The sequence below is a fragment of the Plecotus auritus genome, assembly GCF_963455305.1.
Source record: "Plecotus auritus genome assembly, chromosome: 8".
Classification (NCBI taxonomy): Eukaryota; Metazoa; Chordata; class Mammalia; order Chiroptera; family Vespertilionidae; genus Plecotus; species Plecotus auritus.
This window is the reverse complement of record NC_137782.1, coordinates 65,792,315-65,914,210: the sequence shown is the minus strand read 5'-3', so window position 1 is coordinate 65,914,210 and position 121,896 is coordinate 65,792,315. Positions and strand designations below refer to the sequence as shown.

At 48.2% G+C, this 121,896-nt stretch overlaps 4 protein-coding genes across 11 annotated transcripts; 1 reads left to right on the top strand and 3 right to left on the bottom strand.

Moving 5' to 3' along the window:
* The first annotated feature begins 9,970 nt into the window (after positions 1–9,970).
* Positions 9,971–20,439, top strand: SDCBP2 (syndecan binding protein 2). The gene is made up of 6 exons (XM_080683838.1): positions 9,971–10,039; positions 16,574–16,732; positions 17,336–17,511; positions 17,589–17,760; positions 19,655–19,746; positions 19,987–20,439. Exons 1-6 carry the CDS (start codon positions 9,986–9,988, stop codon positions 20,039–20,041), a joined length of 708 nt encoding a protein of 235 aa, XP_080539964.1. The 5' UTR covers positions 9,971–9,985; the 3' UTR covers positions 20,042–20,439.
* A 544-nt stretch (positions 20,440–20,983) lies between these two features.
* Positions 20,984–60,312, bottom strand: SNPH (syntaphilin). Of its 7 annotated transcripts, none has more exons than XM_080683737.1 (6): positions 60,164–60,312; positions 59,803–59,909; positions 32,551–32,647; positions 31,801–32,007; positions 28,482–28,631; positions 20,984–25,736 (listed from the first exon to the last, which is right to left on the bottom strand). In XM_080683737.1, the coding sequence occupies exons 3-6, from the start codon at positions 32,598–32,600 to the stop codon at positions 24,563–24,565; spliced, it is 1,581 nt and encodes a 526-aa protein (XP_080539863.1). In that variant the 5' UTR covers positions 32,601–32,647; positions 59,803–59,909; positions 60,164–60,312; the 3' UTR covers positions 20,984–24,562. The 7 variants fall into 7 exon arrangements, with proteins under 7 accessions (XP_080539863.1, XP_080539857.1, XP_080539861.1 ...); XM_080683731.1 differs by lacking the exon at positions 60,164–60,312 and adding an exon at positions 33,890–33,917 and having other exon boundaries at positions 32,551–33,154; XM_080683735.1 differs by lacking the exon at positions 60,164–60,312 and adding an exon at positions 33,890–33,917 and having other exon boundaries at positions 31,801–31,908; positions 32,551–33,154.
* An 8,096-nt stretch (positions 60,313–68,408) lies between these two features.
* Positions 68,409–100,407, bottom strand: RAD21L1 (RAD21 cohesin complex component like 1; the record flags this gene model as incomplete). Of its 2 annotated transcripts, none has more annotated exons than XM_080687011.1 (13): positions 68,409–68,597; positions 73,998–74,075; positions 84,178–84,264; positions 86,414–86,538; positions 87,663–87,762; positions 87,998–88,224; positions 90,866–90,976; positions 91,925–92,020; positions 92,931–93,101; positions 94,938–95,044; positions 97,169–97,262; positions 98,761–98,890; positions 100,264–100,407. In XM_080687011.1, the coding sequence occupies 13 exons, from the start codon at positions 100,405–100,407 to the stop codon at positions 68,409–68,411; spliced, it is 1,659 nt and encodes a 552-aa protein (XP_080543137.1). The 2 variants fall into 2 exon arrangements, with proteins under 2 accessions (XP_080543137.1, XP_080543138.1); XM_080687012.1 differs by having other exon boundaries at positions 84,178–84,261.
* Positions 100,408–106,550: 6,143 nt separating this feature from the next.
* Positions 106,551–110,764, bottom strand: LOC308257370 (uncharacterized protein C20orf202). The gene is made up of 2 exons (XM_080686870.1): positions 110,664–110,764; positions 106,551–108,420 (listed from the first exon to the last, which is right to left on the bottom strand). The coding sequence occupies exons 1-2, from the start codon at positions 110,727–110,729 to the stop codon at positions 108,187–108,189; spliced, it is 300 nt and encodes a 99-aa protein (XP_080542996.1). The 5' UTR covers positions 110,730–110,764; the 3' UTR covers positions 106,551–108,186.
* Between the last annotated feature and the right edge of the window lie 11,132 nt (positions 110,765–121,896).

Below are 121,896 nucleotides of genomic sequence, written 5' to 3'. Positions count from 1 at the left end.
TTTCTTTGGCCTTGAAGACCTGGCCTAAGGTGGCCCATCACCCACAGCTTACTTCATGCTTCAGGACCATGTGGCACAGCCCTGGGTGTGTCCACACTTCAGCTTCAAGCTGCATTTGTCTCACAGAAGAGAAAACATGACCTCGGAGCCACTTTCTAGCAGTGTAACTAGGAAAGGGGCTTCGCCGCTCGCACCTGCTCTCAGGGATGGAAGGAGCCATGGAGAGACAGATACCTTCCAAGCACCTGGGCAGGATCTGTAGTTCCACAGGCAGGACTGGAAGGGACTTCCAAGCCTGTATGTAGAGAATCTTTATGAGTTTATTTGAGCCAAACTGATGACAACCGCTGGGAGGCAAAATCTCAATGGGTCGAGAAAATGCTCTGGAGAATGGCAGCTTATGTTATACACTGGAATAAAGGGAGAAGACGGAAGGAGGGTTCCTTGAAATCCATTAGTGGTAGATGCAGGAGGCAGGAGAAAGCAAAGTGGGGAAATCTCTGGGGTTGGATAAAAAGGCAAAACAGAGAAACGCCTATTGGTGTTCACCTTGGTGGGTACAGGATAGTTAATGAACATTCACAGCACATCGTGAGGGTACGCCAGGCGGGTATGCTGGGAGCAAGGGAACAAGGAGTGGTCCCGTGATCTCCTGCTCTGGCGCAGGCAGTTGTGCCTCGATGGGTCTGGGAAATGTTCCTCTGACATTTCAAAGGTATGCTCCCTTCGTGTGAAAAGACAATAGACGGGTTCACTTAAGGTAAAGAGCCATCTTTGCCCAGGAAGCTACAGGCCTAGGATGGGACTCCCGTCCCCGCCCCCCCTCCCGCCCCATGACCCGCTTTCGGTTAGGAATTTCAACGTTCAGAACCTCCTCGTGGTGGTTACTTTTGGCCTCTGAGTTTGTGAAGCCACCAGGCAGGCCTCCCTGAGCTTGTCCGGTTTGGTATGTGGCCCCTTTTTCGCCCACTGCGCTCAGTTAATGACAGACAGCTGCTTTTCTTGCTATTGTCTCTTAGGTTTCCTGTGGGGCTCTTGGCTGTAAGCTCCTCTGAGAGCAGCAGTTATCTCCTCCAGGGGCCGAACACCAGCTGGGCCCCTGGTCAGGGTCTGACGCTGATGCTAGTGCAGCTCCACCCAGGCTTGTCATGGGGATTGACCTAGACCTGCCTGGCCTGGTGAGCAGCCCTGATACTCACCCCACCCTGTGTGGGTGCCCTGCGTCATTCACATGGGACTGCCCCGCACACAGGTCCCCAGTCCCCTCCCGGGCACCAAGTGTGACAGGCACCTCGGTACAACTAAACACCAGGAACTAAAAACTTGTCCTCCTTTCTGTTTAATTTTATATGATTATTTTTGGGGATACGTAATGCATTGAAATGTTTCAAAATTTAAAAGGCACCAAAAAATGTGCTATAGAAAAGATCCCCTCCTACCCCAGCACACAGCCAATCTAAATTCCTTTTTAAAACAAATGTAATTTGCTTCCTCTTTGAAAAACCATAAGCACTCAAAGCAAAAGCTAACTTCAAAACAAAACAAAACTCCACCGCCTTAGAATATACATGAATGTACAAACCAAAAACCCCACCCACCATCCAGATGTTTAGCATTTTAGTATAGGTCCTCTCAGACCGTTTTCAGTGCATATCCACTTTTCAAAACAATAAAAACAAATCACAGGAAGAGTATCACAGTCCTGATCTTGCCAGCATCTCAGGGACATTTCCTCCTGGCTTCTTCCTTAAACAACTTTGATAGCTGTGTCATCGTCCATAGGTACTGACTTATTTAACCAGACCCCATTATGGGCATTTGGGATTTCTAGATTTGCCTATTATAAGCAACATGGTGATGGGCCCTGAGACCTCACTACCTACTTGTTTGTTTATTTATTTATTTTTAATATATTTTTATTGATTTCAGAGGAAGGGAGAGGGAGAGATAGAAATATCAATGATGAGAGAGAATCACAGAGCAGCTGCCTCCTGCATGCCCACCACTGGGGGTTGAGTCCACAACCCCGGCATGTGCCTCTGGCTGGAATCGAATCCTGGGACCCCCCCCCCACTCTCCCAACCCCCGGTCCACAGGCCGACACTCTATCCACTGAGCCATACTGGCCAGGGCTATTTTTTGTAACAAATTCCTAGAAGAGGAAATGCTGGATCACCATTTTTCAAGACCCTGGATACCCCTCACACTGCCTTCACGTTCAGCAGGACTGGTGTCCAATGCAAATCTGAAGGCCAAGAAGTTTTGGTTCAAATTGCTCTTAATAGTAACAGCTGTGTGTGCCCCAAACCCACCTCCACATCGAGACAAAGGCCACAGCCCTCCTGTGGGTGTGGTGACCTTTGTTTGCCCCAGAGAATTACCTGGGCCTGCCCGGTCCCAGGCCTGGTGAGTCAGCTGACCAGGAGCGGGCACCACCCTTCCAGGAGCAGGAACGCAGCTGCGACAAGGGCCACCACCTTCCAGGGAGGGAAACAGACTCTCTGGGCAGTGACTGGAGAAGGACGTGCAGCAGCTCCAGGCCTGCAGGTAAGATCTGCCTCCCTTCTTCACGCCAGCTCCCCCTATAGCCTGGGACCCAAATAAGCGAGATTTGTTCTCACCCTGTCCTGAGCATTTTGGGATTCCCCAGGCAGTTTCCTTTCCAGGTGCTTCACTCTGGGAGAGAAATGTGAACTGGGGTTTCCTCTTCTGACCCCAGCCCTGGGCTAGATTTGAGGGCTGGGAGTTCTTTATCCAGACCAGGGCCCCACTGCCTGCCTTTGAGGGTGCTCAGGGAGACGGGACCCACACTTCACTCCTTGAAGTGGGCCCTTGGAGACCAGGCAAAAAGAAACCAATTTCCACAAGAACTGACTGCAGGCCTCAGTTTCTGTTATTTCTCTGCTGAGGCTGTTCTTTTTCTTTTTTCTTTTTTTAAAAAAATATCTTATTGATTTCAGAGAGGAAGGGAGGAGAGAGAGATAGAAACATCTACCAGGGATCAAGCCCGCAACCCAGGCATGTGCCCTCGGCCATCGAACCTGGGACCCCTCAGTCCGCGGGCCAACACTTTATCCACTGAGCCAAGCCAGCCAGGGCCTGAGGCTGTTTCTATCCACAGCCTCCCTACCACAGCCAGGAACATCTTGGGCCAGTGGCTTGACCCCTCTAAAACCTGGTTTCCTCACTTGGAGACTGAAAATATCCCTAACGTCAGGAGAACTGAGTGAGGTAATGGACATGAGGGGCCAGGACGTGCCCTCCACACAGCAGAGCCCCAGCAATGGAAAGGGCGCTTAAAATGAGGCCGATGTGCCGTGCACGCATGGCCGCGACTGCTTTACACAGTGACCCAAACTGCTAAGTTTTATGCCACCATCCCTTCTTCCCTGGGCTCCCTGTGTCCACCCTGGCCCCTCCAGTCTATTTTCTAAACATCAGCCAGAGGGGCCTATTAAAATGAAAGTTGGACCATGTCACTCTGCTGCTCAAAATTTTCCAGGGGCCCCATCTCACTAGGGTGAAGGCCGAGTCCTTGCCCTGATCCACAAGCCCTCCAGGCACTGCTGCTCCTCCCCTGAACTGTCTCACTGGTCAGATGTTCCCTAAACACAACAGGCAGTCCTACCTCGGGCTGCTGCCGTGGCTCCCTCCTCGGCCTGAATGCTCTTCCCTGCCCTTCAGGCTTTTACTCATCAGCCCCCCTCCCCCCAAGCAGTGAGGCTCTTCTAGACCTCCTGACACTCTGTACCCTCCGCTGGCTTTACCTTTCTCCCCATCGCTCCCCACCACCTCATACAGCAGAAGCACTTATTTATCCTCAGCTAGGAAGTTAGCACTCCTCAGGGGCAGATTTCACTTTTGTTCAATGCCTTACTACTGGCACCTAGAACAGTGCGGGGTGGAGGTGCTCAGTAAATGCACGGAAGGAACAACAGCTAATGATTGCTGTGTGCCCTGCATGTGCCAGGTACTGTGATAAGTGCTTCCCATGCATAGCTTATCTCTTTTTAAGAATCTTTTAATCTCCGCGATAACTCTGTGATGCCTGTACTGCTACCTATATTACAACAGAAATGACATTCAAAAGGGACTTGTCCATGCTTGTTCTCACAAGACCGGCAGCAATCTGAACCGTCCTGACTGCCACCAAGGTCCTTGCTCCTGCCCTGCCTCTCCTGGGCCTGGCTTGGGGAGCATCTGCATTATCTGAAGAAGTCCCCAGCTTTTCTCTAGCAGGCAGTACACCCTGAGCGGAGGAGGGGTCTGTGCTGGTGGCCTAGCAACAGCCTCTTCCTATCCCTGGGCTAATTTGGCCTTCCAGGAGCTATTCCTCTGACGCTCTAGCCCACGCTTCCCTCCTGCACACTGTCTTCTGAGATGGATGAGTTGTCCACAGAACAAGTGGGAGTCCCCTCGCCTCAGCTCTTGGGAACACAGTGTTCCAGAGGAGTGCTCTCACCCCAAGTCCAAAGATGCGGCTGAAATCTGAGGACCCGATTGCTGAGTTATTGTGGGTGTTGTTATTGCTTATATAAAATAAAAAATACTGAGGCTCAGGGATGGACATTCTGCAAAGTGCAGTGGGAGAAGAAATTCCTTCAGAGGGGCTAACGGTGGCATTCCATCAGCACTGAACTGAGCAAATTCTTCCATTGCCAGAGTGTGGGAGCCAGACCTTCAATCTGCCTCATAGGCAGACTTACCTCCCTTTCTAGGCCCAGGGTATTTGTTCAAAGGGCTTTTTGGGCTTTCTCTTCCCTCTGTGTCTGCTTTTCCATTTAAGAAATGGTAACTGGACACCTGCTGGGCTCAATACTGGGGATTCAGAAGTGAGCAACATTCTTGACCAGAGAGGGAAGACAGGCAAACAAATACAAAACTGGAAATCCCACCCAGAAATGCCAAAGGCCTTGATCACAGTAGGTTATTAATCAACATTAGTGGAGTAAATGTTGAATATGAAATCCTGTGGTCTAGAAAAGGGAGGCTGAAGGTGTGGGCATTTTGGGGAAAATTTAGAATTGGAGTTCACCAGATGATAACAAATTTAATTTGTTTCCTGTCCCGAGCATCTGCATTCTCTGAAGAAGTCCCCAGGGGGAGGGAGAAGGTGTGAATGGCATTAAAGACAAAGGGCACAGCCATGAACAAGCAGGCTGAATTTTAGGATCAGCTGCCTGGAATGAATGAAATGCAAGATGAGTGTAGAAGAGGGTGAGATTGGAGCTGTACCAGGAGTCAGGTCATGGTAATTTGAATACAAAATTGGAGATTTATCATAAGGAAAAGAGCTGGGTCAGGATGACTTCAAGAGCAGGTGCTGAGGATAACTCCCAGGCTTCTGGCTTAGACCTTGCGTTGGATTTGGTGGGGCTGCTGAGGAAGGGCGGCAAAACTGGGGAAAATGAGTTCAGGCGGTAGTAAAGATGTGGAAGGCAGCTGGACTCCTGGCCTGGGCCTCCGTATCCCTGGAATAGCACACCCCATTCCCACCCTCCTGAACCCTCCATACTTCAGTCTTTTCAGGGTCTCCTTCCTTCCTCCAAGAGGCCTTCCTCGTTGCCCTCGCCTTTTATTCTGCACTCCATAAACCCAACCGCCTGAACCCCTTGTACTAGTAAAATGCAGTGGGTCCAATGTTGCTGTAGGAAGTGATCTGCTCGGCCAAGCACAAGTCCCCTAACCTGGGCAGCAGAAGCTCAAATCACTCGGTCACCCGGCTGGGAACACTGGGTGAATCAGTGTGGAGTGGGGCGAGGCACTTGCAGCTCAGGGCCAGGCAGGAGTCAGGCCCCCGCCCTCGGCGAGGAACTAGTGAGAGAGTGGGCGGGACGGTGACGTCACAATGCGTAGGAACTAGTCGATCAAAGATGCTTCCAAATCGTAAGGAGCGAGGGTGTGTATGAATTAAGATTCCTTTTCAGTTTGAGCAACAGGCAGCGGAAAACGCAGGAGTGTTGACTTTGCCCGCCTCCTTGGTACAGAACCTTGTCAGCGGTGAGCAGCTCAACTGCACCCTATTGCTTCGGAGGCAATAAATGGCCCTCAGGGGTCCGTGGCCATGGGGCACAAGCCCCTTTAAAGCTCGATTTGACCCGTAGCCTCCAGCCCGTTAAAGAGAGAACCGCGGAGCCTGGCCGACCCTTCCTATCTCTTAATCTGCTGCTTTACCTGATCACTTTTTGTGGATGCCAGCGCCAGCTACGGGCACCTTAAGAAAGCGAGAGGCCAACCCTGACAGCGTGGCTCAGTGGTTGAGCAAGGACCTATGAACAAGAAGGTCATGGTTCGGTTGGGGCACATGCCCGGGTTGCGGGCTCAATCCCCAGTGCTGGGCGTGCAGGAGGCAGCCGATCAGTGATTCTCATCATTGCTGTTTCTGTCTCTCTCTCCTCCTTCCTCTCTGAAATCAACAAAAATATATTAAAAAGAAAGAAGGAGGCCGAGTGGATTCTAGTAACCAATCACGCCAACAACCCACTCGGTGAGGAAGCAGGCATTTCCAACCCCGCAACTGGAAAGCATTTTGGGAGTCGCGGGTAGACCGCGCTGGCCGGGGTGAGCCAGACGCATGCGCCCTAGACGCCACCTCGCACCCTAGCGGCCTGGCGGGGCCTCTGCGCAGTCGCCGTAGCCCATAGCAACCGGGAGAGGTCGCTTCCGGCGGGAATCCGAACTGCGTGGGGATTGGAGTCCGAGTGTGTGGAGATCGATGAACTGCCTGACACACTGGGAAACGGGCCTGGGGTGAAGAACAAACCCCAGGGCCCGCTGGGGCTCTCTCTGCTGCCCCGGGCATGGAGACTGTGCTTGGCGGCTCCCATTTGACAGCGGGAATTGAGGCTGAGGGAGGGGGCGGGGGCGTCCACAGCGGCCATTTCCTCGGGTAAGAAATGGATAGGATGCCCTCCGTGACTTAATACGAAGGAGAAATGAGGGCAGTGAAAGTGATTTATAATAAAAGATTATGCACTTCACCATGTAAAAGCTCAGATTGGGCTACACCCGATCATGCTCGTACCTAACAAAATGATTAAGTTTGGATTATTAAAACACAACAGTCAACTGAACTTTGCCAACAGTTTATAGTTGACATCTTAAGTCGAAGGCTAAATGTATTTGCATACAGGCGTGGAAGCGCTGTGGCAGCTATAAATGCAGACCCGTATGGGTGTGTTCTGGTGACTGACCTGTGGTGAGAAGGCTCGACAGTGATTTTCCAAAATGGTGAACAAAACGAAGTATAACTTCCCTCGATTAACCTGGTATATGCGCTTCTGGATAACCTATTGTATGTTAAAGCCGGGGGAAATTTTGTATATTTTGTACCTGTATATAAAGCAGGTTAGAAGCAGGTGTTTTGCCTCCCTGCAGGTTTGCAGGACAGGACAGTTTATTGTGGTGAATTATTCTGTGCATTTGGGTCCAGATCTCTGCTCCCTGCTTCCTGAAGGCTAGTAGTGTCCCCTCAAAATGCCCACACAAAATTCCACTCTGGTTTTTGGAAAACCACTGATTTATTCAGTCAAATAAGTTTTGCCAGCATTCGTGTGCTGGGCACGTTTGGTGGGGAGGCACAGAGTGGTGAATGGGGCGGGCGGGGGGAGGGGGAGCCCCCGCCCTTCTGAGGTTGGGTCCAGTGTGAGAAAATGCCCAGATAGTAATCATATAATATGCTAAACAGCTCAGGTTAGGAACAAAAGAAGACCCAGCCAACTAGCAGAGGGTCCCATGACCTCAAAAGCCAGAGAAGTAGCATTTGAGCTGAGCCTTGAAAGGGCGCCAGGCAGAGAAGGGCGGTGGGCCAAGCAGAGGGACCAGCATGACTGAAAGAGGGCCAGGGTCTCTGGCACACAGTAGACGCTCACATTCTGTGAATGACCAGGTGGACGATGGAATGAGACAGCCATGCTTGCTGGCAAGGAGCCATTCCCCACTATACCATGAACTGCTAAAAACTGCTAAAAGGCAGGGAAATACCTGCCTCTTGATCCCCCCACAGCCCCAAACTGAGTAGGGACCCCGAGCAGGTGGCAGTGGTGGAAGGGTCACTGAAACGGAGAAAGGGTTGTGTGGTCCTGGCCTGGGAGTGATTTCCAGGAAGTGGCTCTCTGATTCTGCTCTCCCAGAGGGCAGCTACTAAAAATATAACCTCTCTGTTGCTTCATAGTTGGGAAAAAAACAGGGCAAGGGTAGCCTCTTACCGCTGTTCATGCGAGATCCTGCTGGCACGGGGTGTTTTTGGCAGATGGTACCTGCTGAGGACTGTCCTAAGATAAAAACCTCCCAGAGTATGTGCACAGGGGGAAGGCCACAGGCCCAGCTGGTCTAAAGGAGGTCAGAGTCAGTCTCCCTCTCGCCCCTAAGAAAATCCCTGACCTCATGAGGTGATCATTTCTTCCCAGCTTCCCCGGAGGCCTGCTGGATGGGTCCTTGGGGAAACAGGAAAGCATGAGCAGCCCCCTCTAGGGGGTAGGCTGAGTGTTGCTATGCACGACCCCTGCTCTTGCATTGCCAAATATTTTTATGGTTTTCCCTACAATTAGAAGTGAAGAATTTTATATTTCCATATTTTACAATGTTGGCACTAATTCAAATAAAAAACACCTAAGCCTGTGAGAGGTGAGCAAAACAGGGTTGGGACCGCTGGGCCTTGTTTCCATCTTCAGAAGGCAGGTGTCCTTAGGGCATCAAAGCTTTAAAGCGAAAAGTGAGAGCCAGGCAGAATGTAGTGCTTCGGCAACATCATCGAGTTAGCGTCCACGCTACATCATCGAGTTAGTGTCCATGCAACGGGCGAGGGGGTCCATGACAAGCGACAAGGCCCAGTCCTGCCATTTTGGAACTCCCAGTCGAACAGGTAGATGGGCACTTAAAGAGGCAACTACAGGAAATGTGAGTGATCAGCAAGAGTAAGGACGTGGGTGGGGGTGGGGGAAGGGAGCATAAATTAAGGCAGGCTTCCCGAAAGAAGAATGCTCTGGTCTGGGACTTGAAAATGATGAGCAGTTAGCCAGGCAGGAAGTGGAAGGGGTGAAGAGTGTTCAGAGAGAGGGACTAGCATATGCAAAGACCTGGAGTCAGGAAAAACCTCGATTTATTCAAGAATCTGAAAGTAGCTCCTTCCTCACATTTCATCTAGGAAGGAAATAAAGCATCACGTGTAATTCCTTTGAATTTCTTTGGATACCTTGCTCCAAGGTCTTACTGATTCTCCTCCGGGACTCTTAGGAGGTACTTGGTAAATGTTCATGGTGCTCCCCCAGGTCCCCTTTCCTTCCTCCCTTAGGAGCAATTCTGTTGAGTTTTTAAATTCTGCTACAGTTTGTATGCCTGTTTTTAAGACTTTGCATTGGTCTCACTTCACCGTGGCCAAGATCAAGGCTAGAAATGGGTTATACAGTAGGAACTCAAATGTCCAGGAGTGAAAAAGGGTGTGGGGGTGGGTGGGGTGGGGAAGGAATTCTAAAGGGCCTGCTGCCTTTCTGTTGTATACTAAGTCCCCACCCACTTGACACTGGACCGGGTTCTGTGTAGTTGTGGGGCAATGCTTTGCAAACCCCTAACATAGGCTGGTATGCATTGGCTGGTATACTGCACCTGCTGGATTGAATTTAGGTCTCATAAACATGTCTGATCTTTGAAACAGGGTAGGGAAGGATGTGGACCCCAGTCCTGCTTTTCCTGGCCAGCATGTCCTGGGTGGTTCCCTGAGCCCAGGTTCTGTAGCCCAGAACCAACTGAATGTGGTGGGATGGAATTCTGCAAGGGTGGAGACCATGAGCTTGGGAACCAAACAGGCTTGGGTACAAACCCCAGCTCTCCCATTTCCAAAATGGGGGATAAGTATGCCTTCCTGCTATCCTTTTCATCCTGAGAGTGCTAAATGGCTCATGTGGACAGAAGGTGGACATCTGTGCCTCCTCTCACCCCTCACTCCTCCTTACCTTCTGTGCCCTGCAGGGTGCTTCAAGGAGCAGCCATGGCCACCCTGTACCCATCTCTGGAGGACCTGAAGGTGGACCAAGCCATTCAGGTACGTCACCCAGCCCATGTTAGCCTGGGCCCCCTGATGGAGCCTTCAGGATCACCCCAGGGCAGCTAAGGGAGGCTTGTCCTGGACATTGGTGGGTGGTTGGGGCCCCAGGCATGCAGGTCCCACTGAAGGGCCTGCTGAGTGGGGCAGGTGCCCAGAGGCCAAGGCAGTGGAGTCACAGCAGGAATGGAAATGGCCAGGCACCTGTGGCCAGGCCTGTCATGCCTGCTTTGTTCCAGCCTTTCCTCCACCAGGTTCAGTCCACCCCACACTGTAGGGCAGGCTCTTGGCCTTCTCAGCCCCCACAAGCCCCTCTTCCTTCTATCCCATCTGTGGTCTCAGTGGGTGTTGAGAGTTTGGGACTTTTTGACTGAGAACTTGGGCCCCAATGTTCTGGCTGCCTCAGGGAGAAAATGGGTCATTTGGTGGCTCGTAGAGAATGGCCACGAACCTCCCCCAGAAACATGGACATCTCAGAGACCACATTTACACAGGACCTCAAAGGGTCATGGATGTCCTCCACCCCTCAGGCCCGCCAGCATACATAATGCCTCGCTCCCAGGGTCCAAGGGTTCTGGGTTGGGGGGTCCCAGACACAGCTGACCAGCACCCCTCACCTCTCCCCAGGCCCAGGCCAGAGACACCCCCAAGATGCCCATCCTGCCTGTGCAGGAGAGAGCTGTCCCCCAGCCTTCAGGTGAGTGAGTGGGGTAGGGGTGCTCCTGACCGAGAGTGACCTCTTCTGGCATCTCCGAGTGCTGGTCTCTTGTCTGCTACTGTGCTGTGTGCTCTAGACACATTCCACCTTCACCAGAACCCTTTGAGGGGCGCAGAGAAAACTGGCTGAGTGAGGCCCTCATTTCCCTGCTGTGGGCCATCTTCCGTGGTGCTGCATGAGGGCCGGATGTTGTAGTGGCCCCTAGAGTGGTTCGTGGCAGTCTTGATTCAGGTTTTGGCAGCAAACGTGAACTTAGGCTCAATTCTCCCCTCCTCCCCGGGCACACTGTCCCCGGAGCTGAGCTGCCCTTGGGTCAGACGCCTGCTTCTGTGGATTTCTTAAGATCAAGGCCTCGTGGCCCCAGTGCCAGCCCTGTACTTTGTGTTGGGTGCCTGGCCGGTGTCAAGTAAAGTGGTACACGAGACACTAGGTGTACATGAGGCACTCCTGGAGGCAGTAGGACCCCTGCGCGTGTTCCTGCTTCCTCTCCCACACACCACATCCCTGGGATATACTGTGTTCTCAGGGATAAGCTGCATTCTTGGGAATTGACAGCATTCCCAGGCCATTTCTTAGAAACCAGCCACCACATTGGAGCCAGGCAGTTGTGGCTAAGCTCACCTTGATAACACCTTTCTTCCTCCTTCTTCCTTTCCCATCAGTTTTGTACCCAAACCTGGCAGAACTGGAAAATTATATGGGTCTTTCCCTCTCCAGCCAAGAAGTCCAACAGAACCTGCCTCAGATTCCAGACGGTACCAGTGTAGGTATCTGTCTCTTGCCTGATGTGGGCACAGATCTTCCAATTCTCCCTCCTTCCTGGTCTTGCCATTGAAACATTCTTGCAGCCCCGTTTCTTGATGGTACTTTTCATTTTGAGCCCTCATTGTAAGTGTTGTGGGATTTCATGGGGTCCCGCGGGCCTTGGGGCTGGAGGGCCATGCCTGCCCTTTGACCACTGGCCTCAGGCTGCTGAAGGAGAAGGGAGGACATTAAACCCAGCCTGTGTCTGGGAGCTTCTCATGAAGGGCTGCCTGTAGCTTGAGAGCAGCGGCATGGACAGGCAGAGGCAAGGGGGGAGGAGGTTGCCACCCAGCCCTGGTCCCCAAATTAAACAATATGGCTTGAGTCCCAATCTCCATGGCTCAGGGAGCAAAAGAAATCCTGACAGAAACATTCACTCTTGAAAATGTGTCCACATATAGACTCAGTCCCCACGTAGACCCCTCCCAGTTATGTCCAGCACCCCTGCGGCCATTTGTCAGTGTCCTTGTCTGCCAGTCTCAGCCTGAGCCCGTGAAAATCAATGGCAAAGTGCAGCGGGGACTCTTGCTGGGCCTGGAGGATTTCACGAGGGTGGTGGAAGTGATAATGAGAAATGCCACAGCCACATACAAAGCTTCTGACAAGGGAGGATCTCACAGGAGAACACCGACAAGGATGAGGACATGTGGGACCCTGAGAAAAACTAGTGACGCCTGGGTTGTTTCTCTAAAATGCCCCCCTTGATAGTCATGCTGGGAAGTACACCGAAGTAAAGAAGGTCATGTTTATATAGTTCAATTTTTTTTTTTAATATATTTTATTGATTTTTTACAGAGAGGAAGAGAGGAAGGGAGAGGGATAGAGAGTTAGAAACATCGATGAGAGAGAAACATCGATCAGCTGCCTCCTGCACGCCCCCTTCTGGGGATGTGCCCGCAACCAAGGCACATGCCCTTGACCGGAATCGAACCTGGGACCCTTGAGTCCGCAGGCCGCCGCTCTATCCACTGAGCCAAACCGGTTTTGGCTAGTTCAATTTTAATCCATTGATTTAATCCCCCTGTTCCAATAATTAGGACATAAATGCATTTAACCTAAGTTTTGATAAAAATATGACAGATGAATGCATTTTATAATATTTTAAAGTTTTGTTTTTATTTTTAACTTTTTATTTTTAAATAATCATAGATCCACAGGAAGTTGCAAAGGACAGAGAAAGGCACCGAAGATTGTACCATTCACTCAGTTTTCCCAATGACTACATCTTACATAATGATAGTATAATGACAGAGCAGGCATTTCATTGGTACTGTGTGTGTCTAGAGTTCTGTGTTGTTTTATAGACACCTGCATAGATTCCTGCAACCACCAGCACAATCAGGATGTTTCATCCCCCCCAGGTCTCCTACGAGCTGCCCTTTCATAATCCTGCCTGCCCTCCCCCCTCACTATTCTTCACCCCGGCAACCACTCCTCTCTCTCCTGTCTCTATAACGTCGTCATTTCAGAACATCACGTGGAATCCTACAGTGCGTGACCTTTTCACTCAGCATAAGGCCCTGGAGATGCTTCCAGCTTGTCACGTGTATTGGTAGTTCACCCCTTTTTATTGCTGCGCAGTGTCCATGGTGTGCATGTGCCACAGTTTGCTTAACCTGTTGAGGGGGATTTCACTTGTTGCCAGTTTCCATTACAAATGAAGCTGTTGTGATGTTTGTAGAAAGGTTTTGTATTTATCTGGGGTAAATGCCCAGGAGGGCAATTGCTAGGTTGTATGATAAATGAATGTTTACATGTTTAAAGAAATCGCTAAACTACTTCTAGAGTGGTTTGACCATTTTATTTTCCTGTTAGCAACACATGACAGCCCCAGTTTCTTCGTATCCTCACTAGCACTTGGTTTTATCGCCATTTTTAGTATTAGCTGTTATGATGGGTGTTTATTGGAATTTTATCAAGGTCTTAATTTGCATCTCCCTAATGGCTAGTGATGTTGAACATCTTTCCATGATCTTATTTACTATCTATACTCTTTTCAATAAAATGTTTCATCATATCTTTTGCTTATTTTCTAAATGGATTGTTTGCTTTTTTAAGTTGTTTTGTTTTGTTTTTTTTTGTTAATCCTCACTTGCGGATATTTTTTCCTTTGCTTTTCAGAGAGAGTAGAAGGGAGGGAGGGAGTGAGAGAAACATTGATGTGAGAGAGACACATGGACTGGTTGCCTCCCAGACTCGCCCTGACTGGGGATGGGAAGTTTACCCGAAACCGAGGTATGTGCCCTCCACCATGCTCTTGACCGGGAATTGAACCTGCCACCCTTTGGTGCACAGGCCAATGCTCTAACCACTTAGCACACTGGCCAGGGCTAAATCAAGTTTTGAGAGTTCTTTATTCTAGAGTCCTTCATTAGATATGTGGTTTGTAAATATTTTCTCCCAGTGTGTAGCTTCTGTTTTCATCCTATTAAAAGGGTCTCTTGCAGAGCGAAAGTTTTAATTTTGATGGGTTTAATTTATTGATTTTTTTTTCTTTTGTGGGTCATGATTTGCTGTCCTAAGGAATTTTCACTAAGCCCTAGGTCCTGAAGAATTTTTCCTTTTTTTCCTTCTAAAACCATTATAGTTTTATGTTTTACATTTAAATTTATGATTGAATTTGAGTTAATTTTTATATAAGGTGTGGGGTAAAGGTCAAAGTTCATATTTTTGCTTTGGATGTTCAATTGCTCCTGTACCATTTGTGGAAGAAACTATTCCTTCTCCATTGAACTACTACTCTTGCATCTCTGTGAAAACAGCTGGCCCTACTTATGAAAGGCTGTTTCTGGATTCTCTGTTCTGTTTCGTGTCTATCCCTCCGCTAACAACACACTGTCCTGATTACTTAGCTGTATAATGAGTCTTGAAATTTGGTTGAGTGTGTCTTCTCATTTTATCCTTTTTTTCAGGATAGTTTTAGCTATTCTAGTTCCTTTGTCTTTTCATATGAAGTTCAGATTAACCTTACCTAAGTCTAGAAAACATCTTACAGGGGTTTTGATAGAAATTAAGTCTGTATTATCAATTGGGGACATTTGACAGTTTTTCTATGTTCTTCAAATCCATGAATCTCTGTTTATTTAGATCTTCTTTGATATCTTTTATCAGTGTTCTGTAATTTTCTTTTTTCTTTTATTTTTTTTTGTTCTTTTTTTTTTTTTTCTGTTCTGTAATTTTCAACATACAATTCCTATACATGTTTTGTTAGATTTACAACTTATAAGCTTTTTTTTTAATCCTCACCTAAGGATATATTTTCCTTTTTTTTTTAGAGAGAGAGTGGAGGGGAGGGTGGAGGGGCACAGAGAGGGAGGAGAGAGAAACATCGATGTGAGAAAGACATACACATTGATGTGCTGCCTCCTGCACGCACCCTGACCAGGGGTCAGGGATTGAGCCTGCACCTGAGGAACATGCCCTTGACCCAGAATCTAACCCACAACCCTTCCGTCTGACACTCTAACCACTGAGCAAACCTGTCAGGGCTTATAAGCTTTTTGGAGTGATCATACGTGGTATTGTATTTTTAATTTAGGTTTCCACAGGTTCATTGCTAGTATATTGAAGTACACTTGATTTTTGTTTGTTGATCTTGTGTCTGTGACCTTGCTGAACTCATTTATTAGTTCAAGGAGTTTACTCACAGATTCCTTGGAATTTTCTAGTAGGCCATAATGTCATCTGCAAATAGGGACCATTTAATTTTTCTTTTCCGATCTGTATGTCTTTTATTTCCTTTTCTTGCCTTATTCCTCTGGCTAGTTCTTTCAGTACTATCTACACTAATAAAAGAGAAACATGCAAATTAACCATCACTCTGCTACACCCACAAGCCACACCCACCAGACAATCAGGAGCAAGTATGCAAATTAACCCAACCAAGATGGTGGCCGGCCACAGAGCTGGAGCAAGCAGGAGGCTTGGGTTGCCCATGGCAATGGAGGAAGCCAAGCTTCCCACCCTCCCTGGCCTCTGCTCAAGGCTACAAAGTTTCAATTATAGAAGATAAATAAATCCTGGATTCTTGCTTCTAGCTGGCCCTGGCCTCCGCTCAAGGAGGCGCTAAAAAAAAAAAAGAAAAAGATAAAAAGGAGGGGCTGGGAGCTTGGGTTGCCGGGGGGTGATCAGGCCAGGATGGGACAGCAGGGGCCATTGGGGGTAAGCAGACCAGCAGGGAGGGGCCAGTTGGGGGTGAGCAGGCCGTCAGTGGGGGTCAGTTGGAGGTGATTAGGACAGCTCGGGGGGAAGTTTGGAGTGAGCAGGCCAGCAGGGGGGCAGGTGGGGGTGAGCAGGCCAGTGGGGAGGGAAGGTGGGGGTGAGCAGGCCAGGAGGGGGGGCAGTTGGGGGTGAGCAGGCTGGCAGGCAGAGTGGTTAGGGGCAATCAGGCAGGCAGGCAGGCAGGTGAGTGGCTGGAGCCAGCAGTCCTGGATTGTGAGAGGGATGTCCGACTGCCAGTTTAGGCCTGATCCCTGTAAACCAGCAGTAGGACCCCTTTGAGGGGTCCCAGATTGGAGAGGGTGCAGGCCAGGCTGAGGAATACCCCCCCTCCCCGTGCACGAATTTCATGCACCGGGCCTCTAGTATTTAATAGTAGTGGTGAGCTTAGACATGTTACCTGTTCTGGATCTTCGGGGGAAAGCATTCATTTTTATTTTTAGAAATCAAACTCAGCCCACTTTTTCCCATTGGTCATTATTGCTGTTTTGTAACTTTATTTACTTTTATTTTAAAGTGAATTTTAAAGAGGTCTTACCTGATATCAATTAGCCTTGGAAAATGAGGGCCTCTTTTCTGTATAGCCTGCTCTTTCCTAATTTTCCTGGCTGTCTTTCAAGGCCATGTACTTGGATGCCCCCTAGTGGCTTCATGGAGTCATGTCCCCTCTGGGCTCCAGCCGATAAGTGTGTGATCTGCTGATGGGAGAGGCCCCAGGGACCATGCCATCCTCCTTTCCCATCATTTCGAGGCCCCTGGGGCCTGCTGACCCCCTCCTCCCCTGGTATCTGCAGACAGTGGTCTCTGGCCCCTTGCCGGGCCAGGTGGTGGCGCCGGTGTCCGGGAACAGCCTGGGTGTGCAGCGTGCGGAGATCAAGCCCGGGGTGCGTGAGATCCACCTATGCAAGGATGAGCGTGGCAAGACGGGGCTGCGGCTGCGGGCCATCAACAAGGTGGGGCTGGTGGCCGGGCGGGAGTGGGGTGGTGGACAGCACCCGTAAGCAGCCTGAGCCACCCGAGCCCCATGCCTCCGGGGCTTTGGCTGCACAGCCCAGCAGCTGGGGAGGGCATTGCGGGGTGGGGTGGGGTGGGGGGAACATGCAGAGGGTGCTGGGAGCAAGGCCCACCTAACTCCCAAGCCCAGCTCCTTCCTCTTAGCCCCTCCCCCAAGGCCCAAGGCCTGGCACTGGATTGCTGCAGGGACCCACCAGCTGCCTCTCAGGCTCCTGTTGCTCAGAGCCACCCTTCCCCATGTCCCCCAATTCACAGGGATCTGGCTGCCAGGCGGCTGTCTGTAGGGCCTTGATGCCATTGTGAGAGGCCTGCGGTCCAGTGCTTGCAGGTGCAGCCTCCAGCCAGGGTTGAAATTCTGCCTCAGCTGCTCCCTGGCTGTGTGGCCTGGGAGTTTCCTCACCAGGAAAATGGGGAACCAGTGTACCTGCCAGCAGAGCTGTAGTCTCCGCACCGTGTAGGCCCCAGAGCATCAGGAGGAGACACCACCTAGGAGGAGAGACTGGGCTCCGGTGGGTGAGCTGACTGGGCCTTGCCTCTCCCAGGGACTGTTCGTGCAGCTGGTACAGGTCAACACCCCTGCATCCCTTGTGGGGCTGCGCTTTGGGGACCAGATCCTGCAGATTGATGGGCGCGACTGTGCCGGGTGGAGCACAGACAAAGCCCACCGGGCCGTGAAGAGGGCTTCAGCAGAGAAGATCGTCATGGTTGTTCGGGACAGGTGAGCGCCAGAGGCAGGAGCTTCTCTGTCCACCTCCAGCCACGATCCAAGCCCAGCTCACTGTCCCTCTCCGGCAGGCCTTTCCAGCGGACTGTCACCATGCACAGGGACAGCACCGGCCACGTAGGCTTCGTCATCAAGAAGGGGAAGGTGGTCTCCGTAGTCAAAGGGAGTTCTGCGGCCCGCAACGGGCTCCTCACCAACCACTATGTGTGTGAAGTGAATGGGCAGAATGTCATCGGGCTGAAGGTAGGCCAGCGGCCGGCTCTGCCCCAGAGTTGCAGGGGCAGGAGACTGCTGGGTGGTGGGAGGGCTGTCTGTGGGCACCACCCGGGCTTGTTTCTCCATCCTAAGGTTGCTGTGAGGAGTCGGTAAGACAGTAAGTGCATAGACCTTTGGGCACATGGTCAGTGCTCAGGGAATATTAGCTATTGACCCTAACACATGGAGGTCAAAGGTGTGACAGAAAGAGGGGTGATGGCATGTGAAAGGCCTCAGGTGCCCAGGTGGCTGCGGGCTGCATGAACACCTCCCTGCTTTGTGTGGTACTTCTGGTTGCATCCTAGATCACGTGACAGGAATGTTTCTGAGAACAGTTCCTCAGAAATCCATTTCTGACCTCTTCCTTTTTTGAGGGGATGTGTGTAGTGACTTTTACTTTTGAAAAATATAAGTGGTCTCGAGTCAGTGCTATGGACATGGACTGCAGGTGGGTGCCTTCAGGGAATGGACCACAGAGGATGCGGAGTCACGTGACTTTTGGTCCCTGAACAAGTGAAAGTAATTTTATCCTAACCTGATGCTGGTTCTCATCCCAGGTGTGATTTGATGAGGCCCTTCCCCTCCTGCAGCCAGGGCTCTGGGCTCACAAGGCAGGTCCCCCTGCAGAAGTGGCCTGGGTGGTGGTGTTCATTCCGCAGCTTTTAGGCCAGGTCTCCACCCCTCACAAGGGCCATCACCAAGCCATTCCTGTCACATCTGCTTCCCTGTGCCTGGCAGTCTCCCCTGCCTTCCCCGGAGGCAGGTTCTGGTAGCTCATTGTGATCAGAAAGTGCTTCCTAATGTCTGTCCAAGGTCCTTCCTGCTGCATCTCTCCCCTCAGGGATCAGGCCCAAGGGAACCCCTAGACCTGAAAAGCTGATACACTGGTACCGATTCTGAGCAGCTGGCTCTCGGATATTAATGCATTCGTCCTGTGAGAGCATTGGTGCTCATGGACCCTGACCGTGAGAGCAGTCATTGTACAGGTGCTGCCCATCCTCTCCTTTCGGGGGGCTCAAGGCTGCGTTACGGGCTTACCCGTTATCCTGCCAAACCAAGCGCGTGAGGCTCTTAGGACTGGGCTTGTCCCTTTGTAAGTGGCCACAGATAGCTATGCTACTTGAGATGATCTCTTCAGAGTTCATCTGCTTTCACTGCGGCCTCACTAGTCCTCTCTAGCACGCCTTCTCCCCTTTATCCTGGAACAACCAGACAACAGAAACCAAGCTAGAGATGAGGAGAGTCAAGGCCTCTAGTCTCGGGACAGGCCAGGGCTCTCCTGCGGCCATCGCTCTCACTGTTGGACGGCTTGGCACGCTGCGTGGAGACTTTATGTGTTGTGCTCCCAGCATCTCCTCAGCTCCTGTGGGCCTTTCCTCTTCACTGAGTGAGATGTGAGAGGAAGCAGCCGTGTGGGCAGCTCAGGCTGGCTGGCCAGCGGGCCCGGCGGGGGTGGTGCCCCTCATGTCCCCCACTGCATGGCTGTCTTCTTCCTGCTTTGGGGCCAGAACCTGAGTGTGGCCGGGTCCAGGGAGATGGGATAGAAGATGTGGCTGGTGGATTCTGGGGCCTCTGTGGGTGAGGGGAGGAGAGTAGTTCCGGTTGTAAGGCCCTATTCCGTCAGGGCCATGTGACTGGCCCTCGAGGCGAGGGTGGGAGTGGCATGCCCATTTCACAGAGGGGAGCCTCAAGGGAGGGCCCCGTTCTTGCTCAAGCAGGGCCTCACCCATGTGTCTGCCTGGGACTCTCCCCGGAGGGCAGCCCTACCCCTGAAGCCAGGTGCCAGTGGCTCCCTAGCAGAGGCCCCATTGATCCCATCCATAGCGTTGCCTGCAGAGTTACCCCTGGCCGCAGGGTGACCGCTCTCTCGCTTCCTCTCTAGGACAAAGAAGTCACGGAGATTCTGGCCATGGCCGGGAACATCGTCACCCTGACCATCATCCCGACCGTGATCTACGAGCACATGGTCAAAAAGTAAGGCTCTCCCTCGCTTCTTCCCCCTCACCTCCCTCCCTGTCCCCACTGCCTGCTTCCTCAAAGCTCACACAGTGCACAGCCAGCTGCCCTCCCCCACCCCCTCCCTTCAGCGTGGCGGGTGGCTTCTGGTGATTGGGAAATCTTAGAAATAAAAGTGGAGGCCACAGGGAGGCACAGGCCGCGGGGAGGAGGGAAGGCACTGCCCGTTGTGGCCACTGTCGTCATCGCTGTATCTAGGTTGTCCCCGACTCTGCTCCACCACACCATGGACCACTCCATCCCAGATGTCTGACGTCACGGGCAGCTCCGCCCTCCCACCTCCTGCAGGAACGGGAGGCCTGCTGCCTGGAGCCGGCATGTCCTGACGGGGTTCGCTCCGGTGGGTGACCGCAGAGCATGTCTTCATGTGTAGCACAGGCCTCCTTGGAGCCTGACTCTTGCCTGGACTAGGGCCGGGCCAGGGCCACAGGCAGCGGCTCTGTGCGCGTTTCACTGCTGCCCGTGCAGCCGGCTCCGTGCCTCTGGAAGGTGCAGCTGGGTCCCTTTCGAAGCGTCACCTCCACCAGAGGGACAGCCCACATATGAGAGGACAGTGCACATTCCTTGTGAGAATTTTCCCTGTACTTGATCTTCGACACACACTGTACATGGGTATAACTCCTCACTTCTTTTGAATAAAGCTTTGATTTTAAATAAAATTCCTTCCTCAAAAGTCATTGAGAAGTCCAGCATTTCAGCCCCAGCACAGGCCAGGCTGGTTTCTTCCAAGCAATCATGAGACCAAGGCCTTGCCTACGCGTTGCCTCTGAGAGCCGTTAGTGCTCTGACCCATCATGGCTGCCTGCCCGTCTGGGGAGGGACGGCTAGAGCGAGGGACCAGCGTGGGCACTGGAAGAGGGACCAGCTTTGGACACTCCTGCTCACCGGCCAGACTGCTTGTCACGTGCAGAATGGGCGTGAGAACTAGTGAGGGGAGGGACGGGATGCACGACAGGGTCTGACACCCGGGGCCACCGAGGGAGGTGCTTCTCTAGATCCTTTGTCCCCCCAGGAGGGGCATGGGCCCCAGCTGCACGGCAGAGCGGAACCACCTGCAGCTCGTCTCCCCTGACCTGGAGGAGACCTCTGCCAGGTGCACGTTTTGCCTCCCATGCAGTGGGGGGATAGCTTGAGCCTCCCTCACCCCCCACCTCAGAAAAAAGACGACATCAAGGAACAGGCCGAGGGTCGGGTGTGTTTTCATGCTTTAATTCAGAGCCGTCTGCTGCAGGTACAACTCTGAACAAAAGTTCAAAGGAGACAAAAGTGAATGCCCCTCCCCACCTCCCCCCTTCCCGGGCCCCCTGAATTCTGTCAAGGGGATGGCCGAATATGAGTGCGCACTGTGACTGGGGAGCACTGTGCCCCTAGGTCAGAGAGGGGATCATGAGGTCACTGGGCAAAGGCCCCTCCCAGACCTTTGCCCCAGAACCTTGTCCTTTGCCCACCCCTCCCCCAGGCGCTGTCAGCTACCTGTGCTGCTGTCAGCCAGCTGTGTGAGTGATGATTGGGAAGGCGTTCAATGAAAAGCTAAGTTATCCCCTTGGGAGATATGCAGTACACTCCGCCCGAGCCAGCTGTGTGTGCAGAGTCCTGGCCCAACTCTGATTCCTGCCTGAGCCTGGACCAGAGGAGCAGCAGGGCCGCTCTGCCCTCGACCCTACAATTAAGAAGCCACTTTTCCCTGCGGGGCTCCAAGGGGCCAGCGTTTCCAGAAAGCGACTCCTGGAAACACTGTGCCATAGGACTTAGCCATCAGCTCTGGCAGAGGCTGGCGAAGGGGGGCCCCACGGATTTCTGCTCCAGAAGCAGAGGGCAGGCGGGAAAGGTCACAGCCCAACGGGAGGAGGTATTAAGCAGACATTTGCAGAATGAGCACTCAACAGCCCGGGCCCCTGGCCTTGCCCCTAGCCCCACATTCTGCGCCCTGCATAGTCAGGGGGACAGGCCCCCCCCCTCCACCGCCTGGAGCTGCACAGGTACCGCTGCACCTTTTGCATAGATGCGGACACTGAGCACACACACGCATACACGCAGGAGCCCTGCGGGGCCACTGACCAACAGGGTCCCCGGGTCTGTCTCAGGGCTGCCAGTAAGCTGACTCCTCCACTAACACGAAGAAGAAACGCCCGTCGAAGGCCCCACCAGACCCCTCCCTCCCAAGAGAGAGGACCCTCAGTGTTGGAGCAGGATCCCTGGGGCCCAGACAGGCAAGTCTCAGGCCAGAGGAGGCACAGAGGGTGGCAGCTGGACCCGCTCGCCTCACCCAGAGGCCTGGGTCCAAGCCCGGCCAGCCCTTCTCCAGTGGCTTCTCCGGTAGCGACAGCGTGGGCTGTGGCCCCAGCCCTGACCACATCCACCAAAACATAAGACACAACAGGAAGGCCACAGACAGCAAGACACGGACAAGAGCAGAGTGGCTCTGCAGCGCCACTCAATTCCAGTGGTGAAAAATATATAGATTTTATGTTGTCAAACAGTCATACGTTGATTTCCTCAGCAAAGCTTTGCCTGTTTCTAAGGAGACACTAGGCGGCCCGTGAGCACACGGTGCAGGAGGCTGGGTCCCGGCCAGTCCCGGCTTGGCTTTGGATTGGGTTTGTCCTCCCTCCATGCCACGGCCCCAGTGTCCCTGGGCAGCCCTGGCCAGGCCCCAGGAGTTGGGGTTCGTTCGGCTGGGGTGGGAGGTACCCCACAAAGGAAGGCTGGCCTGAGGCCCAACCGAGGAGGGGAGCTTTGGAGGCACAAAGCGCATGGCAGAGGGGGCTGTTGCCCCAATGGCTGGGCCGCTGCCCACTCCCAGTGCATGCAGGTGCTGCCCCCCGTGAGGGGAGGGCGCAGAAAGGAAGGGCAGAGCCCGTGAGTCAGGCAACGGCTGCCGGAGCAGCAGGGGTGGGCAAGCAACCTTGGCAGAGAACTGGAGTGGCCCCTAGGCTAGAGGGGTGAGTAGGACACAGGGTCCCACCAAACCCCCCCCCCCCCATGTGTGGGGCCTAACTCTGAAGAGTGGGTGGGACAACCAGAGAGGGGTAAGCCTGAAGGGAAAAAGGATCGGGTTTACTTTGTAAAATAATCTATATATATAAAAGGCTAAGTGACCATCTGACCGTCTGACCGGCAGCTATGATGTGCACTGACCACCAGGGGGCAGGTACTCAACGCAGGAGCTGCCAAGCTGTGGTGACTTGGCAGCGGCAGTTCTTGGGTGATGCCCCCCAGAACCAGAGAGGAGGGAGCCCGATTCTGGGGTGCATCACCCAAGAACCGCCCTCTCACAATCTGGGACCCCTCGGGGAATGTCGGAGAGCTGGTTTCAGCCTGATCCCCGTAGGCCAGGCCGAGGGACCCCACCTGCCGGAGGGGCCCCGCTCACTCCACAGATGCCCTTCAAGCCACGGCACTGCCCCAGGTGCAGACAGCCGGGGAGGAACCATGGGAGGTTGGCTCCAGGGTGTGTCTGGCCTGTCTCATCCAGTCCTGCCCCACTGGCCACCTTCTAATTAATTTCCCTTCAATGTGCACGAATCTGTGCACTGGGGCACTAGTAATGGTAATAAAATGTCAGCAGCTTTTCTGGGGGCCCTGATGTGGTCCTGGGGAAGGAGGGAGGACAGTGAGCCTTCCCAGGCTGGGTTCGGGCTGGAAGCAGGAGGCTGCAGGGCTCCCCCTGACCCCCCCACCACCCCCGCCCCAGGAAACACCCAGGCACCTGCTTTGGCCTGGATGACAGCATGGCTTCAGTTCCGTCTTGCCATTCATCCGGCAGTAATTCCCCCTGAGGCAGATGAGTCTAAGATCCAGGAACCCTCACTAGACAGTAAGCAGCCCCTTTCAGGAGGTCCGGATACATGAGAACCAAGCCCCCAAGTGAACACAGTGCAAAGCAGAAGTTGGGCCCGAGGCCCCAGAGAAAGTCGGGGTGAACTCCAGGGCCGTCATGGCCTTGGCCGTCTACACCAGCTGAGGACGGCTGAGTGCAGCCCGGCCTCCCAGACCACAGGGCCTCATCTCAGGCCGGAGGGGCCTGAGCTGCCAGCCCGCCTCCCCTCCTCGTGCTGGCACTCTGGAGGGGAGCATTCCTACCCCAGCACAGCCTGTCTGGCTTAGCTCTCGCAGGAGGAATTATCTGACGCCCAGATGTGTCAGGAGGAAAGCGGACCGTAGGGAAGGCCTGGGACCGACAGATGCAGAACCTACACTGCCCTCTGCCACTCCTGCCCTGCATCACCGCCTTTCACCCAACCGCGAAGCAGTCTGAGAGGCTGGGGCTCCCGCCCAGGCCCGGCAGTTCCAGGCTCTGCTCGGAGTCCTGGGTCAGGAGTCTGCACTTTGGGTCGCAGCTGCCTGCACCTGAGGAGATAATACTGGTCCAGACGCCGGGCTGAGGGCGGGGTGGTGTGGGGTGATCAGGGAACTGAACAGGATGTGGGGGTGAAGGATGGGGAGACTAAAGTGGGCACCTGAGGCCCAGCCTCTCCAGCTCAGTACACCAGAGACTTCCTGAGCAGGGGCCGCCCTGGGAAGGGCGGGGCGGAGGGGCTGGGCTGAGGACTCCCCTGCACTTGGTCTACAGCGTGCCTCCCTGCCTGTGGTCTCTCTTCCCTTCTCTCCTGTCCAAGCTCCGACTCCCAGCCCCCACACTGTTAACATCCAGAAAACACCACTTCCAAACCCAAAACTAAATAAGATGATGCCCCACGGGAATGTGCGAGAGGGAGGACGGCACCCCTACAATCAGTGGTCAGGCCGCCCGAGCCCCTGGCCAGGAAGGGCCTCAGAGCTGGGAGCCGCCAGCGGTGCTGGGGCCCTGCTGGCTCAGCGAGCGGCAGCTGATCCTGCGGATGGAGTGCAAGGCCACGGTGCAGCAGCCCCGCAGCAGGGAGCTGATGTTGTAAATGGGCTGGCCCTGGCGCCGCTGGGAGCGGCAGAGCCAGGCCACTGTGGGGACAGCAGGCACCACCACCGCCAGCAGATCCACAATGTAGTGGCGGCTCCAGTAGCTCTTGGGCTCGGCTGCTTCCTCCTCCTCTTCTACGGGGCACGCCACGCTCACCGACAGGCTGGGGTTGGGGTTGGCACCGGGCCGGTGTGGGGTCGGCCCGCGGGTGATGGGCTCCGGGGCCTCAAGCTCATCACCCACCTCATCACCCACCGTCACCACCACCGCTGAGTTGGGGTCTCTGGGCCCTGAGGGGTGGGGATCCGGCTCCGGGCACCTGCCCCCTGACTCGGGACCTGACCCGCAGACCTGGGCCTGGGTCACCTTCTCCAGGATGGTGTCTAGGTCAGGCTGGTACTGCATGAAGTCTGTCTGGATGGCACGCTCCTGCATGCAGCTGGCCTGCACGCCAGCCTCCATGCCACACAGCAGCTTCTCGTAGGTGTTGCTGGCAGGAAAGCGGGGCCCCAGGCTGAAGGAGCCGTGCAGCGAGGCCTCCTCGGGGCCACAGTCCACCCCCGATGACAGCAGGCTGCTGGCCTCCAGTGCATCCGTCCGGCTCATGGTGTCGTCATTTGCCACGAAGCCACTGTCAGCCCCGTCCTCAGTGGAGGAGCCAGGATGGTCCCCAGGGGGCTGGTCCCCGCAGACAGCTGGGTCGCTCAGCTTGGTGTAGGTGGAGCTGCGGGTGAGGGAGCGGGCGGGGGAGCCGCCTGCTGACTCCCCGGCGCCGTCCTCCTTGGCCGTGCCGTTCTGGGCCACCTCCATGCTGTGCAGCAGCGTCTCCAGCTTCTTGTTCTGGATGTTGATGTCCATGAAGTACTTCTGCAGCCCCTTGTCCTTGTCAATCAGGTTGTTCTTGACGGTGTCGATGACCTGCTTGAGCTGCTTAATCTCCTTGCGGGCCTCCTTCAAGGCCAGCTGGGCTTCCACGCGGTGGCACTCCTCCTCGATCCAGTCCTCCTGCATGCGCGACAGCTGTGTCTTCAGATCGTCGATCTCTGTGTCCCTGTAGCGGACAAGACACATGCTCACTGCTGGCCTGGCACCGCCACCAGCGGGACAGGTTGGGGGGGGCTGTCACCACGGACAGACGGCCTGTACTGCCGCCTCACAGCTAAAAACAGGATCTACTCAACGCTCCTTCCTTCTCTTTACTCCCCAGGCGAGTGGGGGTGGGAGAGGGCCAAGTGGTAAAGACAGGAGAGGCCTCCTCCTGGGGGGGGGGGGGGGAGAAGAAATGGGGCTGAGAGACAGCGCGGCATCCCACCCCCTCCGGGCTGTAATGCAGAGGACTGTCCACATTTAAATCCATCACCTACAGAGCAGAGTAGACGGTGAAGAGTCTCAATTTCAAGGTGCTACTGCTATAAACCTAAGACATCCTTAAAAATCTTAAGCTATAACCACAGAAGGAAACCAGTTATCTACTCTATGGGAAGGGATGTGGCCTCCTCTTTAGCCGGCTTTAAATGACCACCTTCAACATGGGGGCTGGGAGGAGGAGAGGGAAGCTGGTAATGCTACATCTTCCCTCAAGTGGAGAGAGAAGTGGACTATCAGAGGGGAAGGATGAAACGGGGTGCACTCTTGCATCAGGGGGGACGTTTCCTTTTTGTATCTGTTACAAAGAGGCAAGTCCAGGTGAACCCAACAGCCAGCAGACGCTTGTCCAGAAACTCTCAGGCTGTTTAAGTCCCTGAGCTGATGATGACTTGGGGGGCATGGGGGAGGGAGGTGAGTCCGGCAAAGATGCCATCAAGTCCAGAGCTAACACCAGGACAGACCAGAGCAGTGAGAAAGCAGTGAGCCTGGGAACCGGCCTGGGGGTCCCTCCTTCAGCACACCCCTCGGTGACATGGCCACACGCATCCGCCCAACCTGGCATTCGTGCAAATACAGCCCACAAGTAGCACAACGTCACTTTGGGGTTTTTGATCCCATTAGGATGACGGTCCCAGATCAAGCATCGTTTATTTTCAAAGTGAGATCGGAAATGCAGTTCAGGAAGTGGGCCCAGGTGTCGCAGCCACAGGGTGCTGAGGGGCCTGGGCCGCGGACGTCACCAGGGATCACCTGGAAGGGGACAGACCGCTCACGGGACCCAGCGACCAGCTCAGAGTGGCAGCACAGCGATGCCAGCAGGCATGGGGGTACTCGCCCTTCACTCCTCCCGTCTCAGGGTGGGGGGCTCCTCCCATGGGGACCCTCCTCACTGACATGGAGCCCAGGGAGGAAGAGTGAGTTTGGAAGAAGGAACTGGGCATGCTCAGCTCTGCGGGCACCTGGGAGCCAGCAGGATCCTCGGGACGATGGCTTCCCAGTCTTGCCTGGGACTGTTTTTGAACTGGGTCCTAAAGGAAAGTTTGCCAAGAAAATCAATGGGGAAAGGCCATCCCAGGAAGTGGGGACACAGAGTGTAAAAGATGACTGCGAAGGGAGGCGAGTGGCAGGTACCAGACTGGATATACAGAGGGTGTGTGGGGTGAAGCCGGTGATGATGAGCGGCCACAGGTTCCTGCAAGGGTAGGAGGCAGGGAGCGGCCGGGGCTTAAGGTATAGGCCCTCCACCTGCTCGGAGCCGCAGGCCAGCCCTCGAAGCTGTGAGGGCCGTCTCCTTCCTGAGACCTTAGTGCAGACAGCCCAGCAGACCCAGGGCAGCGCTGAGGGGGAAGAAAAACAGAAACCCCGGCCCTGCAGATAAGGAGGCCCACAGAGTGCCGCCTGCAGCTCCCACAGTTTGAGGAAGAGGTGGCCATGCGAACTGAGTGCTTCCCGTGATCTGCAGAGCCCGGAACAGACAAGTCTGCAGGGAGACAGAGACTCGCGGTTCCCAGGGGCTGGGGATGCAGGGAAGCGGCATGACTGCTGCTGGGGTGGGTTTCTCTCTGGACGATGAAATGTTTTGGAATGAGATACTGTGACGGTCGCAGAGTTCTGTGAATATAACAGAAATAACAGAATTGTGTGGTATGTGATTTACAACTCAATAAAGCTGTTATATGTGAAAAGACAGACGAAGGAAGACATGGTCGTGGGGCTGGCCCTGCCCTCCAGTGCCCCGGAGCGCCCCTCCAGCTCCCGGTCGGCTGCACATCAAAATCAACACAGTCGGAGAAGATGGTGGAGGCGAGGAAGAGATCGGAGGGCGGCCCTGAAGATGAGGCCACCGGCCTGGACAGGGCGAGGCCAAGCAGTGGCCCTCAGCCTGGAGAACGCACTCGGGGGGCCCGAGGGGGTCCTGGGAGACCCCTGGGCTGGGGAGGAGCTCAGTCAGATTTCTCCGGGCTGAGCATCATCTGTAACAGACGAGGAGGAAGGTCTGGGCCTGAACGGGTGGGTAAGAGTCCCCTGGGGACCAGCAGGGCCAATTGGCTGCTTCCTCTTCACGGAGAAGGAAGGCTGTGAAGACAGCCCTGCGCTCCCACTGCCCAGGAGGGAAGGAGCCAGGGAGAAGTGGCCAAAGGGGCTGCCAGCTAAACCCGGGAGAGCCCTGCCCTGGGTGGGAAGTCCGACAAGCCGTCCTGGGAGAAACTGCTCCTGGCCCGGCCCCAAGCAGCTTCCTGAGGTCAAAGACAGCAACTCAGAGAGGACAGGGACCCGCAGGTGCTCTGGAAATGGGCTCCAACCGGCTTTGCTGGGAAAGCAGCCCCCAAGCCACTCCCCCCTCCCAGAGATGCCCAGGGCCCTGGTTCCTCGGAGTATGGAGCGTGCCCCCAGGGCTGCCAAGGGCCGTCCCTGGCCACCTGCTCACCGGTCCTGGAGCCGGTCCTGCGTGTCCTTCAGCCTGGCCTTCAGGTGCCGGATGCACACCTCCTTCTGCTGCAGCGGGGTCAGGTACTGCTCCGGGGTGGGCGGCTTGATGCCGTGGTTGTCGCTGCACAGCATGTACTTCATGGAGCGCCTGCAAGGGGGCGCTCGTCAGCCAGGAGGGACAGAGAGCAGAGCAAGGGCAGGCCCGTGCCTCCAGGGAGCAAGAGGAGGCCAGCCCCACCACCCAGGTCCACGGCCACCAGGGCTCCAGGCCAGGCCTTCCGGACAGGCCCCGGGGGCCCCAGGATACCTGCCCTTTTCTGGAAGGTGGGTTTTACCAGAGCTTTTCTGTGTGAAAACCACAGTCAGGGTGGTGAGCCCCGGCTCCTCTAGTTGGGGGTGGGGAGACATGCTGTAGGACACACTGACACCACCTCCATCAATCCAGTCCCAGACAGCTCAGGCGCCCAGTCTCTCAACCCGAGAATGGGGCTGGGGCTGGAGGGCCTCCCCCTCCTCGTAATCTGCACACACACTCACTGGGCGTGCACATCGGAGCACACGGACTCCCAGCCCATTTGCGCCTGCATGTCCACATACATGAGTACACACCCACGCCCACGCATCCCCACCCTCTCTCTACGGGCACAGGCACATGTGAGGACCCCATGCATGGATTCATACAAATGCACACCCCCCTTTACTCTGGGGCACAAGTGAACACACATGTAGACACTGCTGGCCCTGGACCCGATGTACCCCCAGGTGGCAGCGGGCTGGCTGTGCACTGCTCCGGAGACCACGAGGTGGCACAGGCGTGTGTATGGTGAGTGCACCCTGGTCCCACCAGTGCAGAGGAGGGAGGGCCAAGGCTTTCACCCCAGGAAGGAGGGCACCCCAATTCCACCAACAGAGCATGGCCCAGCCTCCTCGGCTCCCAGCTTCCTGCCTGCTGGTTGTTCTGTTCATGAACCCCCCCTGGATCTTGGCTGAAAACCCTGGGCAGGTTTTTCACACAACTTGGCAGGGGACTTGCTGCCACCCAACTCGGCTCCTTTGGGGCAGGGGCCCCCAGGCCTAGGGCGGGACAGTGGGACGTTAGGGGCCTGTAAAAGAGGCCCGGGGAGGGCCGCCGCTGCAGCAGCCAAGTCGCGTGCACTCTGTTTCCTGGGACAAGGGCCGGCGGAGGCGGGGGTGGAGCTCAGGGGCGCCTCTGGGGGGGGTTGGGGGGGCGCTAAGAATCTCTTTCCAAAAGACAAGCAAGCCAGCAAGAGCCCCTGGACCCTGCAAGGACTGCTGGGGACACAGCTCTGTGGCGAGGGAAAGGTCCCCTCCCCATGCCTGGAGGAGGGGAACCAGGGTTAGTTACGTTAAAGTGTGAGGCTTAGCGAGGAAGTAACTCTTTTAACCTTCCCATTTGCTTTCATGGGTGTTTCCCCAAGATAACATTTAACACTCACATAGTTTAGTCACTAGCTCGGTCTTTGTGGGGAAACATTTCTCCATAGCGAGAGAAATGTACTCTAATTCAAGCCTCTCCGCTATCCCCTCGGAGAGCCCAGCCACCCGCAGGGAGGCCACCACACGGCCCTTGCTCCCCCACAGCAGGCTCTCCGCGGGCCAGAGGACCCTTCCCCGGCAGAGGTCAGCCTCCGGGCTGGGACAGCCCCAGGCCTGCAGTTATGACATGCATTACAAAAATCTGCTACTGAAAGAAAAAACAGTAGAGTTGTCAATTATGAACTTTTAAAAATGTAAGTGGCCCGGTCGGTGTCGCTCAGTGGTTGAGCATCAACCCATGAACTAGGAGGTCACGGTTCGATTCCCGGTCAGGGCACACGCCCGGGTTGCGGACTCGATCCCCAGTAAGGGGTGTGCAGGAGGCAGCTGATCAATGATTCTCATCATTGATGTCTCTATCTCTCTCTCCCTCTCCCTTCCTCTCTGAAATCAATAAAAATATATTTTAAAAAATAGTTATTAACTAATCAGAACTGCAACTAGGCTGGCTGGTGTGGCTCAGAGGTTGAGTGTTGACCTATGAACCAGGAGGTCATGGTTCAATTCCTGGTTGGGGCATATGCCCAGGTTGAGGGTTCAATCCCCAGTCGGGGGCATGCAGGAGGCAGCTGATCAATGATTCTCTCTCATCTTTGATGTTTCTATCCCTCTCTCCCTCTTCCTTCCTCTCTCTGAAAATGCATGCGTACACTTTAAAATATACTAGTGAGTGTTCGCATCCATCTTCCTCATGCCCTGTGTTCTGGAGTGGGGTTACAAACGGAATGCTGGGGCATGGGTCCTGCACACGTGTGTCAACCCATCACTCGTGTCACCCATCACTCGTGTGTCATGCTGGACAACTCTGAGAACTGTTGCCTCAGCACAACCCGAACATCACTTCACACAAATGACACCCTCCCTCTCCACTGGAACGGGCAGACGAGTCCTCCTAGGGGTGCTCTGGCCTCGGGGCTGCAGGCCATCTTCCGTCCAGGACTCCCACGGAGGACCGAAGTCCCACTGACGGCAGTTACCGGTTTCGGATGGAGACTTGGGGATGGGAAGTGACCGAATCCCAAGCCCCCAGTCCTCTGCCTTCCCCTGCATTTCAACGCTGGCGACAGGCGTGTGCCGTCGTCAAGCTGACTCCCTGGTCTTCGAGGACCCACGGCTCCCCTCGCCCTGCCTCCCAGCCCGATCCCGCTTCTCTGGTCTCTGTTCGCCTTTCCTGAGGGCACAACTCAGCCTTTGTCTCCCACTTTGCTTTCCAAACCCGCTCACCTCTGCCACCTCATGGTGTCCCCCCAGGAAAGCAAGCGGCAGAAGCTGCGAGGTGCCCTCCAACGCTGTGCCCGGGAGCACATAGCTCTGCTTGACCTGAGCCTGCACATCACCCAGCTCCACAGCGAGGGGTGCACAGGGGGAGGGGTCCCCTGTCAGGAAACAGGAGCCGGGGCCAGCGGGCGGGGGCTTTGGGCTTTTACCGTTTTCCTTCCTGGGCATCAACCCGCTGCCTGGAGGTGTGGGAGCCACACGTGACGAGGACAAGAGCTACACACCGAGGACGGGGGGCAGGAAGGCAGGAGCCTGGTCCTGAGAGCATCCCTCCTCGTGGCCTACGACACTGTCTGTGGAGACCACAGCTGGACAGTATCACACCCATCTCACAGACACAAGGACAGGCCCAGAGAGGAAGTGACCTGCTTGGGGTCGCACAGCCACTGAGTGTGGGGGCGGTGAGGACACCCACTCCCGCCCCCCAGGGCACCCAGCTCCCAGGCAGCTGGGCCGGGCCAGGCTGGAGGGGAGGCCGTTACCTGGGCGTGGGGCTGCCGTCGCTGCCCTTGCAGGAGCCCGAGGTGCTGCTGCCGCTGAGAGAGGAGGTGCCGTAGGCGTCCCGCATGCTCACGGGGGGAGAGGTGCGCCTGGAGGCGGGAAGAGGGGGCAGGTGCTCGTCCTGGCTGGTGGGCAGCTGCGGACACTGGGCGAGCACTGCCAGGCCGCTGCGGCCCAAAGCGCCCCCACTTCGGGGTCACCACCGGGAGAGAAGCAGAGGGGAACCGGGGATGCACAGACAGGGGTGACAGAACAGACAGTGCAAATCAAGATGGAAAACCAGAAGGAGGCCAGTCCTCCTGAGTCCCCAGGGCAGGAATGGAGGCTGGACAGGGCTGCAGGCCAATGGGGGTGGTGGTGGGGAGCATCTGCCCTTAAAGAGTCCCCCAAGCCCAGAGAAGGAGGTCCTGCATGGACCGAGTCACAGGTGGAAAAGAATGGGGCAGGCGGGAGGAGAGACAGGAGGGAGCTGCGTGGAGGATGGTGTGACATCCCTCTAATTGTGAAGGTCAAACAACAGCACTGATGTGGGCAGGACCCAGTGGTGTGTGCCTTCAGAGAACTTTACACCCACCGTGCCAGTCGAGCCCCAAACAGTTCCAGGAGGGGCCGAGAGTCAGCAAGCCCATTTTAAAGATGGGAAAACTAGGGAAATGCCTCGCAAGGTGGCGGCAGAGTGGGGACTCCCCTCCCATCCTCTGAGGCCAAGGTCTGGGCCAGGGGAGACTCACCTGCGGGATCCAGCAGAGGCCCGTCTACTGCCCTGCAGGGACATGGCCATGAGGCTGCGGGTCCGGGTGAGGGGTGGGATGGGTGGTGTCCCCGGGGCTGAGGAGAGAGGGCGCGTTGGGGGGGCCGTGGCGAGGGCCGGGCCGGGCCACGTCATCCTCTCGCTGGGGCCGCTGCCCGGCATGGCTTCTCCTTGCACCCTTCAGCAGGGCACCCAGGACTGAGCGAGGGCCTGGCAGGCCAGGCTCTGGCCACAGCTGGCTCCGGGCACCCGAGTTAAAATGACTGGCAGAGCCTCAGGGCAGCCAGAGATCATCAGTCCCAGCCCGTGCTCTCCAGACGGGCGGCCGTGCGGCACGGAGCAGAGGCCTCGCCCAAGGTCACATAGGCATCGGCAGCGCCTGCTGACCCCCGGCAGCACCGAGTCCTCTATGCTACAAGCCAGCCCCCTGGGTCCCTGACACTCAGACCCCGATCCTCCCCGCTTGGCGGGGGCTGCAGGCTGGAGGGCTCCCGGAGCAGGACCAGGGCCCCCAAATTACGCTGGGCTAGTCTCGACGTCACCTTCCCAGAGGGCCCGCTGGCGTGTGGCTCGGGGCTTCCCGTCTACAGGGGAGACAAGACAGACCAACAGACCAGCACACGTGTAGAAAGACATATGGATACACACGGTCGTGAAAAGGCACCATGCCCCTGACATTCCACGTGAACATGCTCAGGGGACCTGCACGCGGTGCAGGACATGCAGCGGCCCTCTCGCACACGTGCTGCACACACATGCTCGCACCCATGCAGGAGCGCGTGTGATCCTGCCATGCACAGGAGCTCAGGGCGCAGGCTCAGAGCAGGTGAGCACTGGGCGGTGGGAGCAGAAGCCCCCCCTTGGGATGTCTCGGGGGCTGGGCCCAGTAGAAGGTGACCGTGCCTGCAGAGGCCCCTCCTTGGTCCTCTTGACAGTGGGTAGGGGGACGCAGGCCCTCTGGCGCCAGCCTAGGAGTCACTAGGCCCCTCTCCTGGGACCCTCCAGGGGTTTAAGGAGGGGAGGCCCCAGGCTGAGCGGGGTGTGAGCTGCTGTGGGGAAGTGGCTGCCCGGGCACCAGCCCAGGGCTCCTGTAGTCTGAGGTGGAGGGCCTGGGCCCTTGCAGCCAACATGCTAGTCCTGTGCCGGCTCCAGAGACCCGTCCCCTTCTTCCACGCTCAGGGCAGGGAGTCAGGACAGTAGCCTCGGTTACAGGAGACTCGCTGAGGACGCTGGACCCCAGACCTGCCCCCATGCCGGGAAAGAAGCATTCACCAAGCCCCCTCGCCCGTCTCAGACCCCAGGCCGAGCACTTTACGTACATTCCGCCATCGACTCCTCCCAACAACCCTATGAGGAAGTGCTGTGATTAGTCCCTTTACAGATGAGGAATCCCAGAGGGAAGGGACTGGCCCAAGTCACACCCAGGGGTGGCTGGACCTCAAACCCTGGAGTTCCCGGGCCAGGCACCACCCCTTCCCACGTCAGGGCCCCCGGGGAGCCTGGCCATCCTGGCCAGCGGCGGGGCTGCCTCCTGAGCAGACAAAGGCGCTCCTCAGTGGCCTGTTTCCTGGCTGTGACACAGATGCGGCCTGTCCCCTGGAGGGCCGGACACAGCCAGCATTGTCTGCACCGAGGTGTCGGGTGCCGGCGCAGGAGCCTCCGACACCATGCCTGTCACCTGAGCTGCTCGCCCTTGCTTGGTGACGCGGCCCACCCATCACGGCCCCGTCACCCAGGCAGGCCTTCTGGGACTGTAGGGCCGGCACCTGGAGGAGGAACCACGGGACAGGGGCGGGGGCAACAATGGTGCCCCCACACTTGTCAGGAAGCCACCAGTGGCCACCTGCCGCCTGCCTCCCGAGCACAGGAGGGCTGGGCCAGGCGCAGCTGGGCGGGGCTGGGGCTGCTGGCCCTCCCTTGTGGGTGGGCCAAGGCTTCCAGGATCACCTGCCCAGGCCTGAACCCTGTGTGGCCCGGTGACCATGCTGAGTGCTTTTGGGTGCCCCACCCATTTCTTCAGATAGCAACCTTCAAGGCAAGCAGGGTTTGTGATCACATTTTGGCCAAGGTCAGGCGGCTGCAGGTCTGACAGACCCTGTTGCTAGTCCCCGCCAGCCCGGCTTCACTGGCATCGTCCCACATCCCCGGCTCCCTCTGCTTTTGGGAGGAGGCAAAGCGGAGGCTGTGCCTCCAGGAGACCTCTCAGCAGAGGCAGGACTCAGATCCGAGCACGGGCCTCACTCTTCCAGGCCGGCTGGGATGCGTGCTGCTAAGGAGATTGGGTGGGAAAGGCCAAGTGGAATTCTAGTCCCAGGTCCTGGGAGGAGGCAAGATGCCTGGCCCGCCTGGGAGCTGCGTGTGGCCTCGGTACAATGAGGGCCTTGTCCCAGCTGTCCCGCCCCCACCTTGCTTGGCAACCCCACTCCTCCCCCTCTTGAGCTCCTTCTTCCTTTCCTTCCTTTCTGGCGGGGGTGTGGGGGTGGGGTGGGGGTAGGGGTGAGGGTGAGGGGGGGTTGGGAAGGGGACTGCGTTTGTACCTGGATAAAGCCCACAGTCTCCTGGGAGGCCAGGGCCAGCCATTCATCCAGGACGGAGGTGGAAGTGGCGTTTCCCCTGCTGGGACGGGACCTTGCAGGCAGGGTCCTCAGGGGAGGGCGGAAGTCACCCAGGCCCAAAGGCAGCCACCTTTCTAGGATCCGGCTCAGAAGTCCCAGTGTGGGGCCTGTGCACTCTCAGCTCCTCCCTCCCCTCCAGGCCCCGAGAGAAGGCAGGTTGCCATGGCATTTGTCACCATGCTGCCTGCTGGCCCAGAGTCCCCGCAGGCCTGTCCCCAGGGGGCCATAGGCTGCCACTGGAACAGAGTGTGGAAAGGAAACCTTTAGCCAAGGGTCATAGTCTCTCATCATCTCAACCCAAGGAACTCCAGCCCCTTCTCCCTCCTGCCTCCCTCCAGTTCCCCACCTGCCAGACCACTCCCTGTGGTCAGTCCCACACACGCCCAGCATTTCCTGAGGACCCACAAGGGGGCCCTGGGGGATACAGGAGGATCTCAGGAACAGCAGAGGGAAGATGCAGGAATAGAGTCGAAGAGATCTGGGCTCAAATCCCAGCTCTGTCACCCTGCAGCCGCATGCCTCCTCATGTGTCAGTGTGGCTATGCTAGAACGTGCCTCCTGTGGTCACTGTGAGAATGACACGGGACAATGCATGCGTGGGGCTGAGCCCAGTGCCCATCACCCGACACACTCACAAAGGGGAATGCCAGTCATTTAGAAGTGCATCCCTGCGATGCATGTGACCTTCAGAACAGGGACGCATCCAACGCATGATGGTGGCCTCAGGAAGGCCAGGGGAAGCTGCTCCAAAAAGAAATGTGCACGGGGCCCTGGAGGATGAACAGGAGTTCACCAGGCAGGGAAAGTGAGCAGGAAGCAAGAGGCCTGGGCACAGGCACAGCTGTTCAGGACGCGAGGGGCCTGGTGAGGGCCCAGTCACAGCGGGGGTGAGGCTGCAGGAGAAGGCGGGGCCCAGCCACAGGAGCTGCGTCAGCCAGGGTCTCGCCCTCTGGGCCACAGGCGGTCACGGAGGAATACCACCAGACTTGCACTGTAGAGAGCCCTGTGGGCAGGAGACCTTGGTGGAGTGTGGCTGGGAAGGGACAAGAATAGAGGCAGGGAGATGAGGTAGGAGGTTATCAAGCACTCCCAGGTAAAAAATGAGAAGGCGCAGGCCAGGGCGGCCGTGGGAGCAATGGACAAGAGGCCCGAAACTCCCTCAGAAGTCACCGCAGGCGCCCGATTAAATAAAGATCAGGGCAAAACTCTTCACCCCGGAGCCCAGGGCCCTCTCATGTGTACCCTTCCACCTCCTCTCAGCTGCCTGCTATTCCCCCCCACCCCCAGGAAAGCCATTCTTTGCTCCCACAGCTCTGCCTGGGCTGTCTGACCATCCTGCAGCGCCCCGCCCTGTCCCCACGCACACACCCACGCTGGGACGTCTCCCATCACTTACTGTCATGACCACTTGGCATGCCAGGCCTGGGGTTGAAACACCACCCTCTGGGGAGTTTCATACAAATGAACACAACCAACACACAACTGTACATAACACAACGGCTTAAACAGGCACGTCTGATAAGCCCAGGGGTTGGATTAGATGGTCTGAGATGTTTCTAGAGCCAACCTCTTCTGACTCTGTAATTCCAGGGCTGTTACTGAAGCGATGGGCCTCTCGTCATGCTTTCTCCCGCTTCGAGCACTAGGACCCCAGGTTTCAGTTCCCACAGCTGTAGAATCGGGACGCTGCATCCTTTAAAGACGCTATGGCATTTCCCTCCACCAGCAAGTCACGGGGGAGAAACCAGGCGCTTGGGTTAATCTAATATTCTAGCTAAGTGAAAGTCCCTGTACATCCTATAAATTATCCTTTTTCAAAGAATTAGCCATCAATACAAGAAGAGAGCTATCCTAAAACCCAGCCAAGGGAACAGAACGATCTGCGTCTGATGACTCACGCCTCTGACAGCTGTGCAAAGCAGCGCCTCGCAACCAGCAGAGTAGAACTTGGGGAGGGGTCCCCTCTCTGCCAAGGCAACGCGGGAACGCAGAGCACCCCCCTCCCGGCAGCAGAGCACAGCGCAGGTGCTCCTGAAGTGCGGAGAGAAGTGGGAGGAGAAAGGCCGGCCTGGGAGCGTGCCAAGCGGCCACAGGGATCGCAGAGGGTTGTGCTCTGAGGGTCACTTATGGCCGAGTTCACTGACCCTTCCACTGGCTTCACAACCTGACCAGCCACTCGCTCCTCGGCGCTACCGGCCAAACCTGGGGCCTTCCTTCCTGGACCTGGGAAGGAGGCAGTGGCAGCATTTCTCCAGCTGGCTTCCTGGTCCTGCCCACGCTGCCCTCCGAGCTGGAGCCATGGGTGGGAGCCACTGGACGCCTCCTTCTCACCATGGCAACCCCAGCTCAATGGCAGGGCAGACCCACCGCTGGGTCAAATGCTGTCTGGCTTCCTACGGCAACCAGGACGGGACTGAGGGCTGAGACGGCTGCGACACAGGACTCTCTGGGAGTCAGATCCCGTGTCTGGGAACCACCCAGAGAACCTGCCTCTGGGGCTGCTGAGGGGTGAGCTCGGGCCTCCTCCCCCATTGCCCCCAACGAGGCTTCTCTTGTGTGTGTCCTACATGTGGACGATCTGAAGGAAGACGGCTTTTCATTTTTATTTATTTTACTTTTTTAAACATTATTTTTTAAAAGATATATTTTTATTGATTTTAGAGAGGAAGGAAGAGGAAGAGAGAGATCGAAACATCAGTGATGAGAGAGAATCATTGATCGGCTGCCCCCTGCACACCCCCTGGGCACATAGCCTCCTGGTTCATAGGTGGACGCTCAAACATGTAGCCATGCTGGTGGGGCAGGAACTGACTTTTCAAAGAGGGATTTGCAGATTAAAATCCTATGTAATATATAGTTCCCACAATGAGATACTATCTCACATCCGCTAGGATGGCTATAATAAAAAGGATGGGCAAGTCTAGGTGAGAATGTGAAGAAGCTGGAACCTTCGTGCATCGCTAGTGGGAGTGTGAAATGGTACAGCTGCTGTGGAAAACCGTCTGGCGGCTCCTCAAAAGTGAAACACAGAATCACATGACGCAGCAATTCCCCCAGAGGGCAGGTGCCCTGCAGAGCAGGAGAAGGTGTTCACACAGAAACCTGAACAGGGGTGTTCGCAGAGCACTAGCCACGGGAGCCGAAAGGAGGAAACAGCCCAATGTCCATCGATGGAGGAGCGGGCGCACGAATGCCGTCTATTCCTGAGACAGAATACCAGCTGGTCACAGAAACGACGGGCTACGGACACGTGCCAAAACAGGCCCGGGCCTGGGCCACGATGCTAAAGGGAAGAAGCCGAACACAAAGACCACATGTTGTAGGATTCCGTTTATAGGAAATGTCCAGAGTTGGTAAATCTACAGAGACAGAGGCAGATTAGTGGGTGCCAAGGGTTGGGGGAAGGAGGAATAGCAAGTGGCTTAATTGGAATGCAGTTTCTTTTGGGGTTGATAAAAATGTTTTGAAATTAGGTAGTGGTGATGAATACACAACTTTGGGACTATACTAAAAACCCTTGAATTGTGTACCTTTTAAAAGGGGGAATGTTATGGTAAGTGAATTATATCTCAATAAAAAGCAAATGTGAAAGTCTATGTAACACATGTGTAAAATGAACATCTGCAGAAGAACAGGCATGGTCCAGGAAGAGAAGGAAGCTGCCCGGGGTGGCTCAGCAAGGAGCCCCAGGACAGGCTCGGACCGGCCTCCTCCATCCCCCTGACTTCAGGGGCTTCCCCGGTGCTCCTGACTCTGGTCGGCCTGGGGAGACAGGCGCTAAGGCTGCCTCTTTGGAAGGCTTTGCAAACCCACTCACCCCATCTGGTCCTCACACGCTCCCTGTGGAGGGAGGCCAAGTAGAGACCGTTCCATCTGACCCATGGGAAACCCAAAGCTGCAGAGGTTGCAAGATCACTCAAGGTTAGACCTTGGACGTCCAGGTCATGAGCACCTGCATTTCTACTGCATCATGAAGGTCTCACGATACGAGAGATCTGGGACACATTCCATTTTGCTGCATAAAAGACAAAAACTCTACTTGCCCAGGAGACTCTCAGACCACGGTGAGATGCGGGGGTTATATCCCTACATCCTGGCCTCCTCAAGCTTCCATAAAACCAGACATCACAGAAACAGGAGGTAAGCAGGACAAGGAGGCTGTTACAAAGAGATTCTTCACGTCCTTTCCCTAACCAGGGCAAGTCTCTCCTGCTCCTCCAAGAACCAGCCACGCGGGCCAGGGAGAAGCCCTCATGTGAGGACCACCGTTCCCCGTTCTTCCAGCAGCTGCTGCAACCCAGTCTTCAGCACTGGTCCTGGGCGAGGCCACCGCCGAGGGACCCTCAGCTCCCCTGCGCCACACCACATGGTCCCCCTTGGTCCCTGGGCCTTAACCTCTTTCAGTCTCAGCTGCCTCATGCATTCAGTGGGAATCACCTCCCGACCCTGCCCGCCTCTTCAGGATGCAGCCAAGGAAGGGAATGGAGGGACGGGGGAAGTTCTTGGACAACTAGAAGGCCGGACACTTCTTGCTATTACTACTACCACCTCTTTAACATTTTTTAAAGTTTTTATTGATTTCAGAGAGGAAGGGAGAGGGAGAGAGATAAAAACATCAATGATGAGAGAGAATCATTGATCGGCTGCCTCCTGCACATCGCCTACTGGGGATCGAGCCCTCAACCTGGGCATGTGTCCCAATCAGGAATAGAACCATGACCTCCTGGTTCATAGGTCAACACCTAACCACTGAGCAACACTGGCCGGCCTACTACTACCACTTCTTGAAGGGGATCTCTCTTTTCTTCAGAGATAGTACTGGCTTTGCCCCTCAGGGTAAGTCAGAGCAGGCCCAGGGGGTGGCTCTGAAATTCCTGGCACCTTCTGCCAGGCCAAGTGCGGTGGGCGGCTCTCCAGGGCAGTGTCTGGCAGGCCTCCTGTATGGGGAGAAGCAGCAGGTGGGACACTGGTCTCCATCCTTCCACCACCCAGCTCTATGCTGAGGCTGCCTCTCTGCAGACAGCCGTGGGGAGGGGTGGGGAACAGAGGGACTGTGGGGCTGGCCCCGCTGGGCAGCTGCCTGGCCAGCGGCTCCTGGCAGATGGAGGCCCTTCAGCGACCCTGGCTGCAGCATATGCTTCCCTGGGCTTCCTGGCTGATAGAGCTGTCAAGCCTCAGCCTGGCTCCTCCACCTGCTCCCGAGGTTCCAGCTCTAAAGCATCATGGGAAGGGGAGGAAATGGGGCCTCCATGTCTATGGATTCCCCCTTTTCCCCAGATCTCTGTCCTGGTTCTTAGGATCCTTGAGTCGGTGCCCTCACTGCTTTCATCCCAGGTACCAACAAGGGCTAACACACTCTCAGAATTCTAGAATGGAAAGCATCTTGGGTGGACTTTGTCACAGTCCCTCATTTCAGGAGGAAAACGGAAACCTAGAGAGAGCATGTGGTTTGTCTGGGGTCGCACAGCAAGTGGGGTCAGAGCCTCGCTGGCTGGCGGCTTCTGCACCACAGCCCCGCCCCTCACTCGCATCTGAATCCAGGCAAAAGCTCCATAAAATAAGAACAGAGAAGCATCGAACAGACTGTCAAATTACAGCGGGAAGACTGGTGGGGGGAGGGGGGAGGTAAGAGATCAACCGAAGGACTTGTATGCATGCATGTAAGTATAACCAATGGATGCAAGACACTGGGAGGTGAGGGCATGTATGGGAGTGGGGTGGGTGGGGGCAATGGGGAGATATGGACACATGTAATACCTTAATCAATAAAAAAATTGAAAAATAAAAAAAGAACAAAGGGCAGCTTTCTGAGTAAAGAAGTCACGGAGGGAAAGCCTAGAGCTAAGACGGGAGAAGTCTCACCAACTTGAAGGCAGCTCACAAATGACCAGTAATAAAATATGCATGGAATCCGGGCCCCGGAAGAAGGGGATACCGCAGCCTGACCACAGACACAAACATGGCACAATGACAAGGCTCAGATTTGACTCCGAGCTTCCTGGCCACCAACGCAAAAAGAGAAATTATGCCCCATCTCTTGCTTTCTTGGTTAAGGGAGAATGGAAAGTGGACCGGTGTTTTAGGAGAAATAAAGCCCTTCCTAAAGTTAATGCTAAAATAAATATTTTTGCATGGGATTTGCTGTAGGGGAAGAGGGCTGCCAATTGGGGACCTGCAAGGAGGGTCCTAAAATAGAGGCGAGATGACGCCCTCAGAGTTCATCCAGGGGCCCCGTGTGTGCCGCGGCCCCGTGTGTGCCGCGGCCCCGTGTGTGCCGTGGCCCCGTGTGTGCCGTGGCCCTGTGTGTGCTGTGCTTTGCTGACGTGAGGCTGAGGACTCGTGGAACACAAGGGCACATGTGGCGATGTATCTGATCTGCCTGGGACCGCTGCCCCTTTCCATGGAGACCGTTCCTGGCTCAGCCTGAAATCAGACAGCTTCTGTGTTCCTGGGAATCCAAAACAGGGAGCCACATAAACTCACTCATTCATATTCTGTCATTCATCTCCTCTCTCTCATCATATTCATTTCCTCCTCACCTTTCCTCTCCCTCTCCTGGCATTTCATGACAATCTAGTCCAACTGCCACATTTTCTAAGCAGAACACAGAGGACTTGCCAAAGGCCACAGTGCGAGCTACCGGAGCAGGGACATCAGGCTGAGAGCCAGCTGACTCCAGTCCCACCAGCTGCTCCTGATGGGAGCCAAGTCTCCTCTATCTCCTTGAAGTTCCTGGGGGCTCTGCACGGGAGATACGAGCCCAGCTCATCCGACCGTTTCTGCTTTAGCCCAGGAGCCATGCAGACCCCGTGTCAGCACCTTCATCTCCCACCCAGAGCCTCTTTCTTCCTCCAGCTGCCAGCGTCTCTGCCATCCTGAGCAGCCGGTTCCTGTCCGGCTGATTTCCAATGGCACTTCCCATGTCAAGCTGAATTGGTTTGCCTTCGCTAAGATCCAGGGCCTCCCACAGGTCCAACACGGCTCATGCTTGCTGGGAGAGGGTGGGTCATTATAAACCCCTCTCCTGAGAAGCCTTCTCTCAAGCTGCCCCACACCTTAATTTAGCTAAAGTGAACATTTCAAAATGTTTTAAAAGGGAGATTCTGTAAATATTGATGTCCTATTTATTTATTTATTTTTAACCCTCACCTGAGGATATTTTTCCATTGATTTTTAGAGAGAGTGGAAGAGAGAAGGAAAGACAGAGAAATATTGATTGGTTGCCTCCTGCAGGAGCCCCGACCAGGGCCCGGGTTGGGGAGAAGCCTGCAACCGAGGTACGTGCCCTTGACTGGAATCGAACCCAGGACCCTTTGGTCTGCAGGTGGACACTCTATCCACTGAGCCAAACCAGCTAGGGCTATGTCCTATTTAAAAAGCCCCTTTTCACAGAGAGGACGGCGAACCTAATAGAAAGAAATCATGGCTTTGGGCTCAAATATGCCTGGATTTGAATTCCAAACTCCATGCCCACTACTTTGTGACAGTGGGACGCCCCTTCACTTCTTCAAGCCTCAGGGTCCTCTGTGAGATGGGGCCAATCACAGTTGTGCATGAGCCTGGTCATGATTCGCGACAGCACATGCTAAATGCCCAGCAACGATCTGGCACGCGGAAAGCACTCTGTGAGCAGTGGTGATTGTTTATGCACCTGAATACAGTCTTATTCTTAATGTCTTCATATATACTACATCCTTATCCCACTCCAAATTCTTAATCTGAAGTATACTAATAGTTGGTATCTCAGGGTCCTTTACTCCAGAACCATTTATACCTACCTAGGTCTATTGGCACCCACAAAAAATCACAACCCAATCACTGCCTACTCACCAACAGAACTCCCGGGCATTGCCACTCCGATCAAACAGAGCATCTTGAGATGACTATGTCCAAAACATGAACTCCTGATGTGAATGTGACGCCACCAGCACCTGACTGCCCCCTCTCTGGTCCACGCCACCACCTCTCTCCTGGATGATGCCACAGTCTCACCCCTACAACCTCTGTGCATTAGTCAGGGATCCTTCAGAATGTGAGTCAGGTGATGTCACTCCTCCGCTCAAAACCTTTCCCAAGGGTCGCATCTTGTTCTCACAGTTAAGGGAGAACGAAAGTTCTTGGATTGGGATAGAAGCCAAAGTAATGAGAGTCCTTCTCTCTCTGACCTCGCCTACCACTCCCCGCATTCATGCTGCTCTAGCCACTCTGCCTCCGTGCACACCTCCACTCAGGGCCTTTGCACATGCTATTCCCTCTGCCCAGTGCAGTCTCTCTCCCTTCCGGCCTTTGCTCCAATGCCACCTTCTCAGTGAACCTCCCTTGACCATTTTATCTAAATTGCAACCCTAACTCCCTCTCTTTCTTCCAATGCTTCATTTCCCCCACATACTTTAGCAACAGCTAATATATTTATGTATTTACTTTGCTTATTGTCTCTAACATATAAGCTCCAGAAAGGTAAGGATATCTTCCCATTTTGTTCTTTATTCCAGTGCCCACACCAGTGCCTAATACACCATAGGCCTTCAATAGATATTTGCTGAATAAACACATAGGCCTACACTCATTGACGACACCACCCAAATAAGTGCGAGCATCCTAGTAAATAAAAAAAGGGACAAGAAAGCTTTGTAGCACTTTGTTAATCCTATATAATAAAAGGCCAGCAACCATAACGGCATAACGACCAGAACAACTGATTGACCAGTCGCTATGAGGTGCATTGACCACCTCTTGGTCCCTTCCCTCCAGGTCCAATCGCTGGATAGCCAATGAGGAACCACAGGGAAACGGGGTGGGTGTCGGTGGTGGGGCGGGACTGGGGACTGGCAAACGGGCGGAAGATGGCCCTGATAGCAGGCTAGGCCTAGGGACCCTACCCATGCACGATTTCGTGCACTGGGCCTCTAGTATATTATAGTCTTTTTTTTTAAATCCTCACCCAGGGATATGTTACTGATTTTAAAAAGAGAGGAAGGGGGAGAGCATGCGCGTGAGAGAAACATCGATGTGAGAGAGAAACATCAATCGGGATTGGTTGCCTTCCATATGCATCCTGGCCCAGGGATCAAACCTGTAACCTTTTGGTGTACAGGATGATGCTCCAACCAACTGAGCCATCCGGCCAGGGCTTATGATAGTCTTTTTAAATTATTATTATTATTATTTTAAAAATATATTTTTATTGACTTCAGAGAGGAAGGGAGAGCGAGAAAGAGATATAAACATCAATGATGAGAGAGAATCATTGATCAGCTGCCTCCTGCACAACCCCTTCTGGGGATTGAGCTCACAACCCGGGCATGTGCCCTTGACCAGAATAAAACCTGGGACCCTTCAGTCCGCAGGCTGACACTCTACCCACTGAGCAACCTGGCCAGGGCTTATTATAGTCTTTTTCATACAGTATCCTATTTAGGTGGCCTGTCTCTCCTACTAGATTAGGAGACGGAGGGTTTCAGTCATCTCTGAAACGTCAGCATCTCGCAGGTCTTGAGTGCTAAGCTCTTATAACTGCATCTTAAGGGAAAGCACCATGGCTTCGATTTGCCAGCTGATCAGCGTATTGCCAGGCACTGTCTTGTGTGCTCCACCTCTATCCTCTCAATTCCCCCTGAGGTCGCCCCCACAGGCCAGAGTGTGTCCTCTCTATTTTATCCCCTGAGGTCGCCCCCACAGGCCAGAGTGTGTCCTCTCTATTTTATCCCCTGAGGTTGCCCCCACAGGCCAGAGTGTGTCCTCTCTATTTTATCCCCTGAGGTCGCCCCCACAGGCCAGAGTGTGTCCTCTCTATTTTATCCCCTGAGGTCGCCCCCACAGGCCAGAGTGTGTCCTCTCTATTTTATCCCCTGAGGTCGCCCCCACAGGCCAGGGTGTGTCCTCTCTATTTTATCCCCTGAGGTCGCCCCCACAGGCCAGAGTGTGTCCTCTCTATTTTATCCCCGAGGAAGCTCAGGCTACAGAGACCGTGAACTTGAACGAGGGCACATGGCAAGTAGGAGAGCGGAGCTCAGAACGGATGCCAGCTGCCCCTCGAAATGACACCCGCACTCAGAAAAGCCAGTTAGTTCCGCCACCGACCCCAGATCCTGACAGCAGCCCCAGAAAGAGATGAGAGATACACAGTTTAAACTCATGCCTCGCGGGTTCTGTATCTGTGAGTTCACCTACTCCCTGAAATCCGTCTGTGACCCTCCAGTCAGGGCTCACAGCCCCTGCACAGCCCTTCTCGGACATGTGCTGAGCAGTGGGAACATCTGAGGTGGAACAAGGCAACCCTCTTGTTCCACCTCCAATCCTTCAGCAAGCTTCCTTTTGGCAGCCTGTTAGTGCCGTGTTTGTCACACGTCTGTGCTTTTTGTTGATTTTGCTGATTAAAATGGCCCAAGCCTATGTGGTGCTGAAATGCTGTCCAGTGTTCCCAGGCACAGAAGAAGCCTGTGCCCGACAGAGAAAATGTGTGTCCAATAAGCTTCATTCAGGTATGAATTACAGTGCTGCTGGCTTGAGTTCAACGTGAATGAATCAACGATCTATTAGGAAGGTGTCTTTAAACAGAAATACACATAAAACAGGGTTATGGATCGATCAGTTGATGAACTGTTGTGACCAAAGGCTCATAGGAACCTAGCCCTGTGCTCTCCCTCAGGGGCACTGGCTCAATACTCACTAGTTCAGGGTTCACAGCGGCTTTATAGAACATAACCATTACCAAGGATGGGAATCGACGGTGCTGAGCACACCCATCCAGTACGCAGATTTGCACACAGTACATGGAGTATGGAGTTGTGTTTGTGTACAACTGTGCACCGCAGTCCCCTCCGAGAGGCGGGATGACTACTGCACGTGAGCCCAGGGGCAGATACTCCTGGATTCGGCTGGGAGTTCTGTGTCTCAGGCCAGTCACGCTCAGGGCCAATTTCCTTAGGTGCACATGAGGCTAGTCACTGACAAGACCATAAAGGGAGGTCAAGCTGCTGAGCACAATGTCTAGCGCACCACGACCCACGGCCATGGCTGGGCTAGAGGTCCTGGCAGGCCGCGGGATGGGCCTTCCAAAGGCCTGTGTATTTGCCTAGGGCGGGGACGGGGCCCAGGAGAGCCCGTCTAGGGCCTCCTCCTCCTTGGCTGACTGACCTTCCTGCTCTCGCAGGCCTGGGCCTCATTCTGCCCAGCGACACCTCCCGCAGGATCTGTACCAGGAATCCAGGAAGCAGAGAGGCCAAGCCGGATGGGCTCAGAGGTGGGTGCCTCCAGAGGTCAAGCTGGCAGCCCATAGCCCTCTCATGGCTGTAGACCTGCGTGTGCATATATTTTAATTTTAGTTCTCATTTATACATGGAGAGATTTTATATTTGAATGAGTCCAGGTTTCTAGCTTGTCTTACCAACCCAGAGACCCTGCAGCTCGGGTCTCAGTCCAGCTTGGCAAAGCCGGCTGAGGCCGAGCAGAGGCTCCTGCGTCAGCATCTCTTGCGCTTCCCCCGGGGCTGTTTGGGAGCTGCCTAGCACTGGAGTTCGGAATCGCTTATCTAGTCAACCCCCTCTGAGAGGGAGAAGGTCTGAGGGCAGGGAGGGTGGCACCAGGTAAGTCAGTGGTAGAACTGGGACTCAAGCCCTAGGCTTGCAGTGCTGAATTCGGGGTGCTGGGATGCATAAAAAGGTGGAGACACAGAACAGCGGACGTGGGCTGAGGGGGACTCCCTGTTCAAGAAAAGCCTTCCGGGTTGGAGAGGTTCCGCAGAGAGCACCGGCTGGCTGCCTGCCGTCAGCCAAAGGGCTCTTCTTCCCACCGCGGGCAAACACACCCTCCCGCCCTGTAAGGTAAGCGCCAGCGGGCAGTGCTCTCAGGTGTCCCTCCCGCCTGCCCTTCCCCGGAGCAGCGAGATCTTCATAATCCCGGGGCCTCTGGGGTGGTGTGCAGAGCAGGACCCCCGGGAAACCTAGTTCTAAGCAGACTGAGCATGAGCTTTAGCCTCCACATCTGAAAAACAGGGCTCCGGGGGTGAAGCCTTAATGAGAAGTGCACTGAGGAGCCTGGCACACGCCAGCCCACGGACACGAGCTGCCCTCCCTGATGCCATAAACCAGGCCCAGAGACAAGTGAGTAATTCATCCTGAGAGGGTCATGAACGAAAATGTGCTCCCTCACCTCTGACTGGGTGTTTTTAATTCTTTTTTTATTTCTTTATTGATTAAGGTATTACATCCCCCTATTACCTCCCCCCCCACTCATGCCCTCATCCCCCTGTTGTCTGTGTCCACTGTTTTTTTTAAAAATGTTAAATATACTTATATTTATAAAAGCAGCTGTTATAGTCTAAAAGTAACACATACCTTTTTTTTTAAAAAAAAAACCCTCCAGTTTTGCTACTTAAAGATAAACCACTGCTTAATTTTATTGCTGCCCCTTCTAGGCCCAGAAAAAAACTGTTTTCTTGTGTGTGTGTGTGTGTGTGTGTGTGTTAGTTTCACACAGTTACAGCCATGGTACACATGCATCTCTGTATCTTTAAAAAGTGTAGCATGGTTTAAGAATTGCCCACAATATGGCATATGCTTTATAAAAAGTATTTTAGGGGCTGCATAATATTTCATTCCATGGGTCCATCACAGCTAACATCCCTACTCTGTTGAACATTTAGACTTTCTCCCTATCAAAAAGAATGCTGTAACAGATACTGTGCATAAGTATGTTTCTGTATTCAGAATGATTTCCTCAGGAGGGATCCCCAGGAGATGTATAGGGTCAAAAAGTATGACGATGCTGCCAACTGCTTCCCTAAAGGGTTGAGTTGCCGTTGGCAATGCTACCCCATAACACGTGCATATCAGCGGTGCCTTCCCTTGACAAGACCGTTGGCACTCAGTCTTGCCTCCTAAAAGGCAAGGAGTTCAAGCTCAAACACAAGACCTAACCAAGGTGATCGTTCTGTGTCTCTCTGGCCTCATGGCTGGGAGAGACCTGGCCTCCTGGCTGGGGGAGACCTGGCCTCCTGGCTGGGGGAGACCTGGCCTCCTGGAGAGAGCTGGCTCAGACTGACAGCAGCTCCCCAGAGCTCCTTCCCTTGATAATTACAGCACTTATCTGCGTGGCGGCTCTGGCAGGGCCATCTCAGTCAATATTTACCAAGTGTCCACTGTGCGGGGCCCTCCCCGACAGTCCCTGTAATTGAAGCCGTGGTCAGGAAGGGCAGGGCCCAGGAGGGCGGAGTCTCTGTGCAGAGCTCAGGGGGAGGAAGCCTCCAGCCGGGTTCTGAAGGGTGGATGCAGAGCTGTCTGCAGAGGAGACACCACATTCAAGGCAGGGGCAGGGGTGAGCACCGCAGAGGCATGAGGAGGGAGGAGGACAAGGGGTGTCGGTAGACCAGACAGTGGGGGAGCAGCAGGGGAGCAGGGAGGAAGGCTGGCAGTGCCATGTGAGCCCCCAGAAAAAGGTTCTGGGCAGGGCAATGACAAGGTCGGAAACCCTGTACCAGCGCTGCTGAGAATGGGCTGGGAAGAGACGAGAGGCTAAAATGGGAGGAGAGGAGGAGTGAGAGAAGCAAAGATGGAGTCAAGGGAAATGACAGAGGCAGACTCTTCAGGGCCCCAGAGACGGGCTGTGGGGAACGTGGGAGGGGAGAGCACCGTGGTGATCCAGGCCCTGGGAGGTTGGGGTGATGGACACTAGTCACTGTCCACTCAGTGTTCAATCCCCTTCTCCCCTAACAGAACCCCATGTTGTTCCAGGGCGGCCCCAGAGCCAGCCTGAAGCGTACGAGGAGCCAGCGCGGCCCTGGCAGCTCTGGCCCATGCACTGTAAGCGGCAACACCTGGGCTAGTGGTCCATTAGCCTGCGAGGCCGTGAGGGAGGGGGGCATCGTGCCTTCAGGGTTCGGGGCCTTCCCAGGTGCCGAGACAGCGCTGGCCTGAGAACCGAGGCCTAGCACACGCCCACCGAAGGAAGTCAGCACCAAGCAGATGCCCTGGGAGTGCTGAGACCCCACCCACTATCCAGGGGGCCCCCCCCCCGTCCATCGCCCCTGGGACACAGCAGACAGAGCACGGCAGTGTGAGCCTCTGGCTAACAGGCCCAAGGCACACTCGTCTCTTGGTACTTCAGGGAGCCCATTTATAACATGGAGGTACGTCCCTCCCCGCCCCCGCCACACACAGCTGTTGTGACAACCTGACCCCTGCCTGCCTTGCGAGCTTCGCTCCCATCACACAATCTCCTCAGCCGTCTTCCCGAGCTCACTCTGTGCTTTTGCCTGTGTTGCCCTCTGCCTAGAAAGCCCTTCCAAGCTTCTACCCACTTTCTCCCAAAGCCCAGTTCCAGCCCAAACGCCTGAGCAAAGCTTCACAGGAGACAGGTCGGGGCTCCTCCACGGGGCCCGCACACGCTCCTTTCGGAGCACTTCTCACACCACAGGCTGTTTACACACCTCCCTGCCTGGGGACCACGAGCTTCCATCTTTTGAGGGTTTCTAAGGTCCTCCCCCCGCCACACACACACGGCTTAAGCAGCGGTGCTGCCCTCAACCAGGCTCTACACAGCCCAGAGCAAAGCAGAGAAGGTTCCCCAGCACTGGTCCAGCCACACATCCCCAGACCCAGCCAGTGTGGCGCTCAATAGACCTTCTTTAATGAACACATGGCTCCCCCTCCCGGGCCTTTGATGGCAATAGATGGTGCCTGAAGTTGGGATGGTCAGCTAGAGGGGTCTGCCCTGACCTCTCACCCAGAGGAAGGCACTGCTGTGCCCATTTTCCAGACAAAGTGAGAGAAGCTCAGGAAAGTGACCTGACTTGCTTGGGTCACAGGAAGAAAAGAAATCCAGGTACCCAGCCCTGGGCCTGCTCCCTCTGTGCTGTCTTTCCGTGATTCTGCATGTTAGTGGAGAAGAACTGAATCCAGAAGCAGGACTCTCACAGGAAGCCAGTCCTTCTCTCACACCTACACATGCACACATGCACACACATATGCACACTGAGTCTGAAGCTCCCACAGGGCCCTCTATGGCAAGACACGGACTGGGAGAAAATATTTGCAAAATATATACTTGACAAAGAACTTGTATCCAGAATGCATAAAGAACTGCTACAATTCAATAATAAGACGACTAACAACGCAATGATTAAAGATTTAAAGGTGGGGAAAATATTTAAACAGATGCATCACCAAATAAGATATATGGATGACAAACACACAAAAGATGCTCAACATCATTACTCATTGAAAAATGCAAATTAAAGCCATAAGGAGATAGAACTACACACCTGTTAGAATGGTTAACGTTAGCCGAAACCGGTTTGGCTCAGTGGATAGAGCGTCGGCCTGTGGACTGAGAGGACCCGGGTTCGATTCCGGTCAAGGGCATGTACCTTGGTTGTGGGCACATCCCCAGTGGGAGGTGTGCAGGAGGCAGCTGATTGATGTCTCTCTCTCATCGATGTTTCTAACTCTCTATCCCTCTCCCTTCCTCTCTGTAAAAAATCAATAAAATATATTAAAAAAAAAAAAAAAAGAATGGTTAACGTTAAAAAGACTGACCATACCAAGTGCTGGCGAGGAGTGGAGGAGCCGGAGCTCTCGTACACTGATGAAGGGAATGTAAAATGCTACAACCACTTGGGAACTATTTGGGCAGTTTCTTAAAAGGTTGAATATATATTTACCGAATAATTCAGACATTCCACGCCTAGGTATTTACCCAAGAGAATAGGGAAGTATATGCCCACACAACAACTTATACACAAATGCTTCCTGCAGCTTTATTTCTAAACACAAAAAACCTGGGAAAAAACCCCAAAAAACAAATGTCCAACAAATGAAGAGATAAACAAATCAGGGTTTATCCTTCCATGCAATAGAATACCACACAGCAATAAAAAGGAATAAACTATTGACATACACAACAACATGAATCTCAAAACAATTATGCTGAGTGAAAGATGCCCGACCAAAAAAAGAGAGCATACTGTATGATTCTGTTTCTATAAGATTCTAGAAAATGCTAAATAATCTATAGTAATAGCAGATCAGTGGTTGCTGGGGACGCGGTGGGGGAGGGAAAGGCACAAGAGGGAGGAACTCAAAGAGGCAAGAGGAAAATTTGGGGGATGATGGATGCGTTCATTATTAATTGTGGTGATGGATGTGTTCATTATTAATTGTGGCTTTGTGGGTTAGATGCTATGTAAAAACTAACCAAACTGTACACTTTAAATATGTGCAGCTTGTTGTGTGTTGACTACGAAAACCCTAATATGCAAATAGACCAAAGGGCGGAACAACCGAACAACGGGTTGCTATGATGTGCACTGATCACCAAGGAGTGCGTGCAGAACATGTCGGACGTTAGCCGCAGCTGAATGGTGGAGCAGGTGAGTTGGGGCACCAGACCAAGGCAGAGTGCCAGTCGCTGTCATCGGGGCAAGCCTCTGGTGGTTACTGAAAATTCTTTGCTCCCCCATGCCACAGTCCTGCCCAGCACTCGCACGCACTGCTGGTGCCACAGCCACTGCTCGCACCTGCTGCCGGCACCCGGCACCAGCCCTGATCGCTCAGCGCAGTCAGCACGTGGGAGCAGTGGCGGAGGGAGCAGGGCTGCCGGCAGACAGGGGACCAGGGGCTGGAGTGGGAGGGGCCAGGCCGGGGTGTGGAAGATGGGCTGAGACCTGCCCCTGAGCCCACCACAGCCTCGTGGCCCACAGTTCCTTTCAAGGTGCACGAATTCGTGCACTGGGCCCCTAGTAGTTCAGTAAAGCTGCAACAAGGAGAAGGAGGGGAAGGGGAAAGAGAAGGAGAAGGAGCAGCAGCAAGCAGGGTGAGTCTTACTTAGGGTGCCAGGCACACACACACAGACATACACATGTGCATGGAGTATGAAGCTGCCACCTGGCCTCTAGGGATACTTAAGAGTCTCTCACCCCAGGATTCTATCTGCTAGGGACCCGAGGCTACTTTTCAACTGCTCACTTTCTTTCCCCAGAGTACTTCCTGTGGGCCTGGCTGTGCTGGGCCCTGGGATTCAGAGGTAAAGCAAACACAGTCCTTGTCCTGGGCAGTCCATTCTATCAGTCATGGTGTAGCCTTCCCCAAATTCAACCTGAACACGTGCCCCAAACGCCCCAGCGGGCTCCCTTCTCCCCTCACAGGGCCTCTCAGAGCTCTTCCTGGGCCTGATTTTGCTTCTAGCCTGCCACCTCTGGGGAGAAGCCTTCAATGAGTGCACTTCTTCAGCAGAATCTGTCTTTTATCTGTGCTGAAGACACATCCAAGCCAAACCCCAGCTGATTTCTAATAACGGACTAATGAGATCTGAGCCAAGTCTTCACAGAATCCCAGGAATTCAGGGTAGGGAAGACTCTGAAGGTTTCGAAGCCCAACATCCATCTGCTTGAAGCTCCATTTCTCTGACATTCCTCAGGCCCAGTTTGAATACCTCCAGCGAGGGGGGAGCTCACTACCAACTGAGGATGCATTGGGTCTTTGGAAAATTAGAGAAGTTATAGTTCTTTCTAAGTGTGGATGGAAGGGTATGGCATTTATTAAGCACCTACTGTGAGCTGGATCCTGTGCAGGGGGCTTTGCACATGTGGGGTTTCTAACCTGGCTTAATTCTCATGCCAGCGTTGCCCCTAAGAGGCTGGAGTTATGATTATAATGCCTGTTTTTACTGCTGAGGAAACAAGGACCAGAGAAATCAAGTGACTCGCCCACGTCACAAAGTAAGTCCACATAGAGACCAAGATGGCAGCCCAAGTGTGTCCACCTCCGAAGTCCGGGCTTTCTGTCCTCGACCGCTCAGGGCAAAGGGCCTGCCACCATCTAGATCTGGACCCTGGTTTCCTTCATCTGGATGCTGACCTGTGGGATTCCTTACCGTGACCATCTCCTGCCAGTCCTACCCAACCTGAGGCTCCTCCTCTCGCAGGCACAGAGCCCTCAGCAGCCCCTCCTGCGGGGGTGGAGAAGGGCTTTCAGAAGGGAGTCGGCTCAGGTGGGCTGTAGGCCCAGGTACCAGCCAGCAATCCCCAGATCCACCCTCTCACACAGGTGCTCACACAGGCGAGCACCTAACATTCAGAAGGCACGCAATCAAATGGCAGCTGTTATTACTATTTCTCTGAGCCAAGCGCCATTTGTCTCTTTATCAGGCTGAACAACTCTCCGAGGGTAGGGACCACACCTTGGCGCCTGCCTCAGAGCAGACACTCCGGGCATTCCGGTGGAATGAATGGATATACTGTAAATACTTCTTTGCATTCCCCCACAGAGGCCGGGATCAAGCCTTACCACGGAAGGTGCTTGATGCATATTTGATTAACTGGAGCCACAAAAGAGAAGCTGTCATTAGAGGTTTCCATCTGAATCCCAGAACGCCCTGCAACCTGTCCGTGGGGTTCCTCCCGCTAATTCGGAACCCCTCTGAGGCCTTTCTCGGAGAACGCTCCGGGCTTCCTCCACAACCAGATCCCGACATCGCCTCCGTGGCGGCAGCCGCGTGGCAGAGCCGTGTACGTACGGAGAGACTGCTTACTGTCCAGCCCTCACCACGACCCCAGCAGAAGGCGGCAGAACCTCGGCCACAAGGCCAGCCAGGCTTCCAAGGACAGGAACCGCCCCTCCCACCGAGGAGCTGCCAGCGCGTCTCTTTACGCCACCTCTCCAGGCGGCTTCTCTGCCAGGTTTCTCAGGCCGCCAGCCAAGTTCCCTCTTCTGAGGCTGCCGACCAAGCTCCCAAAGACCCAGTGGTAGGGAAGCCCGGCTAGTGCCAACTTCAAGGGGGCACAGGGGTGTCTGGAGGCCTCGGTCCCTAGAGACTCGATCCCGACAGTGCAGCCCAGAGGGAAGGGACACACACAGGGCCTTGGACGCCAGAGGCCCAGGAGCAGAAGATCACAAGCTGCCAAAGTAACGCGTTCCCAGCCTTGCAGACAGGCACGCCTGGGCCAGGGACGCCCTTCCAGCCTCGCCTCCCTTCTCCGACCTCATGCTCACTCACAGCTACGGAGCATTAGTGTCCGGCACCTGGCACTTGACATCGCAGGACACGAACTGATGACCCACCACGCTCACGTTTTAGAATGTGCATTTAAACACGGTGACCACATTTTAAAAATCAAGAGATGTCACGAAGGAACACCCAGATTTCTGTTTTATGAATCAGAAGATCTGGCAACACGGGGCCCAGGAGCCGGCTGGCAGCTGCTCTTACAAGCTTCAAGCACCTTTCCACTTGCCGCAGTCCGCACACAGCCCAACCGGGTTTGCCTCTGTAGACCACTGGGTTGGAGGTCCCGTGCTGTACTTGTTTTATTGTGGCATACAGACATCCTAATGACCTTACGAGGTGGAAGGCATCATCCCCCCATTTTACGGAGGAGGAAGCAGAGGCTCTGGGAGAAAGAGTAACTTGGCCAGGATTCGAACCCAAGCAGCCTGACTCGAGTCAAACACAAGGACACGTGTCTGCGGCAAAATTAATGGACAATGCAGTGTTCAGTAAAGCAAAATGCATTCAATTTGAAGAAGTCCTTTCCCCCCTGGTATTATACGGCCTTCTTTCTGTGGGAGCTGGAAGTGTTAAAATGCTCTTTCTCTCACTATGTGATAGTGGTAGTAAACAGAACTCTCACTGCCCTTTGAATGTCCTTAGATGGCAAAATAGAACGTTGGCTAGCCTAGCATAGACTCTCAAATGTACCGATGTTTGAAATCTAAGTCAGGGGACCGCTGCTCTGCTATGAAGCCTCCTCTCCCAGGATGACAGCCTGCTTTGGCGACTCCCCTGGCTCCAAACCCCCAAGCCACTTTATCTGCATCGCATCCCATCCTATCACTGAAGAGGCAGCTTTTAACTGAGCCTTTCCCAAGCCCCGTCCCTGCAGCAAACCGACAGAGTACTTGTTCTTGCCTCTTGTTATATTTATCTCATTCTTCCTCGAGTTACAGTTATCTGTATCCTATCCACGCCTGTGCCCCCTAAAGTGGCTACAGAACAGAAGAAAGAGCGGCTGAATTGTCAGCCAGTGGGAGCTCGGGAAGCCCTCAGAGATCACCTCTGGCTCTCATTTTGCAGGTGTGGAGAAGCAAAGGGCCTCGCCTCGGGCCACCCAGGGCGCTGCTGGCAGAGCGAGGTGAGACTCCCAACTCAGCGCTGGCTCTTTCCACTGCACCAGGCCTCTTCCCAGACACTCCCTTTTGGTTGACTCAGCACCTCGATTCAGAGGACAGCGCTGAGCATGTGACAAATGCTTTGTAAATATCTGTCTATTAAGAGGTGCAAAGCAGCAGAGGGGACAGAGGCCTCTCCCTCTCCAGGGCCCTCAGCCCGAGCTTCATTTCACCTGCTTCAAACCTTCACTCAGTGTGAGCTGCCCATCAAATGAAGAAATAGCCCCTCAGGCCCCTGGTGACCTGGATGTAGAATGACTGCATGCAGCTGAGAAATGCCATTCCCACTAGGCCAGAGTTATGATCCCAGGCTTGCTGAGGGATCGTGGGTAAATGCCTTTACCTCTCCAGGTGTTAGGTGCTGCAGACAGGAGGAATGGTGAGAACAGACGGGAGGAAGATTTCCCAAGTCTGTTGCACGGTTGTAGGCACCTGACAGGCTTCCCAAGAGGAATGTCAGAGTCCCGCCTCCATAAGCACCTGAGGAGGGAAAGCTTCAGGCCCACCTGGGGCACATGGGTAGCCCCACTGGAAGCGTGCCACACAGTGAGCTTGAGCTGTCCCTCAGATGTCTGTGGCTACTTTTTGGGTTGTTGGGATCAAGAGCCAACAAGACTTTAAAACTGTTTGGAAGCCAAAACCAGTTTGGCTCAGTGGATAGAGCGTCAGCCTGCGGACTGAAAGGTCCCAGGTTCGATTCCGGTCAAGGGCATGTAGCTTGGTTGCGGGCACATCCCCAGTAGGAGGTGTGCAAGAGGCAGCTGATCGATGTTTCTCTCTCATCGATGTTTCTGACTATCTGTCCCTCTTCCTTCCTCTCTGTAAAGAATCAATAAAATATATTAAAAAAAATAAAACTGTTTGGAAATATTCTAAGCTGGGTAGAACATTTATCATCGTCATCATCATCATCCTCTTGCATAAACTCAATGCCGGAAATAAGGAGATGACAATGGTATCAGCTCTCTGATGCTTTCCTGGCCTCTGAGTAGAAAAGACCATCCCTCCCACTCCCAGGCCCATCATAGTCCATATCAGTATCATCACGTTCCTAGATGGTTTATCATACCCACATGTTTAGATATTTGTCTCTTCTGTCAGCTTCTTAAAACTAAAGATCAACTCTTCCTCTTTCCTGTATCCCCTGCACTTACCCCGGGGCTAATAAATAACAAACAAATGCTGATTAACGTTTCTCTAGACAAGGAATCCCCTTCACTCCTATTCTGGGACAAGGTGGCATTTAGGCCTTTTACAGCCCATAGATTCAGCCAGTCCTTTTGTGGGATGGGAACACCGACATTCAGAGGGAAACTGGCTTACCCAAAGCTACTCAGTCAATGAGAGGGCACAGACTAAAAGCAACTCTTTGACTCCCAGGACAGCGCACTTCCAGCTCAACTTGCTCAGGTTTCACAACAAATTCGCTGTGTAACTCTGGGCAAGACCCTTTGCCTCTCTGCCCTGACTTTCTCACTTGTGAAATGGGTAAAATTATCGTGCCTACATAATGGGATTTTCTGAGGAGTAAATGAGTGCCCCTGTGTAAACAACACAGCACACAGGAAGCGCTCAAAAAGGGTGTCTGTCGTGATTGCCATTCATTCTGAGCCATTCTCCGTGGTAAAGGGGCACCCACCACCCACCAGCTCAGCAGAGCTCACAGTAAAAGGAAGACGTTTCCGCGCCGATTTATGCACGCTTCAACCCAGCACGTCCTCTGCAGTAATCCCTTCAGGGAAATGCCTTTCCCGTCTCCAAACCGCTGTGCGCACGTGCAGCGTACACACGCTCACAGCGATGACAGCAGGTCTGACTCGGGGCAGTGAAACTTTTGCAAAAGCATGCTCTTTTGAGTCAGGTGGAGCTGGTGTCAGATAATAGTTCTGCCCCTTCCAGCTGTGCAATCTTAGGCAAGTCAATCTCTCTAAGCCTCAGCCTCATCCTCTCTCAAATGCGTATACTTTTTTTATGAGGATTACATGAGATAGGGAATGGTCTGGTACTCCATCAATGATACTGAGAGCAATAACACTCTCATTTTTATTTAACAAAATCCACTTAAAAATGTCAGGACCTTAGGGATCATGTAGTCCAGTCCTCTCATTTTATAGTTGGAGACCCAGATCTTGAGAGGAGGCGTGATTGGCCCAAGGTCACCCAGTGAGGTGGTGGAATGAGAGTCTCCTAGTTTTGTACTGTGCAACCATTTTGGCTCACTTGAGTCTTCTCATCTGCCTCTATCCCACAAACACAGCAAGTGGCTGGAATCACTCTCTTCCTAATCCTCTTCCCTTCATATTCATCTTAGCATCATCTGTTTGCCGACGACACCACTCTCCCAGGCACAGCTCGCTCCTTTAAACCTGACTTGAGAAGGTAAAACCGCTGTTGGCCACTGGCAATAGCGATAACAACAGTAGTGACAACCAGGAACTTGCACAATGCCCTGTACTTAAAAGTGACTTCACCTACACCATCAACACATTCCCGAAACTTCTCCCTAACCCAGTTGGCTTAGGGACATAATTTCCTCAAACTTCCTGAAGACCTACTTTGTGCCTAGCCACAGACCAGAGGCTGAGGACATCCAGGAGGATGCAGGGCAGGTGGAGGCACCACAACTTCTTTTGACCCAAAGGGTACAGCAGCAAAATCCCTGCCCCACCCCATAGGGCACCTTCTTTATCATGCCAGCAAGAGGCAGAAGGTATCTGTGGAATAAGCTGGAGAAAGAAAGGGAAAGTGCAAGCCTGAAAATTACAGCAGGGAAGAAGACAAAGAATAGAAAATATGGACACTAAAAACTTGACTGCCTTCTCTCAGGGAGGTTCTGGTACGAGACTCCAGAGAGGACAAGGGAGCAGCAGGGGGTCCATTTGAAACCAGGAAGCCTTGGTCCTCATCCCCTGCTGGCACACAAGATTCTGATGCTTCTGTTCCCTTAGCAACGCTGCCCTCAGATGCCAAGATTTTCCAAACCCAGTGCTGGGCTATCCATGCCTCTTTGGGACCATCTTTTGCTAAAATGATGTCATAGCCCTTGCAGTGGGAATGTTGCTTCCTAGGCCCTGGGCCCAGCTGCCCAACACACTCCAGCATCATTAGCCCCTGGCAGGAACACCATCCGCAGGGATGTAGAAGAGGCTGCTGGGGTGGGGTGGGGGTACCAGGCGGAGAGAAGAGGACTGAAAGCAGCTACTCCTCTCTCCCCAGTCTATCTCCTAAGTCCCATGTCTCTGAAAACCTACTATGTGCCAGGCACAGGTACAATTTAAGTGTTTCCTTTAATCCCAACATCAATCCTTTGAGACATGTATCCTTCTTCCCGATTTACAGATGAGAAAACTGAAGCTTGGGGAGGGGAAGTAACTTGACAAAGGTCACCCTAAGGATGGCACGGGGATGCCAGCGAGGACTGCCTGGTGACCCCAGTTCCATGAGACCCACAAGGTTAGTGTTTCCCTTGAGAAGTCCAGAGTCAAAAGAGATCAACTGAGGAAACCCCAATTATTTCATAGACTCAAGTTTAAATCCTGGGTTGCTTTAAGAGATGGGTCTCCTGCCATGTTAAAGCTGCTTTAGTGGCATATTAAAATTGTACAGACCATCTAATCCAACTCTTGCATTGAACAGATGAGCAGACAGACACCCACGCCTAAAGAATTTTAAAATGGCTACTAGTAGCCTACTAGCAAGCTAAGGGCTAGAACCCAATCTCTGGCACTCTCCCTACCCGATCCGGCCTGCAGAGATCACTGTTTTCTGGGGAAGCAACTCCAGCTCATCCCACACCACCCGATGGGCAGAGAAGGCAGAGGAAACAGGCAGTGTGGACCCAGGCCCCCATGTGCAGGACCGAGGAAGGGAATAGGGGGCTTCTCAGGCCAGTAGGTGCTCCAACAGCCCAGCTCCCTGCCAAGGAGTGGAAGGAGGAAGCATCACACCCCAAGAAGCTCCAAGGAGAGTAAGGCCGAGACCTCCCGCGTTAGAGGTCATGAGCATTTTCTCCAGATCTACTGCAGGGCCCAGATACTTCTCAGGGGGATATGGGAAGGAGGCAGTCACTGGCACTTGACCTTGGGTTGGGTGTGGGGTTCCAGCCTGCTTCCACCCCCAGGGAGTCTTGCTCCTCCTCCAAGAGGAAAGAGGCATAAGTGTTTGCCAAATGCGGGAGAGGAAGACAAACAGCAATGGGGGTAGTCCCTAAAGTCCTCTTCATCGCCCACCTTGGGCATCTTCCTTGTTGCAATTAGCATCCTCTGCTTGTGAATTTCGCGGTGGTGGGGTGCAATTAGAAGGATGTAGGGGAATGAAGGGAGGGGATGAATGAGTCACAGTTAACCCCTCCTCGGCCGGTGCCCTCTGAGGATTCTACCGCAGCGAGAGGCCCCCGCCCGCCACCCGCCGCGGTGCAACGCAGGGGCCCCTCCCGGCTCGCCGCGGCCTCCTCACCTGAGTCCACTCGCCCTCTGCGGCCGCGCGGGCTCGCACCACTCCGGCCCGGCTTGGCGCAGCGCCTCTGCAGTCGCTGCTGCAGCTGCCTGGCCGCGATCAGCAACCTGCGGCGGCGGGGAAAAAAGACAGACAGGTGCGGGTGAACGCGGGCGGGGACACCAGGCAGTGGAGCCCCCGGCCGCCGACAGCTGGGCCGCGGCAGCCGGAGAGCTTGGAGGGCGGGCTGCCTGCCCGGCACCCGGCCCGCTCCTCCTTGCGGTCCGCGCCTCCCCTCCCCCCACCCCGTACTGGACACTCTGGGCTGCGGCGGGCGCAGCTGGGTGGTGGGCTCGGTGGTCCCCGGAGACCCTGTCATCACCTGTGGAGGCTTCCATGGCTTCGGCTGCCCGGCCAGGGCTGCCGAACTGCTCTCCGGAGCCCCTGCTGGAAGCGGCTAACTGGGTGCTCGCCGGGGCTGGGGCTGCCGGGAGGGAGAGGCGGGGAGGGTGAGGTGGATGGAAGGGATGAGCCAGTCGGCGGCTCGCCGGCAGCTGCGTAAGCGGCTGGTCTTCACTTTCCTTCTTAAAGTGATAGTTGGCACCTTGCTCCAGAGGGCGTGGGAGCGGACACGTGAGCACGCAGAGTGGCGTCCTCTGTCACCTACACACCAGTCTGTACTGGGCGGTGGGGCATCGCGGAAAGTGCGTTGGTTCACTAACCGGCTGTGTGACCCTGGGCAAGTCCCTTAACCTCTCTGGGCCTCAGCTTCCTGCTCTGTAACATGGGATAATGATACCAATCTGGCTTCCCGGCACGCAGTTGGCTTACATGAAATAAGAACTTGATCTGAATTCCTTTAGGGACATATTTCACTCCCCAGCCCAAGTATTTCTGAGTACCAGGGTTATTTAATGCAAATTGCACTTGGACTATTACGAAAAAATGACAGCAAAAAATCTTAAATATCTGAAAATGAACATGTTTTTCTTTGAACTTAAGATGGTGAATCATTGGAAACATGGAAAGAGAAACAATCACAACCTAAAAATAAGTGTTCATGCAACATTTTTCCCACTGCCTTCCATCTCCATCTCGGGGGAAGCATGGGGGAAAGTCCAGAACACTGGATTGTCTGGCTCACCCTCTCACTTCCGGCTATGCAACAAGAGCTATCCCCACAAGAGATAAGTTAACTCGCTCTGTGGGCCTGGTTTCTCATGTGGTTCATGTGGGAAGTGGGGAGCAGTGGGAAAGGGCTACCTCCTTTTGAACCAGCCTTAACGCTCTGACCAGACATTCCTCTGCTCAAAACCACCCCTCACTTCCAGGACTGTGTTCCAGTGTCACTGTTTCAAGGAGGCCTTTCCTGACCTCCCGACATAAAATAACAACTCCCTCTTCCCTACTCCCTCTGCTCTAGTTTTGCTGCATTTCGCCATCAGCTGATGTGTTGTATATTTACTATTTGTTAGTCTGTCATTGTCACTCACCCCACCCCCTGCTAGAATGTACACTCTATGAGGGGAGGAACTTTGTTTTTCCCCCTAATATAGAATAGTGCTTAGCACATATTAGGTGCTCAATAAGTCTAAGTGAATGAGAGAGCAAGCACACATTGTGCCAGGCCCTGGTTTTCTATAAGGACACTAGGTCATTTGCCATCCTGGCCTCTTAAATCCCTACGTCTCTGTCTACTGGTGGCGAGGCTGAACTTGGTACCCTCTACTCTGCACCCAAAGCTGACTTTTTCAGAAGAATTTGCGAAGTTATTCCACTGGTTTTACATTGTGACTCTGCAATACTGGCCTGGTTAATATTTCTAATGTACATAAAGGAATAATAATTAAATAAAATAAATGTTCAATTAACTGTTACTTTTCAAAGTTAAATCTTTTTTTCTGTCCTCCCCCCTCTTCTTGTAGTTAAACCTTGATTGCTATTGGCACATCAATGGAAGTGATTTACCCCCCAGGCTGGTCAGCTGCAAGGACTGGCTGTGACCATCATGGAGGATCAGCCGTGCAAGGTCCCTCCCCACGGAGCAGGACTTTCTTCAGCCGGGCTTTGGTGCCCACTGAGCCTGCCCCTTAAGTGTATTGCTTGCAGAAGTGGTTGGGTAGTGCTTTAATGCAGTTTTGTTGCAGGAAAAAAAGAACGGGTTTGGAGTGGATCTTTCTTGGTCTGGCCAGTCATGTGTGGGTTCTTGACTTCATGCAGGAAAGATCTCACAACATGAGTCCAGGTGATTTTGAGAGTACATTTATTCAAGCTGAGGACAGTGAAACAAAGGAAGGCCGTCGGGTAGAAGAAGCAACAGGAGAGAGCCTGGGGTGGCACTCTGCGTTTACTCTCTAGAAATGTTATAAGAAAGCAATGAGCCATGCTGGGCTGTGAAGTAAAAGTCACAGTGAGAGAAGTGAGTCTAGGCAGGGCTGCTTTTAGCTCGCTGAAAAGTCTAGCATAGAAGAAGCAACAGGAGAGAGATTAGGTGGTGCTCACTTTGGCTCTCTAGAAACGTTACCGAGAGTGAGCCGCCGTGGGGCTGCTGTGAGCTCACCGAACAGTCAGAGGAAAGGAGGCCTTGGGAACAGAATCAGGGTGTAAACAGAGGGGGGGGGGGGGCGAGCTGCCACCGCCTACTGCTCCCCGGGTGCAAGTCTCATGGGAACCCTTAGAGTTTAGGAGAGAAAAGTAAAGATGTACACCTGAGAGGGAAGAAAGTTGTGGGCGTGCTCTAGAGAGAGCCCACCTCGAAGTGAAATCTTTTTCTGTAGCTCTGATCTGTGGTAAATCACTCTATAACAATGCCTATAATTTTGTAATAAAGGCCTATAATTTGTTTTTTTGGCATTGGTTATTTTTCCCCTCTATTCAATTTAATTTAATTCTATCAGATAACCATTATTACATTACTAGAGGCCCGGTGCATGAATTCGTGCATGGGGAGTTGGGGGGAGGGACCATGGGAGGTTGGCTGACTAGGGGGGAGGGACTGCAGTTTGTCCACTGGCCCCAAGGAGGGAGCAGGCCCTCAGCCCCCCCGGGAAAGGGGCCGTGTCCACCACCACCCACCCCCAGTTTCCCAGCCCAGCCCAGGCCCAAAGGCCCCAGCGGGGTCAGGAGAGGAGGCGACAGTCGCCTCCTCCTTCTATTGCCACAGTGCTGCCACCACGGTGGGCAGGCGGCCCCCGGGGAAGGGAGAGGATGGGAGCGAGACAAACCCTTGTGTCGAGGGCTGACTTTCAATAGATCACAGTGAGGGAGCTGCTCTGCTACATAGGAAACCCTGACCCAAAAGCAGGTCTTCTACAAATGTTTTAGCAGCAGGAGCCTATGGCGGCCGGTCACGGGGAGCGGCCGTGGGAGGTTGGCTGTGGGAGCACACTGACCAGCAGGGGACAGCTCCTGTGTTGTGCATCTGTCCCCGGGGGGTCAGTGTGTGTCATAGTGACTGGTTCACTTGTCATTCTGGTTATTTGGTTGTAACGCTCACTTAAGCTTTTATATATATAGATGTTTTGTGGGAAAACATGTAGAGCATTTGTAGCAGGAATAGGAAACAGTAGTGGAAAAAGGCATGTGAAAGGAGTCCTGATGTCTAAAAAAAACACCTATTGTTATATTAGCAAGTTAATTGAGGAAATGTTTTATCTGCCCTAAGGCCCACCTAAATTATATAAGTGACCCTTTTACACTTAAAGTAAAATCAAAGGAAGCCATGTGTTTTTTTAAAATCAGGAGATAATTTCTGATCCTCATTAAAAATATACCTTTTTGTCTGACCCCCATGTATTTTTGCTTGGTGCTTAGAAGACTACATTTCCCAGAAATCTCCACAAGGAATTTCCCTAAAGCTAGAGTACTTTCACCCACAATACTCCCATCTGGAATGGTGTTAGGCAATAAATAATTCTCTCCTCAGCATCATAAAACATGTGATTAAACAAAGAACTAGTGCTTAGTTATAATGTAAATTGCAGATGAGGATTTTAAGCATAAAGCAAACTTGTTCTAAAGAAATCAGTAGTTTTGTTTTGTACTAATTGGGAAATACTTAAATTTGTTTAGTTTCAAAGCGATTTTGATTCCACTGCTAAGCACACTGCTCCCACACAATGCCGTAACACAGTGGTCGGCAAACTACGGCTCGCAAGCCACATGTGGCTCTTTGGCCACTTGAGTGTGGCTCTTCCACAAAATACGATGGCCTGGGCGAGTCTATTTTGAAGAAGTGGCATTAGAAGAAGTTTAAGTTTAAAAAATTTGGCTCTCAAAAGAAATTTCAATCATTGTACTGTTGATATTTGGCTCTGTTGACTAATGAGTTTGCCGACCACTGCCGTAACACAACCTAAACAAAATGCATAGAGCAACTACTTGAGGACTCTGAAGAGAAAATATTAGCAGGCAAATTGGGGAAGAAGGCCACTGAAATAGTGAATTTACCATTTTTGTATCCTCTGGTATCCCCTGGCCTGGTTCCAAGGCAGCCAAAATCTGGAATTTAGGAAATAAACAGAGAGAGCTCTCAAAGAGTCTCCCTAGTTCTGACTTGAGGATCAGGAAAGGAGACCCCTTGATGCTCAGGGTGAGTGGAGGAAATAATTGTTCTTTTCTGTTTTAGTCTCTTCTCCATTGTCTCATGACCCAGCCTCCAAGCAATCCTGCAGTGGTGGCTGTGACAACAGGGACCCATAGGTGCCTGAAACTCCGTGGGAAAAGAAACTTCTCCCATCAGAGTAGCTGTGGTCCTGAATTACATACTTAGCAAAAATATCCTTCAGAAATAAAGATGATGTAAAGACATTCTGAGATAAAGAAAAACTAAGAGAATTCATTGCCAGAAAACCTGCTCTGAAAGAACTGCTAAAGAAAATTTTTTGGTTAGAAGGGAAATTATATAAAAAGAAACTTGGAACATCAGGAAGAAAGAAAGAAGGACAATCACAATGGTAAATATCTGGGTACATTTAATAACCTATTCTTCTCCTCTTGAATTCTTTAAAATATGTTTGACAGTGGAAAGCAAAACTCTCAACATTGTCTGATGGGGTTTCAATGTAGTAGATGTAAAATGTAAGAAAATTAATTGCAATACAAAGGAGGGAGTATAAAGGAACTTATATGATGCAAGGTTTCTACACTCCATTTGAAGTGGTAAAATATTGATTCTAAGTAGAATGTGAAAAGTTAAAACATGTGTTTTGTAGTTTTTAAGAGCATCCATTTAAAAATATAACAAAAGATATAGTAAAAATCAGCAGAGAAATTAAAATAGAATTCTAGAAAAATGTTCAGATTTTCCAAAATAAGACAGGAACAAATGGTAAGCAAACAATAAAATGGTAGATCTAAACCCAACCATATCAATATCAATATATGGTTTAATGACATCAATTAAAACAGATTATCAGGATGGATAAAAATTACTTAATTAGGAGCAATCTACAAGAAACTCAGTTTAAATATAATGATACTAGAGGCCTGGTGCATGAAATTCGTGCGGGAGCGGGGGGGGCGCATCCCTCAGCCCGGCCTGCACCCTCTCCAATCCAGGACCCCTCCGGGGATGTCCGACTGCCTCTCACCATCCAGGACCGCTGGCTCCTAACTGCTTGCCTGCCTGCCTGCCTGATCGCCCTTAACCACCTCTGCCTGCCTGCCTGATCATCCCTAATTGCTCCCCTGCTGGGCTGATCGCCCCTAACTGTCTCTGCCTTGCTCTGCACCCGGGACCCAGGATTCCTTCCTCCAGCTGGTTGCAGGCACCCAGGACCTGGGCTGGCTTCGCCTGGGCTGGCTGCAGCCGCAGGGAACTGTGGGCAGGTGGCTTTGCCAGGGCTGCAGCTGCAGGTGCTGGTGCCCAGGACCGCGGGGCAGGCGGCTTGTCCCTCTCCTGGGCCGCAGCCTGGCTGGTCCCCATTCCTTTATCCCCAGTGTTGAGTGTCTGAGCTGTTACTGTGTGAGGGCATTACGGTGTGAGGGTGTGATGACCATTTGCATATTAGCTCTTTATTATATAGGATAGGTAGTAAAAGATGGAAAAAGATATACCATGCAAATGCTAATCAAAGGAAAGCTGGATGGTTAAATATGAGAAAAAGACTTTACAGGCAGAGAGAAACAAATACCATAAGATTTCACTTACATGTGTAATCTTGAAAACAAAACAAACAAACCAAAACAGAAACAGACTCATAGACACAGGAAACAAATTGGTGATTACCAGAGGGAGGAGGAATGGAGGTATAAGTGAAATAGGTGAAGGGGATTAAGAGGTGCAAACTCCAGTTATAAAGTAAGTCATAGGGATATAATGTACAGCATGGGGAAGGAAATACAGTCAGTAATATTATAATAACTTTGGTGATCGATGCTAAGTAATTGTGGTGATCATTTTGTAACGTACAGGTATACCAAAAAATGTATACACACTTTAACAGCTAATAAGTCAATTTCCAAAATGAAATGTGTTTTAATAAACACTGTTTTTATAATTACTCAAAGTGTATGTATACATCTTTTGGAACACCCTATATGTAAATATCAAATCACTATAATGTACACCTGAATCCAATGGGATATTGTATGCCCATTATATTTCAATTTAAAAAAAGAAAGAAAAGAAAGACTTCAGAGCAAAGAAAATTACTAGGGATAAAGAGAACCATTATACAGCAATAAAAGGACCACTTCACCAGGAAGACATAATAATTACAAATGTGAATGCATCTAATAAAAGAGTTTCAAAATACATGAAGTGAAAACTGTGAGAACTGAAAGGAGAAATAGACAGATTCACAATGACAGCTCTAGACATGGACACTCCTTTCTCAGCAACAGGAAATAAGCAAAGTGACAGGAAATAAGCAAAGATGCTGGAGAACTGAGCAGCACTATGTGCTACATGTAACAACTTGGACCCGTCTCAAAGATATTACACGGAGTGAAATAAGCCAGTCTCCAAAAGATGATAGACTGTTTGATTCTATTTACATGAAAACGGAAAAATAAAAAATAAATCTATAGTCCTGTAGTAGAGTGGTTGCCAGGAGTTAGAATGCGAGAAAGATGTGACTGGGAAGAGACAGCATAAGGCAGTTTTTCTGGTTGATGATACTGTTGGCATCTTGCTTGTGGTGGTGGTTACAGGAATCTACATATGTGTTAAAATGGATAGAACTGTGCACCAAAATGAAAAAGTCAATTTCTCTGTATATTAAATTTAAAAAAGGCAATTTGACATTTAAATCTGATGGTTAATATACTCAAAGAAGCCATTTAGAATTTAGTTTGTAGCATAACAATATTTTAGAGAGTATCACAGGCTTCGTTTCACAGTATACTATGGAGCTCACAGAGCATTATATGAAAATTTCCTAGCAAACTCCAAATAAGAAAAAAAAATTGTTTTAATGTAAGAAATGCTTAGTAAACACCAAGTAAAAGAATGTTTATTTTAGTAACCTTCACTTGAATTCCGGCTACAGACAACATATCTTCTAACATTTTTAACATAAGAAACATACTTAGCTTTACCCAACACATGAGTGGTGATTATAATAATCATTAAGTAGTGAACAAAAAGGTTAAATGACCTATAAATAGACTGACTAACAGCCACTCAGATAAGTTAAAACAAAGATGAATTTTATAACTCTTCAATTAAGATATTCGATTGAAAACCATGGCACTAGGTCAAATCAAGGATGATATGCATTTGAATCAAATAAGTTATTGTCTGGCCCTAGCCAGATTAGGCTCAGTGGATAGAGCATCAGTCTGTGGACTGAAAGGTCCGGCGGGTTCAATTCTGGTCTAGGGCACATGCCCAGGCGCGGGTTCAATCCCCGGTAGGGGGCGTGCAGGAGGCAGCCAATCAATGATTCTCTCTCATCACTGATGTTCCTATCTTTCTCTCCCTCTTCCTTCCTCTCTGAAATAAATAAAAATGTAAAAATAAGTAAATTATTGTCTGTGGGAAAATAAAAAAGTATTAATTATTAATTAGTCCCATAAGTTTAAAATAAATATTCCAATGTAAAGTAGCCTTTTAACATCCTTGAATGTTTCCTGAAGGCATATAATATTTTAAAAATGTATTCTAAGTGCAACATTCAAGTCAGGGAAATGGTACATGCTATTCATTCAAGTCAGCTAAGTTAAAACTATTACTTAGCTATAATTTAGTATTTCTTTTTTTTTTTTTTTTAAATATATTTTATTGATATTCTACAGAGAGGAAGGGAGAAGGATAGAGAGCTAGAAACATCGATGAGAGAGAAACATCGATCAGCTGCCTCCTGCACACCTCCCACTGGGGATGTGCCCGCAACCAAGGTACATGCCCTTGACCAGAATCGAACCCGGGACCCTTCAGTCCGCAGGCCGACGCTCTATCCACTGAGCCAAACCGGTTTCGGCTATAATTTAGTATTTCTATGAGCATATACATTTCCAGCTCTGGCTATGATTATTCTGAACTTACAAAAGAGAAATGGGAGGTTGGCTTGTCTATGAAAGGGATCAGACCTTCAGCTGCTTCCAGGCAGCTGCTGCATTAAATCGAACAATCTATACAGAAATTCCAATGATGACATGAATCTGCATGTTCTTAATTTCCTTCATATTTTATGGAACATTGGTCCCACTGTAGCTATAATATCTGCATAGGGGGCACTCTGGCTCAGCTCAATAGCCCGCTGTTTTTTTAGGACAAGAAAGCTATAAAATCTGGCAGCAGCTTGTTTTCGGTCACTATTTCTGCAGAGAGTCATCAGACTAAAGTACTTCATTCCTATCTTGTGGGATTCCTGGGGAAAGAATTAGAAAAGAGAAAAGGAAAGGCAAACAAGGTCATTAGAAGTAGAGCAGGCTTGTGGATGCACAATGAACAACAAAATACTAGCATTTTTAATAAGTGACTGTGAAATCCTTACACGGAGAAATGCAAATGACTCATGAGTAAGCTTAAAAACCATATAGGTCATTGAGCACAAGCTTGGTTCATTGAGAAATGCATGCAAAAGAACTCTAAAGCATTATACAAATTCCTAATGTGTTATACAAATGTTAGGTCTTTTAAAAAATTGGTGTTAACATAAATGGCTCCTGTGGAAAGTGTAATTAATTTAGACTTGCAGGGAGAAAAAAGCCACAGGACTTTGGGAGGCTCCTAATGCAATGAAGAGTATAAGCTATCAGGCTTCTCTTCCTTAAAGGCACTGGGGGATGGTGGTGACTATGAAATTCTCATATACACATCTCCCAGTTTCTTTGCACAGGTTAAAAAGATGTTGGTTTCATCATAGGGTACCTGTGAACCTACTAGAAAAAATTGAGGTAAAATAAAGTGTTTAAATTATGGATGAAGAGAACTTTTATGAAGACTTGTACTTGGTATCAGATTCCTAGAATAGAAGTACAGTTTTTAGTTAGAAATGCTGGCCATGTTTCCCTGTGAGTACTGTACTTCTTGGATAGTTGTGAAGCATTTTTAGAAATATCATATACAAGTGTATTTTTTTTTTTTACCAGTTCATACCATTTAACAAATTAATAAGCTAAATACTTTATCTCAACCAAAGAAGTGGCCCAGGCTTGGCAACCTTTCAGAGAGGACATGACAAGCCTTCATTTATTCCTGCTCGTGAGGAGATATGATGTGAGTTAGGTGGCTTTCTCCCCTGGGAGAGAGCAGGGACAGTCCTTTCAGTTTCAAGAATCCATTTGAAAACCACTCTGAGTGGACAAATATGTAAGGTTAAACAATGTGCTTATTCTATTCCCTCCAGAAACCCCTCTAAAATGAAGGAAAAGAAGTAAAAGGCAAAAAAGAAAGGAAATAAAGACCAAGAAAGTGGAAGATTGATGGACTTTGGAGAAAGCTGAAACCCAAGTGCCAACAGGGAGGAAAGCCAACAAGAAGCACTCCAATTTGAGCTATAGAACCTGTGGAAACCTTGGGAATTAGAGGCAACAGTATGTGATGATCTGGAGATATGGAGTGAAGCTGAAAACAGAATTTCTTGAAAGTCTACTTGGGAGCAGTTAGACCCTCAGGTCCACTCCACCACTTCACAGAACCAAGACACAGCTATACCCTAGCAGGCTATTTCCCCTGGGAGAGAGCAGGGACAGTCCTTTCAACTTTAAGAACCCTTTTGAAAAATACCCTGAGGGGGAAAATGTGCAAGACTGAACATATGTGCTTACTCTGTTTCCCCCAGAAACCCCTCTAAAATGAAAGAGGCAGGAAGATGCTTTTCTGGAGACACCAACCATTGGGATGAGACTCTAGCCTTGGGACACCAGGCACTGTGGATGGTAGAGAAGTGTCAAACCACAGACGAGGTGGGTAAGTATAATCTACACTCTAAACAATAAGAGAGACAGCCTCTCCCTGACCCACTTTTGGTTCCCAAAACATTGGCATCATGCTTATATATGCTAGGCAGTAGATGTGAGGATTAAGCTGGGAAAACTGTCCATTTTGAGAAAAAAACACCTATAGATAATGACATCAGTGTGTGTGTGTCTTGGGGAGCGGGGAGTGGAACCACCCAATTACCTCATGATGAAGACCACAAGTCTACAAGCACCACCCATCCTATATAAAAGGCTAATATGCAAATTGACCGAATGGCGGAACGACTGGTCACTATGATGCGCACTGACCACCAGGGGGCAGATGCTCAATGCAGGAGCTGCCCCCTGGTGGTCAGTGTGTTCCCACGGGGGGGGGGGAGGAGTGGGCCTAAGCCATCAGTCGGACATCCCCCGAGGCCTCCCGGACTGCGAGAGGGTACAGGCCGGGCTGAGGGACCCTCCTCCCCCCCCACCCCCGCACGATTTTGTGCACCAGGCCTCTAGTGCTTATATAACTTTAAATCAGATTTTGGTGTTTCATTCTTAAATAAAAATAGGTAACCTAAGGTCTATCAGACATTTGAGTAAAATTGATGACATTCAAGAGCAAAAATGAAAGAATTCAAGAGAATACTAAGGAAACGGAGATAATGCAGGGAGCAAAAGAAAATGATAACCTCTAAAAGTTAAGAAAAGAGACTACATCTGTAAAAAATGATTAGGATGACATGAGAGAAAACAGAGCAGTGGTTTGCTTGGGGATGGGAGAAATGGGACAAGGGATTATCAAGAGGCACAAGGAAATTTTTTGGGATTGTACATATGTGCACTATTTTTTTTTTTTGTGTTGTTAATCCTCACCTGAGGATATTTTTCCATTGATTTTTAGAGAGAGTGGAAGAGAGGGAAAGAAAGAGAGAAACACTGATGTGAGAGAAACACATCGATTGGTTGCTTCCTGCACAAGCCCCAACCAGGACCAGGGCTCGAGGAGTCTGCAACCAAGGTACATGCCCTTGACTGGAATCAAACCCGGGACCCTTTGGTCCATAGGCCAATGCTCTATCCACTGAGCCAAACCAGCTAGGGCCATATGTTCACTATCTTGATTATGGTGATCATTTCACAGGTATATACATATACCAAAACTTATCTAACTGCATACTTTAAATAGGTATGGGTTCTTCTTGTATATCGTACCTCAATAAAGCTGTTAAAACAAAATAAGTAATAAGATTAGGATGCTATAAAACAAACAAACAAACAAATAAAACCCCACCTAAAACCTAAGAAAAAACTCCTAGAAAACAAACAAACAAAAAAAGGTAAAAGCAGAAATAAAATTCGATAAATTGGAAGATAAAGTTGAAGAAATCTCCTAAACAGTAGAAAAAACAACAACAAAGGAAATTAATAAAGGGGAAATACAAGATTTTTTAAAAATTGAAGGTGCAATTTAGGAGATCCTGCATCTGACCCCTCTGGTCCCATTGGGCAGTCCAGAAAGAGAGGATAGATTAACAACAAGGAGAAAATCCAGGAAAAAAAAATTCTCTAGAACTTACGAGCATGAACTTTCAGAATAAAAAAACCTGCTATACACTCAAGCACAATAAATGAAAAAAGGTTCATACCAAAGCACATCATCATGAAATTTCAGACCAATACAGATAAAGAAAAGATCTAAAAGTTTCCGGAGAGAAAATAAAGGTCTCTTACAAAGGATCACCAACCAAACAGCATCTGACTTTTCAATAATAACCAAGAAGCCTAGAAATGTTACAAAAACCTTTAACATCTGAGAGATAACATTTTCAAACTATGTTCAGAGACAACCAAACAAGTTAAAGGTAAAATAAAGAAATTTTCAGTCTTGTATGTAGGGTCTCCTATGCACTCCTTATCTCAGGAAATTATGAGAGGATGCTAGCCAAAAGGAAGATCCAAGTACCAGGAAACAGGAATCAACATAGGAAAGAGACAAAGGAATTGCATGTCATGGTAAAGGAATGTCCCAAGACAAAAACTGTGGGGCAGACCTAGAAAGCAACTAGTCCAGAGTAGAAAAAAAGGATGATGAGCTCCAGGAGGAATAGCTTCAAGAAAAACAAAATGGAACCAATGAATTATGTTGCCAGAAAGTTTGGAAAAATAATTAAGAATAGATATATATCCCTAACCGGTTTGGCTCAGTGGATAGAGCGTTGGCCTGCGGAATGAAGGGTCCCAGGTTCGATTCCAGTCAAGGGCATGTATCTTGGTTGTGGGCACATCCCCAGTAGGGGGTGTGGAGGAGGCGGCTGATTGATGCTTCTCTCTCATCGATTTTTTTAACTCTCTATCCCTCTCCCTTCCTCTCTGTAAAAATCAATAAAAAAAAATAAAAAAAATAGTGAATATAGGGACACTAGGAAAAAGAAAAAAAAGAATGATTACCTACCCCCTCATACAGTTGACAAGAAAATAAATGTAATTACACTATGAAGTTTCAATGTGAACTAATTTTTAACATAGTCTTTGTGGCAGCAACTGCTGGTTGTCCCTTGATATCCATTCTCCTCTTCTTCCATGGTAATAGAATTATTACCTGGGCCCAAGATTGTCAGACAAGGACTACATTTCCCAGCGAGATGTGACAAGATGACTAAGAGCTGGTCCATGAAATGAGAAAAATGATACATACAATAACTGGGTTGTGCCCTTAAAGGAAACTTTGCTGCTGATTGGAATGCAGCAAAGCCATTTTGGATCATGAGAACAAAGAAAATGAGATAAAGGGAAAGGTGCGTCTCTGACAAGTTTGAGAACAGCTGCCATGCCAGATGGTACTTTTACCTGAGAGCCAAAGAAGTCTATCTTTTTAAGCCACTGATATTTAGTTTCTCTGTCACAATCAAACCTGCTTTATAACTATTACAATTATACTAGTAACATTGTAAGCACTGAATACTGGGCTAAAATATACTGAGGAGGGGTGAGATGTAATTAAGCTAAATTTTCATTAGAAAGAAGTAAATACATAAAATTTAAAGCTAAAATATCAAGAAAGAGCAGTAAAACAAGTCATTAGAAATATGGACATAAATACTAAAAGAAACAGCTTAATATTGTTGCTTTTGGTGAGCAGGACTTAGAGATAAGAAGGGGGAGGGCCAAAGACTTCTGTGTTCCCTTTTCAGCCTCATAGCATAGAACTATTTAAACTTTCAAAATTACATACATGTATTTTTTTTATATGTGTTTTTTTTTTAATATATTTTATTGATTTTTTACAGAGAGGAAGGAAGAGTGATAGATAGTCAGAAACATCGATGAGAGAGAAACATCGACCAGCTGCCTCCTGCACACCTCCCACTGGGGATGTGCCCGCAACCAAGCTACATGCCCTTGACCGGAATCAAACCCGGGACCCTTCAGTCCGCAGGCTGACGCTCTATCCACTGAGCCAAACCGGTTTTGGCTACATGTATTTTTTGATAAACATATGTTAAATTTTAAAATTATGGTTCACTCTTAAACTGTTATAAATTAAGTTCCACATTGAATATTTGTTAATAGTATGCTAAAAATAAGAATGGGACATAAAATAGATGTCTAGGGCATGAGAATGGGTAAGAAGTTGCTAAGAGCTTCTAATTAGAACTGTTTTGATGTAGGCACAAAAAACAGACTCCCATATTTAGCTTTGCGTATACTGCTCAAAATCATCTCACTCTAGTAGAATCTGGGCTCAATAAAAACATAATGAAAAATGGTTTCATTTTTACTGACCTCTAGAAAACTGAAATTAACATTTTACTTATTTTTTAAAATAAAAATAGGGTTAACAAACCCTACCATCTTACCCGCAAGCCATTTAACAGCCGAAGTATTCTTCGATTCCATCTCTTTGCCTCAATATTTTGTTCATTTTCCAATGACTCCTGTTTGAATGATTGATAAAATATTTCACTTAACCAAATTTTACTGAATGTTTACTATTTGTCAGGCATAGTGGTAGCTGCTACAAGAAACACAATTATAACACTGGGCCTTGCCAAATAAGGAGCTTATAGTCTGATTAACAGAGAGAATAAGACTAGAATTCAAATATAGATCAACCTCTGTAGTATTACCTTTATACTCCCCAGGTTACCTTCTTTTTATTAAAATTTGTATTAAATTTATTGGGGTGACTGGTTAATCAAATTATATAGGTTTCAGGTGTACAATTTTATAATACATTACCTGTATACTGTATTGTGTGTTCTCAACCCCAAGTCAAGTCTCCTTCCATAGTCACTTATCCCTCCTTTACTCTCTTCTACCTCCACCCACACCCATCTTTCCCCTCTGGTAATCATAATACTGTTGTCCGTGATTATGAGGGGTTTTTTGCTTAATCCCTTTGTCTTTTTCACCCAGCCCACCACCCCCATACCCCTCTGACAGCTGTCAATCTGTTCTCTGTATCTATGAGTCTGCTTCTATTTTTTAAATTTATTTTTTATTTTTGTTAATCCTCACCCGAAGATATTTTCCCATTGATTTTTAGAGACAGTGTAAGTGGGGGTGGGGGTGGGGGAGAGAGAGAAAGAGAGAGAGAAACATTGATGTGAGAGAGACACCTTGACTGGTTGCCTCTGCATGTGTCCCGACTGGCTGGACTGGGGCTGGAGCCTGCAACCCAGGTACGTGCCCTTGACCAGGAATCAAACCTGAGACCATTCAGTGTGCAGGCTGATGCTCTAATCGTTAGAGTCTAACCACTTGGAAATACCAGCCAGGGCAAGTCTGTTTCATTTTGTTGATGCTTTCCTTTGCTGTGCAAAAACTTTTTAGTTTGATGTAGTCCCGTTTGTTTATTTTTTCTTTTGTTTCCTTTGTCTGAGGAGATATATCAGAAAAAATATCTCTATGAGAAATGTCCAATATTTTACTGCCTGTGTTTTCTTCTAGGATTTTTATGGTTTCAAGTCTAATGCTTAAGTCTTTTATCCATTTTGAGTTTATCTTATGTACGGTATAAGAAGGTGGTCCAATTTCATTTTTTTTTTTGCAGTTATCTGTCCAATTTTCCCAACACCATTTATTGAATAGACCATGGTCGCCAACCGTTTGGATCTCACAGACCACCAGTGGTCCATGGACCACCGGTTGGCGACCACTGGAATAGACTGTCTTTACCTCATTGCATGTTCTTGCCTCTTTTGTCATACATTTTAAAAATATATATGTTTTTATTGATTTCAGAGAGAAGAAGGGACAGGGAGAGAGAGACAGAAACATCAATGATGAGAGAGTGTCATTAATTGGCTGCCTCCTGCACATTCCCTACTGGGGATCAAGCTGCAACTTGGGCATGTGACCTGATCAGGAATGGAACCATGAACTTCTGATTCATGGAGCAACACTCAACCACTGAGCCACACTGGCCAGGCTGTCAAATATTAATTGACCATAAAGGTGTGGGTTTATTCTGGTCTCTGTATTGTGTTCCACTGATTTACATGTCTGTTTTTATGCCAGCACCATGCAGTTTTGATTATGATGGCCTTGTAGTATAGTTTGATATCAGGTAGTGTGATTCCTCCAACTTTGTTCTTTCTCAAGATTGCTGTGGCTACTCAGAATCTTTTGTGGTTCCATATAAATTTTTGGAATATTTGTTCTAGTTCTGTGAAATACACCATTGGTATCTTGATAGGAATTGCATTGAATCTATAGATTGCTTTGGGTAGTATGGACATTTTAATGATGTTAATTCTTCCTGTCCATGAACACAGTACATGCTTCCACTTATTTGTATCTTCTTCAATGTATTTCTTCAGTGTCTTATAATTTTCTGAGTACAGATCTTTTACATCCTTGGTTAAATTTATTCTTATGTGTTGTTTCTTTTAATACAATTGTAAATTGGATTGTTTTCTTACTTTTCCTTTCTGATAGTTCATTATTGATGTATATAAATGCAACCGATTTCTGGATATTTATTTTGTATCTTGCTACTTTACTGAATTCATTTATCAGTTCTGGTAGTTTCTTGGTGGAATCTTTAGAATTCTATATATACAGTATCATATCATCTACTCCAGGCAATCTTCTGATAAGGGGCCCCAGAGTATGAGATTCTGCTGACTTTACTGGTAATGCATTCAGGGCATTGGGCCCTTGCTTTGAAAAACAGTCAGCAAAGATCACCACTTTTAGCTAGGACTTATTTCAGCTCTGGTTAATCTAACTCAGTTAACAGGAGTAAACATAAAGCTATAGAAAAACTGCCTTGTTGCCCTAACCGGTTTGGCTCAGTGGATAGAGGGTTGGCCTGCGGACTAAAGGGTCCTGGGTTCAATTCCGGACAGGGGCATGTACCTTGGTTGCAGGCACATCCCCAGTAGGATGTGTGCAGGAGGCAGCTGATTGATATTTCTCTCTCATCGATGTTTCTAACTCTCTATCCCTCTCCCTTCCTCTCTGTAAAAAAATCAATTAAATATATATATATATATATATATATATATATATATATATATATATATATATATTTAAAAAAACTGCCTTGTTGCCCTAGCCAGTGTTGCTCAGTGGATAGAGCGTTGGCCTGCGGACTGAAAGGTCCCAGGTTCGATTCCAGCCGGTCAAGGGCATGTACCTTGGTTGCAGGCACATCCCCAGTAGGGGGTGTGCAGGAGGCAGCTGATCGGTGTTTCTAACTCTCTATCCCTCTCCCTTCCTCTCTGTAAAAATCAATGATATATATATATATATATATAAACTGCCTTGTAAAGGCCTTTATCTGAACTTACTTGGTGATATAGAAGCTCTTAACAATAACTGATGTTTAATAGTTTGTGTACAATTGGGTTAGAAACCTTTCAGATTTTGAGGGTGCCTTGTCCAAAAGAGATCAACCAACTGCCTATTGTTATCTGAATAGATTCATTCTTTTCTGTTTTTAAACCTCCAGCAATACGTAAGTATTGAAAAACTGTAAAGTTGAAATCCCTTCACAGGAACCCACTCTAAGCCCTTATCAGCTAACACCTTATGAGCTGAGAACAGAACTGGATATAAGAAAAGTACTGTTGAATCTGGGTTGCGGGAAGGAAAGTGGCCCATATCTGACCTACTTTATACTTTTTCCCTAGGCTAGCTCTGACCATGCAACACAACAGCATCTGTGTCACCCTTTTCATGGATTCACTGTATATCTCTGGAGCCTGGGCACTTCCTAAAAGTGCTTTCAATTACATGGACTCCAAGGTGATTTCAGAAAACTCCAGAATATTCTGTATGACATTTTATTCTTTTTAAAAAATATTTTCTATTGATTTCAGAGACGGAGAGGGAGGGAGAGAGAAAAAAACCTCAATAATGAGAGGGAATCATTGATCGGCTGCCTTCTGCACGCCCCTATTGGGGATTGAGCCTGCAACCTGGGCATGTGCCCTTGACCAGAATTGAACTGGGACCCTTCAGTCAGCAGTCCGACACTCTGTCTGCTGAGCCAAACCAGCCAGGGCCTGTCTGACATTTTAAATTATTTGAGGCTAAGGGACTGCTGAGTCCCCATCCCCACCAGCCTTTATGGCTTCCTGATCCTACCTATGCTGTATCCTTTCTTACATTCCAAAGAGAATTTGAAAATATGGTCACTTTATTTTGAAGAGTTTTCCCAATCCCTCCAGTTACAATGGATGTTTATTCCTTTCTGGTCTGTTCTTGGATAAATGAGCTCATCCAATTACTAATGTTGATTTTTATTGTTAAATACACAAAATGCTATTTTTCAAATGTAAAAAGCAATGGTCCAACCCTTCGTTAAAGATCCATGAGACTGAAGCTTGACCTATATTGCACAACTAAACTAACCAGGAAAAGGCTCAGAAGAAATAGTTTGTGTGCTTTGCTCAATGAAGCCTGTCCACTTGATCTATCTGGACACCCTACAACTGAATCCTTTGTGTAGAAAGCCCAGTGGATTATTAAAACAGCTGAACTTGTGCTGTGTTGTGGTTTGCTAAAAAATAACCTGTGTCTATAGAGGCAAAGAGAAAAGAGAACATAAATCAACCCACTTCAGGCTCAGCTGTTTAAATGTTTCAGGTAAAAAGTTCAGGTATTTATTCTGTTCTAGATTATCCAGAGAATTCAGTCTGTTTTCCACCTATGAAAAAAATTAATCTAATAACCTTAGAACTCATCATAATGATTATTTAAAATATCAAGCATTCAATGTTTTGATATTATTTACTAAGAAACTTCTGCTAAAATTCATTACAATCTTAAAAATGCTTTTAGCATTCTGGACAAAAATTAGAAAAAGAAGATAATAATATATATTGAGTTAGGCAGGTCAAACATTACTTCTAGCTTTGCTTTTTTTGTGATTCTGTGATTTCATTTTTTATCAAATTAGTAAAGGTTAAAAAAATAATAGGGTACATCTGCAGGAAAACAAGCCCTTTCATGTACTCCTGATAAATATGTAAGTTGATAAAATTCTTTTAAAAAAACAATTTGTCAATATATATCAAGAGTTCTAAAAATGACCATACTCTTTGCTCTAATAATTTCATATCATGAAGTAACTGTAGAGGTGCAGACAGATCTATATAGCCTGGGATGTTCACTGCAGCATTATTTATAACTAGAGGCCTGGTGCACGGATTTGTGCACTGGTGGGGTCCCTCAGCCTGGCTGCAGGATCGGGCTGAAACCAGCTCTCCAACATCCCCTGAGGGGTCCTGGATTGTGAGAGGGTGGTTCTTGGGTGACACACCCCAGAATTGGGCTCCCTCCTCTCTGGTTCCCTGTGCGTCACCTGAGAGCTGCAGCTCCTGTGTTGAGTGTCTACCCCCTGGTGGTCAGTGTGCATCATAGCTACCAGTTGGAGCATCTGCCCCCTGGTGGTCATTGCGTGTCATAGCTACTGGCCGGTCGGCCCGTCACTTAGGCTTTTATATATATAGATAGTTTTGCTATTGACCTGTGGCCCTTTGAGCAGGCTATCTTCTTTCTCTGATCTTTACAAGTCTTATATAGATATAGGCTTTGAGCCATATAATCTTTTGGGGAAAAGATTCCCATACATTTTTTGATAAATATAGTAAAACTAGAGGCCCAGTGCATAAAATTCGTGCACAGGGTGTGTGTGGGGGGAAGGTCCTCTCAGCCTAGCCTGCACCCTCTCCAATCCGGGACCCCTTGGGGGATGTCTGACTGCTGGTTTAGGCCCGATCCCAAGGACCGGGCCTAAACCAGCAGTCGGACATCCCTTTCACAATCCTGGACTGCTGGCTCCTAACCGCTCACCTGCCTGCCTACCTGATCACCCCTAACCACCTCTGCCTGCTGGCCTGGTCGCCCCTAATTGCCCCCCACTGCCAGCCAGATCACTCCAAACTGCCCCCCCGCCATCCTGGTCACCCCTAACTGCCCCCCCCCCGCCGGCCTGGTCACCCCTAACTGCCCCCCTGCTGGCCTGGTTGCCCCCAACTGTCCCCCCTGCTGGCCTGGTCGCCCCTCACTGCCCCCTCCCCCCCGCTGGCCTGGTTGCCCCAAACTGCCCCCCCCTGCCGGCCTGGTTGCCCCTAACTGCCCCCCCGCCAGCCTGGTCACCCCTTACTGCCACCCCTGCCAGCCTGGTCACCCCTTACTGCTTCCCCTGCCAGCCTGGTTGCCTCTAACGGCCCCCTTACCGGCCTGGTCATCCCACGCAGCCTGCTGTTCATTCATTTGGTTGTCCCTCACTAACCCCCCTGCTGGCCTGCTCACCCCACACAGCCTATTCAGTAGTCCGTCCAGTTGTTTCAGTCGTGACGGCCCCTGGCTTTTTATATATATGGATTTCCTTTTTTTAAAAATTTAATAAATCTTTATTGTTCAGATTATTACAATTGTTTCTCCTCTTTCACCCCATAGCTCCCCTCCACCCGGTTCCCACCCCACCCTTTGCCCTTACCTCCCCCGCACTGTCCTCATCCATAGGTGTACGATTTTTGTCCAGTCTCTTCCTGCACCCCCCATACTCCTTTCCCCCTGAGAATTATCAGTCCACTCCCTTTCTATGCCCCTGATTCTATTATATTCACCAGTTTATTCTGTTCCTCAGATTTTTAATTCACTTGATTTTTAGGTTCACTTGTTGATAGATATGTATTTGTTGTTCATAATTTTTCTCTTTACTTTTTTTTCTTCCTCTTCTTAAAGAATACCTTTCAGCATTTCATATAATACTGGTTTGGTGGTGATGAACTCCTTTAGCTTTTTGTTATCTGTGAAGCTCTTTATCTGACCTTCCATTCTGAATAATAGCTTTGCTGGGTAGAGTAGTCTTGGTTGTAGGTTCTTGCTAGTCATCACTTTGAATATTTCTTGCCACTCCCGTCTGGACTGCATAGTTTCTGTTGAGAAATCAGCTGACAATCGTATGGGTGCTCCCTTGTAGGTAATTAACTGTTTTTCTCTTGCTGCTTTTAATATTCTCTCTTTGTCTTTTGCTCTTGGCATTTTAATTATGATGTGTCTTGGTGTGGTCCTCTTTGGATTCCTTTTGTTTGGGGTTCTGTGCACTTCTTGGACTTGTAAGTCTATTTCTTTCACCAGGTGGGGGAAGTTTTCAGTCATTATTTCTTCCAATAGGTTTTCAGTATCTTGCTCTCTCTCTTCTTCTGGCACCCCCATAATTCTGATGTTGGTATGCTTGAAGTTGTCCCAGAGTCTTCTTACACTATCTTCAACTTTTTGGATTCTTTTTTCTTTTTTTTGCTTTTCCGGTTGAGTGTTTTTTGCTTCTTTGTATTTCAAATCTTTGACTTGATTCTTGCATTCCTCTAGTCTGCTGTTGGGTCTCTGTATAATATTTTTTATTTCAGTCAGTGTATGTTTAATTTCTAGTTGGTCCTTTTTCATATCTTCAAGGGTCTCATTATATTTATCGGCCTTTTCTAGGATATTCTTGAAAAGCCTTATAACTGTGGTTTTGAATTCTATATCCAGTCGTTTGTTTTCCTCCATTTCTTTAGTTTGTGATCTGTTTCTTTGTCTCCCCATTTTTCACTGCTTCCCTGAGTTGGTAGGGTGGCTTTGTGTGCTAGGTTTCCTATATGGCCCAGTGGGTCGGCCTCCCCAGTTAACCTGAGGTGGACACTCTTGGTGCACCCCTTTGTGGACTGTGTGTACAGCCTTGTTGTACTTAAGTCTTGATTGCTGTTGGTATCACTGGGAGGAATTGACCTGCAGGCCAGTTGGCTGTGAGGATCAGCTGTGTCTACACTGGGAGATTTTCGGTGCTGGAGACAGCCTTATAGGATTAGCCTTGCCAGATTGCAAAAGCCTCTGTGCTCAGCTTGGAAAGGGTGGAGTCTCAGGGCGGAGCAGACAGTCTTGGCTTCCCATCAGCCCTGCCCTTGCGCGAGTCTCCAGACCTCTGCCTTCCGCGGTTCCCGAGTTTCTGCCTTACAGTCCAGATTTCCCCCGTTAGAGCGTGGGTCCCCAGGGGCTCGCCTGGAACTGCAGTTCAGTGCAGTCGGAACTGGGATTCAGTGCAGTCAGGAGCTTCTGACTCAATTCCGCTAGGGAAAGCCTGTGGTAACCTCTGCAGTCAGTCTTTGTGTGCACTCGCGCCTCCAGACCCCTGCTGCCGCGGCTCCCCTGAGTCTCCGAGTCTCCATGTGCCTTTCTCTCTACCTGACAGTCCAAACTCCCCCTGTATGAGCCTGGGTCCACAGGGTTTCGGCCAGAACTGAGGTTCAGTGCAGTCGGAACTGGGGTTCAGTTCAGTCGGGGGCTTCCTTCCCCTTTCCGCCAGAGAAAGCCAGCCAGGCACTCCACCACCCTTCCTCTCTGCGTGCGTGTCTCCGTACCTCAGCTCTTTGCCGCTCCTCCATGAGCTTTCCTCTTTCCTTCTAGTTGTAGAATTTCCACTCAGCCAGCTTTCCTGTGGTTCTGGATGGTGTCCGTTCTCTTTTTGTTGTAGTTTTGGAATTGTTGTGCGGGGCAGCAGTTTAGGTGCTTACCTATGCCGCCATCTTGGTTTCTCCCCAGATTTCCTTTTTTAATCACTTAAAATATTTTCAATTACAGTTGACATACATTATTATATTAGTTTCAAGTGTACACCCCACTGATTAGACATTACATAACTTACTAAGTGATCAACCAGATAAATCTTGTATCCATCTGACACCATACTTAGTTATTAGAATATTATTGACTATATTCCCTATGCTGTGCTTTACATCCCCATGACTATTCTGTAATAACCAATTTGTACTTCTTTTTTTTAATATATATATTTTATTGATTTTTCACAGAGAGGAAGGGAGAGGGAGAGAGAGTTAGAAACATCGATGAGAGAGAAACATTGATCAGCTGCCTCCTGCACACCCCCCACTGGGGATGGAGCCCGCAACCAAGGTACATGCCCTTGACCGGAATCGAACCTGGGACCCTTCAGTCCGCAGGCCAACGCTCTATCCACTGAGCCAAACCGGTTAGGGCTGTACTTCTTAATCTCTTCACCTTTTTCACGTAATCCTCTCCCTTCTATCAACCATCAAAATATTCTCTGTATCTATGAGTCTGTTTCCATTCTGCTTGTTCATTTATTTTGTCTTTTACATTCATTTGTTGATAGATATGTATTTATTGCCACTTTATTGCTCATATTTTTAATTTTCTTCTTCTTTTTAAAGAAGACCCTTTAACATTTCATACAATACTGGTTTGGTGGTGATGAACTCCTTTAGCTTTTTCTTATCTGGGATTTCTTTATCGGTCCAGCTCTTGCCCTGATGACAGACAATTCAGTTCCTCTCCACATGTCCCTGGTGCTATCCCAGCGCTGGAGTTCAGAGAGAGTCTGAGTAAGTCAGTGTGTGGGCCCTTTAAGAGGAACTGCCTGGTACTCTAGTAGCCCTCCCTTTCCCTCAGCTTCAATCCCTACTGTATTTGTTGTTGTTATTGTTTGTTAATCCTCACCTGAGGATATTTTTTCCATTGATTTTTAGAGAGAGTTGAAGGGAGGGAGGGAGGGAAGAAAGGAAGAAGGGTGAGACAGAGACAGGAGGGGGGGGGGGAGAGAGAGAGAGAGAGAGAAACACATAGATGTGAGACACATTGATTGGCTGCCTCCTGCATGCACCAGGGGATCAAACTTACAATCCAGGTATGTGCCCTTGACTGGGAATCAAACCCAAGACCCTTCACTGTGCAGGCCTACGCTCACTTGAGGCAATCCCTGCTGGTTTTTACAGCCGGAACTTAATGGGGCTTCCCTTCCTGGAACTGGAACCCTGGGTTGGGGGCCCTGGTTGGAGCTGGGACCTCTTGCTTCTCAGCCGAGATATCCCTCCTGATTTTTATCTGCCAGACATGGATGTGGGATCAGCTGCTTCTGCATCTCCATCCCTCCTACCAGTCTCAGTGTGGCTTCTTCTTTAATTCCCTAGTTGTAGGACTTCCATTCAGCCAGATTTCAGTCAGTTCTGAATGATGGTTGTTCTATAGTTTAGTTGTAATTTTGTGGTTGTGGCAGGATGAGAGTACTGCATTTACCTACACCACCATCTTGACCAGAAGTCCCCTAAAGTAAAATTTCCAATGCCCTAGGCCAGTGGTCGGCAAACTGCGGCTCGCGAGCCACATGCGGCTTGCAAGCCGTGGTTTGCCACTCTGTTGACTAATGTGTTTGCCGACCACTGCCCTAGGCCACACCCCTACTATAACTCTTTCTCTAGAGATTTTATAAGAATAACTTAAAACAGTGATTGTCAACCTTTTTAATCTGTTACTACTTTTGATAAGCATAAATTCTCACAGCTTCCTTTAAAATTATTTGAAGTTTCAAAATAAAGAAGCCAAAGCAATTCTGAAATTGTATTATCAAACCGCTCACACACACATTTGTTGAGATAACTAATATAAATTTTAATTTTAGAAAGTAACATTATAACTCTAAAAACCAATTTTTAGGTAAATAAGGTGTTAAACATTTAGGAACAAAGTTTTTAAGGACATTTCCAAGACTATACATATATTTACCGATTCAACTGAACAATTTTCAATTCCTTGTGTCAAGGTAACATTCATTAAAGAGGATTCCTCAGCAGCCAAAGAAACAATATCCTGCTAAAGCAAATTAGAAAAAAATAGGTAAGTTATCACAATAGTAGTCGTCATCACAGGAACAATCTCATTCTGTTAAATGTTTTAATCACATGAATGCTCATTTATAAAACTAATTAAAATACTATATCCCAGGTAGGCTGCCTCCAACTTAAATATTCCTGATTCCATATGCCTCCTACAAACGAAGAACTTGCATGCCCCTTCCCCCTTGCCACTCCTTCCTATCCTTGTCACTCCCATTTCTCTTGCCACTGCAGATCTCATATCAAAAGTCTCTGCTGCTGTGTGGCTGAGGTCACTTTCCTTTGAAGCATTTTATCTAGCCCCAGTCCCCTACCTCTATTCTCATGCCAGTACCAGGTGGCAGAATGAGGAGATCTGCAAGTAGAGAGAGTGAGAATGAGGAAAGGGATATTACTATCCCCACCTAGGGCCATGACAGGATTCTTACCACCACTGCTGGAGCTGTCACTGGCAAAAGGGAGAAAAACTATATCCAGAAGGGGAGCAGAGACATAAAGGAAGAAGGAAAAAAAGAAAGCCAGAAATTCTTCATTTCCCATCCTCTCCCTTTTTCATTGCTATAGAAGCTGTCAGCCTTTTTCATCTTCAACCTGTCGCCAAGCTTCATACCCCAGGTGTCTGTCATCCATTATCTTGACTAAGTTAGGAGCTTCCTACAACAGTTTCTTACTTAATTGTTTCACTTCAGTTTTAAAAAATTTTTAATGAATATAAGGAGTTGCATTTTATTCTTTAATATACATTTTTGTGGAAACGTGTTTCTCTCTTAATTTTTATGAATATTCTACATTTTAGATACTCTCAATTCTTCAGTTACTCTACATAAAAATTCTGTTTTATGAAGAGTTGAAAATGATTAATTAGGATCAATATTTTCCTGTCCCTTCATACTGATTGTTTTCTCATTCCTGACTATATCTCACATCTGTTTACCATTTTTGGAAGCAGAATAAGAATGAAACTGAAGGTTAAAGCATGAGCATAGGATAAAGGACTAAAGGTTCAAAAGAACCATTGCATCAATCTTTTTCCTTCACTCCAAGCACTTGGGAAAATCAATTAAAAAAATTTTTTTTATTGATTTCAGAGAGGAAGGGAGAGGGGAAGAGATAGAAACATCAATGATGAGAGAGAATCATTGATTGGCTGCCTCCTGCATGCCCCCTACTGTGCCCTTGACCGGAATTGAACCCGGAACCCTTCAGTTCACAGGTCGACGCTCTATCCACTGAGCCAAATCAGCTAGGGTGAAATCAATTTTGTTAAAAAATCATAAACTGCTGAAACCGGTTTGGCTCGGTGGATAGAGCGTCGGCCTGCGGACTGAGGGGTTCCGGGTTTGATTCCGGTCAAGGGCATGTACCTTGGTTGCGGGCACATCCCCAGTAGGGGGTGTGCAGGAGGCAGCTGATCGATGTTTCTCTCTCATCGATGTTTCTGACTCTCTATCTCTCTCCCTTCCTCTCTGTAAAAAATAAATAAAATATATTTAAAAAAAAATCATAAACTAAACAAGCTTGCTTAATCCCAATTTTCAGTAGCTGTGCTCTAAGAAATGCCTGAGCCCAAATAAAGAAGAGAGTAGTATCCCAGTATCTCAATATCCAGTATGTTATCGAATATTTAGTAAAACACATTCTCTTTTAATGCATTATGAAATTGTCTTTCCTTCCAAGGCATTCAGTTTCAATGTGGGCTGACTCTGAATTCCCAGAGTGGTTATCAGAGTACAGTGATGATGGGACAGAGTAGAAAAGCACTGGTTTATTTTTATTTGGTATGGCAATAATATTTACATTTGTACAGCCAGTAAAGTGACAATTGAGGAAATATTTTATAGTACATTGTTTCCAACTATGTTTTCAAATAACTATGTTTTTCAAGTAAAAGTTATGTCTTCAAATAAAAAAAATGTTTAAAATTTTATTTTGGTCATGAAATCCCTACATAGTCTTTCAGATGCAAAGCTAAGGTAACTGGTGGGTCCAAAACATACTATTCTTAAAGGTGAGAAGGGTGAATTTAGATAAAAATCAAAACACAGGTGTATTGTCTAGAGTCCTAAAAGATTCCATGACAAACTGGGGCCTAGTAGTATTCCCAGCATATAACTAGATTCTCTTACCTCAGAGCTAATATTTTTATTAGTATCCTCATGAAAGCTATAATTAGATTCCTCAGTCACATCCTTCCAAGTTTTGGGTTGAGTTAACACTTGCTGGGAATTTGAACCTTTCATCATGGAGGTCTCTGAATTATTAAGGAAGTAAAAAAGATTTCACCAAAATATCTTTCCAACTTAAATTCGAATATGATTGTTATAAAAGAAAACTTCTGACACTGTAATCCATTTAAACAAAGTGTGTACAAACTCTCTATGTCACATATTTATCTTCCCTTTCCTCACATCTGCCTCTTTTTCACCTCCACTCCCCATCCTGCACCATTTGTCTCTAGATCGATCTATTCTTGTTCATCAAATTATGTTGATCATTATATCCCACATATGAGTGAGATCATGTGATATTTATCTTTCTCCAACTGGCTTATTGTAATGATTTCAGGAAAAGTGATCAGAAAGCAGAGGCTCACTCACCACATAAGTTGGTTTTATTATCTATCTATATAAAACCCTAATATGCAAATAGACCAAATGGCGGAAAGACCAGCAGAAAGACTGGTCACTATGACACGTACTGACCACCAGGGGGCAGGCGCTCAATGCAGGAGCTGCCCCCAGCCTGCAAGTCCTGACGGCAGCGGGCAGTGCCAGGCCAAGGCAGGTGCGAGCGGGGGCCCCAATCACCCTGCCAGTCGCCCCATAGATCAGCCCTGATCACCAGCCAGACCTAGAGACCCTACCCATGCATGAATTTCATGCACCGGGCCTCTAGTTCCTTTATAATAGTCACAATAATAATCAGCAATTATTAATACTCCATGTAACCTCTGGGTGTATGGAAATATCTGTCTCAGGTTAACTATATTGTTTAAATGCTATTCTTATTACTAGGTGACTTTTTTCATGTTGTTTTAAAGTGAAACATTATCTTACTAGATATGAAAATTTTCTTTATTGGAGGTTTGTGAATACTGCCTTTGGGGTGGAGGAGGTAGGAAAGTGTGAGATTAAGAGTAGTACACACTGCATATAAACTTCATCTTTTTATATAGCTTTGTGGACAAAAATTAATCCACAAAGCTGAAAAATACAATGCTTACATAACAATTTCTTTTAAATTCAAATATTTTTCTAGAGATAGCATTTATAGTTTGGAATAAAAAGATGGATCCCATCCTCATTTTGAAATGTAAAAGGAAATTTTTGTTTCTTCAATGTTCCCCTCAACATCAACAGAATTAGGATGTCTTACCTACTATGTTTCTGCCCCCCATTTCTTCCCTTATTGATTCCTTTTGTCTCAATTTTCTTCCAAGTTGAAAGCCAGAAGACAGAAAGCATTTTGTAAACAACTGTAAAAATACACATTTTTGTTTCTAGATTTTGTACAAGGAAAGCAATTCAATAAATACAAGCAAATATGCTAAAAAGTCAAAATTATAATTCATGCACACACATCCATCAAATTAATTAAAAATAAGGAGGTATTTTTTATAAGTTTAAGTTCTTGACTATATGAGTGTAAATATGTGTTTATTTATTTAAAACTAAACATTGCCCCCATGTAAAAGGATGGAAAACTATTACCATTTTCAGTTCAGTATGAATCAAATCCTGGGTAGCAGATGACAGAAGTGTATCCACTCCTCCCCTTGTTTTCCACATCATCAGTCTTTGGGTAGGAGGTGCAAGTTCCAAAACCATGAGAGTGTCAGCAAAGAAAGTAAGCTGTTTATGCATAGTTTTGCTACTGATCTCCTTGACTGGATCTATGAGCAATTTCCTCTTTTTGTTTTTCCTTTTCCAAGCAATATCTAAATATAAGAAATAGGCACAAATGTGATTGATTGTATAGCTTTGTAAAATATTCTTGGCACCGCATATCTAAGAAATGTCTACCACAATACAACCTACAGAGATGCATAGAGAAGAAAATCCCCTTCTCTCTACTGAAAATTATGCTTTACAAAGTTTTTGCACAACTAGAGTGTCTAAGCAGCCAAGAGTTCACACACTTTGAGGTGTTTCTCAAAGGCTCTGAGGAGAGATTCTGTTGACCTACTTAGTGGACAACTGAGAAAATGTAGAGTAGAGGGTATATTGATGAGGAAGTCAATCAATTCTGAGGTTCCTTAAAATATATACACAACAGAATAACGTTTGAAACATTGACTTGTATTTGTCCAGCATATTTTTCCCTCCCCCAGTGAAATTCATACACAAAGTCTAAGTGGGTAGCCCATGGGCTTTCGTTCCCATAGGAAATTTTACTAGGTAGAAAGCAAAAGTCACGTTTTTCCTTAGTAAAGATGTAAAAGGGGAGGGAGGGTTAGATTTCCAAGAATGTGAAGATTTGGGATCAGATGGAGCCGGAAAGAACAGAAACCAGATGGCTGATGTGCCTCAGTAAAATCCTGGAATAAGATCCTAGAGGAGCAGGATGTGTGAAGACTCCAGAAGCTATGCAGGCTGGGACAGTGGGCACCACAGACTGGTGTGGTTGATAACCAGAGGTTCCCTACCACTTGTCACATATTTCCCCCAAAATTTGATACCACATGGCTTCGGGCAGATAAGGGAGGTCTGGAATTCTTGCCAGCCCTATGGGATAGAGGCTCAGAATTGAATTTAGTAAAGAAAAATTTAAATGCTTTACTCCTGGCATGTCGGAGTTTATAAACTGAAATCCATATCAAATATACTACTTAAAACTAGTGCCTTCTTAAAAGGTTTAGTTATATATTAGATTTATATTTATTGTTATTCCTAAAAATATGCTTGAGGTTAAACATTATCGTAGAAAAGATAGTACCTTTCTTTTGATTCTTTTATTATGCCTTATTTGATAGTCATTTATGTGTTTATTTATTTCCTGATGGGATTGTAAGCTTCCTTTTTTATTGAGTTTATTGGGGTGGCATTAGTTAACAATACAGGTTTCAAGTATACAACTCAACAAAATATCATATGTATACATCATCATGCATCTATTGCCCAAGTGAAGTATCTTTCCATCCTCATTTATCACCCCTTTGCCCTCTTCCACCTCCCCCATCCCACTTCCCTTGGGCTATCACCATACTTTTGTCTGTGTCTATGTGTTAAAACCTATCTAATAAAAGAGTAATATGCAAATTGACTGTCACTCCAATACACAAGATGGCTGCCCCCATGTGGTCAAAGATGGCTGCCCCCATGTGGACACAAGATGGCTGCCACAAGATGGCCAGCAGGGGAGGGCAGTTGGGAGGGACCAGGCCTGCAAGGGAGGGCAGTTGGGGGCGATCAAGCCTGCAGGGAGGGCTGTTGGGAGGGACTAGGCCTGCAGAGGAGGGAAGTTGGGGGAGACCAGGCCTGCAGGGAAGGGCAGTTGGGGGGGACCCAGGCCTGCAGGGGAGGGCAGTTGGGGGAGACCAGGCCTGCAGGGGGGGGGGCAGTTAGAGGCAATCAGGCTGGCAGGGGAGCAGTTAGGCATCAATCAGGCTGGCAGGGGAGTGGTTAGGGGGTGATCAGGCTGGCAGGCAGAAGCGGTTAGGGGCAATCAGGAAGGCAGGCAGGCGAGCAGTTGGGAGCCAGCAGTTCTGGATTGTGAGAGGGATGTCTGACTGCCCTACTGGGATCAGGCCTAAATGGGCAGTCGGACATCCCTCATGGGGTCCCAGATTGGAGAGGGTGCAGGCTGGGCTAAGGGACACCCCGCCGTGCACAAATTTCATGCACTGGGCCTCTAGTGTATATATATATATATATACATATATATATATATATATATATATATGTATATATATATATATATTAAAATCTATGGAGATATATATATATATATATATATATATATATATATATATAAATTAAATGTGTATATACACTGAGTGGCTAGATTATTATGACCTCTGAACGCATAATAATCTGGCCACTCAGTATATATTTATATATATATTAGAGGCCCGGTGCATGAATTCGTGCATGGGTGGGGTCCGGCCAGCCTGGCCAGGGGGAGGGGACATGGGCGGTTGGCCAGCTTGCCTGCTGGTCGAACTCCTGGTCGAGGGGACAATTTGCATATTAGCCTTTTATTACATAGGATATACACTGAGTGGCCAGATTATTATGCGTTCAGAGATCATAATAATCTGGCCACTCAGTGTATATAATTTTAATTTCCTTAGTAGCAAGAACTATGTCTTCTTCATTTGTGCCCAATACAGAGTAATGGCTCAATAACTACTGAAATTGAACTCAGTTTAAAATTTTCCAGTTTCCCAAACTGGAAATATTGTTTGACCAGAACAGAATATAATGAAAGTGTCATCTCAAAGTTCCTTCACACTCTTCCCTTTGTATTACAAATGTTATTACTAGATTGACAACCTCCTAAAATATTTCATATATTATTCAAATATTTAACAGTGAATAAGATAGTAGGTGTCAAAAATAAAAACATGAATGACTGACCTGAAGTATCAATTGGATCAAGGGTAAATCCTTCCTCTTCATTTGATAATGTGGTTTCATACATTTTTTCATTTTCCAGTAGATGTATACACTCTGGATTATCCGGTTCTACTAATCAACATCACCATAAAATGAATTATAAAAGATAATAGCTAGAGGACTATTTGAAAATCAAAGTGAAAAGATAAACTAATTGAATATTTATATTGCCATCTGGAGCCACATCTGAATTCTTACTAGAATCATGTATTTAATAGAGTTGAAGCAGCTCAGCTATTATACGGTCTGGGACCCACAGTGTCTAGGTGAGTCAAGTATCATCACCCTCTTTTGCACATGTGACATCTAAGACTGGACTTAGATGTGACTGTGACTATAGCCTCAGTGAAAGTGAAAACAGTGGTACTAACCATAACAAATAACTGAATTAAATGTGATTATATGTCTGCTAAAATTTTTATAATCTATTAAATCATTTAATTATTAGTTGACCCATGAAAACATAACTAAATTTTAATTGTCTATCTCTTGTAACATTTTAAATTTCTACTATTGTGTTAGAAAACAAATATCACATGAAAGTGAAGCCAATAATACTTTTAATGCTCAAAAATAAACAGAGTAAAAGACCTCAAATTATTTGAGGTGCCTTCACATAAATTTCAAGTAGGAACTATCCTCCCATTTGTAATTTCTCTCAAATTGTATATAGGTTGTCAAACCATATTAATATGGCATTAATATAATTAATAACCATATTAATGTCAAACATTAATGATGTTTTTACCATGTAACATATGTTGTTTTAATTATTCAAAAGCACAGTATTTTGGGAAAGTATTAAAATGTTCTCTCATACCTTGTTAAATAACTACTATTGTACCTTTCTCAGAACCTAGTATCTTATTCTGCATTGTTTTGACTCTCATACTAAGAGTTTGCAGGACATTTTTTATTATCTTCCAATATACTATACTGCTACTTAAACCCAGAAATTCGGAAGCTTAATTTGAATATTAGCCACTGTTCACTTTCTACACAAAGAAAATTTCAACATACCCACTATAGTATCGGGAGGCTCAGGAGGCATGGAAACTTCTTTGTTCAAATGCATGTCTTCTAACAGGATATTTTCATCATCTTGTAGTAGGTTGTCTTGAAAAACACAATAAATACTGTTATCATACAGAGTTGAATCTATCATTTGTTCACTAAACGTTGATTGGCATTATTATATGCAAAGCATTGTTAAAGGATACAAGAATAAATTAATCCTACTTAATTAAATTTGATTGGATACATAGATTATCACATTTCATGCAGGATGACATAGAATTTTATATACTTAATTTATTTCCTTTATTTAAAAAATATTTTTAGGTGTTTGATTTCAGGAAATACTATACTAATACTAAGATAGTAGCCTTGTTACAAAGCCATGTTTAGTTTCAGATCCAGAAATAAAAGTGTTCAAACTCCTTTGTTAGAGATCTAAGGTAGAGCCACTATTTTTTCATATTTTCAAAATTCCAGAAATTTGCCATAACCAGCCTTTTAATGTAGGCCAGAGAATTAAAAAAAAACACATTTGATGTATAACAGTTAATATCTTTAAAATATGTGCATTTGGATTTCCCAGTTTTTGTCTACTCTATTTTACTTTCATATAACATAAAAATAAAAAAATGACATAAAATGCTGGACAGATCCCTTAGAATAGCCCTCCCACAATTTCTGTTAAAGAAAACAATGTTTTTTGGTATATGACCTAGTATATTTTGTGAGGACTATACTAATCTCATTCTTTCCCTCCTAAAAATTAGAAAATTAAAAAAATTAAAACAAGCAGTATTTTACAACTTATATAGAAAATATAAACAGATGGCTATTTACTTAGACCGAGCCTAAATGTTTAAATATATTACAAATTTTGAAAACTTGTGTAAAAAATGTGTGGATTTATATTAAGCATACCTAAAATTTTAGTTTGATCTAATAAATCTACTAATACATTAGTAATTTCATATAAATAAATATCCAATTTCTATAGAACCAGACAGCATACCAATCATTTCTCCTGCAGCCCCTTCATCACCAAATCCATCTCCACTGTCATAGAGCAGAGATTTTTCTGCATTGAGGCTTCCAGAACTATGTTCAAGTAAAGGACCATTGGAATTCAGCAAGATGTTGTCATCAAAGAAGCTATGGCTTCTGAGGATTTCTGCTTCCGCCCCTAAATACATACATATCATGAATACTGAGTTAATCAGAAAAACACAGAATTTTCGGGTTAGAAGGAAATTCATATATCATCTTCTATAGCCCCTTCCCCTCATTTTACAGGTAAGGAAAAATGAAAGCTAAAACACTTTGTTGAATTATTAAACTAAAGTCACTCAGTTAATTAGTGGATACTGGATTTCTAGTCTGACACTTTTTCAAATACAATAGAAAAAAGAAAGCCAAAACATCAGGATAGAGCTTTTAGCTGTGGTACAGTTTAATAATTCTTCTACTTTAGGTAGGTCATGTCCTGCTTGACCAAGTATTATTTCAAGGATACTTGCTTGTGTTGTTTATCCATAATGGGGGTTTGAAAATAAGAAACATGTTTGCCTTCTTAGGAATGAAAAGAATGGGCTTACTACATTCATTCATTAAGTACCTATTGAATGACTGGGTATTAGGCATTATGCGGGGAATTGGAGATACAACAGTAAAAAGACAAAAATTAGCTGATATTAACTGAATGCTTATTATGTGCATTACATTATGCAAAGGAAGATACTATTATAATCCTTATTGTACGAAAAAGGAAACCCATCCACAGAAAGGTTTTGTAATGTGTACACAGTCACACTCTAATAAATGACAAAGCCAGGATCTGAACCCAGCAGAGCTGGTGGTAGGGTAGTATCAGTGTTAGAATTCTGACTGGTAAAATATTTTGCCAAGTGGAAGTTTATGACAGAAAACTCCTAAGACACTTACAGCACCAGATAACACCCTGCTTCAAACTAGCCTTCTTCCAGATTGACTGAGAGCACGTATTCTTTCCCTTCCCTGGGTTTAAATCTCTATGTCCAGGAGTCTGAAATCCCAGAGGGTCAGTTTGGTTTTTCCTATCGACCCTCTAATAACCCATGTTAGTGCTAGTCAGTAAATAAAATCATGAAGTACCACGCAGATTGAAAATTCTTCTGTAGGCACACATCTTCCAGAAAGTAAGAGTTTAAAAAGGCAACCTTCATTGTGCTGGACTAAAGATTTGCTCAAAAGAAAAAAGACTGACTTTCAAAAAGAACTAAAAATATGTCCACATTTTTCAAGTACAGCTTGATAGCACCCACCTCCCCAAAAATCAGTCGTGGTCAATAAGATAACATTTATGAAAAGACACTATATTCCTAGCACTGAGCATACAAGAACCCGAGATTACACAAAAACAAGTAATGAAATAATCATTGTCTTCAATTTTATATTGTAATCAGAATAGGATGGATTAATTTTAAACATTTCTTGAAGGACATTAGATTTAAATTAGTTTTTGAAGAATAGAAATATCACTTATTGGTGGAAAGGATTAAAGGAGGGTATAAGGAAAATAACCCTGTGATATTGCTAAGAGTATCCTAATTTAGGGGAGTAAAGCAGTAAGGGATAGGGCAGTAAGGCTCAGAGAAGTTAGGTAATTTGTCCAGTATCACACAGCAAGTCCACAGAGAAAACCCATATTTGAACCCAGGTTTGTCAGTCTATTAAAGACATGTTCTTCCCACATATACTAGAAAAAGGCAAGGAAAATATTATTAGGGGTTAAATTTATACATCAAAAGATTCATTTTAAGGATATTTCTACTGGCACAGAAGTAGCTATTTCTATTGGCATGATTTCAATACAAAACCACAAATAAAGGGTGTCCCCCCAAAATGCATACACACTTTAACAGCTGATAGCTTAATTTTAATAAACATTGCCTTTATAATTATTCAAAGTGTCTATATACATTTTTTGGGACATTCTATATAATTGATTATGATGTAATTTTGATTTCCCAAATATTCTCACCAAAGTTCCCAGCTTGGAAAAGTAGAATATTGTGATAATCTTCTCTAAGTGTGATTTCTTCTGGTCTGCTTTGGTTCTGAGTAAATTTTTCTAAAACACCAATAGCACTATAGAGAATAGAAAATTGAGGAAAACATGTGAACAGAACATGTTTTGTAGTATATTGCAAAACAACAAAAACATCCCTAAAACAAAAAACAGATTTTATTATAAAAATAAAGATTTTTATTTTCTCAATAGTATCTATACTAATAAAAGGGTAATATGCTAATTAGACTGGGAGACCTTCCGGACGTCCTTCCGGACAAAGCCATGGTGGCAGGGCAGAGGCAGAGGTCGTTAAGAGCGATCAGGCCAGGAGGGGAGGGCAGTTGGGGGTGATCAGGCCGGAAGGGGGGGCAGTTGGGTGCAAGCAGGCCAGCAGGGGGGGCCAGTTGGGGCGAGCAGGCTGGCGGGGGGAGGGCGGTTGGGGGTAAGCAGGCCGGCAGGGGGGGGCAGTTGGGGGTGAGCAGGCCGGCAGGCAGAGTGGTTAGGGGCAATCAGGCAGGCAGGCAGGTGAGTGGTTAGGAGCCAGTGGTCCCAGATTGTGAGTGGGGGCAGGCCGGGCTGAGGGACACCCCCCTCCCATGCACGAATTCCGTGCACTGGGTCACTAGTTATTTATAAACACTAGTTTCTTATACATGCCTATGACCTCCAGGTTGCCAAGTCCAATGGTCAACTTTCAGTCCTATTTACTTACCCCAACCAATAGCATTTGAAATAGATGTTAACTTCCCTTCTTATGAAACACTTTCTACTTTTGGCCTCTGGGATACCACTCTCTCTTGATATTCTTTCTATCCCATTGTCTGCTCCTTTTCCATCTCCTTTATTATTCTTCCTCATCTCCCAGACTGTTAACTATTAGGAATGACCCAACGCTCAGTCTGTAGATCTTGATCTCATTCTCTCCCATACTCCCTCTCTCCCTTTAAATTCTATACTTACTCCCTTGGGAGATCCTATGACTCATGGTTGAAGTTCATCTAAATATTCACAACTCCCAAATTTATACATCCCATCCAGACCTCTTTCCTGAATCTCAGACCCAGATATTCAACTACCTACCTACTTCCCTTGGATGTATAACAGTCACCTCAAAACTTATGTTCAAAACCCAATTTACTTCCTTCACACTGTCCCTCTGAAACCGGCCATTCCATAGTTATCCTAATATTATTAAGTGGTAACTCCATTCTCATGCCAAAAATCATATAGTCATCCTTCACTTCTCTCTTTCTCTTAAAGCCATTTCCAATCAGCAAATTCTGTTGGCTCTGACTTCAAAATATATTCATAATTTGACTGTTACCGCCTTGATATAAATGAAGACTGAGAACTAATGACATACACTGTCATCTCTCACCTGGACTTCTTACTGCAATAATCTTCTCACAGGCTCTCGCTAACTCCCTTTACCCCTTATAGTGAGTGGCCAAAGAGAGCACTTGAAATCCAGTCAAGTGCAGTCACTCTCCTATTCAAAACCCTCTTGTGCTCCCCAAGTGAAATAAAAGTCCTTATTGTAGCCTACAACACCCTACATCTGCATTACTGGCTACCTCTCTGACCTCATTTCTTACCACTCAGACCCTCATTTACTCCACTCCAGTCTCACCTGCCTCCTTGAAAATGCCCAGTGTACTCTGCCTTAGCACCTTTCTTTCCACTTGCTCTACCTGAAATATTCTTCCTCACATTATTGAATGATTTGTTCCTTTACCTCCTTCAGGTTTCTGTTCTGACCTTATTAGAAAAGTCTTGCCTGACCATTCTATTACTTATTTTATTTTCTATTTCTCTTCATAATGATGATCATCTCATGTCATAATGTATATTTACTTGTTTATTTGTTTATTGTCTGTCTACTCCAACTCAAATGTAAGATTCATGCTGCCAGGAGCTATTGTTTACTAATTGCTATCTTCTCAGTGCCTAGAACAGTGTCTGGCATATAGAAGGCACTCAATAAATATTTACTGAATGAATGGATGAATATACTATCACTATTGCAAATTTAGCAAATATAATGATATTTGTTTGGTGTTCTTTAAAATTTCACACTAAATTTAAGTCTTAGTCTATATGTTTACTTCAGTTAACTACATTCCATTTGCATTCATGATATCTGAAGATGAAAACAATAAAACATCAAGAAAGTCAAATTGAAGGAAAATAAAATAATTTACTTCACATTCTGGATTTCAAAATCATGAAATTCTTCTGGCAGTGTGATAGCACTGTAAGATGCTTCAAAATTCTCCTTTGGAAGGTCAACTAGTCCTGAAAAGAATGAAAAACCACATTCAATAAGTAACCATGCTGTGCAAAATAGAAACTCCCAACGAAATCTTTTTTATTTAAATAAGACCTTCTCTCACTGGACTACTGCTTAGTAACTGGTTTCCTGTACCCACTCCTGCCTCTCTCCAGTCCATTCTCTACAAAGCAGCCAGAGTGATATTTTAAATACAAAATCAGATCAGATCACTCCATTGCTTAAAATGATTTAGTGACTTTCCCAGTGCATTTAAATAAAATCCCAATTTTTAATCAGGGCCTCTGCAGCCTTACAAACCTATCAGCATCATCTAACGACACTCTTTCCCTCTCTCACTATACTGGTCTTTTTGTTCCCTGAACAAGTTAAGCACTTTTTCACCTCAAGACCTTTGCTCTTACAGTTCCCTCTGCCCAGAATGCTATTCCCACAGGGACTTTTTAGATGACTGGGTATTTCTCATTTTTCAAGTTTGAGCTTAAATTCTATTATCTCAGAAATTTTTTTCCTGACTAACCTAACTAAAATAAGATGTACTGTTATTTTCTGTTGTAGTAATCTTTTTATATTCATTCACAGCATAATCACAATCTATAATTATTATAATAATTTAAAAAACTGCTTCATTATCTGATTTCCTCACCAAACCATAAGGGACCTATTTGTCTTGTTTGTCCTTGTATCCCAGAGCCTAGTATAGTGTTTCACATAAAGTATGGGGGCAATGAACATTTGTGAAATAATGAACAAATGAACCATATTCAATATAATTTTTAAATCTACATAGAGATTATATAAATATTTTAAATAAAGAAAAAACCCTGTCAATCCTGATTCAACAAATATTAATGGAGGGAATAGTATGTACAAGACACTGAGAAAAGTACTATTAGAAATTCAGAAAATAAATGACAAAGATATTGCCTTCAAGGAGATTACAGACCAGTGTGAGAGGCAAAGCCTGTAACTAAATAACAATAATAGAAGATGGAAAATGATTTCTTAAAATTAAATTTAAAGGCATTATATTTATATTATATGTAAATCTCTAGCACTTTGGGATACCTAGAGATTTAAAAAATATTTTATTAATAGCATGCTATTTAAGGAGTCTTGAGAATTCTGAAAACAATGACTATTATTGATATCTAGGTTTTGTCAATTACACTATTTCTAATTTATCTCAAAAGGCAAAAACAGATATGGCAAACAAAGTAACACATTTAAAACTGAATATCAGAGTGTGTTGCATAAGTGTGGTAGCTTTATGTATATTTCTTACATAAACACACAGAAACATTACACGTTTTTGAAAGCATAACCTTTTCTTACAAACACAGGAGAAGAATGAAGGAAAGAATATAATTTGTCCTTAACCATGGAAACTTAGTTCGGTCAAAAGAAACATTACTTTCACTATACTCAACCTGGGTTTATGGAGTTCCACCAATTAAAAGAGCCCACCCAAAATAAAAATGCAAAGGTAACCAAGACATATACCTGGGCGAAATGTCATCTTCATTTTAAGCAATGCTTCACTGCAATCTGCCAAAAGATATTTTGCCTTCCTATTATAGATTCGAACAACTCCCAAAAGAAGATGTCCTGAAGTTCGAAGTGCAATTTTCACCTTTCAATAATTTTTAAAGTATTAGAATATTAAAAATTAGATTCACAAACTCTGTTCTTTGACAATTATAAAACCATAAGAATTTCTTCTCTTTAAAATCAGACATTTTGTGTTCTTATTTAAAGTGAGTCGCTTAACTTCTACCTCACCTAGTAAAACAGTTAACATTCTTTTTCTTCTATGAAGATAATCTAATGTGGCATTAAGTGAAGTATGCTATTATAGGCTTTATGGGAAGAATACAAAGTCTGCAGTCAGGCCAACTTGGGTTCAAGCCTTGGCTCAACTGCTAAAGCTGAGTTATTTAACCCTCCTGAACTTCAATTTATTAATAATAGCTACAATTTATTATATACTTCTTCTGTGCCAGGCATTGTCTTGAAAGCTTTTGAATCATTAATTAATTTAATTTAGACAACAACCTCTATTTACAGAAGAAAAAACTGAGACTCAGATATGTTAAATAGTATGCCCAAAGTAACACAACTATTAAGGGATGGAACAGGTATTAAATTTAAATTTGACCAACTTAAAAGTCCACACTCTTAAATTCCACACTTCACTGAAGCAAAAAGAAGTGCATCGCATAGGACTGTTATGAAGATTTAAAAAACTAATGAACATAAAGCCTAATCTACTGCTTTATACACGGTTGGTTTTTTATTATAATCTGTCCTTCTCTCAAGCAGAAAACTTAACCTATAAAATATTAAAATACTATTTTGGTGGAAATTTTAATAGCTTGTTATGGTTTTTATAATGAACATAATACTTTATTGTTTATGAAGTGTTTTCATATATATTTTCATTTATATTCAATCCTTTTTATCTACTCTCATTTATTCACTCATTTTTTAAAAGTAATACTTGCCCTGACCGGTTTGGCTCAGTGGATAGAGCGTCAGCCTGCGGACTGAAGGGTCCCAGGTTCGATTCCAGTCAAGGGCATGTACCTTGGTTGCGGGCACATGCCCAGGAGGTGGTGTGCAGGAGGCAGCTGATCGATGTTTCTCTCTCATCGATGTTTCTAACTCTCTATCCCTCTCCCTTCCTCTCTGTAAAAAATCAATAAAATATATTTTTTAAAAAAGTAATACTTATTTGATACTACTACGTACAGGGTAATCTGATAGAGGATGAGAAAGGATTACAAAATATGTATAAGACATGGCCGTTACCTGCAGAGTCCAATCTATTTATAATAAACATAAAACAGTTCATATATATATAAATATGATAAATGCTACAGGAACTAAAAGACCATTTGAGAAATAAAACATCCTTGGAAATATGTTTCATGATATAATGTATTTTAATTCATTTCCTCCCTGTAAGTCATGGCAAATACATGCTATATTTAAACAATAACATACCTTAGGTGAAATAATTTTTTCAATGATTATCTCTAGATTACATTCAGATACATGGGCCTTTGTGAGTTTCTTCTCCCAGTGAGCTGCAAGCCAGATTTTGGCCAATGGCCCTCGCTTACTCATAAGCACATGTGTGTAGAACATGCTGCCTGTATTCCTTAGTTGTATTTAGTGAACAAGAGAGAACATTAAAAGATATTTAAAATTTGATTACAAAAACTTTTTAGTACTAATTGACAGCAAGCAAAAACACTTTTCATTCGTCATATAAAATAACGCTCAGATTATCTTCTAGTTCAATGTATTATTCAATTCAAATTATTTTTTGTAAAGAAGAAACCCTTATTTAAAATACAAAATAATAAACGAATGACAGAGCTCTATTAGATTTTGAATCACACCTGGTTTAAACGTATCCTGACCCCTAAGCCCTGTTTACATTTTAATTATTTTATCCTATAAAGGGTTCTCTTATTAATATGGTCAATAAGTAGAGGAGGGAGCCTGAAAAAAAAAGTGAGAGAGAGAGAGATGGGAACAGGGGGTAAAAACAATGAATTGGAAAAGGTGGGCCAAGCTAGGAAAAGAGAACACAAGTCACCTCTTTTCTAAAACAGAGGAATTTGAGAAGTGTGGGATTATTGATTTATATCCAGGAGTTGAATTCCTTTGTTCTTTTCAAGATGCTCTGGTTTACTCAACAATATATTAATTTTTGAAGTTGAAATAATAAAACTCCAAAGGACCATAAAGTGGAAAAAATGAGAAAACAAGAAACTATAAGAAAGAAAGAAAAAAAGAAGGCAAGAAAGGAAACAAGAATCAACTTAAAATGTTCTGAGATAAGAGTGGCAAAAGTAAACCACTTAAAACAAAGACAGAATTTAAGCATATTTCTACACATTGTCCTCTTCTCACGAACATCATAGGTTCCATTATGAAGCAAAGGGAAGTTATAATACTTCGGCTGACTTCCAGAGGGAGTATCAGATGATTTTGCTCACATATAAATAATTTTAAGCTGCCACTATAAAAGCTTGTTTTGTTTTTGTTTGCTTGTTTCTTTTCTAAAGTTCGAGTAAGTTGAGGTAAAATAAATACAAAAACAAAATCAGCCACAGAATTAAAAACTTAGCGGAACTTTGATCAAGGCCCATTTCCACACCAAGAATCAAATCCCTGGGCCCCGAAGAAAGGCCACGCCGCCCACCGGACCACACTCCTCAGCGGGGCAGCGAGACAGTTCCCTGTCTATGGCCGGCGGCTGCCTCGGCTCCTCGTTTCTTTCCCTCCAGTCTGTGTGTTCGGTATCATGGAATAAATTCCAGTTCATCCTTTTAAATTGCTCCCAGGTGTATGATTATCAATGCACTTTAAGAAAAAAAGAAGCCAACCCTGTGATTTAATATTCCTGAGGCATTGATTTTCCTGAGCACACATCCCTCTCAAAAACAAAACCCCCACAAGTCCTGAGGGCGATGGAGATTGGCTGTGTTAGAAAAGGAAAGCTAACGCGAATGCAGGGACCCGGGGGCCAGGGGTGGATGAGTGGGAGCGGGGCGGGAGGAAGGGACGCTCGCTCGCCGGGAGAGCCGAGGAGGGCGAGCTTCCTCAGGGGAGCACGCAGGGCGAGCGGCGGGGAACTGGAAGGTTCTGGGGCGGGGGTGTCCAGGGCTGTGAGGAGATGGCGATCGCCTAGCGCAGGGACGCCAAAGCTCCTCTCCCACAGGGGACTCCTCAGAGTTCAAGGCCAAGGCCGGTGATCCCAGAGGGGAACTGAGGCCAGAGGGGCGGCGCAAGCGCCTCTGCCCCCAGTAGGGACTTAGAACGGGGCCACGCCTCCAGCCCCAGAAGTTTCTCCCTCAGGCGGGGGGGACTCGTGGCTGGTGCCTGTGAGGAGCCCGGCGAGGCGCGTGCAGAAATGCGTGCGGCCGCGGCCCCATCACTCAGCCGCTTTCAGTCCCCAGGTCCCGTGTGGCCCCTCAGGCTGAGCCGTACTTTCAGCGCGGATGTCGGGACAGGTGCGCCCCAGCAGGGAATGCAGGGTCAGTGCGTCAAGTCTGAGGCGCTTCGCTCTCAGAGTGGTTGGGCGTCAGCTAGTGAGAGGCCGGGCGAGTGGGCGGGGCGAGTGGGCGGAGTGGCAGGGGCTGGGCGGGGCTAGTGGACGGAGTGGCAGGGGCTGGGCGGGGCTAGTGGACGGAGTGGCAGGGACTGGGCGGGTCTGGTGGGCGGAGTGGCAGGGGCTGGGCGGGGCGAGGACCGGGCTGGGCTTGCGGGTGACGAATCAAGGAGACGGGAGGGACAAGGGGCCTGGGAGGGGCGGGGCGGGACGGGGGCCAGGCACTCCTCTCCAAGCACGAAGTCACCAGCTACTTCCTTGTAACTCTAGGCACTCTCTAACCTTAAAGCTTACCGATGCAGGGGGATGACAGGGCCTTACAGAACAACTGTGAAAGGTAGTAATGTCTGACTCCTCTCCCTGGTCTCTGAACATCCCTAGGATGGAGTCGCATTTCTTTCACACACAAACTAGCTAAGGGGATCCCTGAAGAAGTTATTTAATCCCTTGAACCTCAGTTTTTCTCATCTGAGAAATGGAAATGATAACAATAAAGTATCTGTGCCATAGATATTGTAAGAGATAAATGAGATGAAGCATGTAAGGAGCCTAGCAATAATAAATGCTCTATAAATATTAACTATTATTACTGTTGTTATTAAAAAGATCATTCAGCCCTAGCTGGTTTGGCTCAGTGGATAGAGCGTGGGCCTGCAGACTGAAGGGTCTCAGGTTCAATTCCAGTCAAGGGCACATGCCCGGGTTGCGGGCTCGGTCCCTAGTAGGGGGCATGCAGGAGGCAGCCGATCAATCAATGATTCTCTTTCATCATTGATGTTTCTCTCTCTCCCTCTCCCTTCCTCCTAAAATCAATAAAAATATTTTTTAATTAAAAAAATCATTCACATTGACCCACCCTTTGGGGACAGAAAACATTTTCTGCCTGGAATATCAGTTTTCAACAGTTAAAGCCAATTGCTAGAATGTAAGAAAAAAATCATACTAGACCATAAGGATCCAAAGTTGGCTTCCTCCCTTGAGCTTCATAGTAAATACTAATAACTATTGGGACGGCGATGGCATCCAATATATAGGCTATTGATATAGGTCTCAGGCTCCTTGTTGATAGGTTGTCTCATTTACCCTTTAAACAACCTCATAATCTCTGGCCTGCAGAGATTGGGCCGAAGCTGGCACTCCGACATCCCCCGAGGGGTCCTGGATTGTGAGAGGGTGCAGGCCAGGCTGAGGGACACCACCGGTGCATGAATCCATGAATGGGTCTCTAGTATATTTATAAAAGACAACAAAATCAGCTCGTGCCTGTATGGTCAGTGGTTAGGGCGTTGGCCTTCATACCAAAGGGTCGGGGGTTTGCTTTCTGGTTAAGGGCACATACCTGGGTTGCAGGTTTGATCCCCAGCAGGGCCGCATGTGGGAGGCAACCAATTGATATCCCTCTCTCACATTGATGTTTCTCTCTCTCCTCCACACTCCCTCCCTCCCTCCCTTCCACTCTCTCTAAAAATCAATGGAAAAATATCCTCAGGTGAGGATTAACAACAACATAATCATTGTCTTATGACTAGATTATCAAAGAATATACAGAAAAAAAGTAGAGAAAAATTATTAAAGAGTTGTCATGCAGCTAATTAGTAAGAATATGTTGGCTCTAGATTGTATAATGTTTGTGATATTTATCAGCTTTTTAAATTTTGTAATTTGTTATTATTCTGTTATTCTAAAAAATTTATTTGCTAACCCAATTCTGTATTTATGACTTTGTATTCTTTCTCTTTAAGAAAAGAATACCCTAAACTTTAAAAGCTTTAAGACCCATAAAACCTAGTTCAACCCTATTCCTTTTGCTCCCTGTGCTCTAGCCATGTTGGAATCCCTCCATGCCCACTGCTTAGGAAAGTGCCAACACATAGTAGTATCAGGAAAATATTTGTAGATGAATGAATGAATGACTCAGAAACTGGAGTGCTAGAATGTTAACTACATAAAAACATGCATTTTGTCTGCTTTACTCATTGCTACCTTCCCACATGCAGAATAGTGGCTGGCATACAGCTGGTGCACAATAAGTATTTTAAAAAATAGATCCAGGCCTGTTCAACTGCAGACCATGCTTCTTTCCATTGCCTCTAGTTATTTCCAGTTTACAAAGCATTTTCCCAAGGTCCTCTTCACAGATCTAAGAGGTGTCATTTTCATTTTAAATTTAAGGTTAAATGGAGGCTCAGAGGAGAAGTGACTTGCCCCAGGTGACTCAGGGGCAGAGCTGAAATTCAAGCCCAGATCTCAAGGGCCAGAAAGCCTTATCCTCCTTGGCCCTTCCAGTAAGATGCCCCACAATAAGAAAGCATATGGTGAAGGAGCCAGTCTTACAACCCAGAGCAGGCAGGTTCCCGGAAGAATGACTGTGCTTGGACAGCAGGTGGCGCCCATCCACACAGTAGTTACCTTCCAGTGGTCGGCAAACTCATTAGTCAACAGAGCCAAATATCAACAGTACGATTGAAATTTCTTTTTTTTGAGAGCCGAAAACCGACTTCTGCGCATGGGCCACGAAGTTTCAATCGCATTGTACGTGCGCTCCCGCACGTGGTATTTTTTGGAAGAGCCACACTCAAGGGGCCAAAGAGCCGCATGTGGCTCGCGAGCCGCAGTTTGCCGACCACTGCTTAGTCTGATAGCTCTTGGTTAAGGGACACAAAAACATTTGTCAAACACCAAACTTTGAATTGCCAGTTTAATTTGCTCTCAACGGCCCTGCTTTTGCTTCCTTGGCCTTTGCTTTTTAGGCCTGAATAGAAAAACCTAGCCTTTCCCTCCTGAGTAGGGAAAAATCCCGTCTCCATCTCCTGTGTGTTTTTCCTTTACTTTTACACAGAACACTTCCAAGCAATTCGCCATGACAACAGCTGGTTGTCCTACAATTTAACACAATTCTGACACTGTCTACCTGGAGATCTCACAGGTTAAGGGCTCAGTCCTACAAGATGGCTCCCACCCCACTTCAGATGCCAATCAGAAGTAGTAGGTCCCCAGGTTACTTACAACTTCCACCCAACTTGGCTACAAATTGCAGGTTCCCATGGCCCCCTTCTTGATTCAATTAATTTGCTAGAATGGCTCACAGAACACAGAGAAGCACTTACTCACCTTTAGCAATTTATGAAAGGATACCGAGGAACAGCCAGGTAAAGAGATACATAGGGCAAGGTCTGGGAGGGTCCCCAGTGCAGGAAAGCGTCTACACCTTCTTGCTATGTGGATGCTCCAAACTGGAAGCTCCCCAAATCCCTTACTAGTGGGATTTTATGGAGTCTTCCTCATGTCGGCATGAACAATTAGTACCTCCATTTCCAGCCCCTCTTTCTTCTCTGGAGGATGGGGGATGGGGCTGGAAATTCCAAGTTTCCAACCATGGCTTGGTCTTTCTGGTGATCAGTTCATATCCAGGAGCCATCTAGGAGCCCACCCAGAATCAATATAATTAGGAATTTACAAGGGTTTTAGGAGCCTGTGTCAGGGTCAAACAAATGTTAGAATAAGAGATGCTCCCTGTGCTCTGACAGGACAAGGAAGCTGAGAGAGATTGGAGCATGTGCCTGACACCCTGGTACTCACCAGACTCTCCCTCTGTTACCCACATTTCCCAGCCGCCTTCTGAGACAGATCGTGTGACTTATTCTATTGAATGGGCTGTGGGAGGAAGGGACATATAGCACTTCCTGTCTCAGTGTGTGACTCTCCAAATATCTCCAAATATATCTTCCTAGCTTGGCATTTGGTGAATGAATGCCCATGGGGTCTGGGACCTAGAACCTTGACAAGAGGGTGCTGGCTGGTGCCAGGGGAGAAATTGCTGCTGTGAGGTGAGGTATGGCTAGGTGCTGCTGCTCATAGGAACAGGAAGCGACAGAGAACAAAGATGAAGAAGCAAATTCTTTCTCCCTCCTCCAGCCTTGGGGTGTCCCTCTAGCCTCATCCTGATTATTGGCAAAGTCAAACAAACTCGAACATGGGGCATTGGTAACACAGAAATGTGGTTTGTGAAGCCTGAGCCCCAGCCCCAGCCCAGCATCACAGTGCAGTTTTTTTTAAGTATTTATTTTTAATTGTGTTATATTAAAAATATAACAGAAATGTTGTCATTTTAGCATTATAAGTGCACAGTTCAGTGGCATCAAGTACATTCACATTGTTATGCCACCATCACACCATCCATCCAGTATGTTTTTCATCTTGCAAAACTGAAACTCAGTACCTATTAAACTCCCCACTCCCATGCTCCAAGCTTCTAGAAACCACTATTCTACTTTGCATCTTTATGGATTTGACTACTGTAGATACCTCATATAAATGGAATCATACAATATTTGTCCTTTTGTGACTGACTGGCTTATTTCACTCAGCATAATGTCTTTGAAGTTCATCCATGCCAGCATTTCCTTCCTTTTGAAGGCTGAAATTCCACTTTATGTATATATCACATTTTGCTTATCCATTTAGCTGTCAATAGAGAAGTATTTTTATATTATCAACTATTATATTTAAAAAATATCAGATTAGTATGGTTGTACACATTGTGCATGTAATGCAAATCCCCCACACTTTGTGGTTGTATGCAATGGGTTTACTTTTTTAAAACCATAAAAATAATATTGTAACAACATGCAAGTCGATTTTAAAAAATAAAAAGGCCTACCAATAATCAGACCATCGTAACAACAGGACTTTTTATTTTCACCTCTTCTATTTTTTTCAAAGTTATAACTCCAGCACCCCATGCCAATGAATGTTCTGCCACATCATAAACCTTGTTGCCTGCTATTACAGGGTTGTTATTGCCAACCCTGAGTGAGTGAAATGCTGTTTTCTTCATCACTCCCTTCCTTTGCTTCTATGAACATCTGGATTGTATTCTTCAGGACTGTTTTGGTTGCAAATGAGGGAAACCCTACTCAAAACTGCTTAAGCAAAAACAAATTGGTGTGTGTGGTGGTGGTGGAATTCACTGGCTTCAGTCACTGGAAAGAATGCAGGAGTAACTCATTGAACTAGGACCTGAAACCAGGGTCTTTTTAAAAAGAGCAAGCACTCTACCTCTCAGCCTATCTCTTGCGTGGTCCTCTCTCTACTTCTCTTTTAAGATTAGCCTCTTTCTTTCCGAGCACAGACAGGTCTTCCTCACTTGGCAGGTTACATGGCCTCTGGCAGTCCCACCTTTGCAACTGCAATAGAACAAGCATCCAGCTAGCAATCCCAGAGAAGGGCTGTGATTGGCTGTGCTGACCCACTCAGCCAACCCACTTAGCCAATCATGTTGTTAGAGTGACCATGCATTATAATTGGGCAGGCCTGATCACATGTCCATCCCTATTGCCAGAATGGTGACAGCGTCTGTTGCTTTCAGATAAAGGGGAATGAGAAGTCCTGTTGGAAGACAGAAAACAACCATCAAGTTTTACACAGGCTTCTGTTTTTCACCATGACAACTAGATAAACTTCCTTGCACATTGAGCTCTTTGTTATAACAATTACTTTTTGAGAAATTCCCAAGGATAGGATTACTTCATGGTGCTTTCCAGAACCATGTAACATATTTGTGTTTTTCAAAGCATGTTCACATACAAAACCTTATTTGTGCCTCATCAAAAATGCTGATAACTGACAGAGAAAGAACGAGTGAATACAGAGAAGTTGAGTGATGGGTACAGGGACATTTAGTAGATGAGGACAGAGGTGAACCTAGGGACTTCCTGACTCCCATCCCAGTGTTCCCCACCCCAACAGCATCACAAAACTTAGATTAGTGGTGGGGGGTTCAAGCCCAGGTCATCTCTGACCAGTTAAGGGAGGGAGCTTCGTCGGCCATCTACCCCTTGGAGGAGCTGGGCCAGCCGCCTGGATGACACGGGCTGGTGACCCCGGCCTTCGGAGCCTGCTCGAGCTCTGATGGGCGATGTCCCTCTGCTGGACATGGCATCTTCCCAGTGGGCACTCTCGGAACGCAGCTCCTCCAGGATACTGTGAAGATGCCTCAGTGTGAGCAGGAGCTTCTGGTCTTGGATCTGCATCTCAGCCTAGGAGAGAGAGAACAGGTCTGCGAGGGGCGGGCAGTGCACTGGGCATTCCCCCAGAAAGCCTGTTCTCATTACTGTCTCATCGGAGACAAGCCCACAAGTTCAAAGAAGCCGTTTGCACCAAAGCCTCAGTTTCTTCATCTGCAAAGTGGAAAGCAAATTACCTACCTTCCGAGGCTCTTATTGTAACCAGTTCAAAATGGTCCTATACTGTGCAACAAGATACTGAGTTGCTTTTCAGACGCAGCAGACCCAGACCACAATCATGCAGCCTGGAGCATGGCTCAGAGGAGAGAACTCTGGCCTCCAGCTGCACCCAGAACCAAGGTCTCACCACAACCACCCCTTCCCCACCTCCCATCCTCCACCTTCCATGCCCCAGCCCGCACCTCACAGAACCACCGGACCAGGACATAGCTGGAACTTGAACACTGGAATCCTTTCAGAAGTCAAGGTTCTGTTGTCCAGGAAGATCCAATGTTGATGTCTTTTTACCATCGATGGCCAGGTTCCAAGGTCCTCTAATTAAGATGTGCCCCACTAGCACCAGCACTTACTCATAGCCCCTTAGAAACCCTGGGCCTAGTCCAGTGGGCAAGATGGATCTGAGGCACCACTAGGTCTCCCATCTTCTCAGTGGGTGCCTTCTTGATCAATAAACCTTTCCTTATTCCAAACCCTGACATTTTGAATTTTGGCCTTTTGAAGCATTGGGCACACAGACTTTGGTCCAGTAACATTATGAGGATGGAATGAATTAGTTCCCACTCTAAAATAGGACATGCTGAACTACCAAGATCTGTGATGATCTTCATTATCATCATCATCATCAACATTAAATATGATTCTTATTTACAACCCCACTTACATGCTATAAACCTCACTAACACATCATTTTATAGGCATTAAGGTGATAGTGACTTCATATTAAGTGAAGTACACCCTGCAGGCAGTATTAATAACACCAAGAGAGTAGAGAGCTAGAAAGAGGAAACCCCTGAGAACACGCAGCCATCCTTTCCTAATTCCTGGGAAAATGTTGTCTGTGTTTTCTCAATTTTAGGGTTTTCCTCCCACACATTTAAAAATATATATATATTTTTATTGATTTCAGAGAGGAAGGAAGAGGGAGAGAAACATCCTATCTAATAAAGAGGGGATATGCTAATTGACCCTCACACCATTGCAAAGATGGAAGCACCCACAGCCAATAAGGAGGGAATATGCTAATTGACTGCCCGCCCTCAAAGATGGTGGTGCTCACAGCCAATAAAGAGGGAATATGCTAATTGACTGTCACACCCTGAAAGAAGGCGGTGCTCATAGCCACAAGATGGTGGCACCCAGTCCCCTCAGCTCCCCAGCTGCCCAGGGCTGCCCGAGGCTCAGGTAACTGAGGCTTGCGCTGCCGGCAGTGGCAGCAGCAGAGGTGTGATGGGGGTGTCGCCTTCCTGATTGCAGGGTCGCCTCTCTCCCCTGAGGGCTCCTGGACTGTGAGAGGGGCAGGCTGGGCTGAAGGACCCCCCTCTCCAGTACATGAATTTCATGCACCAAGCCTCTAGTCCATGATGAGAGAGAATCATGGATTGGATGTTTTTTGCAAGTCCCTCACTGGGGATCGAGCCCACAACCTGGGCATGTGCCCTTGGCCTCTACTCCCCATTTTCCTCACTCTCACTGCTCTGGGTTTGTACCTCCAAAATGAATCGTTACTACCCCAATCCTTGTGCAAGCCTCTGCCCCAGGTGGACATAGAGTACACCCAGGCAAAGACAGTGGCTGTACTCCACAGCCACCTGGGTCAGGATTGTAGCAGATGTGCCAAGCAGACACTGAGAAAATTACACCATTTTCTCACTGAATCCTTTCAGTACCCCCTGCAGTGTTGGTACAGCTTTTATCCCCATCTTATGATAAGGAAACTGAGGCTCAAAGAGGTAAAGCCATTTGGTAGAAGCCACACAGCAGCAGAGCTGGGCACATACCCAGGACTCAGTGCAATTCCTGAAACTGGTCTGGCACACAGTGCACCCAGAGCCTCCTATGTAGGCCATGACCTACTTATCCCTGTACCTGAGGTGGTGACTGTGCACTGCGTGGCTGGTCCCAGAGGGCTGCCTGCAGGGCTTACACCCCAGCCTGCAGCCTCTGTCCCAGCCAATGGGGCATCTGGGAAGGGGGACCAGCAAACCTTGGAATATGTGAGGCGGAGGCGTCAGGTAGAAAGAAATGCAAAGCCTTACCAGTTCCTTCCTCAGCCACTCCAGGGTCTGCCCAAGCCTCGGGGCTGGCTCTTCTGCTGTTTTCATCTCAGTGTCCCTGGGAGAGACCGTGACGCTGGCCTGGTGATGGGCCTGACGGACCGTTGACTTATACAATCTCCTGCCTGCTTCAGGCTGGAAGCAGAGTCTAGCCAAATCACTGAGGATGAAGTTAATGAGATCAGGAAGTGGCTCACATTGGAAAATATAGTGGTTTTTTGTTTTTTTTTTTTAAAGGGTTTCAGTGCTTTAAAGAGAAAAAGTAGGGAGGACAGGAGGGAGACCATTGGTATAACGGTGCCTCCGTGCCTGCAAGTTCCAAAATCCAAGATCTAATGCCAATAGGATTACAGAGGTTGCAAAGCTTTACATGATGAAGACAACAATTATTATGAGAATAGGTGTCCTCTTCTGAGGGCTTTAAGTGACAAATATATCTACTAGAGGCCTGGTACACAAATTCGTGCACAGGTGGGGACCCTAGACCCAGTGGGTGATCAGGGTCAATCAGGGCTGGGCTAATTGGGGCCAGGCTGATCCGGGCCTGCTGGCCGGGGGAGGGACAGGGGAAGGGACCGCGAGAGGATGGCCACTGGCCCTGAGGAGGGAGCCAGCCCTCGGCCCCCCTGGGAAAGGGCTGTGTCCACGGCCACCCACCCCCGGTTCCCCATTCCAGCCTGGGGCCCAAAGGTCCTGGCAGGGTCAGGAGCGTAGGTGACAGTCACTGAACCGGGTGTGGAAGAAATGGATGGCGGATGCCGTTGCTGCTGTTGGAGCCATGCCACCGCACAGTTTCTCCCCCCCGCCCCACTGCCTCCTTCTCTTGTTGCTATGCTGCCACCACAGTGGGTGGGTGGCCCCTGGGGAAGGGAGAGGATGGGAGCAAGACAAACCCTTGTGTTGAGGGCTGACTTTCAATAGATCATAGCGAGGGAGCTGCTCAGCTACATACAAAACCCTGACCCAGTATCAGGTTGTCTACCAATTGTTTAGCACCAGGGGCTGATGGGGGCTGACTGGCCGGGGGAGGGACCATGGGCGGTTGGCCGGCCACAGGAGATTGGCTGCAGGAGCGCACTGACCACCAGGGGGCAGCTCCTGCATTGAGCATCTTCCCTCTGATGGTCAGTGTGTGTCATAGCGACTGGTCAATTGGTCGTTCCAGTCATTCTGGTTGTTCAATAGTAACGGTCGCTTAGGCTTTTATATATATAGATAGTCTTTCTCTATAAACATGTATTTCTATTATTTATATACTAGAGGCCTGGTGCATGAAAATTCATGCACTGGAGGGAGGGTCCCTCAGCCCGGCCTGCCCCCTCTCACATCCAGGAGCCCTCAGGGGCAGGAGGCGACCCAGTAATCAGGGGAAGGCAATGCCCCTATCACACCTCTGCTGCTGCCACTGCCGGCAGCACAAGCCTCGGCTGGCCCTGGTACCTGAACATTGGGTGGCCCTGAGCAGCTGGGCAGCTGCCATCCGAGGCTTGTCTGCACCTCGGACGCACCCTGGACAGCTGGCAGGTGACATCAGAGGCTTGCCTGTGCCTTGGGCCTGCCCTGGGCAGTTGGGCATTCGCCATCCGAGGCTCTGGGTGGCTGTGGGACTGAGGGGACTGGGCGCCGCCATCTTGTGACTGTGGACGCTGCCATATTTGAGGGCATGGCAGTCAATTAGCATATTCCCTCTTTATTAAATAGGATAAAATCTCACTTGGGGCAAATACCCCATCTATTCCTTCTGTGTCCCCAGTCCCCTCCCTCCCTTCTTCACTTATCTGTAGCATCTAGACAAAGGGGAATGTTCACTCTCCAAGTCCCCCTGCTTCTGGGATGCCCAGGTGTCCCATTTCTAGCAAATGAAATCAAAACAGAAATTTGCTTTCAGACTTCTAGGAAAACTTTTATCTAGCTGACAAAAGGAAAAATGTCAATGATGCTCCCCTCTATTCCTACTTTCTTCCTCATCTTTCTGCCTTGAATGTGGGTGTGATGCCTGGAGCTACAGTAACCATCTTACAACCCTAAATAAGACAAAGGGCAAGAAAACTGCACAGGCCTTGCAATCAGAGTCACAGAATCACCAATAGCATCTGCCTGTCCTGTGAGACAGTGAACCCCAGTTTTAATTGGGCAAACACAGTTTTAACTGACACCCCATTTATTCTTCACAACATGCTATGAAGTGGATATCCTTTTTTTGTTCTTGTTAACCTTCACCTTAGGATTTTTTCCATTGATTTTTACAGAGAGTGGAAGGGAGGGGCAATAACAGAGAGAGAGAAACATCCATGAGCGAGAGACACATTAATTGGTTGCCTCCTGCATGCACCCCGACCAGGGCCAGGGATCGAGCCTGCAACCTAGGTATGTGCCCTTGATCAGAATCAAACCCGGGACCCTTCAGTCCACAGGCTGACGTACTACCCACTGAGCCACACTGGCGAGGGCTGAAGCAGATACCCTTTAATTCTCTCTTTCAACAATCACTAACTGCGTGCCTACTGTGAGCCAAGTTCGGCTGTAAGAACTGGGTACAAAGATTGGATTGTCACAAGGACACTGTGTCACAAACCTCTCCAAAACTCTATGCTTTCAAACAGCAATTGTTTATTTTCACCTTGGAGTTGGTGGGTTGGTGGGGGTGGTCTGCATCAGACTTCAGATCTGCAGATGGGAGCCTGCTTCATGGGTCTCTTGTCCTCCTCCTCGAATCACTGGGCCAGGGGGTGGTGTTCTTCCCTTCTCAATGGCAAAGGATAAGAGAGCAAGTGGAACCACATGAGACCTCTTAAAGCCTAAGCTCAGAACTGTCACTTTCACCACATTCCATTGGGCAAAGTGAGTCCCTTGGCCAAGTCCAAAGTTAAGGGGCAGGGATGTACACTCCACCCAGGAAGGGGGCACGTCAAGTGTATGGAGTTGGGGAGGGGTGAGGAAGTGGGACCAGCAATTCTACACCAGGAAGGAAGTTAGTTCAGAAGTGGGGCCAGAGGCCTGGAGGGGCCCAGAGGAAAGGCGGCAAGCAGAAACCAGCAGGTGGTGGGAGCCGGAGACAGGAAGTATGGCTGTGTGGCTGTGGCAGGAGACCCAGAAAGAACGAGAGAATTGAAGGATAATGTAGGACAATCAACATTTATTGATCTACTCCAGACCAGGTATCATGCTAAACCCTTGCCATCCCTAACTTCATTTCATTTTCAAAACCTTCTGGCTTCGATTCCCAAACCATGTGCCGAGGCACCCTGAGGTATGGCAGAAATCTCAGAGATGCACTGCAAAGTATTTAAAAAATTTGTTTAAAAACACTATAATCTCTGTTGGGTATTGTGTAAACTATAATTATTAAGTTGTTTAAAACGAATTGCTTAATAACTGTTAGGTATTTCTTTGGGCCTGGCACACTGTGAAAAAATTACTGACATGCTAAGGGTGCTATGAACTGAGGAAGTTTAGGAACTTCTGCCTTTGAGGGAGACACCATTGTTACCTGCATTTTATAGTTGATTACAGATAGATCCTTCTATTGACCCCTTTTTCTAGATGAGGAAACTGACATTCAAAGAGGCCCTGGCCGGTGTCACTCAGTGGTTAGAGTGTCTGCTTGAGACTGAAGGGTCGCCAGTTCAATTTCCAGTCAAGGGCACATACCTCAATCCCCGCCCCCAGTCAGGGCACGGGCAGGAGGGAACCAATTAATGTGACTCTCTCACATTGATGTTTCTCTCACTCTCTCTTCTCCTCCCCATCACTTCCACTCTCTCTAAAAATCAATGGAAAAAATATCTTCACTCCTCCAACGAGGACTGAAGAAACAAAACAAAACAGAACAAAGAGGCACGGATTTCTCAGGATCACCCCCCAGGGCTGGGATTAGAACCTGTTCTCCCTGACCTGTGTGGAAGGTCTTGCCTGTTATTTTAAAGTGATGGCGCGTCAGGCAGGGACTCGAGCCAGCCATCTGCTGAGCTCCTGGGCAGGCCCAGTGGGATCTCTGTCCAACACAGTGGAGGGTTGATAGGAGTGCGTGGCAGTTGGAGTCTGGCGCTCTGTCCTTGGCCTCCAGTGCTGACACCTAATCACCTGGAAAGCCATTTCTCATGGTTAACTTGTTTTGATGAACTTTGATTTATTTTTAATCTTGGGATTCTGGCTCATTTTACTTCATAAGCTCAGAAAGGCTTGGCATGTGGGGATAAGGGACGGTGGAGCCAGGAGGCCTGGAACGGGAAGGAACTTAAATTCTGAGCAAGGAAAAATGTCTTCACCAACTACAAAAGCCAGAATCGCCATCTATGCATCATTCACGGGCAGCTAATAATATGGCTTCCATGTGTCAGACCCTGCACTGATGCTGGGGGCACAGGGATGCTGGTGTATAGCGGTGAACAAGAAAGAGCTTCACAGCTGACCTCATGGGGCTTATGGTCCAGCTGGTAGGAGGATCCATTAGCAGTCAAGTGGTTCAAAACTAGTACTTTGTAACACAAACCTAGCACATATACTAGTGTATGTAGAATGAATCCATGAGTGAAGGAATGAAGGGATTTGCAAATGAAGAAACTGTGGCTCAGATGGAGATACGAGTTGCCCAAGCAATTCAGCAGCTGTGGCAAAAATCGCTTGTCCTTTGATATCCCTTCTCCTAGTCATTCACAGCAAAAGACACAGTCCCAGTTTCCCTTGAAGTGTGGCCATGTGGTTAAATCCTGGCCAATGGGATACAAATGGAAGGGATTTGTGCAATTTCTGGGTTGTGCCCTTAAAAGGAAGGAGGAGGGTCCCTGCTTCTTCCCCCATCCTCCTGCTGACTGGAATGTAGCCACAAGGGCTGGAGGTGTCTTGGACCACAAAGTGGAGGATGGCAGAGCAACAAGATAGAAGGAACCCAGGTCTCTTGTGACCGATGAAGCCGTCATTCCAGGCTTAACTGCCAAGTGTACTTTTACAGGGGACAGAATTAAGTTCTGCTTTACTAAAAACATTATTTTTTTTGTTCATTCCCTTTAGTACAGGAATCAAACCAATGTCCTTAAAAATATAGTGGCTGAAGTCAGGTCCCTTGATTTCCCCTACGCAGGCCCTTTCTATAACCCTCCCACCTATTTTATTTTCTTCCAAGTGTTTTCTTGTTCAGGGCCTGGCCTGCTCCTCACAACAGCTCCGTGAAGTTCATAGCAGAGAGCGGACTCCCGTGGCGCTCACAGGGCTCACACAGATGCGAGAGGTGCAGGTGACCTGCCCCGAGGCACATGGGCAGAGTTCCCATCTCTTGGATGGGGCAAGTGGATTCAGAGGTGTCATTTAGCTCTGCCTCCATTTCTGACTCCCAGTCTAGGGCCCTACCCACCCTTGGGGCTGTCCCCTCTCCTATTCTAGGCACCTTAGCCCTCTCCCCCACTTAGTAAAATACACAAGAGGCAGATGTGTAGCAGGAAGAAGCTTCCACATGTTAGAGCCCTCAAACCCGCCCACCCTCCTACCCTCCCATGTGAGCACCTGCCATCATGCCAGCGAGGGGGAGCATGGGGATGATACACCTACATAACACGGTGGTAAGATGATTGAGTTAATATTTGAAAAGCACTTAGAACAGTGCCTGGCATACGGAGAGGCCCATATAACTGGTTGTAAACTAAAATAAATGCACAAGTAATTCATTACTATTACTTCACCTCTGAGCCTGTTACGTGTTGTTCTCTCTTCCAGAAATACTTTTCCTTTCTCCCCCTTCCTTCACCTAGCGAAATCTCAATCTTACCTGGGCTATTCTTTCATATCCCTCCCCTTGACACATGGCAGGCTGTTTTCAGAGTTTTCTCATCTAGAACACAGGGGGTCAGATTTGATCTGTATTTTTCAAACTTCTGCTACTCACATACCTCCTCTTCAATTTTTGCCTACTGTCTCTGCTTTGATTTATGTATATTTGTCTTTAAATTATTCTTTAAAGAAATGATTATTTTCTGAGAGACAGAAATGAAGTGGTCTCTATTTTCTCTCTTGTCCCCTTGCACCTGAGGGAGAATGAGCGGCCACAGGGAGAATATTTTCAAAATGCAAACCTCTCTCCTGCTCATTGCCAACCACCACAATGTTCACAAAGGGTCTTCTTCGGTTCAAATACGCCCTCAGGCTCAGGAGATGATCCTAAGCCACACTTGGCATTGACCTACTCGACAGAAACCTCAGCTAGCTAGCATGGCGCCCCACGAATGCTAGCATCAGGCGCTCCTCTCTCAGCAGCAGTCCTCGCTGCCATCCAGCAGGGCAGTACAGTGAAGGTGGAAGGCCGGATCCCCATCCGATGGGTACAGGAGCCATCCTGGCTTAAAAGCTTCATGCCCCACAGAGCCAATATCTTTGCACCTGCCCAGTTATATGTGTCACCAGAAGTAACTTACCAATCAGAGTCTTTAAAAAAACACTTTATTTATTTATTTATTTATTTATTTATTTATTTATTTATTTATTTTTTAGAGAGAGTGGAATGGAGCCGGGGAGACAGAAACATCGATGAGAGAGACACATTGACTGGTTGCCTCTCAAGTGCGCCCCGACCAGGGCCAGGATCTTTGAAGCCTGCAACCAAGGTATGTGTCCTTGACTGGAATCAATCCCAGGACCCTTCAGTCTGTGGGCTGATGCTCTATTCACTAAGCCAAACCAATTAGGGCAAAAAACTTCATTTTTAGAACAATTTTAGAGTACAGAAAAATTGGGAAGGTAGTAGAGTTCCCATGTCCTCACACTCATCTCCTCTATTATTAACACCTTATATCAGTATGATACATTCGTTACAATTAATTAATATTGATGCATTATTAAAGTCCTTTATTCTGATTTCTTTTTTTTTACTTTCTTTTTTAAAAAAATAAATCTTTATTGTTCAGATTATTACAATTGTTTCTCTTTTTCCCCCCCATAGCTCCCCTCCACCTGGTTCCCACCCCCACCCTCTGCCCTTACACCCCCCGTGCACTGTCCTAATCCATAGGTTTACAATTTTTGTCCAGTCTCTTCCCACACCCCCAACACCCCTTTCCCCCAAGAATTGTCAGTCTACTCCCTTTCTATGTCCCTGATTCTATTATATTCACCAGTTTATTCTGTTCATCAGATTTTTTTATTCACTTGATTTTTAGATTCACTTGTTGATAGATATGTATTTGTTGTTCATAATTTTTATCTTTACCTTTTTCTTCTTTTTCCTCTTCTTACAGAATACCTTTCAGCATTTCATATAATACTGGTTTGGCGGTGTTGAACTCCTTTAGCTTTTTGTTATCTGTGAAGCTCTTTATCTGACCTTCAATTCTGAATGATAGCTTTGCTGGGTAGAGTAATCTTGGTTGTAAGTTCTTGCTATTCATCACTTTGAATATTTCTTGCCACTCCCATCTGGCCTGCATAGTTTCTGTTGAGAAATCAGCTGACAATCGTATGGGTGTTCCCTTGTAGGTAACTAACCGTTTTTCTCTTGCTGCTTTTAATATTCTCTCTTTGTCTTTTGCTCTTGGCATTTTAATTCTGATGTGTCTTGGTGTGGTCCTCTTTGGATTCCTTTTGTTTGGGGTTCTCTGCGCTTCCTGGACTTAAATGTAAGTCTATTTCTTTCTCCAGGTGGGGGAAGTTTTCGGTCATTATTTCTTCAAATAGGTTTTCAGTATCTTGCTCTCTCTCTTCTTCTGGCACCCCCATAATTTGGATGTTGGTACGCTTGAAGTTGTCCCAGAGGCTCCTTACACTATCTTCATATTTTTGGATTCTTTTTTCTTTTTGCTTTTCCGGTTGGGTGTGTTTTGCTTCTTTGTATTTCAAATCTTTGACTTGATTCTTGTGATCCTCTAGTCTGCTGTTGGATCTCTGTATATTATTTTTCATTTCAGTCAGTGTATGCTTAATTTCTAGTTGGTCCTTTTTCATATCCTCGAGGGTCTCGCTAAATTTATCGGCCTTTTCTAGAAAATTCTTAAAAAACTTTATAACTGTGGTTTTGAACTCTATATCCAGTCATTTGCTTTCCTCCATTTCTTTCATTTGTGACCTGTTTCTTTGTCTCCGCATTTTGGCTGCTTCCCTGAGTTGATAGAGTGGCTTTGTGTGCTACGTGCCCTATAGGGCCCAGTGGCTCAGCCTCCCCAGTTACCTGAAGTGGACACTCTTGGTGCATCCCTTTGTGGGCTGTGTGCACAGTTTTGTAGGTAACCCTTGATTGTTCTTGGTATCACTGGGAGGAATTGACCTGCAGGCCAATTGGCTGTGAGGATCAGCTGTGTCTACGCTGGGAGAACTTCTGTGCTGGAGACACCCTTATGAGACAAGACTTGCAAAAGCCTCTGTGCTCAGCTTGGATGGGGCGGAGTCTCAGGGTGGAGCAGACAGCAATGGCTTCCCATCAGCCCTGCCCTAAGAGGCCCCTGGGTCTCAGTGTCCCGTGGTAATCGCTGCAAGCACCTCTGAGAGAAAGCTGCCCTCGAGTTCCACCCGCTTCCAGACAGTCCAGTTTCTCCCCATATGAACCTGGGTCCCCAGAGTCTCACCCAGAACTGGAGTTCAGAGCAGTCAGGAGCTTGTGTCTCCCTCTAGCTTGAAAAAGTCAGCCGCGTACTGAGTTGCCAGCCCTCTCAGAACGCAAGTGCCTCTGTACCTCTGCCTTCCGCAGCTCCTCTGAGTCTCAGTGTGCTTTTCTCTTTCCTTCTAGTTGTAGAATTTCCACTCAGCCAGCCTTCCTGTGGTTCTGGATGATGTCCGTTTTGTCTTTTAGTTGTAGTTTTGAAATTGTTGTGCGAGGCAGCAGTTTAGGTGTTTACTTATGCCGCCATCTTGGTTTCTCCTATTCTGATTTCTTTAGTGTTTACCTAATGTCTTTTTTCTGTTCCAGGATGATATTGAGGATAACATGCTAGATGTAGTCATCATGTCGCTTTAGGCTCCACTTCGCTGACGGTTTCTCAGACTTTCCTCATTTTTGATGACCGTGATCGTTGTGAGGAGTACTGCTCAGGTATTTTGAAAAATGTCCCTCAATTGGCATTTACTTTATCTCATGGCTAGACTAGGGTTATGGGATTGGGGAGGAAAACCACAGGGGTAAAGTGCAATTCTCATCACATTGTATCAAGGGTATGTACTGTCAATATGATTTGACCATTGTTGACCTTGATCACCTGCCTGAGGTAATCAGGCATGTCAGGTTTCTCCCCTGCAAAGTTGCTCTGCCTTCCACCCCAACTCCCTTTCATGGGAGATTTATCTTTTCTACCCACTTTTTTCATTGATCATACTTTAGGTTATAATCCAATATTCCTTTTTTTATTTTGTTAATCAAATTTTTCCAGGTTTGGCCATTGGGAGCTCTTCCAGTTGGTCCCTATGTCCTTTGACATACCACAACATGTGTGTGTTTGTGTGTGAGAGGGGGGGGGGAGGGAGGGGGAGAGAGAGAGAGAGAGAGAGGGAGAGATATTTGTTTATTTAAGCACTTCCTTACTTTCTGGCACTATATGATGCTCCAAGCTCATCTTGTATATTTCCTGCCCCAGTCCCACAATCAGCCATTTCTCCCCGATTCCTTTTTATTGGAGAATGGTATTAGAAACCAAGATATGGGCACTAGGTGTGCTTATTGTTATGCAGTATCATTGCTTCTAGGACCTTTTGGCTGACAGAGAAAGGAAATCATGCACGTATACTAACCCGGTGTATATACATATCTATAAATATTTTATATGGAATCTTCTGCATCTATACGAGCCAAGCACGGGTATACTGGTATCTCCAATCCATTACCACATGGACCATTCCAGCCTCCTCCTCGGGGTCATTTTTATCACAGCAATGTTGCCTAGTAACATAGTGGACACATGTTTATGTGTTTCCAAGGAGACAGTGCCAGACAGTTAACGAAAGGTATAATTCTCACGCAAAAGAGGAAAAGATTTTAACCCTTTACTCTCACTGATCAGTGGCTACTCACTGCTCTGAGGATAAAGAACTAACACTTTGGCCCACAAGGTTCTGCAGTGACCTGGCCTGCTGACAGTCCACCCTTTTCTCCTCCCACTTCCTTTCTGAGCTTCCATGGCAACCACACTCATCTCCTTCGAGCCTCACACTCACCATACTCCCTTCTCTCCTAGCGCCCCTGCCCAGGCCAGTCTCTCTTCCTTGCCCTCTTTACCTGGCTGCCTCCTATTCATCTCTCCGATCTCTGCTCAATCCTCGCCTCTGCTGGGGAGTCACCCCATCTCCCAGGCTAGGTCAGCACTGTTTCGGGCTTGTGCAGCCTATGCATCCTTGCTCTGTAGCACTTACTACAATAGCAGTATTATGTTTCCTTTTCCTTTTCTCCCACTAGAATACAAGCTTCTCGAGGGTAGGGATGCTGTCTACCTCGTTAACAGTATATAATAGGGGCTCATACTCTCTTTATTGAAGTTCTCACTGTGTTCATCATTCTTCTCCCCAGTTCAGTGAGCATCTTTATGACCAATACTTTAAAGTCTTTATCAGGTAAATGATTTATCTCCATTCCATTAAGGCTTTTTTCCTGAGGTTTTTGTCTTGTTCTTTCATTTGGAACATATTCCTGTGTTTCTTCATTTTGCTTGACTCTGTGTTGGTTTCTGTACAGTAGATGAAGCAACTAGCTCTCCCAGTCTTGAAGGAGTGGCCTGTGTAAGACATGAACTTTTGTGATTCAGCCCTGCCTCAGCTCTTGGTTGTCTCTCAAACCTTTGTACTTGTCCAAGCAGCTTATTGTATTCTTAATAGCTCCCAGGAGTTGAGGATGTGCCAAGATCTCAGCACCTAGACATAGGCTGACTGGGAGTCAGATCCCCGGGCATCAGCTTTTAAAAGTATGCCAATATAAACAGACTGCGGGACTGCTACTGACCACAGAGCCATGTGATCTGGAGGTGTCACTTGGGTGGCAGTTGCAAAAATCAGGGCTCCAGACGAGTGTGTAAGTCTTTTCTGGGTGAGACCGGTGAGCTGTAGCAAGGCAGAGGGGGGCGCCAAGATGGCATCTACAGCCCACGCTCCTTGAGAGGAACTCTCTAGGCCTCTAAACATGTGTCAGACCTGAAGCCTGCCTCTCAGACCAAAACTCCAGGACAAGCAAAGAGGCCTCCTGCACAGAAAGACTGGGGGTTGGCCTCAGTCCACTGTGTGTGCAATGCCCCGGGGACAGCAGCTCTCCAAGAACTTT

Coding starts and splice junctions, on each gene's coding strand:
- SDCBP2 (XM_080683838.1), top strand. CDS start 9,986: ATGGCCACCCTGTACCCATCTCTGGAGGACCTGAAGGTGGACCAAGCC. Junction 16,733..17,335: donor GGCTGCGGGCCATCAACAAG/GTGGGGCTGGTG, acceptor TGCCTCTCCCAG/GGACTGTTCGTGCAGCTGGT. Junction 17,761..19,654: donor AGAATGTCATCGGGCTGAAG/GTAGGCCAGCGG, acceptor CTTCCTCTCTAG/GACAAAGAAGTCACGGAGAT.
- SNPH (XM_080683732.1), bottom strand. CDS start 32,732: ATGCCGGGCAGCGGCCCCAGCGAGAGGATGACGTGGCCCGGCCCGGCC. Junction 32,008..32,550: donor GCCTCTGCTGGATCCCGCAG/GTGAGTCTCCCC, acceptor GTGACCCCGAAG/TGGGGGCGCTTTGGGCCGCA. Junction 25,737..28,481: donor CAGGACCGGCTCCAGGACCG/GTGAGCAGGTGG, acceptor TGTCCGCTACAG/GGACACAGAGATCGACGATC.
- LOC308257370 (XM_080686870.1), bottom strand. CDS start 110,729: ATGAAAACAGCAGAAGAGCCAGCCCCGAGGCTTGGGCAGACCCTGGAG. Junction 108,421..110,663: donor AGTGGCTGAGGAAGGAACTG/GTAAGGCTTTGC, acceptor TCTCTCTCCTAG/GCTGAGATGCAGATCCAAGA.